Here is a 144179-nt window from a genome sequence, read left to right as displayed (position 1 = left end):
GATATTGGCATTTTATTTTTAAATTAGTTGTTTCATTTTTTGAGGAGACCTTCAAGGTCAGAGCCCTGGGGAAGCTTTTCAATATGTGGCTGTGCTTTCTTCCTTTGCCTAGGAGACCACAGAGCAGGATCTGATCTCGATTTCAATGGAAATAGCGCTCCGAGTCCCCCACCAACCTGCTCTACACCAAATAAATCTGCTCAGAGATGGTGAGACACAGAATCTCTTTTTTTAATTTTAAGTATAGTGCTTTTAAATTTAAAAGTGAACTGAGGAAATTTTTAATTTAAATATTCCACACACACATAAGTAATGCCCAGAAGGAGAGTGTGAAGCACATACTTGGAATCTGTGGTCGCCTGGAATGAGTGGGAGAGGAGATTGTATAGAGTGAAGGAGAATTTTTGCAGTTTTGGCTGGAGCTGGGCTTGAACCCACAACTCCTGGTATATGGGGCCAGCACCCTACTCCTTGAGCCACAGGTACCACTGAGAATTTTTATATAAAGAAAAAATTCAGTATTGGATGGAACTGGTAAGAGAGAGGCTCTCGTGTCAGGGAAAGAAGACAAATTTGGAAAGAAAATAAAAGCAAAAATTCTTTCTCATCCTCAGTGTTTAAAACACTATTATATGTCTGTATCAAAACATCACGTGTACCCTATAAATATGTACAGCTATTATGTACCCATAATAATTAAAAAAAAAAAAATTCCCTGGGAGGAATGCAGTTCTGTTATCAGAAAAGGTTTGCTTTGTACATAAAAACATGGGCATTTCATGTCGCGCTAACATTAATTTGTTGTTTAAAAAACCTACTTTTGTCCCGTAAAAGAAAAAAAGAGGTGATTTTTATTTTCTTAATGATTATCAGATTTCCTGTATTTATTTAAAAATTTCGAATATTTAAAAAATGTGAGCCATTGAAAATTTACTTGAAAAGAATAGATGCTGTTTCGTTGGGGTTTTCTCGTTCATATCTTCTTTTTGTTATAAAGAACTCACAGCGTCACCTTTGGTGTCTTTGCACAGACACCCTGGGAGAGACTTGTGCGTATCTACATTTCAGAGACAGTGACTCTGAAACATGGCAGTGGTTTGTAGCAAAATAAAAAAGACAAAAGGCCAATAAGAAAACTGAGAGGAAAAATACAGCAAGGATGATTATCCTCAAAATCAGTGTAATAATCTCTACTGAAGTTCAAAACCCAGCAAAGAATAGGGGCATTTCAGCTAGTAAATTCCTGCAGGCTTTTAGTAATAATATATTTGCCTAGGATCTATCATATCACAAAAAGCATAGCAATAAAAACAGCATTCTTTTTTCTTTATAGTTATACATGAAGTTGACAGTGTAATTGGGCGGTTCTTGCTGTTTACAATTTTTTCTTCCAAAGAAATGCTTGCTGAAATGCAATGTGTCCCTGGAAAAAATTTCCTAAATAGTTCTAAACAAAACAAAAAACACTGTCTATCACAATTTCTTACATTTCAGAAACACCTTAAAGGGCGGCTTGGAAAAGAAGGAGAGTCTATAGGCAAAATGGCTCCCCAAATAAAGGTCTACTCAAAATTTTCTTGAAATTGCATTGCCTGTTAGTAAGGAATATTGTGGACATATTAGAAAGATATCCCGTACAAGCCATGGGCATGCATTTGGATTTCAGGGGTTCACTGTTCATTGCAGCAAGCCATTTGCCATTAAACATTAGCCACAAAAAAGTGATCTGCGCCTTAGATCTCTGCATTCCAGAAACTTTTTGTTGTTGTTTTTCATCCCTAGATTCCCATTGCACGGAAAAGTACATGCCAGAAAAATTGATGGTGAAAGTAACAGACATTTAAAAGCCTGTAGTAACCAGAAAAAATTAAGTTAATCAGATAGAAACACAAAAAGACAAGACATTTACTTAGGTGTTCAACATACACACACACCCCCCTACAGATGATGTCAAAAAAAGGTATACACATTTGAAGAGATGTTACCTATGTATTACTTTTTTAAATCGAGTTGAGTCAAGTGTACCTAAACACGCTACACACATCCATTTTACCTGCAATTCATACATTTTGGGGAATGATCAACCTTACTTTCAATAAGAGCTCGTAAAATGTGTGTACATTTTTTGCAGCCCCGGTATGTTATAACCTGATACCAGGCATACGCTAGGCATGCGTTCACTCACTGATAAAACTGGTGAAATTATCTTTCAAATAACCATTTAAAGTCTCCAGAAGTAGCTGGAGAACTAAACAGAAAATGAGGACGTCTTATTAGAAAACTCCATGGAAATGTGCTTAAACAGGCAAGACTCTGATAGTTGAAGCAAGACTTCCCACCCACCGTCCCCTCAACAAGGCAGAGGCTCCACCCCAGATGGCTACAGCCAAGAACCCTGGGCTGCCGGAGGTCCACCCTCCCTCGCTGTTAGCAGGGGCTTTGTTCCCTGGAGAAACAAGCCCAGGCTTTTCTCTTTCTGCTGCTGCCCTGTCTGCTGCTGAGGCTACGTCCAGGGTAAGTGCATTCAGGAATGGTATGTTTAAACATATCTTTCTTGCAAAAAAACAATGAATTTCACTTTAGGCCTGCAAAAAATTGACATTTATTTTCTCTGCTCATTTCTCCAAAAGATAGAATGTAGAATTCTTATAATGGAATTCACAAGTATTACAGACTCCGCCAGACAGTTGAACAGAACGTGTTCTCATGTATGAATAATGGAGGGTTAACATGATTCAGTAGCGAATACTTTTTATATAAAAATGTTCCTATGAGTACTTCAGGGATAGTGTAAATGGGAAATTCATTTTTAAAAACATAAAGTACCCGTCTCTTGCAGAAAATCAATCAGTATAACAGATTAAAGCAAATTTTAAAATTACATGGTTTTTATATTATATTTCTGAGCCATTTTCCTAACCCCCAACTATTACCCAGGCTATCTCTGTTATGACCCCCATCAGTTACTTTTTACTTTTAACAACATTATACTGTATTATAAAAACCTATAAATAATATACTTCTTAGGGCATCAGTGTGGAATGGAGAAACCGGTACATACAGCCAAAAATCTGGTTTAAATGTTTCACCTTACTTAGAATTCTATTATGCCATTACATAATATAATTGAGTAAAGTCAATGGGATATATTGACTAATGCTATAAATACCTGTTTGTCATCTACTATACTAAGCAGTGAAGGGAGAGTATTCCTGGATAAGACGGGAGAGGTTGTTGATCTCTTAGAGTTTAGAACACTGAAAATGTTTATTCTTTAATTCATTGACATGTATTGAAATGGGGCACCAGAGAGGGTACGCATGTGGTTTCCTCCAAGCTAGTCCATAACTGGTGGTGAAACTTGAGCAGTTACACTCACTTAGAAGTTTACTCTTCAATCATTCAATCACGATGTCCTACTTTACTGCAAGCTCATCGCTTTCACTGGCAGATAATCAGGACAGTTTGAAATTAAAAACTATTTTTCCTAGGAGATATTATAAACATCAGTTAAGGTTAATATGAAGAAATCAAGACTTTTAGTTCAATATGTTTTCCCACTTCAGAGCTTTGGGGAATTGCTTTGGTTGTTTAACTTTTCTCATACCTGTTTCCTCATCTACATGAAATGGGAGCTAGTGCACTTCAGGTTATTATGAGTAAGTGGAAGACTGAGTAGAGTAAGTGGTTCAGAGATGCTAATACATCTTCTGTTCCATATTAACCACATTCACACAGACACACACACACTGAGGTCGTTACGAAAGCTGTGAGACGCAGAAAAATCAAGGACCTGTGCAGACAGAAACAAATGCAGCCGCCCTACCAATAGTGATAAGCTAAGCAGCACGTTGAAACTTGGACAGGTGCAACAGACCAGATGCTGTCAGCTGCGTTTCTTGGGAGTGAAATAATGGACCATATACAGTCTGTCCCCAAACAGTCACAGTGACCTGAGGTGGGGGGTGTACATATATATATACACAGATGTATATTTGTGTTTATACAGCTTGTGTTCCCTTAGTTTTCTCCTTATGTGCTGTAATAGAACTATAGTAGAGAAAGAAATGGGCCACAAGATGGTCACGTCCTAGTCAGCAGAACATGTGCGTGTGTTACCTTAAATGGCAAAAGGGACTCTGCATATGTGACTAATTGAACAATCTTGAGATGGAGGTGTTATCCTGGATTATCTGGGTTTGTCCATCCAGTGTATACACAAGGTCTTTCTAAGAAGGAAGCAAAAAGGTCAGACTCAGAATAAGAAGATGGGATGAAGAAGGCTGAAGTCAGAGATGCAGCTGGTGGAAGATAGCCTGCCCGGGAAACCGATGGCCTCGAGAAGGAATGCATCTCCCCAGAAAGTAGCCCTCCTGGCAATCGATTTTAGACTAGTCACACCTGTATTAGGACTGACAATTCCGTTTGCAAATTCATCCTAGAAAAAGGCTACATAGCATATGGTTATGGTCACCTTCAAAATACTCCCCTCGGGAAGCTGTGCATTACCACCACCTGGACCACCCTTCAAAGTACTTTCTCTAGGATGAGTTTGCAAACTAAATTGTCAAACCTCAGTACAATGCCAGCTTTGATGGCCATTCCAGAAAGAGTTCCAAAATTGCTTGGAGGAGCAGATGGACCGGACTCTGGCACCAGTGCACAGCTTCCCAGGGGGGTCCTTCAAAGGTGACTGCAGTGATGTTCAGCAGTGAGGGATGGAGCACTTTTTCTAGAACAAGATCACAAGCTTATGTGTTAAACCTCATAAAACAAACAAGAAAGAAAACTAAAGGGAGCTTGCAGAAAATCTAAATTCTGGCTCATCTTTCAAAGAAAACAAAGATGTTATAAATGGCTGAGAAGACCTACTCCCTGGCAAGAGGAATCCGAGTTTGTTATCTATACAGCAAAGTTTCTTTAAACCGTGTTCTTACTTTTATTCACTTTACTTGGGTGTGGTGGGATTCAAAAATTAAAGCCTCTTTACTTAGAGTCAAACTGATTTTTATTGATTCCTCTCTACCAATGACATTTCTAAATGTGTTGATAGAGTACGTTCTCAATACCTACAGTGACAGAAGATGGTGTGAAATAGGGTACTATTACTAGTGGGTATTTATAGAGGAAGAAATTGAGGCATGGAAGGAAACGCCATGCAACTAGTGAGGGACAGGGCTCCGATTCAAGCTCGTGGAGAATCACAGAGGCAGCCACAGTACTCCTCAATTTAACCATTGAAGGACAGGAAACATCAATCACAGCTGTAAGAATTAGTTCTGTCTGATACTAGCTGGTAGAATGAGATTTTAGTACAGGAAAAATGAAAACATTTGATGTATAAAGAGTAGAATAGCTCTGATTATTTATAAATTATATGGCTGAAGATACGGAGAATTTGTAGGAAAACACATCAAGAAACAGCTGAAAGGGAGGCCTAAAATGAAGATGGGGTATGTTAAAAACAGACTTTAATTTTTAAAGTTTCTCAGAATTGGCCAGACCGTCATAAATAGAAATAAAACTACCCATATAAATTCAGACCACCTGCTCTCAGGGCTCATATCCTAAACTTTTATCACCATTACTTTATATTAACTACACATTTTTTGTTTGTTTGTTTTGAGACAGAGTCTCACTTTGTTGTCCTTGGTAGGGTGCTGTGGCGTCACAGTTCACAGCAAACTCCAACGCTTGGGTTTAAGTGATTCTTTTGCCTCAGCCTCCTAAATAGCTTGGACTACAGGTGCCGCCACAATGCCTGGCTTTTTTTTTTTTTTTTTTTTTGGCAGATTGATGTTTTAGCTGGCCAGGGCCGGGTTCAAACATGCCAGTCTCAGTATATGGGGTCAGCGCCCTACTAACTGAGCCACAGGCCCTGCCCTAGCTACACATTTTATTTTTGGAAATCTGTGATCTGGTCTAAAACCATTCCATGAGTTACAACATTATTTTTATGCAAAATGCATTTCTGGTTAAAAAAATAGTCAAATGAAAAATGAGCTTGTATATGACAACCAGTTCCAGCCCTCACCTTCAGATGAAATTTATTCTACTTGGATTCTCAAATAGTTTGAATGCACAACTATTGAAATTTTTTTGTTTGTTTGTTTGTTTGTTTGTTTTTGTTTTTTGCAGTTTTTGGCCGGGGCCGGCCTTGAACCCACCACGCCCAGTATATGGGGCCACTGCCCTACTCCTTTGAGCCACAGGCACCACCCAACTATTGAAATTTTTATACAATATGGCTTCTCTAGTCTATCCTGAATTATCTGTTGGAAATTTTTAGTTGAACTGTTTAAACGTAAGTTTTCTTTGTAGTACAATGTGAATGTTTATTACATGCATTCCAATCACATTTAGAAAGAGCCATTTTGTTTTTTGAATCACGCTGACTTTACCTTTAAATTTCCCAGGCTGGTACTACAAATTGTCTTTAAACATCTTTTCTATATAAATGATTTTGATCGTTTCTATACTTAAAATAGCAATCTTCTGTTTTCCAAATGAGAAATTTTGTTTGGTAAATACAAAGGAATCACTTTTTTTCTCAGAATTCCTGCATCTTCAAAAGTATCCTTTTACATTCAAAATACTTCCAAGAACACCAAAGTGGCAAAGTTGTCTCATCCTTGAAGATATGGATGAGAGACTATTATTCATATCTTGTAGATACTTTACTTTGATTCTTTTTATCTCATAATATTGATAGAGCCCTGTTGTAAAAACTACTAAACCAGCTACACTGATAGGACTGATGATCTGGATATTTTGTGCATGGCCACTTTTGCTGGGGGGAAAAAAAAAACAGCTTGACTATAAAAATAATGAAAATCTAATTCTGTATTATAAAGGGAAAATAATGTTATTTCCAAGTAAATAGGTTCTCAAGAGAATCAGATGACATGAGTGGAAATAGCAAAATAAAAACCTTACAAAATTTTCTTCAATATGGAAACAGAAATGCTACAAAAGATTGTCAGAATTAACTTTTTCAGAACTCTGGAAATTAGCCAAAGGCAATTCTGGGATTGTATATTCAAGAAAAAAAGTACGGACTCCAAGTAGGACCGGTGAGTTTAGTGGCATTTTTACTTGTCCTAAACCCAATCTCATTTCTCCATCTCAGTGGTAACCTTAAAAACCACCATCATGATGAAAACTAACAGCCTGGCAGCCCCTGGGGGTAGAGAGAGGAAAGAGCACAATTGTTATTATTTAACCTGCCAGGTGAGTCTCTGGAAGACTTCATTTACAAAATGTGTTTATTTTACCTCACTTTGGGTTCACACCTTATGAAAAGCCTTTTCCTGGTGTGTATATTTAAAAAAATTGCAGGCAATTGTTTAACTTTGCAGCTTCCTGGAGTAGTGGACAAGAATTAGAGCAAGCAAAAGACTAACAAAAGAGCTTAAAAAGGCAATTGTGGAGAACAATATATCCACAGGGTCTTTGAAAATTTCTAACGTATTTCTAGGAATCCAGAGGCCGTGTGCACACACCCAGCACTCCACACACACAGGCCTCTGCACGTGGACAGAAAGATGAGAGAGGACCCTGACAGCTGCTCTCCAGACGGCCTGGGGCTCTGTTGAAGCAGGAAAGCTAAGGTATAGTTTTTCACCTGCCTGGCTGAGTGTTGAAGGCAAGCCTCAAGACACAGGACTGAAACAGTTGGCAAAGAGAGGTCCAATTATTGATTTCAGGTTTCAGAACATAGCTCTCCAAATGCTAGTTGACCAAGCAGGGGGTGAGCAGAGTCTCTGGTGATCACACAGGATTTGGCGATAAAGATATTTGCACCAGATTGTTCATTGCAGCTTAATTCATAATTGCCAAGTCATGGAAGAAACCCAAGTGCCCATCGACCCATGAATGGATTAATAAATTGTGGTATATGTATACCATGGAATACTATGCAGCAGTAAAAAAAATGGAGACTTTACCTCTTTTATGTTTACCTCTTTTATGTTTACAAGGATGGAGCTGGAAAATATTCTTCTTAGTAAAGTATCTCAGGAATGAAAAAAAAAAGTATCCAGTGTACTCAGTACTACTGTGAAAACAATTTATAATCACTCACACTTGCATATGAAAAATGAAACACAACTTTTCATTTGTTGAAAAGGGGAGGGGATGGAGTGGGAGGGATAGTAGGGGACAGTAGGGGGACCACAACTATGGAGCACATTGCAAGTACAAGTTGGTTCTATCATGTGTAGAACACAAATGTCCTAATGCTATAATTGAGTAAATGAGGTGAAAGCTATGCTGATTAGTATGACGTAAGCACTCCAATTTGTACAAATTATCAACATACTGGAAATGGCATAAATGTATTTATGATCTATGTACAAAAGACTTGATAAAAAAATAAAAATTAATTCAGAAAAATCACTAAAGAGCAATAACTACAAATGCATTATTTAATGTGTTCCATTCCACTGAAAGAAAAAATTAGACTTGAAAAGAAATAAGAAAAAATAGTCTATACTCAAGGAGCAAGCAATGAATAGAAATGACCCGTGAGTAAATCTAGACATTGTCTTTATTGGGTGAAGACTATAAATCAGTTATATAGTTAGCAATAGAAAGATAGATGTTATAAAAGGAAGCCAAATAGAAATTCTAGAATTAAACATTAAAACAACTAAAATGAAATCCTCTCATGAGGGGCTACATAGAATACACACACAGATTAAAAAATAAATGAGCTGGAAGATAGGTCAATTTATATTATTTAGATTGAAGGAAAGGAAGAAAAATAGAGAAACATAAACTGAATCTCGCAGGCCTATGAGGCGTCATTGAGCATTGCCAGCTTGTGACAATGGGAGTCCAGGAAGAAAGAGAGAGAGAGAGAGAGAAAATATGTATTTCAAGAAATAAGAGGCAAACGTTTCATTAAAGACATGAATCTACTTATCCAAAAACATAAGACTTTCTAAGTAGGAAAAACTTAGATTTCCATAATTACACACGTTCTAGTCAAACTGCTAAAACCCAGAGACAAAAAGAGAATCTTTAGAACAATAAAAGTGATGAATCATAGACAGCAGATTAAGAACAGCAAGATTATCAAAGATGAACACCAGGTGTTCATCAGAAACTGTGGAGAATAGCAGGTTGTGAAAAGGCATCCTGAGAATGCTAAAAGAAAAAAAAAGTCATACAGAATTCTGTAACCAGGAAAACAGTTCTTGAAAATTGAAGTAAAAAATTGTTTCATTATTTTTAGACATTGAGGGTACAAAGGACCAGGTTACGCCACTTGCATTTGCTAAGTAAAGTCCCTCTTACAATTGTGTCCCACCCCCAAAAGGTGTGTCCCCCATGGTGACTCTCCGCCCCCTCCCTCCTTCCTCTCTTTGCTCCCCATTCCCCCACCCCCACCATGTCACCATCAGTTGTCCTCATATCAGAATTCAGTACACTGGATTTTGGATTTGTGCTTCTCCATTCTTGTGATACTTTACTAAGAAGAATGTGTTTCAAAATTTTAAAAAGAACTTACACGGAAACTGAGAAGAATTTTTCCTTTCAGACTTGCAGTATAAGAAATGCTCAAGCAAGTCCTTCAGAGTGAAATGAAAGGCCTTAGAATCTCGATTCAAATGACCCCTACCTTCCACAAAACATAATGATTACTCAACACACATCAAATACCTAGGTGTAGAAGAACGAAATTATCAAACCCTTAGGGGGAAAAGTGTACATTTTCATGACCTCGGATTAGTGAATAGTCCCTTAGATATGATACCTAGGGCATTTGCAATGGAAGAAAAAAGAAGATAAATTGAACTTTATCAAATTTTAAAACAGGTTTGCTTCAAAGGACACTATCATAAATGCGAAAAGAATACTAGCAGAAAGGAGAAAATATGAATCATATATATCAGCAGAAATATCAAAATGTATCTGCAAATATTAGATCATATTTGGATCATATAGAATGAGATTCCACAAATCTAGTATCCAGAATATTTAAAGGCCAGTTAGCACTCAAGAATAGAAAGACAGGGCTTGGAGCCGTGGCTCACGCCTGTAATCCCATGACCTTGGAGGCCGAGGCTGGGGGATTGCCTGAGCTCACACGTTCGAGACCAGCCTGACCCAGAGGAAGATCTTGTCTCTAAAAATAGCCAGATGCTGGGATGGGCCTCCTGTAGTCCCAGCTACTCCAGAGGCTGAGGCAAGAAAATTGCTTGAGCCTGCTCGAGACAAGAGTCTGAGGTTGCTGTGATGTCTTGGCACTCTACTGAGGGCAGCAAAGAGACTCTGTCCCCCCCTCCCAAAAAAAGAATAGAAAGACAAATAACCCAATCAAAACATGGGCAAAAGATCTGAGTAGACATTTCTTCAAAGCGTATCTGTAAAGACCCAGTACATTTAGGATACCCAACATTTTTAGACATCAATGTCATGGTTTGAATGTAACCCCTTTGATACATTTTGAAGCTTAACAACAAATGCAACAGCATTAAAGTTGTGACACATGAGGCGGGTGATTAGAACATAAGGGCAAAGCTCTCTCCTGATTGAATCAGTGCTTTTTATAAAAGGGCTGGAAGGAACTACTGGATCCAGCCTTTGACTCTGCCTGTGAGGACACTGTTCATGGTGCTGACCCTCACCAGACAGCAAACTTGCTGGCACCTTGATCTTAAACTTCCCAGCCTACAGTACTGTGAGAAATAAATTTTTATTATTTATAAATTAATCAGATATTTTGTCATAGCAACAGGAATGAATTAAGGACAACTACGTAAATGCAAATTAAAGCGATGATTGCTAGAATGGCTATCATCAAACAGACAAACAATATAAGCATTGGCCATGACGTGGAGATAATTGAAACCCTGACACCGTGCTGACAGGAAATGAAATGGTAAAGCTGTTTTAGAATATAGTTTAACAGATTATCAAAAGCTGAGCCTGAGAACCAGGGGACTCTGAGGTACATACCCAGGGTAACTGAAAACAGGTGTTCACACAGATGTGTGGCCACGAATGGTCACAAGCCGCATTCATAATGACAGCAAAATAGCCCCAAAGGCCCTCAGATGACAGAAGGACAAACAAAATGTGGTGCGTCTATACAGTAGATTCAGCCCAGAGGGGATGAAGCGCTGGCATGTTCTACAACACGGATGAAACTTGAAAACACTTTGCCGAGTGAAAGAAACCATTTTGTTTAAGACACATATTCAGTATGACTCAATTTGACTTAAAAACCATATCAGTCCATTTGTGAAATGTCCAGCATTGAAAATCCATGGAACCAAAGTCGATTGATTCTGGGATCTATGTAGAGCTGGGAACAGGGAGTGACTGGTAACAGCTATGGGATTTCTTTATGGTGTGGAAAATTATCTGGCGTTAAGTAATAGTGATGGCATACAATTTTTTTTTAATATGCTCAAAACTGAACTATACTCTTTAAAAGGGTTAATTTTATTGTATGAGTTATATTTCAACCAAAAAAATAAAAATTAAAAATAAATCATAAAGACATATTAACAATTGGTTTATTTTTCTTATTAAGTCAAATACACATAGATCATGAATACATTTATGCATATGTGGGGTACAATGTGTTGATTTTTTTTTATACAATCTGACGTGGTTAGATCAAACCAATCAATATAGCTTTTACCTCTTTCACTTGATTATTGTGCTAAGACATTTATGTTCTACCTTTGACAGATTTGACTTGTACCCTTGCAATATGCTCCATAGGTGTGGTCCCGCCTTTTACCCTCCCTCTGTCAAACCTCTCCCCTTCCTTCCCACTCCATTTCTCTCCTTCATCCTGGGCTATGCTGTGTTCTATCTTTCATAACAAAGTGTGAGTAAATATAAGTAGGTTTCATAGAAGTACTGAGCACATTGGATACTTTTTCCTCTGTTCTTGAGACACTTTACTCAGGAGAATAGGTTCCAGATCCCTCTATGTAAACATAAAAGAGGTAAAAACTCCTAAAGGCTGCATAGTATTCCATGGTATACATATACCACAATTTATTAATCCATTCATAGATTGATGAGCACTTGGGCTTCTTCCATGACTTGGCTATTACGAATTGAGCTGCAATGAATAGTCTGGTGCAAATATCTTTTTTGCAAAGTGATTTTTGGTCTTTTGGATATACACCTAGCAGAGGAATTGCAGGATCCAATGGCAGGTCAATTTCTAGATCCCTGAGTGTTCTCCAAACTTCTTTCCAAAAGGAACGTATTAGCTTACATTCCCATCAGCAGTGCAGAAGTGATCCCTTTTCTCCACAATTAGTTTGAAGGTAAGAAGTTAGACCCTGCTGGTTTTGTGGTAAACAGCATGATGAATTTAGTCCCAATTGATTCAAAGCAGTCCCTAAAATATCTCTAGATTTGAATGAGAAGAAGGAATGCCATGAGCATGTTGTTTTAATCATGTTCTCAGCCTCAGAGGCTCACTAGTTTTCCTTATAAAAACTACAGAAGCAGAGTCTGAGAAACTACCGAAGCAGAGTCTGAGAAGTAATACCGACGGAGAGTAAAGACCTTTTTATTGTATCACTTGTGTGTGATTTGTCTACTTGGAAGCCCCAGTGCCCATCAACCCAGGAATGGATTAAGAAATTGTGGTACATGGATGTGCACATCTCTGTTTCTAAACTAGGAAGGAAAGAGCTGCTCTCAGGTGCTGAGTTCTGTACATCAGAGCTGATCCAGATATATCAATTACTGCACATTAACGTGTGGCTTAAGAGGATTTCTTCCTCTTTAAACCCAGAGGGGGAAAAACACAGTTGACATCTAAACTTTCATTTCTTTCTGTCTAAAGTGATTTGAGGCACATCGCTCTCAAAGCAGGTTGGAAGAGAAGATTGACACCCTGACAGCCTCCTTATCTCTCTCTGAGAAGAAACAACTGGCTGGGATTTTCTGAATTTATATACCATAGAGGCTGGAAAACTACTGAGGAACAGGTCTTGAAAATTGCAAATAATTATTAGCAATATAGAAATAACCTTCTCTGATCAATTATTCCTTATAGAAAAGAGATTCTCCAAAGGATATCAAGGATTTATTACATGTTTGTATATTTGGAATGAAACAAAAACCAGTCCTTCTTGAATGTATATTACATTTTCTATGTGTCTCTGGAAAGTAAGTCCTTACTAAGAAAGGGCATTTTATTTTGTGTTTACCAAGTTCTCCCTATGTGTGTTATATGTGCTACGTTACTTATTAAATTTTGATTTCTCAAAGTAGGCAATGTGTTATTTTTAACATTTTCAGTGCATAGTTCTGAAAATAGGCATTCCATTATTATTGATTAAAAGAATAAGTGAGCAAGTGATATTCCATTCATTAGTCAGAACTCCCCTAAACTCTCCATGTTTCTGATGAATATATTGATGCTCAGATTGTTTTAAGTCTGTCATGCAAAGCTAAATGTGATTGGCATACATTAGGTGTCTTATAAAAATATGTTTAAAATATTACATTCTCTGAGATGTTAATTTTAAGTTTTGTAGATTAGTGATTTCCACTGAAAAATTGATTTTATGTGGATGCCTAAAGAACTTAAAACCTTGTTCTAACAGAGTGCACAATTAGCCAGGAACTTTAACACTTTCCTAAGTTCAGAGAACCATTCAAGGTATGAGCCATGACTCCGTCAGGAATGGCCAGGGCTTCGAGTCGTCACAAAGCACAGGCATCCCAGCTGGAGATGGTATTTTCCAGCTATGGGCTGAGTGTGTCTGCCCAAACTTACATGTTGAAACTTCATAGCTATTGTGATTATATTCAGAGGTAGGGGTTTCAGAAGGTGATCAAGTCATGAGGTCTCTGCCCTCATGAAGGAGATTAGGGACTTCAGGAAAGGACTTGGTGTAGTGGGTGTATTGCTCTGGGGGACGTAGAGACACCGTGTCATCCTGGAAGCAGACAGAACCCCTTAGCCAGATAGCAGCACCGCCAGTGTCTTCACTTTGGATTCCCAGCCTCCATAACCACAAGAAATAAATGTCTGTTATTTATGAATTACACAGCCTCAGATATTTGGTTATAGCAGCACTGTCTCAGCAGAAGTAAGGAGATGTTGGCCTCCTTCGAGACAGTATCTTCCAGCTGTGAGAAGAATGATCTTTACAACTTTTGAGTCATCTCTGATGTAAAAAGGAGCCCACTTCTTTATCAGTGTTCTCTTTTCCTCTTCCTGAAATGACATGCCTACAATCCAACTCTGAAAGTGGATGTGTAGAAGGCCGCCTTTTTAGAAAGATCCAGGCCCAGAATATACTTCAGAGCAGAGCCTCCCTACAGTAGCCTGGACACCCAGCCCTCTCATCATAGAGACAGCCCTGTACACTGCTCCCTGTATGAGCATGCAGACTTTGGGATGCCTTTCCTATAGCTACTTAGCCCTTCCAAGATTAAAACATCTTTAAGACAGAAAGGAGAAACCACATTTCTTTGATTCCTGTCAGGCTGGATTTCAGGCAAGGGGCCCTACCTTTGCTACATGGACACATTTAGAGGCATAAATTTATTCTGATGAGTAGTGAGAAACAAGTACCAAGTCCCATTCTGAAACTATTAAACTATAAAGTGCCAAAGTTGAAATTTGCTAATATTATATTCAAAGCTAGTAGAAACAATTGCATTTAATTTTCTTTCTTATTGTATTATTTATTTATTTATTTTCATTTTACTATTATCACACCTAAGACATTTATTATAGCTAATATTCAGTTTTCCATATTCAAAGTTGTTCAGTCCCAATAATCTTTTTTTAATAATCATAAGCACTTATTTGCCTACTGGACAGCTTATCAAAATATACAAACAAAAAATTACGTAATTGAACAGAGAAATATATTTCTACAATAATGGTTGAGAGTTCAGTATCTCACTTTCAAGAATGGATAGATAAGTGAGAAAATAAAGAACTTAAATGATAGAATAAACCAAGTAGATCAGACAGATTTATACAGACCACTCTCCCAAACAGCAACAGCAAACCCATTCTTCTCAGTACCCCGGGGACATTTTCCAGGATAGACCCTAGGCTAGACCATAGGTTAAGTCCTGATTGATTTTTTTTATTCTTTTTTTTTTTTTTTTTAGTTTTTTGAACCAGGTTACATTGATTGCATTTGATAGGTAAAGTCCCACGTATAATTGTGTCCCTCCCCCGAAAAGTACCTCACACACACTTTATTTTTATATTTAAATCTAAAGTCTTTACAGTCCCCTAGCAAACAATTTGATAAGCGGAGTAACTGTCACTTCATCCGTTCTTCTGCACTTGCTAAAGAAGACATCTCTCACCAAAGGATTATAGCTTAGAAAACTGCAAATAATTATTTGCAACATAGGCATAGGCATGAAGATATTTTGGAATGTAAATGCAACACACAGCTACAGATCCCTCTATAGCTAGAGTGCAGGCTCCACCCTCGAAACTACACATGCTGAGTCCTCTTCACCTGTCTACATTTCATTTTTCTCATATCTGAGTACTTGGTTTGGCTACACTGCGTTACTTTACAAAAATAAAAGCGTGAAGAGGACAATTGGCTGATTGAGTAATCAGACAAAAATATTTACTAATCACAGAATTAAGGTATTTAAATAACATTTTATTATTTTATTTTAGGTTTGAATGTCTAAAGAGCATCCTCAACATTTATATACTTATAAATGGAATTTAGGATATGGTAAAGGAACCAGCCAATTGGCCAACTTCTTAAAATTTTTTACCATCAAGATAGATAACTGGAGCTTTTGTTTATTTAATTTTATTTTGGGGGTGGTTTCTAATAATTTTGTTTGCACTGATAATCTGATTCATTGTATCATCAGAAGTTGGGAAATGAAGTACAATAATCTTAGGATTGTAACAGATTACAGGTTTCGTTTAATGGAACATAATCAAGTTTTGTTTTATTGGGACATGTGTCTGTTTTGTGATAAAATAATATATAGGCAACCAAGACCAAGCCAAACATGAAAAATGGCAAAAGGGGCATCTATGTTTAACTAAATTCATGAAATGCCAGAGTTATCTGACAGCCCGAATTTGTCCAGAACTGCCAGGAGCTACAGTGTTTCAAGGGTTTGAGGGATGGTCCTAGGAATATGCCTGTGTTCAGGAATCCTAATTACAAGAGGTTGAATTCCAGCCTTACACTTTGAAAGCCTAATAAATTGATCACCATGTGAAGATATTTCATGAGACTTCAAATGAAACTCGTGTGTTTTAGAGAAAAAGGGAAGTATTTGTTTTATTGAGTATTCCTCTCATATCGGAAGCAAATTTGCAGCTTTCACAGGGAACAGAATTCCTTCAAATGTAATCTCCGCTACCTAATATTAATTTTAATATTTGAAATTGTCTGATATTTGAAATTGTTCATTTTCAAAATATTAGGGAGAAATAATAGTACCACAGGGCATTGACATTTTTAAGTCCCTTATGCTTCTGGTATGTTTTATATTTAGAATTTAGAAAAGCAGAGGCGTGGTTACTGCTGACTAATTGAACGTACTTGTCATTTAACATATAAAGAAATATGAGTGACCAATATTCAATCATCTAAAACAAAATAAGAGAAATGTAGTGACACTGAATATATTTATTTTTCTGATGAATCAATATATACATCTGTTTTGTGTTCTGTGATACTTTATAGCCATCATAGTTAACAATATAATACTTAATTCATTGTCTGCAAATATACCTTAAATGGTGAGACTTATCCAAAGTGCATTATGACCTTCAGATTCTGTAACAGATGTTATGTGAAATTTTGCCCCTGAAAGAAAAGCTTCAGTGAAATAAAAATAATATTAAAATTCTTTAATTGTTATAGCAGCTACTGCACAGTCTAATGAAAGGTGTCCAGGATGGCCAAGGAGGGAGGATTATAGGAACTCAAGAAATGTGAGACCAGGCTGAGCAAGAGCAAGACCACATCTCTACTAAAAATAGAAAACCAGCCAGGCATGTGGTGGGCTGTGGTGGGCACCTGTAGCCCCAGCTGCTCAGGAGGCTGAGGCAAGAAGAAGGTTTAAGCCCAAGAGTTTGAGGTTGCTGTGAGCTATGACTCCATGGTATTCTACTGGGGGTGACAGAGTAAGACTGTCTCAAAAAAAAAAAAGGTAAAACTACTGTTAAAAACAAGTATGCAAATATTTAGAATTTTTCTCAATTATTACTCACTTGAGGGGAAAATGTTCACTCTGGACTTGAATTTCTTTTGAGGTTATTTTGTGTCTCTGCTCAGTTCCCTCCTATCCTCGTAATAAATAAGTGAGAAAAATAGAAAGAGTGAATAATCTTGGATAACATTTTTTAAAAATGAGGGCTGTGTGTTTGTGTGTGGTTTTACTTTTTGCCCATGCCTAAAAGAGGAGATGAGCCACGTTTTAGAGACTGGCTGAGTGTTTATTTTTAATTATATATAAAAGAACACTTAATCGAATGAGAAGCTGATTATCTCCACAAACAATGGAAGTAGCTTGAAAGACAATCATGATGGTCACATGACTTGGGTCATTCTTGGGATACCCAACCAAATAGAATGGAGAGAATGGAGAAAGCACTCAGGACACAGAGCACTGTTCCAAAAGTGTAATTTTTGGCAAGCCTGGCTGCTGAAACTGTCTTGTGTGTCCTGAACCCTGTTTTATCTGATAGCAGCTGAATGATCTACTCCCGGCAGAGGTCCTCAAACCTCTTAAACAGGGGGCCAGTTCACTGTCCCTCATACTGTTGGAGGGCAGGGCTATAGTTTAAAAAAAAAAAAACTATGAATAAATTTCTATGCACACTGCACATATCTTACTTTGAAGTAAAAAAACAAAATGGGAACAAAGACAATCACACCACCTCATGTGGCCCGTGGGCCGTAGTTTGAGGACCCCTGATTGCGATACTCAGAATCATTTGTCCATCGCTTACAATCAGAACTTGGCAGCTCCACGAAACCTTAGCAGCTATATGTAACATTTCTCCTTTTTATAAAACTTCTAACCTTCTCTTTGCTTTTTAGATATACCAAATAACAGCCAGTCTGGGTGCAGGCCCTGAATTGTAACTGTCCCCTCCCAAATACAACATTTACGTTTCGGAGATTCATCTCTATATTTGATTTGGCTTTGACAATTATTACAACACAGGACAGCACTGGAGATCTCCTTGACAAATGAGCTGTAAGTGGGACATGGTAGGTTCCAGAGACCCACTACTAAAAGGCAATTACTTTATAATAAGCAGAGTATACCAATTAAATATTAGGATTTACTGATTTTCAGTACTAAGTATGTAGTAACCATTTTGATACCATCTTCACTCTAACACAGACCTTCATTCATTTAACCTAAATTTTAAAACAACACGAAAAGTTCAAGTACTATGTCAAGGCCGGGAGGTGGTGAAGGTTTCAACACTCAAAACTCACATCATAAAAACGCGTGTCTGTTTTCTTCATTTAGGGAGTAAACTTAATTTGCAGAATGTTCAGACCATAAAACAGCAATTTTCATTCTAATCTTTATTTGTGCTTTCTGCTATTTTCTAGCTCAGAGACGGTAAATACTATGTCACCTTTCTGACCTTTTGTCACTCTTGAACCTTATCACCAATTTTACTTGCAATTTTTATTAAACTGATCAAAATCACTCCCTGTGTGCTCAACCCTTATTTGAATCTTTCTCTAACATTTTGGCTCATCACTCCCTGTGATGTCCAAGAGAGAGGCAGACTTCTCTCTGTCATCCACTGCTTGTTGGTGTTCTATGTTATCACTGTCTTTTAATTCTTGAGGAATATTATTTCTAAATGTCGCTTTGCTAGTACTTCAGTGGCAATTATTTTTCATTTTCTTGTAATTCAGATAGAATATTTAAAAATACATAAAACACCAGATACATCAAAACACACATAACACAATCCTGTTATTGCTATTTCTTCTGATTGCTATCCTATTATTCGTTCCCACTTCAAATGCTTACATAATCATATCCAATTACTATATCTGAATATATCTATGTTTTTCATTTATCTCTTTAACCTTCCATCCGGCAGTCCTCTAAAATCCTATAAGGTTAGGCAAGTCTCTCGTTACATAGTTCACTGATTTTTTAAGTCCTGACTTTCCTTGAGCCACTCAGCACTTTCCCTGAAGTTTGTACTAGACTTGCTCCTTTTAAGACATCCACCTCCTGAACATTGTCTGCTCCTCTGCAAAGACAAAATATTCTTGGTTTTTCCTCTTCTTTGCTCTTTCCTCCTAGCCTCTGTCAGTTTTCTCTTTTATATCCTATTTACTTTAAATATATTCATCCTTTTTAACTTATAGGAAAGGCTTCCAGGTTCTTTCTTTACAGTGAATTTCTAGAAATGCCCACTTCTTTATCTTAAAAGAAAATTAAGATAGACAGGGCAGGCACCATGGCTCATGCCTGTAATCCCAGCACTTCGGGAGGCCAAGGTGGGAGAATCACGTCCGACCGCGAGTTCCAACCTAGCCTGAGTCATTTAGAGAGACCCATCTCTACAAAAAATAGAAAAATTAGCCGAGTGTGGTGGTATGCACCTCCGAACTACTCAGGAGGCTGAGACAGGAGGGTTGCTTGTGTACCGGAATTTGAACTTGCTGTGAGATGTCCTTGCACTCTAGCCTGGCAATGGAAACATGGCCTCAAAACAAAAAAAGTTAAGATATGGCCTCTACCAGCAACTGTACATCTCTACTTCTCTTAACTCCCACTGCTAGAGCATTTATTTCTTGGAATTCTAACTTTTTCACACCACAGGTTTCTTTTATGAATCCTCCTACATTGAAAAATCTTTCTCATATGGGGCGGCATCCAATGGTCTACTATTTTCCACTCTCTGTCTGCATATTGTTTTGTTGTACCTTTCCTGGTTTTACTGTGATTTTTCTTTTTTTTTTTTTTATAAGCACCAATTTATCTATTTAGACACACTTCATGAATACCTAAGAAATTATCCCAATTTGATTTCCCTTTTTTTTGGAGAGTCTCACTCTATCACCCTGGGTAGAGTGCTGTGGCATCCTAGCTCACAGCCACCTCAAAATCTTGGGCCTAAGCAATCTCTTACCTCAGCCTCCCAAGTAGCTGAGACTATAGACACCCGCCAGGATGCCTGGCTAGTTTTTCTGTTTTTACTCCCTTTTGCTCAGACTGGTCTCAAACTCCTGAGCTCAGGAGATCCACCCACCTTGGCCTCCCAGGCTGCTGGGATTACAGGAGTGAGTGCCTACACCCTCCTCCAATTTGATGTCACTTAAAGCCTCATCAAAAACTGTGCTACTGTTGACACAGATGTCCTTCTCCTAGGGCTGAACACAGACCCTATTTTCTGGGCCTGAGCAGTCTCACAAACCAGATTGACCCTCACACTCCCTGTCTTCAGGGTATGAAAAGCTGCATATAAAAGACATAAAACACAAATGGGTTACCCACTCAGGACTTACGTCAGCTGTGCTGGAGCCTTAGTCCTTCTCCTATTATCTATCAATAAAATGTATCTTTTTGCTTACTTGCAGGGTCCATGAATTCATTCTCAAATTTCTGAGACCAGGGACCCAGCAGAGAAATTCCAGTATTACTATTGATCTTTTGTATATTGGTAACTTTTGAAGAACTTACAATTGTCCACCGATGCTTATTTGTTTTAGCAACAGCCCTTAAAAAGTCAAGGAGAGTACAAAAACTTCCAGAACATAAATTATTTTAATTTTTTCAAGTTCAACTTGCATAATCTGTTGTTTGTTTTTTATTTCAAGATTTCTTGTCCCATTTTCCCTTAAGGAAAAAAAAAAATGCTCTTGTCCCAAAACTTAGAATTTCATCCCAAAAGAGGAAAGAGAGAAAATAATTTATTTTGATTCTTTATGTGAAGCCAAAAGCACGAGGTTTGTAAGAAGCCCACCATTTTTTCCAACATGTGAAGATCCCCTGTGCTGTGAGGGCTGCCATTTAAAGAAGGGATTCAGTGAAGAGGAATTGTTAAAGACAGGCTTCTCGCTGAATTCCAATCATGTTCCTTTCAAAACCTGGCTTTATAGATTTAAAAGAAATCCTGAGGGGGCACTCTTGTCCTTTTGTCCCCCTGAAATATCATCATTAAACTCCTCTAAAAATGGTTTCTGATACGATTCCGCTTTCCAGCTGAGGCAACATTTTCTATAAGTAATGACAAAACAGTTGAACTGAGTAAAAGCAAACTGGGCCGATAGGAATATCAGTCCTGATGGGACCAAAGAGAGCCCTGTGTCAACTTCTGAAGGACATGAACTTTTCTGAAACAGTTGGTTTTGACTGAAACTGGAAACACTCTTTTACTTTCAAATCTCTGCCAGAAGGGGCTGCTATGGTAGACTTCTCTAGCAATTTTTCTTCTTTTTCAGGAGAATTGAAGACAGGAGATGTCAAATGTGTGTGCTTAAGCATAAAAGTGATCATTTTTTAACCACTGGTAGGAAAGTAGTTGGCCAGGGGGGAGCTAAGTGTTGAAATCTGGCATTACTCCAGCATAGCTGGACCAATACATCACAGATAACTATATGGAATATGATGGTGAGTTCTCTTGCTTAAAATGAAAAAAAGAAAAAAATGGAGAGTATTGAGAAGTAAGGCAGGAGATTTTTCAAAAGGGGAACTACACTGCTGTATTGACTTACGCTGGCCACAAGGAAATTTAAAAACAATTTAGAGAATAGAGTGCAACTACCTCTATGAAGATCACTCTTCATAACACAGGTGGATGGGGAATATTCCGGTATGAACTACTGCGCTGTCTGGACTGTGTGCCACCTTAAGGCTTTAGCGGATACTAAGTTACATTCTAAGAGTTTGTCATGCAGAAGCAACAATGACACCTCAGAAGTGGAAGTAAACAGTGTAAGTAAGTCTGTCTCTTGAGAGAAAGTTGATATAAACAGAAATCCAGGCCTTCCTCCAGGATCCCAATGAGCCATTCCTCCACTTGTGTCGCTTAAAACCTTCAGCTGACTTGCTTTTCATATTATGATGTCACAAATGCAAACTGCTTATTATTCAAAAATTATTATCAACATATTTATTTAAGGAATACTTTTCTGTTTTTACTTTTTCATTTCAAAATATTATGTAGGTACAAATGTTTTTGGTTACGTGGATCTCGTTTGTAATGCTTGAGTCATGGCTTGTAAGAATGCCCATCATCCAATAGTGGTCATTTTGGTAGGTATTTTTGAATAAGAAATCAGAATGGGATTCTGAAAGTATTTTTCCTCCCTTTTTAAGGCATCACTATATTACAATGGCTGGAAGAGGAATGTAAAACTATAATGATTTGAATTTAGAATAAATGTCTCCCCCCGCCAAAACGTGTCCCTTACATTTAATCTGTAGCTAAAATAGGTAGGCAACTACAAAATAATGCTAAAACTCTTGTATGTAGCTAGTACATGTGTATATATATATATATATATTTATGTATAGGATATAAAATATATGTTCCCTGCAGGACTCCTGGTGTAGAATCAAAAATTCAAAATTATAATCTTTGTATTCTCATATGAAAAGTGACAAACATGTTCTCTTTCCAGTTTTCCTTCAGAGGAAATCATAGTGCCTTTAATTGTAAACTTGTTTTCTCTTAACTTTCCCCTTGGTTATTTTGAACCATGGCTTCTCAAGTATTCATGTACTCACCAGAACGTGCTCGGGAAACATTGTGCGTTGATACTGAACTTGATTGCCACATAAAAATAATACGTGGATTATTGGTCCTAACTCTTGAGAAACTAAAAACCAAATGTCCAAACAAACCTGAATACAACTAAGTAAGAAGTGGTTGCGTGTGCAGAAACTTTGACCACCCGACTTCAGGGAATAAAGGGGACATTTTTGGCAACCGTGGGTGTTTCCCATCTCTTCCTTAGGCCTTGAGCAGAGAATTTAAAGCCCTCAGCTCATGAAAATTTCTTCAGCTTTCCAGAGAATTTAAAAGGGACTAACCTCCTATCGTATATTCCTTATTTATCATTATATTTGTATGGCCGTCACCCCTTGCTTACCTAAAATGTCACTTCTCCTGGCATTTAATCATAGGTAAGCATGTGCAATCATTCGGACAACTCCTTGCATCCGTGTGCATGAGTACCCAGGCTGCCAGGCCTGAGGATGCTTTAAAATCTATTTAGATAAAAGACGCAATGTAATTTCCCATTTTCACAACTTTGTTTTTCTGCAACCATTTCTAGTTACCATTTCTGTTTTGCTGATCTCTAGAAAAACTGCCCCAAGACTTAACAGTTTAAAATAACAATTTTGTCCGTGCCTCAGAGTTAGGGAGGTGGACGAGGCTGGTATAAGTCATCGTGCGGGTCTCCTGGGATTTCCCATGTAGGTGCATTCGTGTTAGTGGAGATGGGAATCATCTGTGTGTTAGACTAAGACACTTCAGTAGCTGGGCCCTCTTCTGACAATGCAACCTCACGGCTGCTTCTGTTCATGTGGACTCTGCATGGGGAATCTCCAGCAGGAAGAGACTTCCTTCACAGAGGCTTTGGAAAAGTGAGTTTCCTGAGAGAAAACAAACACACACACACACACAAAAAAAAAAAAAAACAGATGCTGCTAATTCTCAGAAAGGCACAGCCCAGACCTGGAAAGCTATTCTTTCTTCCACATTTTATCAGCTAATGCTATTGCCAGAACACCCAGATTCAGCGAGAGAGGGGGCTCCGGGGGCACATATTAGAAGATGCAGTTCCCTGGGAATCATTTTTGAAGACTTTATTCCACAGACAGTTGCCAATTTCTGATTCTAATTCCTAAAGAATTATGATTCTTGTGGTAATGCATAAGCCCACCTTTTAATGATTTAGTATTTTAGTAACATCTGAATGGTAGGCTAATTTATTGCTCAGTTATGATAGTTTTGCTTATTATATTTATTTTGTCAATTATTCTGGAAATCAGAATTGATTGAAAATGTAGGGATGTCTGAATATATGTTTTTAGTCTGAGCAAGTAAGAGATTCAAGTCCCATGAAAATTGTTACTATATTGTGACGAATAAAATGACACTTGCTATGAGAAAGATAAAACTTAAAATATGATAAGTTTATTAGCTACTTTGGGACTAAAACTTATTTTCAAAAATTATGATTGTCATAAATATGTGTATATATCTTCACTATTGGGACATACGAATGTAAGGAATGCTATGGAAGTAATATCTTTTTCTTAATGTACTTATCTATCCCGCCTGAATTTTGATAGTTAAGAACATTATAGGAATCTAATATTTCATATTCATTTTTTATGTTTACTCTGACAAATGTTCTGTGGACCTTACTGTACCTTTAAGTCCCATAATTCTACAGATCTCAAACTTTGAGATTCCTAACTAAACAAGTGGGATTTAAATTTTAGAAATGCAGCAGGCTTCCAAGGCCAAATACTTGGGCCACAGCTATATTTTTTGAATATCTAGAATGTGTTTTTCTGAAATATAAATTATACATCTATGTCCAAAATTCTATCCATTCATATACTCTTCTAAGGGCCCTAAGCACCTTCTAATCATAACTAGGTCTTTCATAGAGGTATGAATTAGATTCAGTATTTTAATTACTTTTTGTCTTTTTAAAGGAAAATGCACTAAACCAACTAGGCAAAGTAAAGTTTCATCAACAAAAAGAAAACGTTCTGCCTTTGGTAAAAGAATAGATATAGCTGGTAATCAAACAATTTAAACACTAATCACTATATATCCCCAAATGGAAAATATTTAATTTTCAAAATGGCTAAAACAATTGTAGACATTTGCCGACAACACCTCCTCTCTCCTCCCAGGCCCCTCTCCGCCTCTGCCTTTTCTGTTGCTGTGCTCACCGTCACTACCATCTGTTTCATTCCGTTTTCTTTCCTTTTTATTAATTTTAAAAAGTAGTATTTTTTTAATTTCAAAATATTAAGCACATATAAATATTTTAGTTTTCATAGGTCACGTTTGCATCAGGAGGACCGAACCAGAGGGGCTTGGAGCTGAGTGAAGGGTAAGGCGGGAGGGACCCTTTCTCTTCTCTGTGCTCCTGGGGGGATCAGCCGGCTGCCAAGTTTCTCGGAAGCCCCTGCATGCTTATCAGCCCATTTTGTTTCTTTTGGATCCTTAATGTCTCAATCACAATTGCACTTTGAGAGAAAATAAAATAAAACATAAAGTACCACATACCAAATGCAATGAAATCCTAAAGCTTTCCGCTACACTGCCTAAGGTGCAGTACATGCTAATTTGTATTTAGACCAAATAGCTGTATGTTAATACATCATATCAAGGATATTTCAGACACCAAGTTTGTACTTGAAGGAGAAAGGTGACATTAGTGAAAATACATCGAGGCACGAAACATTCATTCAAATTAGCCCAACGGAGCTCTTATACCGTAAACACGGACTGTTTTCACTCTTGTTTATATGTCTGTCTGTTCCATAATGAAAAAAGAAAAACTGTGAAGTAAACCCACTCTAACTCATTCTAATTCTCATTCAGAATGACTCTTCTCTAAGTGGATTTTGCAACCTAGGTCTATCAGTTATGCTGGGTATCTAAAGTGCATTACTGTCAAATGACCCGAACGGTGCCCCCACCCACAGAGTTTACTTTCCGTAGGTGAGTCCTGGGTCTCAGGGTCCGCCTGCTCTTTCTGCAGTGCCCACGGTTTCAAGGGACCTTCTTATTTCACAGGAAAATTTTTAGGTCATTTATTATTGGTGTATGTTCACTACAAAATCCTCCAGCATATAGCTGATTTTCCTTTTCCATGTATATTTTTATATTCTACTACTAGAAAATCCCATTCGTAAATGCATCTCATTTAAGCATTGCTAATACTTAGGAACACAATAGGACCTTGTGTGTGTGTGTGTGGCCTAATTTTTTATAAGTGGTGCAATGGGAAAATCATTTCTTCCACAAAATAGAAACAATGTTGGTGTTCAAATTATATATGCTTATCACAAAAGTCCTGGGCTTATAATTCCTGTAGTGGAGATGAAGAGGAAGAGGAGGAAGATAAACGAGAAAACTGGAGAGGATCATTTAAAAGGTCTGGTAACGCAGAATCGCTACAATAATTTAAAACGCGCCCAGGCAAACACCGCAGGACTGTAGTCAGGACTGCGTTCTTCCAGGATCCACAGGGAGGTAATATAAGAGTGATAATGAATTCTTGTATAAAAAAAAAGAATCCACTCCCTGCCGTCGCTCTACACGAGGATGGCAAAACACAAAAAGGCTAGTTTTGGAAGGAAAAATAAGAAAGTGAAATATCTTCAATTAAATCTTCAATTTGATAAAGCCATTGATTATTTTCCTTTTTGGTAAACAACTGATTCTCCAAAGTAGGCTCACATACGTAACTACTTTATAAGAATTAATTTTCTTCCCCACAGAGTGTACAGACAATCCCGAACAGGAGAAGCAAACAACAGGAGTAATAAAAATTTTCAAGAAAGAAAGGCTATCGATACAATAAAAAAGTAGGGACTACATCCAGTGAAGCTACTTGAGTAAACCTTCTCTATGTGGAATCCAAAAAGAAACCAAAATATTTTACTTTATATAGAAAATATTTTATTGGTAATTAATCTGTTTTTTAATTGATTTATAACAGCTATAGGTTCAGCCTAATCCTTGCCTCAAATCTCCTGCTCTTCAAGTTGGCCCTGGATATCCTCACCTCCACTTGGACATGTCATGTGCCAGGCTCTGACCAATCACCTTCCCTATCTCATATCTGTTCTTCCTTCTATAAAACCATCAAACTTGGCAATAATCTTCCCCATGAACCTTGGAAAGAAAACCTTCTGCAGTCCTGTCTCTAACAGCATGACCAACTGACCAATGTCTGAGCAACCCCTCTTCGTAATCCACCATCTGCCAACCTTTCTATACCTTGTATTCTATGGCCATGTTACATCTTCCAGATTTAAAAAGTCCAAAGAACTAAAATTTCACTATCCACAGAAACACAGGCTTAGCATGCAGCTGTATATTTTTTAAATGATGTATGTGTACAGAAATTCTACAATACAGAGTAATTCCAGGGGCTTGATCAGAATCAAGTTCTCTTTTTTCTTGATAAGAACGCTTTATAGGTGTTACTTTGTATCAACTTAAATTTCGAAATAACCTAGATAACAGATAATGTATGGTTTTGTCTTCCAACCAAACCCAGCTGTGGTACTAAGTGATTTCAAGCAGTGTTCTGTGTCCTAGAGAAGTTCAGTTCTCTTCCTAAGATCTATCAGTGAGTGATGTGTAGCTGGCATTTAAGGCTTTGGTTTTCTGTGTAATCTATAGCCTTTTCATTGATGGTATGTGACCTCATCACCAAAATCTGGTTTTCAATTAGTGCTTATGAAAGCTTTGGATCATTTAAGAATGTTAGCAAACTTATAAAGTTGGACCCTTTTAAAATATTCACTAATAGTACTTAAAATTATGTGTATTTGTATTTTAATAAACATATAAAGTTGGGGCTTTTTACAATATTCATTCATGGGACTTGAAAAATGGAGACAAAATCCTGAATTCCCTTCACTGGGTTATTCAGAAAGTAAAATAACATGCAAAGCTCACTGGAAAAACAAAGAACCCACAAAACAGTGAGACTGGATTTGTTTCATTGCAAAGAGTAATTGTTTTTCTTGTACCATAAAGAATGCCTGTATCTGCTCTTGGACGACCTGGTGACAAGTTTGCCCCACTGTGGGCAGCACATGCACTGTCCCGTGACACTGTAAAACTAAAATGTGAGATGGAATTCTGTCGCCAACAGCTGCAAACTAAGCGGCATTAGAGAATTTTGTCAAACCAATGCTAGATATAGTTACTATAATCCTACCATAATGAACAATTGCTTCTGTTTTCATCTATAGGAAAACATTAAATTAAGGGAAATGTCGGACAGGAAACTATTATTCTTAGAATCACCTTAGATTTTGATGGAGCATTTCACTATCTGTTCCCTGAGTAAGACTGAAAGAAGAGATGCCGAGTATTTCTCTTACACTCACGGAGGAAGAAAGTACAATGGATAATTAGGTAGGTAATTAGAATGACTTTTTAATTAGGTAAAAAATTCTAAAATCAGAATTGTCTTTTATTTAATATGTGTTCTCCTGGGAGGTACTGAACATTATTCTTCCCTCTTTATAAATGAGGAAACTAACAGAAAATCCAGTATCTTTTTGACACCAAAGATTTCACAACTAACTTTATGAGTCCAAAATCTTTGTTTTTCCCAGTTATTGTGTTAGAGGCTATAACATGAAAATAGTAGGTGTGGCACCTGTAACACAGTGGTTATGGCAACAGTCACATGCACCAAGGCTGGTGGGTTCAAACCTGGCCCGGACCAGCTAAACAAGGATGACAACTGCAACAAGAAGTAGCCAGGTGTTGTGGTGGGTGTCTGTAGTTCCAGCTACTCGGGAGGCTGAGGCAAGAGAATTGTTTAAGCCCAAGAGTTTGAGGTTGCTGTGAGCTGTGATGCCACAGCACTCTACCCAGGGCGACATAGTAAGACCCTGTCTTAATAAATAAATAAATAAATATAGTATTTTAAAAACCAAAAAACTTTAAAAAGAAGGCTTATTTCAAATTATCACTGTTGTTGTTTCTTAGCATTAAAAGTTTAATATTCTTTGAATTAGTAAATAAGTAAGTAAATAAACCTGTTTAGAAGTTCTGGGCATCTCAGAATAGGAAGAAATGTACAATGTCAAACAACTGAGTGGTTTGAATGTGGAGGGTAAGGGGTATATTCCTTGCAGGCCTTCTGGCCTAAAGCTTGTATTTGAAAAAGAGCAAGAAGAACACAGTCCTGTGGGCAATCAATGTTCAGCTGACACCTACACCGCCCCAGCCACCTGCACCCTCCACCTGACCACTGGAAAGCCTTCCTCCACGTCATCAGATCGCCTTCCTTCAAACTTTGCAAACTCACGTGCAAGAACTTCCACCGTCAAAACAGGAATCTTTTAATTTATTTTTTGTTAGCTTTATCAGGACTTTCTGATAAAAGCACTCTCTTAAACCCAAAACAAAAGTGACCTTCTCTGATCTTCCTTTTCATTCATTGTCTAAAATACCCTATTGACATATTTTTAAAGAGAATCTCAACATAGATGTATTTCTCAAGAAAATCCATAAGTGAACTATCCATTGGCCCTTTGATCCATATCCTCAATTTTTTTCTTAATCTGTAAAATTTCTTTCACTGACTGAGGGCAGTTTGGGTGCTTTGCAAAGTCTTTTGGGGGGACACCTAGGCAGGAAAATGTAATGGGTTCCTTCCAAACTTTCAAAATGTCTACAGGCTGTGTCCTGACCTTGAAGATAAATGGACAACGTTCTCTATCTGGGTAAAGGAAATTCTAAGTTAATCATATTCAATTTTAACAACAAACCACAGTGTCTATAGGGATCATCATTTAAGATAATATGGAAAATATGTATTACCTCAGACCATAGAAAGTTGTGTTACCCCCCAAACCATCAGAATTCAGTGTTAGCAAATGTTCTTCCACTGATCTTTCAGGCAACTCTCATTTATATGTTTATTACTTAGGCAGTATAAAGATTTATCATGTAATAGCTACAGTGACAATTGGATTAGATTCAGTGATTAAAATATGTTCTCCAGCTTAGAAAGGGATGCTTTAGCCTCCCTTCAATTCCCATGTTCTGTGTCAGCACCAATAACACTTGGGCTCTAGAGAGCCTTTGAAATTCTGTTCCATTTGCCGGATTTACTTCTATTGCTGGACACATTTCTTTGTCAGTCAGATTGTAGATAAGTAATTATGCTAAGAGAGATCTTCGAAATATCAGCTCTTGATATTTCTTTGTAAATCTTCAAAGTGTTTATTCAGAGGGTTCACACATCACATCTCACAAGGGGGTTTCACTGGGATTATAAGCATTTTATTATTATTAAAAATGTTTTTCAAAAACTGGAACATTGATTTCTGAACATAGATAAGTGAAAATACCACTTTTACTACAAATCTTTGGTGCCGACCATTTGACCATTAAGTTTGTCTTTTTTTTTATATGAGAAATAATAATGCCTGCTGTCTGTTTTGTATTAAAAATCTATTAATTACAAAACAAAAATATCTAATTGTGGTTTTTTAATGTCTGTTATTTCCTTCAATCGTCTTTTCAATCTTGTAAATCAGGGAGGAAAGGTATCATAGGCCATTTCCCATGTGAATTAGTTAAGGTGCTACAAATTTAAGTGACTTTTCCACAGTCATCCAGCTACACCAAATCATAGAAACAGGAGGCTTCGCAGGTAGATTTGGGCACAGTCTCTAATTCAATTCCTCTATTCAGCAACAAGCCAAAGACCTGTATTTCTTCTTCCGCACCTGATAACGGATTCTGGAAAAGCCAGATGAAATGTGGAATTTTCATTGCTTCTGCTTCTCAACTGGAAAAATTGTAACTAATGTTATTTGTGCACTGAGAATTATGGTGAAAAGAGAATGGAAGAAAGGAAGGAAATATTTGTGTTGAAACTGAATAATTTTACATTTAGTATAACTTTTGAAGATTTCATTTTGCTTACTGCGTTTGATTTTTGTTGCCATTGTTCTCAGCTGTAAAGTCCAGGAGAGCAGAGCATGTGGTCCTCTCTAGACAGATGTATATTCTCTTCTAGAATAAATGCAGATCTGCTTCAGAGTCCCTGTTTTATCCGTTGTGAGACTCAGTATCCAAAACCGTGACGACAACAAATTAAGCGCTCATTAGAGGTGCGCTGAGCTGGACTGAGCATCTCCCCTCATTGATCAAAGACTCAAAATGCTAAAAGCATGCGTTTTCAAAGAGCTCAGTCTAGTGACGCCACCATTATAAGGAGGAAAAGTCAGTGAAGTCAATTAACTAATAAAAAAAAAAAAAACTTTACATTTGCTGTGAGCCATGATGCCACAGAGCTATACCAAGGGCGACAAACTGAAACTCTATCTCTAAAAAAAAAAAAAAAAGAGAAGAAAAGAAAAAAGAGAGAGAGAGAAAGAAAGAAAACTTTACACAAACACGAAGTAACTTATAAAATTGGACCTACGGTCAATTTTTTGCCTTCTATCAGGTGAATCCGTGGTGTGTGCCCAGGGCAATTAAAATGAATTAAAGTTTGTCCATTTTTCATGATGGACTTTTATGGCAAAGTATATCACAAAGCCTATCACATCATTCACATGTAGGATTTTTCCTTCATTCTGAGACTTACATGTAGTATAATTTTCCACATGTTTAAAGCAGTTCAGCTCAAATGGCAGGAGGAAATATCACAATAATTGGTAAACAATTGTCCCAAAAGACATATTAGAAAAATAAGAGGGCATTTGAGTCTGAACAAAGGTTCAGTCTGCAGTCTAACAGGGCCGGTTTCTCCTGTTTTCAAACTCAAGGGGACGTCTCAGTTACAAACAGGCTACAGAGTCCGTTCTGGAATGAGCACTTCAGGACCGTACTGTAGTTGATCTGTGACATGGCTGAAGCCTCCTAGAAATCTTAATTTTTTTTGATGTCTCTAGCTTTCAAATTCGGTTTTTCTTTCTTTTCCTCTCATATAATGATTACTGGGTTTACTAAGGATAATGAAGTTCTCTGAAACCTGGAAATGAAAACTAACTTGGGAGCATTTTCACTTATGACTTATTAAGAGTGGTTACCTAATTCCTAAACTATTTGGCTTTGCCTGTCAAACATGACAAGTTGCGAGCTGTAGTTAATGACGTCTGCTTCACAGGTATCAGACTCTTAGGGGAGAAGTCGTCTAGGCTTCTGGACATTGTTCACAGAGTGCCTCTCAATTCTAAATTACAAGCACTATGGACTTTGAGAGGAATAAGAAGGCAATTTATTCTCTTCTACATGCAGCCTAGACTAGTGTTTAAAATCAAAGCTGCCAACCTAGCAATTGTGTGGTGTTTTTTTAATGAGGGTGCTGCTGGACCAGAAACACAGATGAGACATTTAGATTTATTTTATGGCAGTCCTGAGAAACCATCCAGTCCTAATCGGAATAATTTGCCCATAAATGACTTCTGACAGAGCTCCACTAGAAAAGCATATCTAAAATTCTTAATCTCCCAAAGGCGAAAATTCAAGAAGAGATAGGTACATTGACACATCAGTTAAATAGATATAAACAGAATAAATTATATTAAACCTCCCTGACAGGATAAATAAAGTTCTGGTTGGCTTTAAATTTTAATCTTTTAGTTTTATAAATCTAAATCTTAATCAATATCCAGATGTACAAGACATACCCCTTGCTCGGTCACTCCCACTGGAGTTAAACTGCCTGTGTTCAGTGGATGACCTAGATTACAAATCTTTCCACCTGCCATCAAATTTTTAAATAACGAAATTTAATAAAAAATTATTTACATATTCTGAGACATTCTTGTGGTCTTTGTTCATTCATTTTATTAAAATTATAAACTTGTGTATCTCAGAAACTTGGTTTCCTATTTTACACAGTAGCGTAGAGTAGGAAGATTCTAAAATACACAAAAAAGGAGAAAATTCATTCCTAGAAAATGGCAGTTGGGTTGAGCGTGATGGTGAATATTACTTTATAATTTTAATAGTAATGCTAAATCCTTACCAGCATTTTCTGATTGACTTTTATTTATTGTCAATGACAGTGTTATGCCACTTAATAAATTAATTTAGGATATTCTTTATAAGATTCCTTTTCAGGTATCCTACATATGGCATGTCTGTTAAATTAGAAAACTAATTTTTAATTGCAAGAGATATTTTCTCTCCTTTTTTTGATAAAAGAGAATTAGTCAACCATAAAGCACATAATTGGATAATGCAATTTTCAACGGGAATAATAAACAATACTACTTCTTTTATTTTATTTTTTTAAAGCAAGTGGTTTTCTAATGCAGCGCTTTACAATGAACTGACATTTGGCAGGGAATAACCTTTCTAAAGTTCAGGAACTGCATTAAAAAGAGAATTATAAAGGGCATCATTAGAATTTAGGTGGAAAATTGTTACTGAGCATTTCAATTACAGAGCTACATGAGTGGCAGGAAGAAGTAATAGTCACAAATTAGTGCCATTGACCGTTTCTTAACATCCACCCAGCTGGCCTGAGGAGCGGCTGCCTTGGACGGTGTCGTAAATTCTGTAACGTTCGAGTATTTTACTTGACTGATTTCTTACTGTGACTTCTCTAAAGGACTTTGGTTAGTGTGAAAATTATGGACCCAAAACACCACCTTATTAGAGTGACTACAGTTCTATTTAACATTTTCTCCACCTCTCTCTCCTCTGTTGACATACCTCATTTATTTAAATTTTACACAGTAGTTAAAGACCAAGAAAATAAGGAGGAATGCACATTCCACAAAATGTGCTACTGCTAATTAGTCTGTTGAGACTTTTGGAATATGCATAAAGCTGTGAATGTGGTATTAAATCACATTTTTATTACCCCAAAATTAATGTTTACCATGTGTATGCAAAAGTGTTAAGGATCTACCGAGCAAATTACAAAGATACTAATAGTTATTTATTTCTACAACGTAATTTACATGCATCGCTTTTTCTTTTTTAAAAAATAAAACCTTGGAATAAAGTATTTTGCTTTTCCCAATTTCATTAACTTAATTTTTCATTTAATCTAAATTTTTGCTAGACTGTTCCAGGAAACATATGCTCTTGATTTTGCCTTTGTTACTGCTGTATTTGGGTAAAATCTTTCCTGTTGCTACAGGTAGTTTAAATGAGCTAGAAATAAACAAATTCTAAAAGCAAAAGAGAGTATCATTGAGGCCTACCCTGTTCAGCTCCCTAACAGAAATATATATTTATAAACTTAAATAGTACTCGACTGTCACTTTTACTCATAAGATCTGATAAATTTATAATGTCTGACAGACAGGAACTGATTTATGAGTTTGTGGGAATGGGAGGAAACCAATGGCAATGCCTTTGTTAAAAATCTGCAATTTTTCACTCAGACCAGGTTGCATAGTAAATGTGAGAAAAGGTTTGATTTCATTCAGAATTAATGTAGTTTGAAATTGAAAGGGGCCTCACTTCCTGCCCCTCGGAGGTCTGCCTGCATTTCCAGGACTGCTTGTGAGGGTCTGCGTGATGAGCAGAACGCGTGTACATGTATGAGTGACCATGTACGTATGTCATATGTCTGTAACAAAAGGACAGTTAATAATAAAATAATGGTTTGCCCAAAGTAAAGAATATGAATTATGGAGGTAAAACCCACACAATTTGGAACATGTCCACTGATCATGAATAAGTTTAGAATATCAATAGTTGTTACTTCCACATTAGCTGAAGAACATGGTGAGGAGGCAAGGTTTGATACATTACTTAGCTTTATTTCTTTTTATTAAATCATAGCTGTGTACATTGATATGATCATGGGGCATCATTCACTAGCTTCACAGACCATTTACCAAGTTTCACATATACCCTTGTAAGATGCACCGCTGGTGTAATCCCACCAATCCCCTTCCCTCTGCCCACCTCCCTCCTCCCTCCCCTCCCTTTCCCCCTTCCCCCTATTCTTAGGTTGTAACTGGGTTATAGCTTTCATGTGAAAACCCTAAATTAGTCTCATAGTAGGGCTGAGTACATTGGGTACTTTCTCTTCCATACTTAGCTTTATTTCTCACTCTTGCTTTCAACTTTGAATTTGTCTGTACATTAGAAACTTCCAATACCCTGTTCATGTTGCAGAGAAAATCATATTTATTCCACAAAAGGATTACACAGTGAAATACACTCAAGCCTGGAGTTACCGGCAACATTACAGTGAGGTTTAAATAACTTCAACTTCACACGGCGATGTCAAAGCAAAGGAATACGTGATGTGTAGTTTGAAATAATAACCGTCTCCTAGTGAATTTCACTTGGAAAGGACATTTCACTTTGTACTGTCGAGGTCCATATCTGTGCTAAGCTGAGTTTCCGGTCATATATTCTAGGGCGGCTACACGACCTGCAAAGTGGCACTTAGAGTAAAGAGGTTGAAATCAGTATCCTACACAACGTGGCCGTTGTTCTCCACTTTCTCATTTCCCTCCCTGGTAGGGCCCATGAGGCTTTTATAATGGTCATATGGTTTGAATTCACTCTAATTTAAATTGATAGTTCAATCTACTGATGGATCTTTGGGAAGAAAAATTCAGTCACCAATTCATGTGACAGATTTTCTTCCTATGCAGAGCAGTTAGCTCTTAGTCTTTGGCTGGCACTAGGTTTCTATATGAGATAGGCCTGGACTGGATCTTTGTGAAACTTAGAAAGGTCAGATTTTATTGTGTGGGAGCCCTTTACGGAGCACTGACTAGGGCAAATAGAGAGAAATACAGGTGTCCCAGTGCCACTAAAGTCACCATATGAAAGGAAAATGCAAAATTTTAGTTAAATGTACCTGTATTTGCAAAGTATCATGACAGAATGTCACAGAGGTGGCCAACACGTAGAGAATATTTTATAAAATTCTGTCATGAATATTTCGTAAATATGGGTACATTTAGCAACAATTTCCCACTTTCCCTTTGTACGGCAACTTGAGATCTCGTGTTTGGGACACCTGGCAAAGAGGTGCACATCTGCCGTAAAGAATGCCCAAAATTTCTGTGTTACCAAACCAAACCTAAATAAAATGTCTATATTATTTATATTAAATAAACATATCAATAAATTAATAATTTATTAACGATAAGTAAACAATAAAATTGCTTAAACTAGAATCTTAGGAAATAGATCCTTATTAAAAAAAAAAATCTAGAGATCGCTAAGTTAAAATAACTCTGGACTCTAAATTCCATGGACAAGTGCATAAAACAAAAGGCACAGAAACAGAGAAAAATACAAAAAGGAAAAGGTAAGCAAGATTAATAATGGTGACCTAGAAGGGAAGGGAAGGTACAGCAGACTGTTGAGAAAAAAGAACGACCAGAAGCAGTGATTAGTGATTTAACAAATGTAGGACCTTCTTGAAGTGTCTCTCTGGGACTACAGTAAAGAAAGCAAATAATATTTAATTTAATAGAATGGTAATCAATTTACATCAATTATTTAAGTTATCCAAAGTAACTTTCATAAATAATCTATTTTTAAAAAATATAAAATTTTGCCATGCAGTTTGGGAGAAAACTTAGTTGGGATCTTAATTATGTCTGAAAAATTCCTGCACAGCAGTAGCTAGATGAGTGTTTAACTGAATAACGGGGAGAAGGTGTCTGTACCAGGCCATCACCAAGGCCACCTTAAAATTCTGCCTAATACAATCTGTCCTCTGGTCTCGAAAAGATTTCATGTCCCTTCCAAATGCAAAATTCATTCACGCTCTTCTTTCTTTTAATTTTTATTATATAATAACTGTGTACATTTATGGGGCACAATGCGATGATTAGATATATAATGTAGAATGCTCAAATCAAACTGATTAACATAACCATCACCTCACTTATTTTTTGCCGTAAGACACTTATAATACACTGGTAGTTGTTTTGAAACGTATCCTTGCATTTGCACATTAGGTGAAATCCCACCAGATAGTCTCCTTCGCTCCTCTCCCCTCTCCCTCCTCTTCCTTCCATCTTGCTGGACTATATTTATGTTTTATCATTTGTATGTATGTGTAAGTGATTATATATTCATATCATAATAGTATTGAGTACACTGGATAATTTTTTTTCATTCTTGAGATACTTTATTAAGAAAAATATGTTCCAGCTCCTCCAGGTAAACATAAAATGTGAAGTCTCCATCTTTTTATAGCAGCATAATATTCCATGTATACATATACCATAATTTGTTAATCCATTCATGGAGTCACAGGTATTTGGGCTGTTTCCACAACTTGGCAATTATGAATTGGGCTGCAATAAACATTCTGGTGCAAATGTCTTTGCTGTAAAATGATTTTTGTTCATCTGGGTAGATACCTAGTAATGAAACTGCAGGATCAAAAGTTAGGCCAACTGTTAGCTCCTGGAGAATTCTCCATACTTCTTTCCAAAAAGGCTGTGTTAGTTTGCAATCCCACCTGGAGTATAAAAATGTTCCCTTCTCTGCACATCCATGCCAACATCTGCAGTTTGGGAATTTTGTGATGTGGGCTAATCTTGCTGGAGCTAAGTTATATCTCAAAGTGGTTTTGATTTGCATTTCTCTGATGATTAAAGATGATAAGCATTTTTTCATATTTCTTGGCCATTCACCTGTCATCTCCAAAGAATTTTCTGTTCAACTCTCTTCCCCAAAAGAATAAGAATAAATTTTTGTTAGTGTTGAAAGGTCAGGGTCCAGTTACAGTCTTCTACAGGTCACCAGCCAGTTCTTCCAGCATCATTTGTTAAATAGGGAATCTTTTCCCCAATGTATCTTTTTGTTAGGTTAGTTTCAAAGATCAAATGAGAATCATCTCTAGATTTTCCATTCTGTTTCATATATCTACAACTTTATTTTTATGTCTCACACTTTAAGGATGACATGATCTTATACCTGGAAAACCCCAGGGACTCAACTACAAAGCTCTTAGAAGTGATCAGGAATACAGCAGTGTCTCAGGTTACAAAACCAATACTTAGAAATCAGTAGCTTTTATATATACCAACAGTAGTCAAGGTGAAAATGCAGTCAAGGAATCTATTCCTTTTACATTAGTGCCAAAGAAGATGAAATACCTGGGAATTTATCTAACAAAGTATATGAAAGATCTCTATAATGAGAATTATGAAACCCTGAGAAAAGAAATAGCTGAAGATGTTAACAAATGAAAAACATATCATGCTTATGGCTGAGAAGAATCAACATTGTTAAAATATCCATACTACCTAAAGTAATTAAAAGATTTAATGCAATCCCTATCAAAACAACAATGTCATACTTTAAAGAACTTGAAAAAATAGTACTTTATTTTATATAAGATCAGAAAAATTCTCAAATAGCCAATACATTACTTAGAAATAAAAACAAATCAGGAGGCAACACATTACCGGACTTCAGGTTATACTACAAACCTACAATGATCAAAATAGCATGGTGCTGGTATTCACACCTTTCCCCCACGAATCTCATTCCATCACAGTGTTAGCTCCCATCTAACATTTCATCATCTAAATCTAAATCTCATCCTCTCATTCTGAATCATTTGAACTAGGACTGATCACGCCCTGTTATAATCCATGCTGGGACAATGATGTTCCATCTGTGGACCGTGAAACTAAAAATACTGTGCTCAATTCACGCATACTCACAATGGTGGTTGAATTGCATGGGGCAAAATAAAGATGTTCCATTTCTAAAAGGAAGAAAATGCAAGGTAAAAAAGTATCACTGGGCCAAAGCAATTTTGAAATTCAGTAGGGCAAAATTCAGCAGGAGTTCTCTGATCAGGTTTCAAGGCTTAAGAGACTCACCTTGGTGCCTGAGATTTTGGATTCCCCTTCTGTATCACCCTCTGTAGTTGTTAAAGATAGCAATTGTTGGCAGCTACGTATTTGATCGGCCAGCTCACCAACAGCAGAATCTCAGGTGTGAGGCAGCCTCTTTCCATCTCATAGTCTTTCTCTGCCCTTTTCAGTCCAACTAGAAAGTATTTTTATTAGTAGAGTATTTCTGAGGAACATAAAAATCTGTGAATTTCACTGGGTTTTCATTCACTAGGTAAAAGCCACAGTTACAAATCATTCTTTATAAACAATATTTATTTATTTATTTAGAGTCTCACTCTGTTGTCTGGGCTAGAATGCCATGGCATCATTAGAGCTCGCCTCAACCACAAATTCCTAGGCTCAACTGATCCCCCTGCCTTAGCATTTCAAGTAGCTGGGACTATAGGTGTGTGCCACCACACCCAGCTGATCTTTTATTGAACATAACTTCTTCTTTCTTTTTCTTTTCTTTTCTTTTTTTCTTCTGCTGTGTTGGTCAAGGGACAACTCTCTTATCATAGGCTTCTAATAAGTTTGTGAAGATTTAGGGGGCACACTCTTAATCTCTTAAAAAATTGTCTCCTGTGGTGGTGCCTCTGGCTTAAAGGGGGAGGGCACCAGCCCCATATGCCAGAGGTGGTGGGTTCAAACCCAACCCTGGCCAAAAACTGCAAAAAAAAAAAAAAAATTGTCTCCTGTGCCCATGTTTTCTATCAAAGGTCTTAGCAAACACCCTTGCCTTTTACTCTACATTACATTATGGAAGCAATACCATAATTTTAGGATTTTTTTCCACATGGATGAGCTACAAATGTTCTAAATTATCAAGTCATTACTCGTTTTGGGAAATGGAGTCTCATATGTACAGTCTTTTGGCAATCCTTGGCCATGAAAGAATGGGGGTTAGTCCTGTGATACTTCCTGACCTGGACATACAGAGTCCTCTGCCTGCACTGGACCTACCACCTTGTATGAGCACGCCTTGGTCTGTTGCATGAGCACATACTGCTCTGCCTAACCACATGTGTCCTGCCGCACCTGGCCCACTCCTTACTGATCTGTTCTCTGTAGGCCACACTTGCTAGACAGTTAACTTTGGTGTTACATTTTTTTCCCTCAATTTGTGTCATTTCTCTCACATTTTACTACAAGCAGCAAAAAGAAATAGGCAGAGCCTTTGGTACACTGCTCAGAACTTCCTGGGCTATCCTGCCACATTTACTCCTTAAAGTTTTTACTTTCCTCACAGCTGCAGAATACAATTTTGCTAAGCATTGTGCCACTATGCAAGGATTCCTCTTCCTTTCTGCAGCTTCCAATAACATATCCATCACTCCCTTTTGAGATTTCACTGTCAGAATTCTTACTCAAGTCAAGGTTTCTACCAGCAATCTCTTTACAGCTAGTTGGGCTTTCTCTACCGTGCTCTTCATGTCCTTCTAAGCTTTCCCCATCGATATGTCCCATGCCCACATTTTTGTCTCACAGTTATTTTTTCAAGGATATATAGGCATTATCTACTGTATGCCCTAAAATTCCTCTATTTTCTACCTATGGTCCAGTTCTAAGTATGTACTACTCACATGTTTTAAGAGTAAGTTATAGGAACACACCACTTCTGATACCAAAATCATCTTCTATTCATCTTGTGTTCATCTTCTATTACCTCATAACAAATTACTACAATCTCTATGACCTAAAACAACAAAATATTACTACCTCACACTTTCTGGAGGTCAAGACTCCAGGTACAGTTTTACTGGGTCCTTTGCTCAGGGTCTTGTTGGGCTAATGTCACAGTGTCGGCTGGAGCTCCGATTCCCACCTGGGGCTCAGGGTACTCTTCCAAGTTAACCAGTTGGCAGAATTCACTTCTTTGTGATTGTATGAATATTTTTCATTTCTTGTTGGATTTCATCCAGAGGTTACTTCAAACTACTAGAGATCACCAATATCCCTTGTCACATGCAACACTGCATTGAATCTTCATGTGTCAAATCTCTGATTTCATCTTCCCTGACCTCTTGACCCAGATTTTAAGATCTGGTAAAACTAGACCAGGCTCAGCCAGATAATATTCTTATGTTAAGTTCAACTTATTTGGGCCTTAGGTACATGTCTGAAATGTCTTTATAGCAGTGCCTAGATATTGTTTGAATGATGAGAAGAAGGTGTGTATGTTGGCGTAGGCTGGGAATGTTGGGGGTTATCTAAGAATTCTGAATATCCTGTCCCTATGAAGCTGAGGAAACGATATTTGAGTAAAATTGTCTTCTTATATATCCTCCTTGTATACTGAATAGATATCAGTTCATCTCCTTTCCTGATCAAGACTTAGGATTGAGACCAGAGAAATTTGATTAACATGTGTGATAATTTCCTATTCTGTAACGTGAAAGCAATTTCATAGATGGTTGTAATATTTAAATAAATGTTCTGGCACATAGGAACCATTCAACAAATCTTCATTCCTTTATTACCTTCTCTTGAAAATATAGATAAAAATTACCTCTCTCAAAATGTCTTCCTTTTAATAAAAAAGAACACCTTTCTCTTACTCCCTGAGAACCTTGTTGAAAATACATTACACAATGATTCTCAAGCTGGATTCTGCACCCACAGTCATCTTAAAGGCCTTTCGCAATAGATTTCTGGGACCCATGCTTTAGTTTTTGAATCAGTAGCTCTGAGATGCACTCTGAGAATGAGCATTTATAATAAACTCCCAAGTGATGTTCATTCTGCTGGTTATATGAATAAACTTTGAGGACCTCTATATCGTAGCACTTAAATCATTTCCTTTTAAATATGCATGTGGGGATGCAAATATTCTTTCTCCTGATCACATAGATCATAAACATTTTACAGGACAGAGGTGACTGTTATCCACCCTCTTAAATCTAAGTGTGCCTGTGAAAGAGTTTTACATATTATATGTGCCCAATTAGTGCTAACTAAAATTGAATGATTATCACTACATTTTAAGTGGTTCAGTAACATGGATACAATTCTGTTCTAGCTAACAAGAGTTATTTTCTATACATTTGAAATGAGTATTTTTTTTCCAATTGACTCATAATTTTTTTCTTATTTTATAAGCTGCACGACTTTCATAAAATCTACTTAACAAAACGTATTACTTATTTTTAAAATCTCTATTTTAAGTTTAATTTATATAGCTAGAGTCTCTCATTAAACTTAGCAGAAAATGTGAAATAATGGGTAAGAGGCAAATAATAATAAAATATAGCCTAACATGATCATACCAACCAGAACCCAAATAAGTCTTACAAATCCCAGAAATGGCATAAACAACTTGGCGTTAGTTATCAAAGGGCAATAGTGCCCCTTGACAAAAGCATTCCTGTAATGATGCCTCAGGTGCTGTGTTATACTCTGCAGACTGCCAGAGGAAAGTTAAAATTTCTACTCCCGGGCAGGGATGATTTATTCCATGTTGATTTTATTTGACAGCAGGCTCCTGGTCTATATTACACTATTTCTTTTCTACTGTTTCTGAAAATCTGCCCTGAACAAAGCTGAGTAGCAAAAACCTGAGCGTGGTATCTGCTAAAGCAATGAAATCAATAGAATAATATTCCCAAACTTAGGACAGCTGTAAAATAAGAGAAAAGACCCACTTAGAACACAGCCCAACTAGTCAGACAGGTGTGATGTCAGTTTTTATACTTCTAGAGAATGAGAGATACTTAAGATATAGTGAAGGTTAAGTAACGATTAATTAAGAAAAGTGTTTTAATTAATTACATAGAGAATCTCTTTTAGTTACTGAAATAAGAATAATTTTTAAGGTACATTATAAAGTTTTTAAATACTCTAAATATTTGCATGTGTTCTAAAAATGCAAATGCATAAAAATGTTCTTTTCTGAAATTATTTTCAAAAACTACATTCTTCAAGTTAGAGCTTCAGACTCTGATAACACCAGTCAAGAACTATTCAATTCGTTTATTTAAAAATGAACCTAAAAACTGATTTAGCCAGCGTTATCTTTTTTGGACACCTGTAGTTACACTGGTGTTTCCTTTTCTGGTTCACACGATTTTCTTTTGGAAGCAAGCCTCCAAGGACTTTATCTTATTTGAAAGACAGCCTTGAGATTCAAATGTAGATTTCCCCTCATTCTATAGCCCACCCAAGACCATTCTAATGGCTCCAGCTGTGATAGCACAGTTTTGATTCTAATCACAGGCACTTCATGGTCACAGTCACAGACAGCTGGACGCATTATGCCGTGTCTCTGCCCTGACTCTGCCTCCATGGAAACTATAACCCTTTATGGCCCATTCCCTCTATTCCTTGACTTGTCAAGACCTCCAAGGACTTCGAATGCCTCTACTCTTTTACCCCAGACTTATGAAAACTGATATGAGCTCTTTTGTATTAATTACATCATCTCTCCCTTTTCATGTGTGAATGATCCACTTTCTAAGAGCTGTCAACAGCCCATGAGCTAACACCACCTTGCTATTAGTCTCTTGAAAGATAACACCACCTTACTCTATTCCAAGCCAAACTTTGACCTTGATGTTTTATTGATTGGGTTTGTTTTTTCACTCTTTATTAACTGATGTGTCAATCCCTGATATTCTCAGAAGTTTAGCTCTAATAGAGGTGTCAAATCCATGTCTCCCTCTGTGAAGTCTTAAAAAAAAAATGATAGCTGTAAATTGATTTTGGATAAAGTCCAGTCTCCCCAGGGTATTTATTTTTTAACACGGAAACCAGCTGAAGCTTACAGCTAGGATAAATATGACGGCTTGTGATTTCCTCCTATATAATCTCCAGACTCATGATGTATGTTAGGCTGCTCTCCTCAGTCTCCCCTCACCTGCAACTAGACCTACCTACTTACGAGGTCATAGGCTGCTACCAAATAAATGCCGGGCAGTAGAGTGATGAACAATACTAAGAATCAGAGTGAACAAGATGTCCCAAATTACATGGATTGTTTCAACAGATGTCTCAGGGCAAGACAACTACCATTTTGCAAAGATAGTGATGCCTTTTAGAATCACATCAAATCTAATTCCCATTCCATAGGTAAGTGACAAATTTTTAACATTCTATCCAAAGTAAACTTGACTTGTTCTTGTTCATTTGATTTTTTTTTTCTTGTTTGATATTGCATTCCAAAATTTAGTCAATCATTTGAAGAACCTTTTTTAAAAATTATGGTTGAAAAAACAAGATGTCAAACTGTAGCTAACTTCACTTAATTTATAATCCTCTGCAAACCTCTCTCACACTGCAAAGCATGGATTTACCTAAGATCAAATTAATCCTGGTTTATACATATTCCATAATTGTATCTCTTTCACCACAAGGAAAAACATAGGGAATTTCTGAAACGTGTGGACATGTTTATTTTAGCCAAAATGAAGTATAAGAATCTACGAAATGTTCGTTATATTAAGATACAGAAAAGACATGAAATCCCAACGCCAATCCCCATTTATTCACAGTTAGACATATGATTCCTTTGAGAATGTTTCAGATGTGCAGTCTTAGACAATTTCTTAGGGACAATAACCCACCCCATGAATTCTCAATTATAAGAAAATGTGCTTAATGTCAGAATTTACACCCCCCTTGTAAGGCAACAAATTTATTGATATGTGATACATAATAAAATACTACTGTTTAATATAAAGCCTACATATAAACCATTAAAAGAGACATTCTTCTGGGCGGCGCCTGTGGCTCAGTGAGTAGGGTACTGGCCCCGTATGCCGAGGGTGGCGGGTTCAAACCCAGCCCCAGCCAAACCAACAAAAAAATAGCCGAGCATTGTGGCGGATGCCTGTAGTCCCAGCTATTCGGGAGGCTGAGGCAAGAGAATCACATAAGCCCAAGAGCTGGAGGTTGCCGTGAGCCGTGTGGACACCATGGCACTCTTCTGAGGGCAGTACAGTGAGACTCTGTCTCTACAAAAAAAAAAAAAAAAAAGAGAGAGACATTCTTCTTTAAATGTAAAATACTAACTACTAAATTATTTGTGTAAAAAAAAAAATCAGTGAAAGATTGTCAAGCCCTCTACGAGAAGATAAGAATGGGGGGAAAGAAAGTTAACATTCTAGACAGAATATTGAATTTTTAACACAACATTGTGATATTGTTACATTACCTTTATTATACAGGTTTAAAAATATATATTCATAAGGGTTGGTAAATTTTCATATGTCAAAAGACTGAGAAGGGATAGATCCATGATTCAAAATCAGGTCTTATGACTTTAATGGCTGAGTTTCTTTTGTTGTGTTTTCTTCATTATACTAACTGTTTCTGGGAGAATGAGAGTGACTATAATGACATATTTTCTGACAATATATCTAATTAGTAAATAATTATTAGTATGTTTTTTTAAGTCATTAAATTAATTGCAGGTAGGGAGTAAATAGTAAATTGAGGAGTCATGTTAGCCAGCACATCCTCATCTCAGCACAGGGAAAGCTAGCTTTAGATATTTTTGTTTGAAGACAAAGTTACTGTATTGTCTCACAGTATAAAAGAAGGAGGAAATGGTCCTAACTCATCATTTGCAAATGTAACAAATGACACTCATAGGATCATCCTTTTGGTTGTTTTATGAACAAAGAAGGGAGTCACTGAGTATCGTCTCCCGACAAGCCTCTCCACACTGTTTAAATCTCCTCATTATCGGATATTCCAAGCACACCTGGCTGTTTGGAGGACTTTCTTCGTCATACCTCATATCATTATAATTTTAATCCTTATTTTATTTCTAGATCTGCATTCCAAGATCTCTATATAAGCTGTTATCATCCCAGGAAATTGTCAGAGTCATGTCTGTTATTAAGTCATAAAGAAATGATTGGCATTTGAGTGTTTGTTAAGATAAAATATTAAGATCAGGAAGTGTGAGGCATACCAAGCACCTCTTTTGCCTCTTCTGGTCATGTATATAACAGGGTTAAAGATGGCCTGAAAGCCGCTCAAACTTCCCGGCAGGGATGGCTTCTGTTCACTTACCGGATTCGTGAGTAGAAGGTTACAGGTCACAAAGCAAGTTGGGTTACTGTTACTGTATTGATCAGTGGTAATTTGTACAGTTCCGAGTAATTTAGGAAAGAGTCTGAAAACTCTACACAGTAGCACAATTTAAAAGTTAGCATGGTAAAAATATGCACCTTCAGTTTAAATTTCAAGGCAAGAAGTAAGATTAAATTTTAAATAATAGTCAAGGCAAGAAGTAAAATTATTTATTGATTATTAAGGTGGACTCCCACATCACCAGCACACCCAAAAGAGCGATACTTTTGTCAAAGCTGATGAGCTGACATTTCTGCATTGTTTTGGTCCCTTCAGGAATCTATGAAAAAAATACCATGACCCAGTCAGCTTTTGAAAAAAGCTTAGTCCTGGAGACTAAGTCCAAGTTTAAGGAGTCAGCAGGTTCAGAGTCTAGTGAGAGCCCCCTGCCTGCTCTAGACAACCATTCTGTCACTGCAAACTCACATGGCAGGAGGGAGGGACTAGTAGCTCTCCAGAATCTCTTCTTCACCGGCACTGATCCCAAGCATGTGGACTCCACCTCACGACCTAATATAACTCTGAAAAGGGCCCATCTCCTAACAACATTTTATTGGCGGTTAGGATTTCAACATATAGTTTTGGTTTGTGGGGGTGGGAGACAAAGCATCATGTACATCACAGTTCCCTACGTCCATAGTTTACATTAGAGTTCATGCCTGGTATTTACATTCTCTGGATTTGGACAAATGTACAATGACATGCATGTACCCTCACAGTATCACAAAGCACAATTCTGTTGCTCTAAAAATATTCTGTGCTCCAACTATTAATTTCAAGCTCCTTCTAGTCCCTGATCTTTTACTGTCTCCATAATTTAGTTGGTATCATACATTATATAGCTTTATTTAGATTGGCATCTAAAAGTCTAAAAGCCATCTACTAAATATAGGCTGTCTGGAAACCCGAAGTCATCCAGATCTTCTCCCACATTATCTTCTAGCAGTTTTAGAGTTCTGCAATCTACATTTAGGTTTGTAATTCATGAGTTAATTTTTAGGGATGGAGTAAGGTCTGTGTCTCGACTCATATTTTTTCATGTGGTTATATAGTTTATTCAGGACCATCTGTTTACAAAACGATGTTGCTCAATAGCAACTAAGAACTTTTCCTATAAGATCAAGAACAAGATGAAGGTGCCCACTCTCACTACTTCTGTTCAATATAGACCTAGAAGTCCTAGCCAAAGCTATTAGATAAGAAGAAATAAAAGGTATTCAAATGGAAAATATAATAAAACTATTTCTATTTGAAAATGACATATCCTATATATAGGAATTTCTAAAGAGAAAAACAATTGTTAGAATTAAGAAGTCAATTCAGTAAATTTCTGAATCAACATTATGAAATCAGTTATTTTTCTATACACTAATGACAAACTATCCAAAAAAACAATTTTAAAAAATTCCATTTACAATACTAACAAAAATTATAAAGTACTTCAGAATGTTTAACCAAAAAGATGAAAGATACGTACACTGAGAACCGGGAAACATTGATTAAAAAAAAAGTCAAGAAACACAAATGGGAAGATATGCTGCCTTCGTGGATCAGAAGAACTGATATAGTGAGAATATCCGTAAACCTCAAAGGTCCAAGATATCTGCAGGTACGATGCAATTCTGGTGAATTCCAATGACATTTCTCACAAAAGTAGGAAAAACAATTCTGAAATTTATGTGGAAACACAAAGAATTCAAATACCGAAACCAATTTTGAGCAAGAAGAACAAATCCAGAGGCATCATACTATTTGATTTCAAAATACACTATAAAGCTATAATAAGAGAAAAAAAGGTAGGTATAGGGGCCAAAGGAACAGGACGGAGACTCCAAAAACTGATATACTAATACAGATCAATTGACAGTCTACAAGTTGTCAGTAATAAACCCTGAAGAAAGAATAATCTCAATAAATGAAGTTGGAAAAACTATATGTTCACCTACAGAAAAGGGAAATGTGACCCTTATTACACATAATATACATGAATCAACTCAAAATGAATTGAAGACTTTAAGGTAAGATTTGAAAGTGTGAAACTACTATAAGATAACATTGGGAAAAATATTTTAATATTGGCCTCGAAAATGATTCTTTTGGGTAAGACTCCAGAAAATGCAAACAACAAAAGCAAAAAACAAATAAATGAGATTATTCATGATATCTATCTAAAAAGCCTCTGAAACACAAAAGAAAAAATGAACAGTGTATAGGCAACCTACATAAGAGAAGAGAATATTTTCAAACTGTATACACAATAAGGGGTAAAGATCCAAATTATGCAAAGAACTCAAATTTCTATCATTTGATTACAATACGTGTAGGTATAGTTTGGGGGGCATTGTCCTAACTGGTGTTTGCTCAGATTTCTGATTGGTTTGGTGTCTGATATTAATTCGTGTAAATTCTCAACCATTATTGTATCGTGTATTTCTTCTGTCTTAGTCCCCATTTCAAGTTCTTTTACAGCTGCATCACAGTTCTTCTGTGCTAATTTTTTGTTTGTTTTCCATCTTTTTAAAAATATTTTCTCAAGTTAAGATATTCTTTCCTTAGTTATAGCCCATCTATTTGTAATTCCACTAAAAGGATTCCTCATTTCCATTACATTGTTGTTGATATCTCTTTCTTTTTTTTTTTCAGTTCTCCCATATAATTTCTACCTCTCTGCTTTCATTGCCCACCTGTTTTCACATACCATCTACTTTATTCATTAGAGCCCTTAGCATTTTAACCATGGTCATTTAAATTGCCTATCTATTGATTGCAACATCTCTGCAAGGTCTGGCAGTCTGGTTCTGATGCTTGCTGTGTCTCTTGAAATTGCCTTTTTTTTAGTTTGTTTTTTGCCTTTTTTGTTATTTGCCTATTACTATCCCTCTTAATTTTACTTTGATAGCCACACACAATGTATTAGTTAAAGGAACAGCTATAAATGCTGCACCCTCGGCACCAAGCCGCAGCGAGGTGGCGCTGTCCGCGTTGTAAAACGACGGAAAGGAGGTCTGTGCTCCCCGGAGCGAAGCCCCCAGCACCCCCAGTGTGCGCAGCGACAGAGATGTTGCCCAGCATGCTGTTTTTTGTCGCATTAACCTAAGGGTATGGCTTTCTGTTACAGTGTACGTGTATGTTAAGCTGAATGTCTGTTTGTCCTGATAAGTAAGCAATACGGTTTTAAAGAATGAACACAATGATAGTTGATCCAGAAACAGCACTAGAAGTATGACTGTGCCAGACTCAGTGGCTCCAAGTAAGCCTGCACAAAAGCAAGTCCCCACCATAAACGCCAGTGGGCTAAGACAATGCAGGCACAACAAACAAGATGTTTAAACAAGATGTTCCAGCACGATATACACCATCACCACCCACAGTAAAACTTTCCTTAAAAAACATCTTACTTCACTTACTTTTTAGTCAATCAAATCACAATAGAATAAGCACATATGATTAATAATAAGCACATAATAAAAGTATATATAACCAACATTAACTTAAAATTTATATATCTAATAAGAGCCTTAAAACAAATTATGCCTTTACTATTACTTAAACACAAATGTAAAGAATTACACTATACTAACATTCCTCAGATAAGAGGAAGCAAGAGGAAGCAAGTAGGTTTCGCTGATAACCACTAACCTTTGTTCTCCTTAAGGACAGAACATTGAAAAATAGTAATGGATAACTACCCACGTTTGCAAACTTAAAAACCTTTGTTCTCCTTAAGGGCAAGATATTGAGAAGTAGTAACAGATAACTACTCACGCCCACAAACTTAAAATGTAACCTGTAAAGGTCAGCAAGTTGTAAAAAAAACTTTGTGTAACCTGTAATGCTTTGTGTAAAATGTATAAATACCAACTTCTGAACTCAGTAAAACGCAGCTGCGTACTTCACCAAGTGCTGTGTGTCAGACTGTCATTTTCCTGCGTCGACCTTTCAACCAACCTGACTCCGTTTCCCTGCTTTCCCTCGGACTGAAGCCCACTGACAGGGTGGTCCGCGGCATATAAATAGGACATTAGAAGTGTGGTGGTAAGGTGCGGGGGACAGTGAAGCATCCTCCTAATTAGGTCTCAGTTTTTTATTAAGCCTCTTCCTCTGGATTGTGACTGTCCTACGTGATTCTCAGTCCCCTCCTCTCTTAGGCAAAAAAGGATGGGAAGCTTGGGATAGATTCGTATGTTTCTCTTCTCCCATGAAGATAGACAGGGACCTGGAATTTACTATTTCTCTTCCTCCACGTGAAAGGCAAAAGCTGGCTAGACTTGGGTATTTACCTTCACACAGGTCAAAGGACTCTGATAAAACCCTGTAGGTCAGATGCAGGTTAAATAGTTTCTCCCAAGGGTCAAGGGTTGATTTTGTTGAGAAGAGCAGAATGGTCTGGTGTGTCCCACGATGATTCCTCTTACATTCCCCCTGTCAGAAATATGATGGATTTTTCTCTGCTGTTGTCTGTGAGAGCCTAGTAGAATTCAGGAGTGAAAACACACAAAGTTTGGGGGGGAGGGGATACCCTGAAAACTGCGTCACCCAGGAGTTTTTATCTTCCAGATTTGTCTCCATTGAGCCTACACAATTCTCAATTGTGCAGAAATGCTGTTTTCCAGCTTTTCACTTGCTTTTAGAATACAGTGGCAACTTCAAGCTCCACAAACTAGATATCAAAAATCAACCATTTAAATGCTATAATATTCACAATATTAGATAGGTAGGTTGATTGATAGATAAAATGGTTTAGGCTGTACGTTTTACCTTCTTCCATTTTATTTGCTCTTCTCTGTACCACATGTAGCAGTTTCAAAGATTCACTATGAGATGTTCTGTAAGGTACGTAACTGCATCTCCTACAGTGAATAACGTAGGATCAACAAGGATAAATTTGGATGAGTATAAAGGGCTATGTTCATGTTAAAGATAATTGTAACTAAATTAAGCAAGTTTGGGATATAGCAGACACAGTAATCGTTTATGTGAAAAACGACTTTATTTTAAAACATACAGGAGTTTGACAAGATAGCAATGGAAATAAAAAGATATTTTATAATTTTAACAGAAATTATATGTATTAAGAGAAATACATGAGCAGAAATGTGGTATTTTGTTTATCACATCGAACATTCTTCTATTCTGTATATAACAAGGGAGTAGTAAACTTGAGGGAACATGGAGGAGACTGGACAGACAAAATTGGGAACCAGCATTGTGTCAAATTAATAACAAAATAATGTCAGATCTTGCAGAAAGTGTATGCAATTGCCTTTTAAATACAGAGAACGTAACACCCAACGTGTTATGAAAACTGCAAACGTGATGGGAAAGCAAATAGAAAACGTTCACACTATTTTCTTTTTGTTAATACTTTCATTAGTATTCTTTTTAACACTCATAAAATCTCAATGTCACACAATATCAGTCTTGTTCTTCTCTTTTTGCAGTAATTTTAACAGTCAAAAGGAATATATTCTTCTGGAAAAGTGCTTAAATATATTTTCATTCTTTTATTTTTTGGATAGCTAAATATATACACAAGAGTACCTCCTCATACCTCATCCCTAATGATAGCGCTTTCTGATAATGTACTTAAAACATATCAGTGTTATCTGATGAAGCTTCTAAATAAGATACAATTTTTAACTACTTCTCTTGCTTGTACGCGGTTCTATTAGATTAGACTTTATAGTGTCATTTAAATCATTTTTTACTGATGAAAATTAATTTTTAAAATGAATTGAAGAGGGTCTTAAATGTTTTTATGAACTAGTAATATCAACTAAACCATGCTTTTCCAAAGTTGGGAAATAATATTTAATGATATGCCACTAAAATGATAGCTGTTAAGTTTGTGATACATTAAAAACTGTATAAAATATGTTTTCATTGATGTTTATAAATTGATTCTGCCATGTGTACCTGCAAAGTAATTAAAATTTGAAATTGCATTCATGCTTTTATTAATGCCCTCTATTTGAAGGTTGAAAGAAACAAAGGCAGGCCCATAATAATGAAAAATGACTAAAAGCAAAATTAAGAGCTAATGCTAAAGAAAATTTTGAATAATTGGTTGCTACAATAGAATAGGCTATCCTAAAATATATTGAGCTTTCTACTCTTAGAGTGCTTAAAAATAGGATGACCTTTGTCTCAGATTACTTCACACGAGACTTAGGAATGTATTTGGAAGAGGTAATATATAATCTTGAATTTCTCCTTTATTATCCCAAAATTAACATTCTGTGTCTTTCTAAAGCAAAAAGAAAGATTATGGCATAAACTAGGAAGAACGCTGAGACACCAGGGACACAGAGAGGGAGCAGGTTTGAGTCATAGCGACTTCATACTGAAATCAAGCCAGAAAGAGGGTCACTGGGGACTTTATCTGATGTGGAAACTTCTGTGTTCCAACGAACCCAGGATATGTAACAGCCTTGCTGCCCTGTCCTTCAATGGCACATACCTCACTGCACTCTGATCAAGTGTTTATATATTAATCTCTCCCACTAGATTGAGAGATTCTTCAGTTCACTTCAGCAAGGGAATGCATTTACTTTATTTACTTTTACAGACTTAGGGTAGTCACTGGTGCTTAAAATATAATGTTTTTAATAATCATTATTAATGCAGGAAGAGGCAATAACCAGTATTTCTCACCCCATTCGGTCCATAGTCTTGAAGGCTCTAATTTTGGGGAAGTATCTGGACTTTAGAAGAGGAGTTAGTGTGTTTTGAAATGAAATTTAAGTAAACTGTGTACAATAAAAGCTTAAAATTTTAAAATAGCTGAATTAGGGAATTGTGGGTTTTCCACTATTTTATTCACTTAAAATGTGTCCTTATTCCCTTTCTTGTATGTTCCATTTATCCCTCTCACACATGAAGTATACTATCTGTATTATGCTACTGACGCTGTGACCAAGGAGCAATTTCAGAGTGAATGGACTGTTCCAGCTCCGGAGTTCACGGCCTCTCGGCGGAGGTGGCGGATGGCTCTGCAGGCTGCAGGTGTCCTCTGTGCCTCTTTGAGGGATCCTATTGAAGACTGGGGACCTCAGCCCCTCACGGCTCAGGCCCCTGAATGTTACCAAAAGCCACAGACTGGCCTCCAGCTGTTCTCTACAACCTCATACACAAGATGGAAATAGGTTGATGAAAAATAAACATCACTTAAAAAATAAAATAGAATAAAAGTAGCCTTCAAAGCTAATTCAATGGCTTTCATAGTAAAAATTCCGTGGGGATGAATACAATTACAAGTCGTATTATTTTAATAATAAATATATTTTTCTTTATTCCATGTCTGCCTTTACTATTCAACATAATTTTTCTAGGTTAAAACAGAGATAAATATTCTTTTAACATTTTGTATAATTTCTGAATTATATTGCCTCATCACTATTCCTCATAAGAAACCAGGCAGCATATAAATGATAACACAAGGGAATATTTCCAATTTGGTGGTGAAGCATAAGAATCCTAGCTTTCATTTTTGTGATAGTTGGGCAACAATAGATATTAGAGGGTGAGTGAAGGGCCACTCCTCTAAGCTGGGTTTGTCTTTGCATCTCAGCATAAAGCATCATGCACAGCACACTGTAGGGCCCGGGAGATGGGAGATATTAATAAATGAACGAATGAATAAATAGATGTACAAAGTTACCAGGAGTTCTTCACAAGTTCAGAATTTTACCAGTAATATTTTGTGTTTATTTATTTCTTTGTTTTAGTCTATTCTCTTTGTTTCTAGTTTTTCGATTTTTGAATCCTGGTAAATTTGTGAGAAAATGGAACACATAAGAAATCTTCAAAAAGACTAATTTTAACCCATATTGATATTTTTTAGTAGCTACTATTGTTTGCATAGAAGAGTTTCTCTTAAAGCATAGATTCATTAGGAACCAAATTATAAAAGAGAAGTTACCCAATAATCACGGAATTATAATAGGGATTTTTGCTATTGCTTGAAGAGTATTTACACAGGCTAGTATTTCACGCTTATATGTGTGCTCACAGAGCAGATGTCTAGAAAATGTTCAGTACTAGTCATTCAAAGCCTTGAGACCTCTTTGTCCAGCAATGCTGGAAAAACCCTGACAACATACGTGGTCCCAAGTGCTTCTTTTTCACTTTCCTTAAGAACACAACAGGATTTTTCTCATCACAGCATTTTTTTAACACTTGCATATTGTAATTATCCAGACAGCAGTTCATGTATTAGTTACAATGTTAGTTAATATTTTGGAAACAGAAGGTCCACTTACAAATCCTGTCCTAGAGTAAAGTATTCCCGCTGATCGGTCCATCAATAATTCAGGAAGCATTTTGCAGTTGACATCTTTATGCCCTCCACTGTATCAATTCCTCAGTTCCCACGTTGGAAGCCAGAGAAGCTTCCCTTCAACATATTATCATGAAACCAAAACCTGACTGCCTGGTGAGAAGCTCTGACTACATAAAGAGAAGTTTGGAACAAAGTCACTCTTTCGCCTTGAGACACGTATGCAGATCAGAGACCTGGAATTCCTATCGCCATTCTGCAATCAAGCAGAGTCTACTCAACAGATGAAAACACAGGGAGGAAGTCAGATAGAAAAGACAGACGTATTTGAGATAAATTAACAACAGCTTGACATAAAAACCGTTAAGTCTGAACCACCTGTGTAATCAGGGGAGCCTCAGGGACTGCAATCCAGGCAGTCCCCTGGGTCCTTTCCAAATGGGACCTTTACCCTTGGCTTTGTACTCTGCTCTTACTGTCTTGAAATTCCTAATTATTTTATTTTTGAGCCTGTGTGTAAAAGTGAAGTCATATGAGATAACGGAATGTGTCCGTGAGCAAAGGAAATAAACTCAGTCACACCAGCCCTCATGTGCTTTCAGCTGGCACATACGTGCTTGCCAGGCACAGTCCAGGTCTGGAGAGGCTCTGGGGGGAAACCCAGCCGGCACTTGGGTGCAGACCTATCTGCAGCATCACCAGGAGAAATGAAATAGCACCTATGGCCACAATATCTGTGCCCAGCAAGAGAAGAGAGGCTCCTTAGGGCTGCGGTGCGTGAAGTCTGGCTCACCCTTCCTTATAGCCCTTCCCATGGCATCTGCACAGATTTTAACTTTGGGGACTGAGAGTTGGCATGGTTGACACTCAGGTAGTAAACTTCATTATAAAATTATAACTAAATAAAAAATACACTTGGACATTCCAGTAAAGCACACAAAGGAGTCAATAGAATCCATCAAAGCGTTTGGAATTTCTGGTTTTGAAAACTACTACGTTATAAAGCAAACATTCACATAGGCTTAGAGAAACACAAATTAAACCTAAAGAGAATCCCACTGACAGAATAGAACACTATTTTCATATAAAGAATCAGATGAATTTATTATTATCAAAGAAGACAATTTTAAAATAATGTTTACTTATAACTAAAGATATAAACATAGAATGCAGAAATAGCATTTGAATTATATACAAATCACAAAGTTACTTTTGATTTTATGGACAATCTTCACAAGTTACAGAAAATGTCATATGAAAAAATAAAATTACATCATATAAATTTACATTTAAAGTAAAATTCAGAGTTATGGGCAATTGAGTTGCATAAAGAAGTAAATTCTCTTAGAAAAAAGAAATTGTCCCCAAGAGTCATTGGCTCTAGATACATTAAAATGTACATTTGAAAGTAGTAATTTATCAGAAATTTTCACAAATGTGACAGTCTATAAAATAATTTTAACATCTACAGAAATATTTGAATCAGCTGAGGAATCCATGTCAAAACTAAAATTATCAAAAATTATTTGTGATCTTCTTTTTCTTAAGGATTATTGGTACCAGTCTTAATTATATCAATTGAAAGTTAAGTCACTAAAAATATAAATTTTAATGGCCTAAGAAATGTGTTTGCAGAACATAATCCAAAAAATAATTATCAAACAATATATCACATTAAAAATCATTATTATTTATTGTTTTATACAACATTGATGCCACAATATTTATTTTGCAATTTTTGAATTTATATTGTTTTCAATGTATCCCCATTACTCTTGTTATATTTTATAATTGTAAAATATTTTTAAAGTTAAGATATATTTAATACTTTTATCTGCGCAATTTTTCCTGCTTTTTGAACTACGGTGTCTGCTTTTTCTGTTTGCCTGGGGCCCTGCAGGTATGTGGCCAACCCTCTTGGCTTCAGTGATACGAGCCAGTCTGGCATGAGTTTTCGATATTCATAAATGAAAGTATTCTAGACTCTGTGTTCATTGATCATCCTCTAGAAATCAGCATCACAGTGGTCATGGAGATATGATGGTGAGACCCAGGTACAACAAGGAACTCAGAGTGCATTGCATCAGACAGACATGAAAAATGATAGATTGTCCTACATACCCTGAGACATGTACTTTATGTATTTGGGAAAAGAGAGCAGGTGACAGTTAACCCAAACAAAAGATGTCCACGCAGGTTTGATGTGGAGCGAATGCTAATATTTCCTATCTCAGTGGTTTCACACTATAAATCTTTCTGTCTCATCGAGTCACATATTGGTTGAACAAATTGGTGAATGATTAACCACACTACCCTTCAAGAACACACATGGCACCCACTGTACATTTTATATATTATCATATCATTACATATCTAATAAGTTACATAGAAAAGAAGTTAATCCAGGACCTGTATCTTCCCTAGTGGAAAAAATATCCACAAATCAAACATACAGATAGTAAAACTCATGTGTATAATTTGGGGGTCCGCATATCCTCCCAGACATTTTAGTTTGTAATTTTCATCAAAGTAAGCATTTTTTTTTGGTGATTAATCTTCCAATTAAGCCTTCTCTGTGCTCCATTTCTGTAGGAGCTCCAAGGAACTCCATTAGGAATGAGCCACTTGTGTTGACCCACGGTTCTCAGACATCTTGTTCTTTTTAGTTTTTTTTGTTTGTTTTGTTTTTCTCTGTGTTATTGCTTTTGGAGTGATTTTATTATTATGACTTCAAATTCACTAATCTCCCATAATTATTTATTTTTTTTCCTCAGACGTTAGAGTTACATGTTTTTATTTCTAAAAGCTCCTGATGAGTCTTCTTTATATTGTCATTTCTCTACTCAACATGTTCAGTCTTTCTTCTATCTTTAAAAATAGAAAATACAATTAAAATAAGGATTTCAAGGTGTGTGTCTCATAATCCTCACATCTGTGTCAGTCTGGGGTGGTTTTGATTAAGTGATGTTTTTCCTCTTTCTAGTCCTGTTTTTCTCCCCCTTTGTAGACTCACAGTTTATACACCTGAGCTCATAGATACACAGACACCCGCGTATGCCAGTCATGGTAAATTTGTAAATTTTACCTTGTTGACTAACAGATATTTTTGTGTTCCTTTAATTTTTTTAGCTTTGTCCTGAAACACAGTTAGCTTATCTGTAAACAGATCTTTTCAGGTCTTACTCTTCAGACGTGTCAGGCGGGGCGAAGGCAGCATTACTCCTGGGATAATTGTCCCCACTGCTGAGACAAGACCTTTCTGAGTGCTCTACTTTCTGTCCCAAGTGTTATAAAGCTATTCAGTCTGGCGTGGGAATAGGTACTCGTCCCATCCCTGTGTGAGCTCCAGCTTCTCTTTCTTCTAATCCTTTTGAGTAGCTCTTTCTCCTGTCTCAAGTAGTTCCCTTGGAAACATATGCCAATCACCACTCATACAAAGAATAGACAACCCTCTGTCAATCTCCTCTGTTCTCTCTCGGCGCGCTTCTCCTCTCTGGTACTCTGAAGTGTGAACTCCAGCTAGACTGGTGACCCCAAATTCTCAGCTCCATTTCTTCAATTCAGTGACTATGCTAGACTACACCTGGTTATTCCCCTCCTGAGCTGTGACTTGGAAATGGTGCGGTGCCAGGAAACTGGGCGATCAAGACCTGCCTAGTTCCCTTCCTGTCTCTCATGGTTCACTGGCATTCAGTGTTTTGAAAATTGCTTCATAGATCTCATACTGTTAATTGTTTATGCAGGAGGGTAAATGCTATTCTTGCTCGTGTATGTCAGTTAAAGGCAGGAGTGCAAACTCATGTGGCTAGATAAATTCACCTAGAAATTGGAAGAAAGAGAAATGAGATAAAGATGACATCTGAATTTTCCCATATCTGAGACCGAAAAAATGATGAAAAGTCTATAAAAGGAACAAAGCTTTACTGAGCATGGAAGGAAGAAGAAAAAGAACGACAAAAAGGTGAATCCAGAGGCATAAGGTTAATAATGAAGACAAAAGTAATTGATGATGTCAAAAACCGTGGCTACATTAGAGCTGGATGAGAGAAGAAGGAGCCCTTTGAGTATCTTGGGGGCTACCATAAGTTTGGCAATGAAGTAGGGGGTCAATGTTTGCTTGTAACTGAGATGTGGCCGCCTGTGACAACCAGTATAGAACATTCTCTCAGGAGCTTTCAGTGAGTGCTGGAGGAGAGAAAGAATAATGGTGTGGAGAACAACATTTTTGTTTAATATAAATGGAAGAACCTAGGAAATGCTCACATGCTGAAGGAAAAAAGCCAATTATAAGATATTATGAAAAATAAAACCAGAAAAAAAGGATTAAGGGAAAACATTTTCAGGCAACACCTTGGTTCATGCACAGGAAGTCTGAAAGGAGAGAGCAGGATTGGTACAGACAAAATTTCCTTTGTTGTGTTAAGAGGGAGAGGAAATAAAAAATATGTGATTTTGGCAAATAGTTTCTAGATTTTCTATGAAGAAGGGAGGTATAGTTTGCTGAAGAAATAACTTAAGTGGATTCAAGTACATGAGGAAAGTGGTGAAAATGCACATCCAGGGAAAGGGTGGAAAGGTGGTTATGGCCACACAATAAATTTTGGGATATAATCAAGGTATTTCTCAGATGAAAACTTGAAGACCATAAATTTGAAGTAAAAGTCAATGACAGAGGCAGATTTTTGTGCCATTTAGGAAGCATCGAAACAAGGTAGCATGGTGTGAACACTTATCATCACAGTCAAAGTCTCTCAAGGTAGCGTGGTGTGAACACTTATCATCACAGCCAAAGTCTCTCAAGGTAGCATGGTGTGAACACTTATCACCACAGCCAAAGTTTCTCAAAGTAGCATGGTGTGAACACTTATCATCACAGCCAAAGTCTCTCAAGGTAGCGTGGTGTGAACTCTTATCACCACAGCCAAAGTCTCTCAAGGTAGCGTGGTGTGAACACTTATCACCACAGCCAAAGTCTCTCAAGGTAGCGTGTTGTGAACACTTATCATCACAGCCAAAGTCTCTCAAGGTAGCGTGGTGTGAACACTTATCACCACAGCCAAAGTCTCTCAAGGTAGGATGGTGTGAACACTTATCACCACAGCCAAAGTCTCTCAAGGTAGCGTGGTGTGAACACTTATCATCATAGCCAAAGTCTTTCAAGGTGTCTACAATGGAAGGGAGAACAGGAAGATGAAGGAGAGAGCTCAGGAAGCTGAGGACAAAAAGGAAGAGAGACAAGATGACCCGCTTGGCTGCTGCAGCTGATGAAGACATGGAGCTGGGAAACGTGACAGGTGTGGAAGGGCAGATGCGGCCAGAGCAGGGCCTGAGAAGTGTGGACCAGATGGAGAGAGAGAACAGGTTCCGAGAAGTGTGGACCAGAGTGACAGAATGTTTGGTACGAGTGGAACAGTGGGTACTAGGATTTCACAGCTGACAGAACTGTCAGAGGCGGGCAGCTCTGCTCTGCCACCCCACGCGTGGGATGATGCTGAAGTGAGGTAGAGACGGTGCTCTCATCACGAAAACCATGTCACTAAGGTGTGGGGTTCATCTTACAAACTGCTCCTGAGGTTATTAGTGTAACTCGAGAGACCTGGAGGAGGAAGGCATGCTCTGAGTTACTTGCCAAATTCTCAGAAGCTTCTCAGGAAGAGTTGGCTGGAGTGGAAGGGAGTGTGACCCACAACACCCTGACTATTCAAGCAAGGGGGCCCTTTGCCAGGAGCACGAGACACGTTCCTCTCCCACTCCCAGGGGGAAGCACATGGAGTCTAAAAATGAGCAGATTTTTCTCAAGAGGAAAGTAGTAGAGGCAATGTCCTTGAGATCTCTCCACCTAATTTCACATTTTTTCATGTGTCTACCTAACTGCTTTAATTTCAAAAAGTATTTTTTGACTTTGTCTGGAAAGAATCTTATTTAGTTAAATCACCCCAGATTCCTAATAGGCTGTCTACAGAAACAGGAGGAAAAGCGTGGAGTCACAGGTGCCAATGAGGACAGTGGGAATGGCATTTAGGAAAATCAGTTGGATTCCAAGCACACAGAGCTCTCTGTGGCTCCATCACAAAGCAGGGTCAGATTGCTGGGAAGCCAGGCTGCTGTCACGGATGATTAAACTCCACACAGTATCTATCAGAGAATCCTCACACAAAGGATCTTATGTTTTATTTTGTTTTATCAACACAGATTTCAAATTAAATGGATATTGATCAAGTTGAAATTAAATATCTCCCAATACTACTCCATGTTCCAGAAAGGCAATTTCTGAACTCTGCGAATGTTTTCTGTCCCTTCCTCTGAGATCTCAGGGCCATTACTGGCTTCATGAGCAACCAGAGCTGTGGGTGAAGAGAGGTTAGCGCCTGTGCCCAGAGACAGTCACTGAGCAGGAACACCCACACCCAGAGGGTGAAGGTCTGGTGTCTCGTTCTGTGGAGTCTGTGGTAGGGCGTCCCAGGAGGCAGCAACAAAATACGCAGTGGAATTCATCCCAAAATTCATCCCAAATGGAATAGGCATTTCCCAGTTCAGCAGGCAGGATGTGCCTTCCTCAACAGGCATATTCTTCAGGAAACTTACAGGAATGTACCTCTCACCCACCCTTGATCTGGGAAGCTGTCATCCCCCCCTCCCCTCCGTACCTCCCAGGGCAGAGATCAAATATTCTGTGAGGTTGTTGGTTCACGTAGGTTATGGCCTGGTTTGACTACTCCACCCTCCATGAAGTACAGCTTGTTGGTCTGGTGGCTGGTGGAAGGGGTGCCCAGCACTCATGACCCATCTGAGCCTGCTTAGTCATAGGACAGCGACCCCCACTTGCCTGTGAGTGTCTAGAGTGGCCCCACAGGTACCTTGTACTTAATATCAAACTTAAAATACATATTTTAGGAGAAGAAACAAATAGAACCTATTTCAAGATGGAGATTGCAGAAGATAAAAGCTTTATATTTTAGTACGTTTATTAGCTCTTGCTTTCTGAACAAGGGCTTTTCATTGCCATTGTGCACTGAGCCCCCCCGGCCTACGTAGCCATTTCACAGAGGCGTCAGCACAGGAGAAAAGTGGAGTAGGTGATGTCTCTTACCTGCGTTTGGCAGATTACGCAGACGACTCGTGAGAATACACCAGTCTTCCTCAACAGGTAACCCTTGCTTCCATGGATAGAGCTGTACAGTTCCACATCTATTCCTGTCTGTGACTTTGTAAGCACCAGAGACAAAAAACATGTAAGGTGCCACCCTCAGGAATTGAATGACACATATGACGTATATTAAGTATCACAAATTTATAGTTTGTTTTAACATCTGATAGAACTAATCTCAGAAAAATTAAAATGCTAATGGATACAGAAACTTCCCCCTTCCCTTATACTGAGCTTCATTCTACCAGGAGAGCCCAACAAGCACCATTATAACCACTGAGTCCTCAACATCCTCAAACCCCTTCTAAGGATAATATAACTCACCCCTTCAGTGTGAGTCTATCTCATCATTTTCTGTGATGTATGATTTCATTTAATCATGAGAATCCATTTATGGTAGAAATTATCATTATCTTGACACGTGAGGCAACTGCCTTAAATGATTTATGTAATGTCACTGGCTGTGACAAGGGATGGGTTGGGTTTTGGTGAGCTGAACATGGCCTGATATTCAGAAAATGCTTGGTTGGAAATCATGCTGGGATTTAAAATTCCTGAATGATTTTTACTTCAGAAATAAAACAAAATAAAAAATAAAAATAAATTTCAAAAATAAAAAATAAATTCAAAAATAAAAAAATTCTGATCTTTTAAAATAATGCTTTAACTAGTCTAAATCAGAAATTTCCCCATTAGTATTTTTATACAGGTTACTATCTGACAAACAGATGTATATATACAGATACAAAATGTGATGATTTGATAAATATGCACATACGCTGTATGACGATAACCACCTTCAAATTAATTACCATGTTCATCACTCATTATCACCCATCACTACTTCTGTGTGTGGAGGGGGAGGGAAGGCACTTAAAATCTGCTCTTATCAAATTTCAAGTAAACAATATTACTAGTTATGATCACCACGCTTTACATTAGACAATTACAATTTATTCACCTTATAACTAAAAGTGGATACTTTCCCCAGCATTATTCCATGTAACTTATTTTGATATCCCAAATAAATTTCTAATGTCAAATAGTTTTCAAAGAATTCACAAGACATTACAAGAAACTAAAACAAATTGTGTTTAAAGGGTTTTTTGATCACAAAATACTTGAAATATTGCATACTAGACGTTCTTTTCTTTAATACAGTATTTTGTGTGACAATACATATTAAACAAGTTTACTTAATAATATATTGTAAATAGTAAATGTCTTTTTGAAAAGAGATTCAAATCACCATTCATCTATGAAACCTAACTAAAACAAGAAATCCGTTTGTCTAAATCTGAGATAAAAAGTGGTCATTTTATTTATAGATTGTTTTAAAAATCTAATTTTTTTCAATGAACTTTAAAAATTATTGCCATTTCAGTTAGGGGGGATTATTATTGTCTTCCTGGTTTCATTGAGGGATTTCAGTATTTTACGCAGATTATACAAAGAACACAAATATTTTATCAATAAATATAGTCTAACAGAAGAGTAAATAAACACTTAACAGGCATGTAAGGAAAAATACTTCATCTATTTTTGAAAGAGCATGCATTTTGATTCTAGAATTTTACTCTGGGTCAGACTAGAATATGTGCTCCCAAGTCAAGAAATGAGTTGACTGAGGCAGAGAGACCATTTAGATCAATGAGATATTGTTTTTAAAGGGCTAAAGATAAAATATGTTTTTGTTTTTGTTTTTTATTGTAGCTTTTAGCTTGCTTCAAGATCTATTGCCTTTAAGGTTGAAAAAACACTCCAAAGAGGACAATAATGATTCAAGATACAGACATTACCCTCCAGCAATGCTGTCCTTTCCTATCCGCCTGGGAGTGGGTTTCTATCACTGATGTTCACCACAGCAAATCGTGCCTCTCTCTGTATGAGTAACAAAAGCTGGCCCGGGGCTGCAGGAGGACTGCTGTAAACAGATGCTTCTGTTTCATTACCACTGTTTTATTAACAAATTACTTCCATTAGACAGATTACGAGGTTGCAAAAAGCAATCCAGAATGAAACAGCCCAGTCCTAAATTTCATTTCGTGATGAATTGAGGAGCTTTGCCTTCAGTAGGTTCCCTTCCTCTTTGTTCTGGGACTGCAGGGTCCATTTTTTGTCTTGAATTGTGTGTTCTCTCCACGAAGGCTTTGTGAATCGCCTTTTCTAAAGGAAATGGATGTTTCCAATTAAGAGAAGACGTACACATTTCACCGCCTCCTGTGAAAGGGGTGAGCTCCGTGCAACAGCCTCGCGTGAGAGCAGTACTTGCTTCATAGTCCACAGAACCGGAAGCTTTTCGGCCAGTCATGAAAATTTACTACTAGTATCATTTTAATCTCACCAGCAGTTCACCTGTGAATACTAAAATTGTAACTATCTAAATTTCTAAGAAGATCCCAAAAGTGAAGGGAACTAACTTTGGAAATTGGTTCTTGCAATTCAGAGTCTAAACATACTTGATGTGCTGTGGGGCATACAATCTCTTCTTTAGGATATAATTTTGAGAAGAGGTAATGTTTTTTTTGCTGTTGTTGTAATTTAAATGTATGTTGATAATATACCAATATCAAAGTTGATTTTGAATTGGGTTTATTCTGTAGAAATAAGAAATCTAATATTCACAATTGCTAAAGGAATCTAGTGCTGTAGGATAAGGACTCCCCCACTATCCTCCGATGCCCAGATTCAAAATAACGAAGCATTACATAAAATTTGGATTTCCATTCAAATTGAGTGCTGAGTACATAGTCAAATAAATTTTGATTTAAAAAAGTTCTTTTGATTTAAAAAAGCTCATCTTCCTCTGTCCCTCAAAAGTTCCCATATTTACATATTTTGCTTAAACTTCCTTTATGTTATATATTTAATGAACTTCCTAAACAAGTCTCTACCAGTCAACATTCTACACAATAACTTAAAAATATAATTAAATTATATTTTATACAAGCAATTTTTTTTTTATTTAGTTCTTACATGATTGAGATTGAATTGCAGTAGAACTCTGTAAGTCGACCACCCAAAGGACTGTACTATACTGGTCAACAAGTAGAGGAGGTCAACATAAGGAACTAAGCTACTGTACTTATCTATACAGGTGGTGCATGTCCGGTCTGTGGAAATTAGGTCAATTTAAGGGGGTGGTCAATGTAGGGAGGTGGTCAACTATGGAGGTTCTACTATATTTCCAAAATAATGTAATTTGGGTTGTTTTTGGAAACTCAAAGTATTTGATATAATTAATTTGAAAACCAGGGAAATTATAAAATAATTTTCAAACTCCTTGTTAAGAAATTACTCATGCTTTTACAATTATTTTTTCTAAAAATTAATTTTAGAAAATTGAGATTTTTTTGGTTGTCTTTATATGGTTGTCTACTTTTTTTTAAACAAAGTATCATTTTAAGAGAAGACTTATAGGTAACACAGGTGAATTATAAAATCTAAATTCTTCAGTATTAGATAAAACGAAAAAATAATACCAATAACCAAGCAAAAATCTCAACAGATACAAGATAACCAAGTCAAAGGTAAAATTTCATGCCATAATCTTTGAAAAATTTGGATGAAGGAACAAAAGCTTCTGCTTCAGCAATGTTTGTGTTATTATACTTGTATGTCATTCAGGGAAAGAATGTGAGTCATGAATGCCTATCAATTTGAAAATAAATAGACAAACATGGTTACCAGGAGGTCTAGGAAAAGCAGAGGCTCAAACTCTGCAAAATAAAAACTCATAATCATTTTTAAGTGCTGAAGAATGAACTACAGGTAGAAAAATGATGTGAGACCCCAAAGTCTTCTGCCAAGGGACCACACTACTAGTTAAGTAGAAAGAATTCTGGTTCCTAACATTTCACATAAATAAAAAATACAAGCACTGCCAGGATATCCAACAAAGAGGATGCATAGTTGCAGCAAAAGTCTTCCTCCAGCAAGGACCAAAAAGTCCTTCCTCAAGTCACAAACCATAGCTGGATAAGGAAGGGAGATAGGCTTTGGGTAGAGCATTCACGGAGGATTATTCCACATAATCTAACAACAAAGAAGGTTTTTGGTGGAGTTAACCACATGCATGAACAAAATGAAAAACATACACAAGGTCTAACATTAATTTTGCAAACTTAACCTAGAAAAAGTGCTACATACCTCACTGGTGAACATTACTATAGTCACCTCCACAGGATCCCCTTGGCCATCAAGGGGAGTGACCATGAGAGCCGAGGAAGACGGCTCTGATGTCCATTCCAGACAAAGGGTTTGCATTGAAGGCGGACTGGTTGCTGGGGTCAGTACCTAGCTTCTCAAGGAAAGTACCTCAAAGGGGATCGTGGTGATACTCAGCAAGGATGTATATAGTAGCATTTGCTGTAGGCTGAGTTCATGAACTGAATTGTCAAATCTTGCACATCAAAATTTTTTAAATGTCAAAAATTTTAATCTGAAAAAGAACTCAAAGCAAGTAAAACAGAAAGCAAGATCTCTCTGAGTGCCTCACAATTCAGAACAATCAGAGAGGTTGCAGTTAAGGAGCCCAAACAAATCCCATAGAAATAGACTAAAGTAGAAACATTAAAGGTCTACGGGCCATGCCTGAAAATCATGGTGTAGGAATAAATAAGCTTTTCCCTGGGAAAGAAGTATATAATTCAATAATATAACCATTGTAATGAAAAGTATAGATGAATATTAAAATGGTCCACTGCACCACTAAACCCTGTTAGTTGAGACAGGGTTTCAATCACCATAGCTCACAGAAAGTGAGTCCTTTGCCCCAGCCTCCCAAATAGCTGGGATACACATGCACACCACCATATTGGGCTAATTTTGTTTAATTTGTATAGACACAGGTCTCCTTATGTTGCCCAGGATGCTCTTGAACTCCTGGCCTCAAATGACCTTCTACCTCAGCCTTCCAAAGTGCTAGGAATTCAGGTGTAAACCACACACAGCCCCCACAGCACTTAAAAAAAAAATCTGCAATAGAATAGGAGACATGGAAACATATTGTAATTATAACATTAAAGTTGAAAAATAGTTTGCAGTTTGGAGAACACTTAGGAAACTAAAAGTAGACCTGCCATTCAATCCTGCAATTCCTCTACTAGGTACGTATCCAGATGACTAAAAATCATTTTACAACAAATATATTTGCACCAAAATATTTATGCAGCCCAATTCATAATTGCCAAGTCATGGAAGCAGCCCGAGTGCCCATCGACCCATGAATGGATTAACAAACTGTGGTATAGGTATACCGTGGAATATTATGCAGCCATAAAAAAGATGGAAACTTTACCTCTTTTATGTTTACATGGATGGAGCTGGAACATATTCTTCTTAGTAAAGTATCGGAATAAGTATCCAATGTACTCAGTACTATTATAAAACCAATATATAATCACCTACACTTTCATACGAATGATAAAATAAAACTATAGCCCAGAATGAAAAAGTGAAGAGGAGGGTGAGGGAGGGGAGGGGGAAGGCTGGGTGGAGGGAGGACAATCGATAGGATCTCACCTATTGTGCATATTGCAAGGGTACATGTCAAATCTATTAAGAGTAAAGTATAAATGTCTTAACACAACAATTAAGTGACCTGAAGGCTATATTAACCAGTTTGATGTAAGCATTCCAAATTGTATATAAAATCAGCACATTATATCCCATAAATGCATTAATGTACACAGTTAACGATTTAATAAAAAAAATTAATAAAAGTTGAAAAATAGTTCTTCAGGATTCTTGCAGAAAACATCAAGTCACTTAAGGGGTGGGCCTGGAGATACTGGCCTTAGGTTTTTCCTGATAAAGTTCACCTATTATTGAAAAATTATCTATAGATCAGAAGGGAATATATTACAACACAAGATATTCTAAACTATTTTGTTTTGGTTTATACATAATACCAATAAATATTATTTTCAAATATTAATGAACCCAAAGGATATGTGTGCATCTACATATTAAGAAGCTAAAATATGGCCAGGCACAGTGGGTCATGCACTCTGGGAGGCTGAGGTGGGTGGATTGCCTGAGCTTACAGGTTCGAGACCAGCCTGAGCCAGAGCGAGAACCTGTCTCTAAAGCGAGCTGGATGTTGTGGCAGGCACCTGTAGTCCCAGCTACTCAGGAGGCTGAGCCAGGAGAAACACTTAAGCCTAAGAGTTTGAGGTTGCTGTGAGCTATGATGCCACAGCACTCTACTGAGGGTGACAAAGTGAGAATCTGTCTCAAAAAAATAAATAAAAATAAAAGATACTAAAATATAAGGAATGATGTTCTCTCGCATTATTTCTAGATGAGAATACACTTTGTTATTTTGCTTTATTCTTTTGCTTGCCTCTTAATGTCTGATATTACACTTTGTATGAAATAATTAAATGATGCTTCTAAAAATTTTAAATTAACTTAATGATTGCTTAATACTGATTTTATGGATATAACTCAAGTAATATAGTTTATAGTTCATATTTTTCTAATTTATTCTGCTATGCATCATGTGTTGAATGTGTTTATACAGTATATAAAGCATTGGGTAAATAATTATTTCTAGGAATTGATTCATCTAATTACTTCAAAGAATGACATTTTAAACTTTCTTTAGCTATTAATGAATTATCAGTGTTTATATTATTTTTATTTGTTATATTTCCCAAATTATTGTTAACAAAATAATTTTATTTTTGTAGCAGCTATTGTTAGTGAAGTTAAACATCTATTTTTATTTTCCACTGACATCCCTTGTGTAATCTTTGCACATCGACCACCTGTTATTGAAAAGCATTTTTATATGTGAAAGATTCTGACTTTTATTCCTACTCCTTATAAATTTTCTAGTTCTTCATTTAAGTCTAAATTTCAGTAGTGTTCTTCAATATTATTTATTATCATTTAGTAATGATTGAATTTGTTTTATTTTTAATTACTTAATTTTAACAGGAAATAAAATTAAATAAAAATAATTTTATTCAGTTTTATTTTTATATTTTCATTATATAAATTTGAGATGATCTGAAATTTATTGTGGTATACAAGAGAAGAATAAAATTCAACTTAAAATTTTAGAACAGAGAATCTTTTACTCAACACCATTTTTTGGACATTGAAGCTCTCATTTTTTTAATTTTTTCATGATTATTTCTGGCCTGGAAATAACCTCACATAAATTTAGTCAACTGAAAAAATTAATATTTTGGGGTTTTAATTTTTCATGTAACCAAATGAAAATCTAGAAAGAATTGATGTTTTCCTAGTCTTGAGACAAACCATGATTATTCATATATAAAAACTTAATTTTTAGTATAATAAATCTTTTATTATTTTTGTGCCTTTTTGGAGGAAGGAATGTAATGAAAATCAGTTTTCCATCTTACTGATTATATGACTGTTTAAAATATTTACATATACATTAGTATAAAACAAAATGCTGAACATATAAATTCCAAGTTTTGGTTGTGCCCTGACTTTATATGAGATATATGTGCACATATATAAAGACACACATATATATAAGAATATATATGCTAAAATATATATATATACACACACACACACACATCTTGAAATTTGTTCTCTCCCTTAGTTATAACTCTAATTCTGTTTCCATTCACTGGCCAGAATTGCCAGAGCAGTCATAAATGGTTTTGATAAAGAAAAAATTAAAAGTAAGATCATTTCTTTATTGATTTAAACTAAAATGAACAAAGACATGGGCTACTTGTTTTTATTACATTAATATTAAATAGTATTTCTTTTATCCTAAAAACATAATAACTATGTTTTAAATTACAGAATAATTTGAAATCTTACAGAATGTCAGTAAGTTATCATTTGGGATGGTGTCGGGGCCCGGGACTGCCCAGGTAGGTCTCCGGCCCCAGCTTATCTAAGTGTCCAACGCCGACTTCTGTGCACCTTGCTCAGGATCAACTCCCCTTAGATGCCTGAGGGCTGTTAGTCTTAGCAGAAGGGAGAGAGAGAGAAACAGTGTTTGAGGGAGAGAAACAGTCTTGTAGCAGAGTAAATCTTAGTCTTGGAAGAAGGGTACCTGTTAGACACCCTGCAAGCAGAAGGAGCGAAAGAGTCATATGAGTGAGACTGTGAAAGAATAAAACACTGAGTCGGCCCGACCACTCCCGCAGCTACTTACAGAGGTGCTCCCGCGGCTATTTGCACCCCGGGTGTAGAGACTGCCGAGCAGGATGTTCTCGACTTGCGTGCTCTCGTGTTAGCCAGAGCCAAATCCCTTCCCCACGCCCTCATCACCGAGCTGCCCTTGCCACCCAGCTGTTACAGGTGTTTCTTACACTTACAGAGTGCTCAAAGCTTAACTCTCGCTTCTCCTTCCCTTGACTTATGGTCTGCTACAGAATGACTTAATTTAGATTATGTATTCTCTAGTATTAAAACACTATTATCATATTAGAATTAATTGTATTTTTTCTAAAATGTATAGTTACATTATATTGTTCACATTTTTACAAATATTGAATAGATATTAGTATTGATCTTTTTTTTTCCTGTGTGTACTGGAAATCTTAGAATTGCGTTAGTTTGAAAAAGAGGAAATTTATTACTTGGTGTTTTCTGCAATTATTTACATAGTATAATGATCTTTACTTGGTGTTTTCTGCAATTATTTACATAGTATAATGATCTTTCTAATATGCGAGATGGTTATAGAACTTATCAGTTAAACAATTTAGAAAAAAGTAGATAATTTTTATTTCCACAGATGTGTCCATTTCAGATTTTTTTTTTTTTTTTTTTGCAGTTTTTGGCCGGGGCTGGGCTTGAACCCGCCACCTCTGGCATATGAACCACAGGCGCTGCCCTCCATTTTAGATTTTTGAAGTAATAATCCCAATAGCAATTAAATTTACATTTACTCATAGATATATACTTTCTGAAACCTCATATATTTCAATATATTTTGTGTTCTCTCTTCATCTCTTTGATGTCTGTGTGTTTAAATATACAGAGCTTGAACTGAATTAATTTTAAGCTAATATTTTCTAACATTTATTTTTCCCTTTTTATTTCTTTCCTCAAAAGTGTTCTTGTGTGCTATTTTATAAAGCTTACCTGAATTTGTATTTTTTCTAATTCTCGATTTTGTTAATTAATAACAAGAATTATTTAGTATTTGAGCAGTTTCAAATGCAACATTACCACGTTGGATTAATGTTTCATTTCCTTTTGAATCATGCAGTATTTTTAAAGGATTCAGGGCACATGTAATCAGATCTTATGTCACAATACGTTAGTATCATTAGTCCATAATTCCCTTCTCCTATGTTACCTGTGTTTTGTTGACTTTTTAACAATAAAATGAACATAGGAGATTGCAGATTTGGCACAAGAAGTAAGTGACTGCCCTTCACCTGTACAGAAAATCATCCCCATGTTCCTTTCCCATTTTCCTCCACCACACATATGCTTGTGTTCATAGAACTCAAAATGTGTTATGATATTGTACCTATTTTTGAATATTATATAAACATCATTATATTGCTTGTGACCTTCCATTCTATACTATTATAATAAGATCTCCCAGGCTACTATACTTCATTTATGTTTCCCGATTCATAATATTTACAGTATCATCACATTATAATATTACAATGCAATTAATTTATCTTATTTATGGGATTTATGATGTTTGCGGTTTGTCATCTATTCCAATAAAATGCTTTTCTGAACCTCAGCTGTGCATGTTTCCTGGTACACTTCTCAGAGTTTCTTTTGGATAAAGTCTTGTAGTATTGAGTTATAGGGGAAGCTGAGGAGCATTTTTACAAAGCAATGTCAAATTGTTTTTCATACTGCTTGTTCTAATTTATGCCCCTGCCAGCATAATTGATCTCAGTGATCTACATCATCTGTAAAATTTAGTATAGTCAAGAATAATTTCTGCCTATTGAATGGGACTGAAATAATATCTCATTGGTAGCTCGACTTACACTTTTGTGATTACTAATGAAGCTAAGCATATCTTCACACCTTTACTGGCCATCTTTTTTACTTCTCTTGAAAAATACCTGTGCGTATCTGAATATTGTTCTGTTCTTTTTACTTACCAATTTCTCTGCAAGAGTTTTCATAAATTGGGAAATGAATGTCTTGTTTCCTACATGTGTTGCAAATATTTTATGACAATTTGTGTTCTGTCTTCGTTTTCTCAAAAAGTGCGTTTTTTTGAGCTAAAGAACTTAAATGTGATATTGTCAAATTTTTCAGTCTTTCATTTATAGTTGTGGCTTTGTTTCTAGTTTAGAAAACCACATTTTCTAATTCTTCTTATGTAACAGTCCCTTCTTTGCCCCCAAACCTGCCAGGCCGTCTCTGTTAATAAAGCCCAGTTTCTTCGGTACGAGTCCATTGCATAATTACTGTTCTACGTCATCAGCAATTGCATGTCCTGAATGATCTGCACGGTCTTAACATGTTGGTTTAGTAAAAAGATTCTAATCTGTTCCCTTTCCTCCCTTCCTTTTCTGGGGATATTTGAGTAAACTTCGTCCTTTGCACGTTCATGTAAATTTTAGAAACAGCTTATTAATTTAAAATGAAGCTTTTTTGAGCTAACCTGAATCTGGATGTAGGTAGTTTGACACATTTAAAATATTACATATTCTTCTGCATGAGCATTAAATATCTCTATATAAGTCTTCATATAAGAGTTTTTCTGTACGGTAATTTTTGGAGTACTAGGGTTTATAATTATTTAAAATTTTACAAATGTATAGTTACTTTTAATGTGTTTAAAACAAAGGCATATTTGAATTTTGAAATGTATATTCTCTCAGTCATTTTCGATGATATTCAGATTTTTTTCTCTACACACATAGTGGATACAGACGCTTCAATATCTTTATACAGATATATATGTACTTCTATTAAAAATTACTTATATTACACAAATAATCAATACACTTCTTTATTTTTAACTCATTTGATTTTCCAAATATAAATAATGTTGTTTTAAAGAACTCCATCAAACTTTGTCTATATTTCATTGAATTTATAATGCCTTTATGTGTTGTAAAGCTATCTTATTTTCAGAAAGAATATTAATAATTTTTGAGCTTCACTGAAAATTGTAGTCACTTCTATTGATATAAGGCAAACTTTTGTTTTGTTAACACTTTTTTTTCACTTACTCTTTAAGAAGAATTCACCCTGATTTTTTTTTTCTTTTTTGTGCAGTTTTTGGCCTGGGCTGGGTTTAAACCCTCTACCTTCGGCATATGGGGCGGGCACCCTACTCCTTTGAGCCACAGGTGCCGCCCACACCCTGCTTTCTTATTTTGCTTATAGTAACTCTGTATACTATAAACAGCCTTTTATATATATGCATATGGAAGTATCCATCTTTTTTTTTTTTTTTTTTTGTAGAGACAGAGTCTCACTTTATCTCCCTTGGTAGAGTGAGTGGTGTCACAGTTCACAGCAACCTCCAGCTCCTGGGCTTAGGCGATTCTCTTGCCTCAGCCTCGAGAGTATCTGGGACTACAGGTGCCCGCCGTAAGCCCAGCTATTTTTTGTTGCAGTTTGGCCAGGGCCGGGTTTTGAACCTGCCACCCTCTGTATATGGGGCCAGTGCCCTACTCACTGAGCCACAGGCTCCACCCTATAAACAGCCTTTTAACTACTTCAGAGTTAGATTATTATTACAGATATATTTTTAGGTTTATATCAAAATTGATAACTTCTTGGCAGCAGGATCTGTGCCTCACATGTTTTATATCCCTTGAGCGAAGCCCACATTGTTCTGGACACTAGAGATAGCCATTAGGACTTGGATCTATTAATTTTGAAATAACGTCTTTTATAATTGTCAATATGAAAGGTTGTAGTTATAAAATTTGAGACCCGTTCCTTAGATACTAGTATTCTATCACATCACAGTGCCGTTTGATCTTTTTCGTACTCTTTCTCCAGCTGAAAAGGCAAGAAAACTGTGTTTACTCATCAGGAAAACAGTCCGAGGCGCCCAGAGGGAGGCACTGGAGAAATGCTTACTCACATTATTACGTCTGCCCGAAAATTTAGCACAGGTGCTACCAGTTTTTCACAGAATAAATTCCGAGAGCCTGGACACTACTTATTCACCATAAAGGTCACAGTTGAAACTTCTGTGAGATGGTATTAAAGGTTCACATGATTCAAGTCTAGCCAGGAACCGGAGAAGTAAAGTAATTGGTTAAGTCTGCTCAAGGTGACAAGCTGCCGGTTGGCAGACAAAACATTTAGAAACCAGGCTGAAAATGCTATATCTAATTTTACTTAGGCTATAAGAAGAGATCCAGAAGACTGGTCTGTTTACCAGCAATGAAACGTATTCCCACGCTCATTCTCGGATCATCTGGGAGGCGGACGCCTGAAGAGGAAGGAGGCCGTTCTTCCCTGGATCTCTGCATGATGATTATAAAAGTATGTGAAAAGCTTGACACAGAGAATGTTCATGTTTTTGCCACAAATATAAACATTGTTCTTTCACGTTTCTCTTTAGTGTAACGTATTAGGAAAGAAAGCAAATATTTACCCCTCTAAATTGTGAGACTGTACTTTTTGCAGTTTAATTTCCTACCAGAGAATTCCTAGATTAGGAGGTGTGTTTGTTCCCCATGCTCATGTGCTCTTCGCACACACATCCCACATATTCTGGGGATGTAGGAAGAACATGCTGCAGAGAGCGAGGGAAGAAAAGAGAATGAGTCTTAGTGGCTTCACAAGGGCCATCTGTACTCTTCAGGGAAACCAGATTATAGACATTTGCTGCGCAGACAAAGCTACCCCTTCCACTCAGCTTGCCGTTCTCTTTCACGCTTTGATTAGCTGTCCACATCATCACTCATTCATCTAGTGGTATAGGAAAAAATCATACAGTGAAAATATCATGAGTCTTATCATGTGTATCTCCCAAGCCTGAGAACTCTAAATGATGCAGAATATGATTTTAACTTAAAACAATTAGGTATAAAATACTTTGACTTCATACAATGCTATTAGTTGAAAGCTTTAGATTTTGGTCTGTCTCATACCTGATCCAAAGTTGTTGCTATCTCTATACTTATAGTAAAAGGAAAATTATATGGAAATAATTATTCTGTTTGTCTTCATATCGTTCCTTACATTTTCTCCAGATATTAATGTTAATACTTATACTTTATATTTTCCACAAATTAATAAAACTTATTTTTCAACAGAGTACAATTTAATTTCCAGAACTTTGGCTCAGGAGTGTTCTAGGCAAGTTATCTTTAACTCAAAATTAAAATGTAACTTTAAATGTATATTTTCTAGATTACCTAATTTTGACCAACAATTATGAAAGACTGAAAGTAGGCTGATGAAGAAATCAAAATTAATGTCACCACATTTTATTCCACATGGAAATCGACCAGTCAGGTCTTGGGGCAGAGTCACTATATGTCGCAAACCCTTCAGTGGAAGAATAATTAAGCTTATGAATCAATTTACTAAAATATTCATCCAAAAAAATTGAGCTAGCTAGTTGATATTTTCAAAATGTAATATTGTTTCAACTTAATTCCATATTTTAGTAAATTGGACCTGTTCTCTATACACCAAAGAAAAAATGGTATTGATTTTTTTTTTTTTTTTGATACGTGGTACTAAACACGGTACGGGGATTACCAGTGGGACTCCCAAGATTTTTTTCTGTGACATTCTCCTTTTCCATTTTAAAACTTTACAGATTCCAAGCCAAAAAAAAATAAAAAATAAAAAAACACTGGAAGAGACGGTAATGTGTTCCACAGTTAAAGTATTTTCAGATTTATAAAGTATTTGCCTGCTGCTAGAGTTATTCACTAGAGTACAGAGTTCAAAGATACTTCCCAATTCATCTTGTTTACTAGCACAATTCCTCTTAGGTTTTAATGAAGGAGTTTATAACTAGAGATTAGAAGATAAAGGCAATGCTGTATTTAGTGAGAAACACGGAGTGATAAGAAAATACAAACTAGGTGTCTAGTGATGCCCTTTGCAAGAGAAGATTATCCCTCAGCTTTATCACACTTCAACTTTATGGGGTATCTGAAGAAAATGAAGCACAGGAATATGAGAGCGGTGTACTGGCAGTTACTGGAAATGGGTTTTTGATTTAGTTGCCAACAGAGAATTCAGAAACAAAATAAAACCCTTTCATGACCATCAGCAAATACGACTTTGTAAATAAGAATAATGAATATTGTCTACATAAATGATTCCCATGTTAATTCATCCAAGATATTTCAGAGCCAGAATAGCACTAGTTAAATAGAATTCTGATCACTGAGCACATAACACTGAAAAGTCACTTGTATACACTCACAAAAATATATCATATAAAACTCTGAGAGACATAGCATTCCATGGTGAAATGGATAAAGCAAAAGTGAATATCTACTCTCCGAAAGAGTAAATTCTTCTCAGTTGCCAATTTTCCTCAAAGATGGTATTACCCGGGTGTTCAATGGTGTGAGAATTCAGCTTTCTTTCCTTGGAGTAATTTTCTGGAACCAATGGGAATGGTAAGAAGAATGTACTCTAAATTGAGGGGGTTATATTTTTAAGTCAATAGAGACAGATGTCATGTTTGACTTTCAATTAAATTTTATTTTTCTATCCATCAATAGTTGTTTTTTTTTTTTTTTTGCATAATAAACAGTAATGTATTTGGCTCATGGTTGTGACGTCTGGGAAGCCCAAGAATGAGGGGCTGCCTCTGTGGAGGGGCTGCCTCTGTGGAGGGGCTGCCTCTGTGGAGGGCCTTTGAGCTGCGTCATCCCATGGCAGAAGGATGGAAGGAAAAAAAAGACAACCTGACAGAGAGAGTGCGAAGGAGGAAAGGAGGCAGGAAGGGAGCCAAATTCACCCTAGTATCAGGAAACCACTCCACTGAGATAACTCACTCAATGATAATGGATTAATCCTTTCATGAGGGCGGAGCTTTGTGACCTAATCACCTCTTAGAGGTACCCGCCCCGCATCAATTCTATTGCACTGGGCAAGTTTCCAGGGCATGCTTTGGGGGGATCACATTAAAACCATAGCAGGAGGGATGCACAGTTTGTGGAATATCCATCAGTATATTTTGATCATGTCAATGTTTTTTTTTAATGTTTTATTGTTGGTATTTTCAAATATGAATAAAAGTACAGAAATCAGTAGAAGGGACTCACATATATGCACTATCCATCTTCAATAATGTTAATGTTTGTATTCTTTATCTATTAGAGTTAAAATACAAAAAGTTTGGTTACATAGAGACAGTATGAGACCAGCCTGAGAGATTTCTAAGCTTTTTTAGGGTAGTGCTTAGAAGTCACACTTCTATAATCCAGCCACATGACACTAGATCAAACACTCAGAAATAAGTCATTATCTGTGCTCATATGAGGGGGTTAAACCCGAGAGGAAGCTTAGTTTTCCACTTACTAAAACTTAAATACTAAGAGTTCCAATCTTGGTTTGCCTACCTCTGTAGACCATTTCTTATCTTTCTTTTTCTACATTTGGTAAATACATAAAACACAGGTAACACAGTATATAAACAGATAGGCTGATAGAGATATACACACACACGTGTGTGCTTTGATAAACTCATATTTACATACAAGAAATATGTACATATATATGCATATATATATTTTTATTCACATGGATACAAAATCAGTCAAGTACAGCTGTTGGTAAAAATTTTGATAATAAATACTCTTTATATCAGATCATTTTTATCTAAGTTCCATGCACCAAAACTTAACTTTCAATCAACCACTACACTCCTGATGAATCCTGAAACTTACAGTCCCCACTTACTGATCATTAGAAAAGACAGCCCATAGATCTCAAGAGTTCCAAATGGAACATAAAATAAATTGTGATTTTATGTAATAAAAAGCCTAGCATTATTTCTATGTTTAGTAACAGATACATTCAATTAAAATTTGCAATGATTTGAAATGCTTTCCAAGTTGGAGGTAATAACTCTGGAGATATTTTCTCCTAATTACTAATTTATATGGATTTTATTATTATTTTGACACAGAGAAATCACAGGCAGATCTCCTGATTCTCCTGTGAAGCTCTCCACTGTCACCAGTCGCTTCCAGAGAATGTGGGATAATGTAAGACAGAGCCAAGGAGAGGGCTGTCATTACAAATGGCCGCAACCCTGCCTTCCCAGCAGGAGATGGTCAGATGTGAAGCTCTGTGTGTTGGATATTCTTTTTAGCCTTGAGATCTTGAGATACAACTTTTTTTTCCTAGACCTTTCTTCTTTGACAAAGTTCAGCTTGACTTTCTAAATAAGATTAATGTTTATGGTCGACACAGATTATTCCAATGTCAGTCAACGCTCTGCTCTTTCCGTGGTTACTAAAACAAGATTGGTACCGGCAGGAATAAAACACACTTTCCAACACAGGCCGGCAGTGATTTCTGCAAAATCTGAATCCAAATTAGGTCCCATATTAATTGCAAATGGTAAAAACCTTTGCTTTAGTTTTCTAATTAAGATTAATGATGGTGGTTTGAAGAGCTGATACCAAGACCTTGGCATTGACAGCAATCATTTCTCAATGGTGGCAAACACGCTTTTCTTCTGAAGTCCTTTTTCCTCCAGGATAAGAGGAAGACAGCGGCGCTGGGAGGAGTGGAAGATGCCATAGTGACCTTTCCTAAGACTAAGCCACAAACACAGTGAACACACAAGAGTTTCAGAAATGAATATTGATTCAAGGAGCACACAGGCAGCCCAGACCTGCTCTTCAGAAAAAGAGCTCAGTCATATGAACTCCATGAAAACCAAGGGACTCCATGTTCCTAAATGAGATTCTATTAAAAGTTATAAATAGCTGGAACAAATAAATGTTTCCAATTAAAGCACTTCTGGATATCTGTTGATTGTGGGTGAGATGATTTACGCGAGTGCACAGCCGGAGCACAGACACACCATCTGGAACTACTAACCGTGAAGCCTATAAAATCATCGCTGTATTACATGACTTACTGTCAGGCCTCCACAGAGGAGATACCATCGGATTCCAAAGCTTCACGGTGAGACCACTTTAGAACTTGCTTGAGACAGAACATGTTTCATTCAAAAAAGCCTCTCTGTTTTGGATTGTGTTTTGTGTGTTCTGAAAAAGAATTCCTCGGCACTAGATGAAAGAAAATCTGAGGAAACTGCAACCAGAACGTTTTTTCTCCCAGCTGCTTTGTCAGTTTTAGACAACCGCAGAAATTATACAGTGGATTTTGTTCCACAATCAGTAACACACGTCATGTCTGAAAACATAGACCTCTTTGGAAAGATGATTGCTCAGTGCCCTAAGGATTTTGAGGTAGTGGTTAACTTTTTTTTTTCTTTTTTTATGATTATATGAACACAGAAGAGCTTTGTGTGCCAAGACATACATGTTCCTTAGGCAAACAAAAGTGGAAAATTTTAGCACATTTTGCATTAATAGAAATAGAATTGAATTTAGATGGGTTCTATTTATGAATGGTATTATTTATACAGCTGTGAATTGTATTGAAACAGGACAATGTGGGGGAAAAAATCTACATTCACTGAATTATCCAGCTGACTTCTGTATTTCAAGTGCATATTCATCATAAAAACTAAAGCATCAATCTTTAAAAATATCAAATACTTCAGAACATATTTCAAACTTACGTCTTTTATAACTGCTTTTGAAATGAACTGCATACATTGGTTTATTCTTAACAGATCTTATCCTTTCCTTCAACTGCAAAGACCTTCTTGTTCTCTGAGTCCAAATAAGGAAGAATCTTATTCTCAAACCCTATAGTCTTTCCTGAAATTTACTGGATGTAGAGAGCATATGGGGCATTATCTGAAAATCATTCCCAGTGCGTATCAAGATTCTTCTAGCAACTCCTCTTGAAATGGAGGAAGAAATCTGACAAAGGACTAATAAGCAGGATCTATAAAGAACTCTAGCAAATCAAGAAAGAGCAAACAACACCATGATTCACTGGGAAGGACGTGAACAGAATCCTTTCCCAAGAAGACAGATGAATGGCCAACAAATACATGAAAAAATGTTAGTCGTCTCCAATCAGCAGAGAAATGCAAATCAAAACCACCTTGAGATATCACCTAGGTCCAGTAAGAATAGCCTATATCACAAGGTCCCAAAGCTGTAGATGCTGGTATGAGTGTGGAGAGAGGGGAACGCTTATACACTACCGGTGGGACTGCAGACTCATACAGCCTTTTTGAAAAGAAGTATGGAGAATCCTCAAAGAGCTAAAAGCAGACCTTCCATTTGATCCCGTAAGACCTTTACTAGGTATCGATCCAGAAGAAAGAAAAATTATTTTTTCTTAAGGACATTTGAACTTGAATGTTTATAGCACCTCAGTTCACAACTGCAAAGAGAAAAACGTAATAATTAATTCACAAAGTGGGAGAAAGAGGTGGAAGGGCTCAGTAAGTTCTCACCTAACAGGTGCAGGGTGGGAGTGTACTGCGCACTTCCTGGGTTAAGGACTCAACCGCAACTTGGACTTTACCTTACAAATGCAAAAATGTAACCTCATCATGTAAACCCTCCCAGTTACTTGAAGTTAAAAAAAAAAATCGAGAAAACAAAGTATCAGAAAATGTTAACGCTTTTCATTTTTAAAAAATCAATATTATAATGGTGTGATCAAAATCCACATTATATCTCTATTACATTATATTAAATATCATATTGTATTATATATCTCTATAATATTATATCTCTATAATTATTGCAAATGCTGACCTCAGTTTTGTGGTATATTGAACGGATTTCTTTAGCTCCTGGTAATGGCAATTTAAAAATGTAAACAGTAAGCTATGCAAAAACAGCTAAGAGCAGGTGGAATGGAGCAGCAGAGAGGATGTTTCAGGTGCCTCCAGGTGGCAGAGTGAGCCTTGCCCAGTTATAAGCTGTAAATTCATTTCCTTCATCACCACTGGGTGCCTCGTATGCCAGAAAATGGGGATTTTTTTACTTTCTGAGTAATACTACACTTTCCATGAATAAATTGCTGACCTTTTACATAGTTAATTGGCAAAACTCACCATTGACCTATTGACTTGTATTATTTATCATTATTTTCCTCCCTTACAGGGTCTTTTTTGATAGACCTTTGCCCTTATCAAGTTTGTTACAAAACAGTTGTGATTTTCTATTATATTTCGTTCTGTTATCCGAAGTATTCCAAGTTACACATTCTTTAAACTCATTTTAGTATTAATGTAACAAATGTTTACAGACTCACTGGTTGACAACACAAATTCATCATCTTATGCTTTCATATATTACAACACGGGTCTCTCTGTGATTAAATCAAGGTTTTCACAGGGCTGCTTTTTTTCTGCTGTCCCTAGGAAATGCCTATATCCCAACCTTTTTCAGCATTTTAGATGTTTTAGATGTTGCCTGCACTCCTTGGAAAGTGGCCTTCCTCCTCCATTGTCAAAGCCAGGATGTCACAACTTTCTGCCCCTTTCTTCTTTCAACACGTCTCTCTCTCTCTCTGACCTCAGCCAGGAAAAGTTGTCTGCTATTAAAGACATGTAAATATATTGGCTCCAAAACATAATCCAGGATAATCTTCCAGTCTCGAAGTCCTAACTTTTAATCAAATCTATGAAGTCCTTTTGCCATAAGCAACAAATTCAGCTGTTCTGGGAATTAGACAGTGGGCAGCATTAGGGTAATCATTCACCATAATAAACCACCTAAATCAGTAAATCACGGATACACAAGTCTCACCCCTCTCCTGCCATTACTAAGGTAAACTGAGAAGATCATGCCAATGTCAAGGTCCGTCTCACTGGTATCTCATGTCTGTGTTGCTTGCTGTATGTATTGCTCTGATCTTTTCGTTCTTATGTTCTAGAAACTTCACTGAACTTTAGACCTATTTACTGTCTCTAATGACTAATTCCTTGTATCCATAGGCCCGTTTCTCTGCCTAGCTGAATGATCTCAAACTTAATTCCAGAATATTGTTCTCTAGGCAGTATCTGTGCATACACTCCATTTAAGAATGCACATGTAGTTACAACCTCCAGCTCCCTTGTTGTCCTCGTAATCAGTATCCAAAAGGAAACAGATGTCACTCTCATGCTAGGTTAATTTGGAGAATATTTCATAAAGAGATTATTTATATAAGTTTCACAATACCACAAGAGACTGTGAGATAACTCAGGACTAGCAAAAGCAGAATTGTTAATATCCCTATTAGGCCCAAAGAAACAAAAAGAGGAAAGGGTTACCAGAATACAGTCAGCCCCTCCACCTGCAGGGTGGATTCTTCCTCTGTGGATTCAACCAAGTATGGATCAAAAATATTTGAAAAAATAAAATAAAAACTGACAATCTAATAATAAAAATAATATAAAGTTTAAAATACAATATGCCAACTGTTTAGAGTTTCCACGGCATAGTATTTTAAGTAATCTAGAGATGCTCTAAGTATCCAGGTAGATGTGCATAAGTTAAATGCAAACACTGTGCCATTCTACACAAGGGACTTGAGCATCCTCAGATTGTGGTATCTGCAGGGGATCCTAGAACGCACGCCCCAGGGACCCTGAGAAAGGGCGATACAGAATGAGCATTAAAATGAGTTGAAATGACCACCTCCATGCAAAAGTAGATAAAAAATTAATACTGCACCAAGGGATCTGTCAAGATAAATAGGAAAAAGAAATTGGAGATGTTGACAGCTTAGATCTATCTGGGTCAAGGGTCGATGGGGAATTTTGCAGAAGAAAGCCACTGCGTAAAAAATCGTCATCATTATCAGGTGAAGAGCTGCCAAAAGTGAGAAGAAAAGAAAAGAACTATATAATCCTACCATCTTGTCCCCAGCTGGGCAAGCGCACACGTCTGAAGGCCCCGACCAAGTGCTGGCTGAGGACTCCAGCACCAGGGCGCGCTGCACGCGTGACGCAGGCGCCGGCAGCACGCGCCGCGCCGCACACGGACTGCGTCACAGCCGTGACGTGCAATTCCAGCTGCGACTCGACCAAACGCGAGCCGGAACGTCCAGCTTCGAGGCTAGGGGCTGTTTCAGATATCAGGACTTGTAAGTCTATGTCAACAAGTTCAGTGACAAGGAAAATACGTATTTACAAGATGACTAGTGAGAGTAGCCAACGCAACTGGTGAGGTGGTGTGGGGAAGAGCCTCACGGGCACGCGGGCTGAGCAGTGACCTCACAGTCGCGCTGGCGTGAGTGTTTCCTGTGCGTCTTCAGAACCAGCCACGTGGACAGCTACACAGGCGGACACCGAACATGGGTGGAGGGCCTGTGTGCGTAAAGTCGCACTTGAGGAAAGTTTAAGAAAGCGTCTGCTCGCAAAAATGAGGAGAAAGGACGTGGACAAAGGTACCCAAGTAGGAACCATGCGGGTGTTTTGGAGATAACCAATGATCGACTTTACTGAGAACATATAGCGTGTAGGGACAGAAATGGCAGGTATGTGGCTCTGTCCCTTATGCTGTCCAGCCAGCTCTTCTAGACAAGCATCTCGCTCCCTGCTGTGCAGGGGTGTCCCTCAGGGGAAGGGGACTTTCCCTTCTCACAACGGCAACTCTGTGCTCTCTCCCAAAGTTGAGACCTTCGAGTTGTGTCTACCCAGAATTGACCGACACATCTTTTGGCCTTATTCTAACTTGCACAACCGTGTTCTATAGGCTGGTGGTGGCTTTGTGTAAAAAGGTAACGAAGGGATTATCTCGAAAGATGTCTTCAAGCTTCATAGCAGAAGATCTTCAATATTCTTGGAAAGTGTCTGTTGGTAATTCAGGGAACAGCGAGCCACTAATCAGCATTTATTTACCAGAGGAGCAGGCAGAATGTAAAACACCAGCGTATTTCATAGATTACACCCCAGAGATTGTGGTAAGTCTGTGATGAATGAATTTGATTAAATGCAGAAGCACATATGTACCAGTGGAGACACATGAAATCAGCATTTATGACTGCTAGAGACAATCACTTCTACCTGCATACGTGTCACAGTAGCAGGAGGAAAGTTCCATCATCCAACGAACATGTTTATGAGGCATTTTCTTTATACTTGGTACTGATCGGCTTGGGTTTGGGACATACAGTGATGAATGAAACAGTTCCTGCTATGGAGAATGACAATAATTAATACACTAATAAATACCTTCCTTTGATGTTTCTGGAAACTAATTATTTTAAACTATCTATTGATGGCAAGGTAAGAGTACTTTTTCTCATTTCGGTTTTTCCTAGTTTCATCATTCTTTCATTTTTACATAAAAAAAATTCTATTTGTAACTGTATAAGTTCTTATGAACCTCAGAATTGTATCCAAGTAAGTAAACAATTAACCTTTAGGTTTTATGAGCAAGCATAAGAAAAGTTTCTGCATGTGTCACTCCTGATTCACAGCCTTTGGTCCCTGGCTTACCACATTACTGATGGGAAGACCAAATTAAAAGAATCATATATTCAGGATGTGTCACTCACTACATTATAATATCATAAGTTATTGTTTGTTTTAATGTTGTTTATAATTCATTTATTTGCATTTCATCTGGTTAAACTTTATTGATACCAGAAACAAACTCAAAATTTTATTCAAGATAAAGAACTAAGAGGAAGAGAGCTCAGGTCATGGTAAGAATATATTAGGGTACAATTAAAATTTGTTTAAGAGGGATAGAAATGCTAGATTGCTTCCATTTGCCCCTCCCTACCCCCCCCACCAATTTGCCCTTCTGTTTCCAAGCCAGAAGACTCTTCTGTGTGTAGATCAGGGGAATGGCTTCCAGTGGAGTTTAGTCAAAGGGAAGGATTTTTGTCTTCCCAACTCCCTCTAGCCACCTTGATGCTGGCCATGTGCCTCACCAGGATTCCCTGCTGTTCAGGGAATTTCCCTGTCATTGCCTTCAACCTCATACACAGTCATCCCAGGGGCCTCAGAATCCCCAGTGGATACCCAAATCTGCGAGGGTTCAAGTGCTCCAGTTGGCCTTCTGTATGCTCAGATTCTGAATCTGCAGACATGGAACCCTCAGATAGAGACGGCCAACTGTGCATAACACATTATACAATGTATGTATGCATAAAAATATACCTTATTAATAATACATGTATATGAAATGCATTTGACATATATAGTGTGTGGGGAGTGAGGAAGTGGTCAGCTGTGAGCTGATGTTGATAAAGGGCTAAAATAAAGAAAGAAGAAGAGGATTCTAGTGCTAAAGATAATAATTCTCTTCCCATGGTCCATCTACAGATTCATTACTGACAATGACTCAGGAGTTACACATCCATGAGTTTTTCTTACATTTGTACATAGACTTAAAGGTTAATCATTTACTTGCTTAAATACTTTCCCCCATCTACAAACTCATTACTAGAGAATGTAATAGGAGCAACTGAGAGATAATTCCTCCTTAGGAATCTACACAATTTTCTATTTAGTATCTGTTCTCATTATTTTTTCTGGCACAAATACTTAGGGGAGAAGAGACATCCTAATTCTCCAATTTCAAACCCTTCTTAGAAGTCAGTAGGATGGGCGGTGCCTGTGGCTCAGTGAGCAGGGCGCCGGCCCCATATACCGAGGGTGGGGGGGAGTTTGGCCCCGGCCAAACTGCAACAAAAAAAATAGCCGGGCCTTGTGGCGTGTGCCTGTAGTCCCAGCTACTTTGGAGGCTGAGGCAGGAGAATCGCCTAAGCCCAGGAGTTGGAGGTTGCTGTGAGCTGTGTGACGCCACGGCACTCTACCGAGGGCGATAAAGTGAAACTCTGTCTCTACAAAAAAAAAAAAAAAAAAAAGAAGTTAGTAGGATGGTAGCCACAGATGAATCAGAGTGATTTGATCCCCCTTTTCTTTCAATTACCTCCTTGGCTTAACTGCTCCCACTGTGACTTTCAATATTCAGTTGGCTTAAATGTGCCCTTCCGCCCTCCACCCATTTCCACTTCCCTATACATCAGTTTTGATCCTTGGTGTTATTTATATGGCTTGTGGAAAAGTTCTACATAGTGACTTGGGATTGGAGAAAATTATTTAACATCTGTGCTTCATTTTCTACTTCCCCTTCTGTAAAACTTGATGTCATAATATTTATCCAATACCGCACAGAAGTGATAGAAGAATTTATTCATGTTGGTAAGAAACTGAGATGTAGGGCACAGCAGAAGTATAAAATGCTGTTATTATTCTCTGACAGTCAGGTCAAGCTCTATAAATAATAAGTCAGGCCCTGAAAACCGTATTATGATCTATAATGAGTTGCAGGTGGGCCTCAGTCCAGAAGTGGAGCTTTCCAGCTGAAGTGTCATGTCACTGAGGCTGTGTAAATGTCATCATGCAAACTGGGCAGCGGTAGCCTTTTGACTCCATAACTTTAAAAATTAAGATTTTATTATTCCAACACCAACAAGCACATACTGTGGTGAAGATACAAACTCCGCTTTATAGGTAAGATTTGATTAAGTGGTTGTAGAGGTTTCAGTTTAAATGATTTTCTTGTATGCTGTCATTAGAAAAGGAGAGAACAACCACATAGGAAAGCAACTATTTTAAAAGGTCAAAGTGGGATCACAGGCTGTGAAAACACTGCAGTTGAAATGTGCAATTTCATGGAGGAAATGGAGAATCAGACTCATAGTCTTGAATATTTTTAAAATGAAAGAATTATGCCCCATGGATCTGCTGGTCATCAAGGAATCTCCTCCTCACTACTAACTACTCACCCTCTCTCTCTTCATTTCTCTTTATCTTTCTACATCCTGATATGATCAAATACAAGTAATTTCTCTCCTAGTCTCACTCTCCCTATGTGTATCCCAACCACCTGTCCAGGTTTATCAAACTAAAAATGGCTAAAGCTGATTGAATATTATAGAAATGGAATTGTTATGCAAACCCATACCTTTATAAACATTAAGAATGACTGTGCAGCTGTGTGTCTGTATTAACTACTACATCCTCAGATTTCATCATCTCTGAGTTGAAGAAAATCTAAATTTTGCACAGTCCAGAAGCTGTTAAACTATACAGTTTTTTCAGTGAATTGAATCTACCTACAAAAATGGTTTTACACTTATAAAACTAGGGTAGGAGAGTGATGATTGGATTTGTAGATAGAGGCAAATTGTGTTACATTGCTGACAAAACACAAATGAACTAGTCTTTTCTTTTAAGTCCTTGAAGTAGACATTTGCTATTAAAAAATAAAAATGGAAGGAACCCAGAGTACAAGGAAATTAGTAGGTGAATTTGGAAAATTAAGAGTATAAGGAAAAATAAAAGCATAGTGATTATTTGCTTATTTTTGTGTTCTCTTAAAAGTATACCTTATCTTAGTGTGAGCTTATGGAAATGCATTTAACATAATAGTTAGAAAACCAATACAAAATGATATAAGATGCCCCAAAATGATTTCTGTATTACATCGAATGACATGGAAAGTAGTGAGGTCAAGGCCGTCATGTTATTCAGACAAGTTTATCCGCTCGCAATACCAGCTGGCAAGAGGCAGGTCTCCTGCATTCTCCAACAGCACACAATTTTAATACGGGAAGATGTCTTTTTTAAAAAATAATAAATCAAGATGGAATTTCATGAAGAAGAAGTTTCAAAAGAATTCTTCCAATGAAATTCTACACTTGCGGGCGGCGCCTGTGGCTCAGTCCATAGGGCGCCAGCCCCATATACCGAGGGTGGCGGGTTCAAACCCGGCCCCGGCCAAACTGCAACCAAAAAAAAAATAGCCGGGCGTTGTGGCGGGCGCCTGTAGTCCCAGCTACTCGGGAGGCTGAGGCAAGAGAATCGCTTAAGCCCAGGAGTTGGAGGTTGCTGTGAGCTGTGTGAGGCCACGGCACTCTACCGAGGGCCATAAAGTGAGACTCTGTCTCTACAAAAAAAAAAAAAAAGAAAGAAATTCTACACTTGGGATTCTTCTTATACAAAGAAGTGCAAACTTCTAGCACCCAAAACTGAAAAATAATTTTACAAACAAAAACAAAAGAGGGAATGGGGCCAAATAGTTTTCTGAAAAATTGATAACTATGGTATATTTTAGGATCATATATATGAAAAAAATGAGCAAATTTACAAAACATGTCCAAGGAAGTTTATCCTCAATGGTAAGTAAAATTGAGTATGTTGAACTTCACAGACAAAATAAATAATAAATGTGCACTAAAGAATATCTATTAACTGCACCAAGTGAAACACTGTGACGAAATATGGGAGGGTAAAAGTTAATATCTGAATATAATCACATGAGATCCTAGCCAAGTGGGGATATTGTTTTCACAAACATCTTTGCAAATTTCACCTTGCTGTGATATCAGAAACTAAATAATAGTTTCACATTATTTTCTCTCTCATCTCTCCAGTTAAAACTCCTCTCCTAGCATTATTTCATTTTACTCTCTATCCTCCTCTTCACCACCATTTCTGCTACCTGTGAGAGTCAGGGCTGACTCTGAGGATGCCAGCAAAGACTACAGTGTGTTAGGGTTAGTGAAGAGAACGGCAATCACTTTCTCTCAAAGAAACCTGTGTATGGGGAGAATTGGGGAGAAATCCTCAAATCTCTTCTCTGTGCACCTTTTCTTTCCAAGATGATTTTAAATGCACAACTTACAATGAACTTCTTCCGTCTCTTTAACAAATGAACCCTTTTTCCTCCAAAACTTTTTTCATCGACTATAACGTGAGCTCCACGTAGGGGCTTTGTTTTGCCTACTGCCCACATTCTCAGAATTCTCAGAATGCCTACTGCCCACATTACAGACAGTGCTCAATAAATAATTGTTGAATAATTTTCCCCATTAAGTCTATTCCAAACCTCTTGGCCCCTGTTCAGCCTCCACAACCCCTGTCCTGGCCCCACAATTACACATTATACACACCAGAAAGTCAGAGCCAGTGAACCTATTCTTCCAACTCCGGGTCATGTCAGCAGCCCTCCTTGTGCACTTAGCTGTGTTGGGCTACCTATCTGAATCGGGGTATTAGTAATCAATTCTCTCTCTGTAGTAATCAATTCTGTCTCTTATGTCATACAGGAGATATTCCATTCATTCCTCAGCCATTATTGAGTGCTAGCCATGAACCAGGAACCATGCTTGTTCAGTAGACACAAATTTAAGCAAATCACATGCTTTTCCAATAGATATTGTTATTCTTGTGAGGAGAGACCCTGAAAGAACGTATGACAACTAATTGTATCCATTAGATAATAAATGAATGTTAAAATGTGTATTTAATGAACATTGAGTGAACATTAAAAATGTATAGCTTTAATTATGGCTCTCAAAATTTCTAGGGTTTAATAAACATTTATCAGTAAAACAAATAGCAACAGAACATTTATTTTGAAATGCATGAACCAATGCATATATTACAATTCAAACTTTTAAATGAATTGCCCACTTCAGAAAAGGTTCTTAGGTGACATTTAACTTATATTCTAAATGAAGAAATATTACATTTATCAAATTTTTAAAATTATGAAGGTTTCACTTTTTGTATGTACATTATTTTATTTATTTATGGTTCTTAATACTAAAGGTAGATTTCTTTTGATAACTTTGCTTGTAAAACAAACCTATGAAGTAAAGCAAAATTTAAAATTTCATTTAATGCATGCAATGAGTTAATGGATATATGATGACCTGTGTGTTGATTAAAATTGATTTCTGACATATTTTTAGATTTGAAGGAATAATTCTCACTGCTACACATCTAATGGGGAGATTGCGGACATGAAAGTTTTCCTTCTCTAGATATTTATACTAATGAGTAAATTGAAATTGCAAAGTTATATGGAAGCAATCTTTGAAAGTAAAGTTGAAGAAAATTATGAGGACAGAAAATTTTGATGACTCAGGAGAACAAGTTTTATTTCTCTTTCATTTCTTCTATTTAAAAGTCTAACTCTGTTAGACATTGGATTAATGATTGAATACTTATCATTGGAAAGATCTTTCAAACTGCTAAACGAAAACTATCATTAAGTCACAGAAAATGCACAACACAAATCTGTATTTCCACTGCATCTGGTATCAAGGGATAGATTGCATGTCTTACTTTGAACTAAATAAATTAAATACCAGAGGCCCTCAGTGTCTTCTCAGAGGTTTTGACATGTGATTATTACATCACCTGCCTTCAAGATGGGAGCAGAGGCTTAGGAGGAGCTGAAAGTCATGTAAATTTAGTGGGCAATTCCCACTTCACGGATCAGTAATGTAAAGTGTCTAGCACTCTCCAAGCAGATCAAAGGTCATTCAGTGTTTGCATGATTTTACCTAAAAAATGTTCCTCCCATGAGAATCAGAGTTCATATTTTTGGATCTCCTGACAAACAGTGGGCTAAAATATGTGAAAACATTTATCCAGTTGAACATTATCCTGACGTGACTGCTTTTAAGGAAGCTTTCTTCCAGGCATTTATAGTACAGGTCATTATCAGATTACCTGTGACTCAGGGTGCTAAGATGGAACTTCTGGAAAATGCTGACAACTTGGGGGACAAAGGTTGTGTCCTGTCTGTGCTCAGTAAGCAAAGCTACGGTGACCCCTGTTGACCTGCCAGGCAGTTTCATCACCCTCCCTCCACTGTTCTTCAGAGAACTAGAGCAGGTGCTGGAATGGCTGGGGAGCAAGAATGAACCTCTTCACCACGACAAAATAGAGAAACAAATCCCGCTGGCTTGTCTGTATCAAAATACAGTTGAAGTGTAAAATTGCACTGATGGCTGCATCTCATTTGAGACTTTAACCCTCAAGGGCTACAAGGCAGGAGTCAAATAGGCAAAGACAGTCTCCTGCTGTCTGTACCCCCACATCCCACCCTCCAAACTATACCCCGCACACACACTCACACTCACACTCACACTCACATTGTCACTCTCCCTTCTTGCCCCCTCTTTCCCTCTTAACTCCTGCCACTCGTCTGTTTTTGAGTGATCTTTCCTTTGCCCCCAATTCAAGTTCATCCCCTGGGCTCTTCCTGTGGAGAGGAGAAATTCTCTGATGAACAAACTCAAAAAAATGAGATCTTAGGATTGCTTAAGGCTATTCATATTTGCATTTTAAAAGAATGCCCATAATTAAAAATTAACTTTTTTCACAAAAATTGGAATAAATGTGAATTACTACTAATGATATTTCAAGTACTGAGAATTTATTTCCTAAAAAGGGTTTTACTGAATGGTCACTCTGTCCAAACATTGAAAGACACTTAAGGATACCCCAGCAAGCTTCTTTGATCCCAGGAAGCTTGGGGTCTACAATGGCACCTAGAAAGTTACCCCAACCCTCCCCAACCACAATGAGGCGGGAGTTCCAGAAGAGCCTCTGGGTGAAGCTGTGAAGCTGAAGCAGGAGAGAACCTGGAAGCACGACCTAGAACGTGAAGGCATCTGAAATCTGGAGAATGAAGATCTGAGTTAATAAAAATGCTTGCAGCTCACTGCAAAGTGGGAGAGAAACTTGTACATGATGGAATCAGAAACTAGATCTCATTATTCAAACCAAGGCACTTTTGAAAATGAAATAGGGCCTCTTTGTCCACTTGCCAGGACACTGGGGTCCACTTGCTACCCACAGCAAACATATCTTGCTTTATAAACCCTCTTAATCTGTAAACCTATCTTTCTGTTCCTCAATAAATTCCACTCCATGCTTTTAAAAAAAGGTGAGATTTGTTCTTACTCATAACAACAGACATAGCTGGAGAACGTACCCAATAAGCAAGACCTGTAGTCTTTCTCATCTTAGACCATCTTGAAGTATTAGGCTTAATCCTAAAGGCAATAAAAAGTCCCTAAAAGTTAGCAGAAATTATCGAGGTTGGGACTTGCATGATGCTGGGGCTGGGCTACGGAGGGGGATTATTATGCTAGTCACATAAGATAGAATAATGGGACCATTAAAGGTGGTGTGGGTGGTGTCAGGGCTAGGACCCCATCTTAAAACTGGATATATGGCCGTCACATTTATTAAACAGGCACTAGAAAAGAGCTTTATTCCAGCATCAAGGTTGAAAGAAGGATGCCTCCTTCTAATTAGAGAGTTTAGGGTGCCTTTCAGAGAAGAAATCATGTAAAATGAGTTAAAAATAAAAAGTGTTTCACAGATGAGAAATCAGAGAAGGCGATATAAATGTGTGAGTCATTTACATATCAATGGTAACGGAGCCCTGCTGCTGGTGGAGATTGCCTAGAGAGAGTTTAAAGAGAAGAATGAAGAAGAAATGATGAAGCCTTGAGATGCTCCAACTTTAGAATGGTGGGTACAAGAGAAGGAAACTGCAAAGCAGACTGAAAAAGTGCAGCTTTCGAGGTGCTGGCCGGGGATGCCGCCTCGCAGGGGATGATGCCCTGGAAGCAAAGGTAAGAAAGAAGTTGAGAAAGGAAATTACAGTGATGACAAGTGGTGCAGGTCACGTAGGTGAGGACTGAAAAAATGTTATCTGATGTAGCAGAATGGTGGTCATGGACGTGGATTTGGAAGCAGATCACCCAGGACACTATCCCACTGCTTTCATTTACCAGGTCCTGCAGAACACACAGAAACTCACTTTGCCTCAGTTTCTCATTTGTAGATGGGGACGATTTTGAGCATGCTTTTCACAATGGGATCCCAGACACACTTTTAAGATGTTTATGCTTACGGTATGTAGACTAGACGGTAATTTAGTGGCGAATAGTACTAGACATGCCATTTTTGCTCCTCAATTATTTTCACTGATTGTAGTAGTTCCTTACTTGGGATCCTTCATCCATTGGAAGATTTATGGCAGGTCTTTAGGAAGGATGATAACTCTCTTGAAATTGTGTTTTAAAAAAATGTCCCTACTTCCCCTGCCATGGGGGCAAGAGGAATGGGGGTAAGTATCCGAAGAATTCTACATTCTCAAAGAACTAGTGGCTCTAGTCCTCTCAAAAGATTAAAGATCATTACTCTTTTCTTTTTGTTACTCCAACTCATCAAAGATACGAAGGTGCTAAACTTTAGGCTACCAGATACATAAATTGGAATAAATTGTTTCATAAAAGCATTTATCATACACCGTGAGCCATCATCTTTCCATAGGTTTTCAAAATTTGTCAGTACCTGCCAATGGATTTTTCAGATGAAAAGAAGATCGACCTGTGACTCGTGGGCATGAGAAAGAGACTTTTTTGTCCATGTGACTTATTCTAAGGCTATAAACAGCAGGTACATTCAAGGACTCTGCTAGAATAAAGAGAAGAAAGCGATTTCTCTCACAGAGAAAATCAGATTAGGAGACTTTATTTTAAAATGAAGTGTCTGTGTTCTGCTTCTCAAGACTTGTTTTTCGTTCTCAGAAGCACTAACTTATCTCATGGAATTCTCATTGAAGCCTCTTTCTTTATCACATTGCCCTATCAAGCCTTTGGTTTTTCTTTCATTGATTTTCTCTCTCCTGTTTTCTCTTTACAAAAGGCATCAGGACACATCTACATGATAGCAAATGGAGTAACACCTCGGTATTTTCACACAGGATTAAACTCTGGAAAAGGCAGAAAATTACTTTGCCTGTAGGTGATGTTTGTGTTTCCTAATACTCCCCCCCTCTTCTGTTTCCATATCATCGTCAATATTTCTACAAAATACTTTAGCTAGTTTAACAAACGATCATATTTCTATCCTTTACCTGCCTATGTGTCCACAGTTTTCATTTTCTGTATTATTTATCTAACACTATATATATTAAAAGAATATTGAAACCAACTTTTGAGTATTTTATAGGAAATATCTCATACTTTAAAGAATCAGCTTAATCCTCAAAAAAAAGTGATTCTCAAAGTTTTCAATCTCAAAGATCCTTTACACTCTTAAGATTATGTAAGCTTCCAAGGAGCGTCTGTTGATGTAAGGTTTTTTGATTATTGATGTTTTTCATGTTAGAAAATAAAATTTAAAAATGTATTTACTAATTAACAATAATGATAAAGCCATTGCATGCTAACATAAATAACATTTAAAAGAAAAATATTTCCCAACATGAAAATAATTCCCCTGGTTAATACTTTTTCTCCAATTTTTAATGCCTGGATGAATGTAGACAGCTGGACTCTCATATCTTCTTTGTCATTCAATCCTCTAGCCACTGGACAGAGGGCACAATTTAAGTACATAGTCAGTACACACTAGCGCAACAGGAGAAATCATCTTAAACTGATGGGCTGGCCATGGACAGAATAAGTCTGTACAAAGATCTCATGTTGTGTTTCAGAATCTCACTTTCCCAGGTCATCCCAGGAGACAAAAGTGCTTCCTAACGGAGCTGCTGCAGTAAAGAATGAGGTGCAGCAATGTGCTGTCCTCAGAGGCGCTCCTGGGAGCAGAGCAGATGAACAAAGTGACTGACTGAGGAGGGCAGAGTAGATTACCCAGGATTACTGTTTGCTCCTTCTCAAAAGACATCACAAGGACCAGTAGCCTTTGGGAACAGCTTGCTCCTAAGGATGGTGGGAGTTCAACCCTAATAAAGGGAAGTCCATGGAAACAGCTGATAGAACTATAATACCCATTTTAGATATTAAGAAAAAGTTTGTCTAAAGGTATCCAAAAGCCTAAGTCAGCCAATCATGCCTGGGAAAAAGATGCCTTACAAAGAACCATCTAATTCTGTGAGGCTGAGGAAGCCCATCAAAACATTGCTCACATCCCGTCCCTCCCAGCCTTTGCTCATTGTTGGAGACCATAAGAAAGTACATAACGCTGTGGTCCTGATTTGTTTGAACACCTCTGGCAAGAGGACAAAAGGAGTCCAAACATCTCATGAAACAAAAAGAAATCCTATCAGCCTATTGGTGATTTGAAAACCCAAATGAATACTGAAGTCAACCTTCAGATTGCCAGTAGTGACAGGTGCATATTGCATTTCACTTCACAATTCTGACCTTAGTTGAAAGAGATTCTAATATTCATAACAAGCATAATCTTTCATGGCTACTCATACTTTAAACTTGGTTAACTTCAGTAAATTTTGCAAACAGTTGCTCCATGAAGCCTATATTGATAAAATTATATTTCTTTCTTTCTTTTTTTTTTTTTTTTTGCACAGGACTATGGCCTTAATGCATCTATTCTAATTGGAATCAAGTTTTCCAATCTGGATTGCTCTGGCCTTCTCTAAGCCATATGTTCTGAGTACTTGGAATCGATCCACAGAGCCAGCTGTGTTCTCATTATGTAAAATGCACAATAGTCTGGAGTGTGTGGTTGATACAGATTATTCCCGTTTAGCAGAGGGATGCCAGCAAACACGCCTGTAAAAACATGCAGGGTGGACCTGAAGACAAAGAGAGCAGGCCTTGGGTGAGGATGTTCAAACAAATGAACTTTTCAGAACAAAGATTTCTCCCTGTAGACACAGATACTCCCAAGAAAACGTAGTAGAGAATGACATTTTATACCTAATGTGAGAGTCAGTGCTGATATCCAGAGTGACAAAGGCATAATATAGTCTACTGGGCTGTGTTTAAGATCAAGTAAAAATCAAGGGGAAAATACTCTTACATTATTATAAGACAAAAACAATTAAAAAGCCCTGTAATCACATGTCAAAAGATAATTTGAGTATATTTTATTAATATTTAAAATTATTCCTCTACCTCCCTAAAAAAATATTACGCACCCTTTCCCTGTTGCCATCAGGTTGTGGTCGGTGACTCCAGGTGCCCTTCCTTGCTCTTATAAATTCGACCATAGAGAGACACAGTTTCAAGAGCTAGCAGGTGAGTTTTTACATCTCTTTCTTTTTAGAACAACCAGTGGTCATGTTCTACACAGAGGCCAATCCCTAGCCTGAGTGCTTGAGAGGATTTGATAGAGTAAAACTGTAGCTCCCCAGAGATGGGTATACCCCCCAAAGAAATGAGTTTTGTTATTGTAAACCACATAAATTTTCAGGTTGTTTGTTACCTCACCATAATCTGATCTATACTGTCAAAAGTCATGATACCTTGAAAAATTCATATAAAAAAGACTTTTTAAACCATTTTCCCAGCATGTATGAGTTTTTTAATAGCTTATGGTCTTTACTGAGCTTCTAATCTGGTGCATATATCTAATCACAAAGTCTAAAAAAAAATTACACCATTACTCTAAAGATATTTTTAAAAATTCACCCAGGGAAAATTACCTTAAATTGGTTACGGTTTCTGTTGCATATGCACCTTTTACTTGCAAGCAATTTCATATGAAGCAGCTAAAAAATGTTGGCAAAATAGCTAAGTTGAAAGTAAAATGCCAGCCATCATTAGTGTTAGCACCAGTTGTCTAAGGATAATATAAGGACAAAATCAAACCAGGGCTAAGGCAACAGGATATCTAAATTCATCATTGAATTTTGGCCAGTGATTATACTCCAACACTTTCTGGGGGCAAGACATGATTGCAAGAGGGACGTTACCTAACAATGGCAATCAGTGTAACTGGCTTATTGTGCCCTCAATGAATCCCCAACAATAAAAAAAAAGAAGAAGAACTGATATACCAAAGCAAATTCACATAGGAAAACGCAAGATTCTGATCAATAAGAATCCATTTTCCATTCAGAATGTGAGATTTAAACCCATTAAAATGATTACAGGTATTTTTCAAAACCTTCTCTTAGATCTACCAAAGGTAAATAAAGCAGCGGAGGAAATATAAGAAACATAAAAGGGAGTCATGCCGGCGTGGACTTAACTTCCAGCTTAGCCTCTTACAAAGTACATGGTCTTGGCAAGTTACCTGTTTCCTCGTCAATAAAATAGGAATCATACCTACTTACAGGGTTGGTGTAAAAATCAAATCAAGTGTGGAATGCAGTTATAAAAATTAATACAAAATTATATATGTTCACCTTCTATGGGCTTGTATGTCTGAAACTATTTTTCTATTAATAATACCTCCTAAATACATTTACAGAGTGCAACATTTATTTGGTACCCTTTCAGTACCAGACACAATTCTAGAGCTTGGGATAAATAAGTGAACCAAACAAACAAAAATCACTGCCCATGTGTTGCAGTTATTATACCGGGGAAGGGCAGAACTCATAAGAAAAGAATATGCAGGGAAAGGTGGTAAGAAAGACCAGAGAACAAAACTGACCAGGGATGTACAGGACAGAGCAGGAGTGAAAGAGACGGAGTCACCTTTGTTCCTGACTGAGCAGCATTCCCTGGGAGGGGCTGCATCTCATTTCACTAATCCAGGCATGAATTGATGAGCATCCTGTTGGATTCCACATCTTTGCAATTGTGAATTGCACTGCCATAAACATTTGAGTGTGCCTTTTTGATAAAATGATTTCTTTTCTTTTAGACACAATTTGGTTGGAACTGGAGACTATTATCCTAAGTGAAGTATCTAAAGAATGGAAAAGCAAACACCCTATGTCCCCCCTACACTGAATTGGAACTAACTGATCAGCACTCCACTCGTGTGTGCAGCTGGAAGCGAAACCAACGGAAACCCAGCAGGTGAGGGGTGGGTGACCTCCCACCTGCCGGGGCCAGCGAACACGGTCTGGGCAGTGAGCGCGCTTACAACATCGACTGAAGAAGACGAAAGAATCCAGATAACAAAACTATCTCACCCTGGATATTCTGAAATTTAAAAACAAACTTGGTCAAGTACATGGTCACGTGGGCCTCACTGTGCAGATGGACACTTGAGCAGTGATGTGATACAATCTTCGGTCAATAGAGCAGTAAAATATCTGCCAGAGCAGAGGCCGCATGCGGGACTTCACTGGGCACTGATCAGAAGCTGACTATTTATTAGTAGATGAAGCACAAACAGCGTCCAGCGTGGACAGTTTCACCAGCCAGGAGCTGCAGAGTGCGAGCCACAGACTGCGGGCTCACCGCCTGGACAACCGGCATGATAAACTCATTTAATCTGCAATGTAGAATTTCCTTCCTGCTGGGACAGAGCAGAATCTGGTAAATATTCCCGGAGAAGTGCCCTGTGGAGCAAAATGCCCTTTTTAGGAGAGTACCTGGTGTCTGTGCCTTGGAGGTGATATATGAACAAGGCACAGTGCTGCATCTGTGCAGCCCCAAACTTACGAGTCTAAAAATACCTTCAACAACACATATATAAGAAAAATTCGAAGTTAAACATGGGCTCCAAACTTCACTTGAGTGTCGCTATGCAGTTTTCCTTCATCTTTCGCTTGTCACAGTAAACCACAGTTGGTTCCAGAATCCTAAACTTACCCCATACCAGGAGCTGAATTAGGCCCAAAAGGGAAAGAAAACTCCCTCTGCGTGTCCCCAGCTTCCCAGCCTTCCACGCCTACCTGAACCTCACACCTCTCTTAGTGCTGAAACAGACTGCTTTGTTCCACCCATCCACCCCTCTCGCCAAAGAAAAAATAAAATGGCTGAAGGATTTGGTGACCCTTGGGTGAGGGAGAAATTCACAGGCTGTGTATTTACATTCTTTCCTCCTGAATATCTGACTCCACATAACCACTGCGAAGTCAGCTAAGGTGGGACTTCAGAGGCTAAAGGAACAGGCCCTGCAACACTCAAAATTGATTTGCCCCCTGGGGATCTAACTCTTCTGCAATGCTCATTAAAATTTAACTTAAAATTTTAAAGGTTTCAGAAAACCCTTTTAAACACATTTTCCAGTGTGACCTCACTCCAACTGACTGTCCTGCTTGGTTAAGCTTACTGTGGAGGGAATGAGATTTTTCTACTGGGTTGCAAACGATCCTACAGACAAAGGGAATAGTTAAAATGCTTTTACTTGTGATAAAATTGATTGAACAAGCATAGAGTTTCCAAATCTCCCTAATTAAGCTCGAAAATGGCTTCTGCATTCTTTTTTAAAACCAAGGAGAATTCCCCTGAAATGAACTAATATTTCATATAGTTAAGTGTTCATTAAAATGAGCAATAGGGAATGTGAACAGCATCCAATATTAAGAGGAAAACTGTAAAATGGAAAAGGACAGATAAATAAGAAATAAATAATCTGGGATTCTGGCAACTTGACCAATTCGTCACCTGTTGTTCTGTTTTCCTAATTATTCTCCCTGGTAATTTACTCAGCTGTGCCTATAATTCTCAAGTAAGCACAAAGTTAATATAGGAGTTAAAGTTTGTCAAGGTCAAGTTGACTATTCATTTTACTTACAATCATTTGAAAAGATAACACATATTTCTATAAGACTAAATAATTAAAATACTCTAACTTTTAGAGTATTTTCTAAAAATGAAAAATAAATTCCCATGAAATGGATTTGTACATTATGTATGGTATAATTTAATATTTTGTTGTCTTTTACTCATGATCCAAAAGTGAATTACTAGAATTTGGTCTAGTAATTGATCCAAATTCTAGAAATTTGTTTGCTCACGTTAATGCAAAGTTCAAAAGAGTGATACTTAAAGAAAATTAAAATAAAGCTTTGTCTATAAAAACGTTTCATAGACAATTTGCTATAAATAGAAATTTATCCACTGTCTTTCGCCTAATTTTTAATTAAACATGTTATTTTGCAAATGTAAAGTAAGATATAGATAGCCATTGAATAATGGAAAAAAACACAAATAAAAACACCTCCAAATTACACACAAAATACAAAGAGCTCAACAGCCATCTACCCCCACGAAATACGCCCCTATACTCTCTCTCTCACAAATGGATTCACACTCACACTAGGCATGTATGTTACCATCAAAACAGTCAACCTGGGGGCGTTGAATAAGGCGCAATTCAATTCAAGTTTATTTCAACTACCTGTCAAATATAAACTTTTTAAACTTGAGCAGTCGATGCCTATGCTTTATCTTAATTTATAGAGCAAAAAAAAATTGTCCACAGTGATGCCCTCCTGATGAGGTAGCATCTGGAAGGTTTTCCAAACTCATTATAAGGTGAAGAAGCATTTCAGTGGACTAAGACTTATGCTAAAATGAAATAATGTATTAAATAATGAATTATATCTTTCTGTCTCTGCATTAAGAAAGTTAAAGATGCACGTCTGTATAAGAGATAGATCCTGTTGGGTGGACACTTGTTACTCAGTGAAAATGGAGGCATCCTATTCATATCTACTCATGTTTTTTTGAATAAAAAGCATATAAAACTGCAAATTAGAGCAATTATTTTGGGGGTGAAAGTCATCACCACACTCTAGCACTCTAGTTCAGGATTTTCTGTTTCACCAAGTTGTTTCCAGCAGTTCCAAGTTGGTGATGCTTACAGCTGTCATTAACTAAATGCCAATCTTTTGAAAGTCAGGAGCTTAAAAGTAGGATAGTTGTTCTTTGTGGGGATACAGTTTTGAGCAAGGGCAAGGTGGGAGATGGAAGCAGATTTTGAAAGCTGTGTTCCACAAAGAACGCATCATTTTTGAAAATTTTTGCCATAAAACCTGTTGGAAGCAAAACTGCCTCTAGTTCTGGTTTTCTTGAAGACAGTGATGATGCACCTGACACAGCGGCAGGGCAGCAGGAGGGTTTGAATGACGGAAAAACTCTGTTCTTAGCAATTTTCTCTCAGTTACATATGTTAAGGGCAAATAAAATGTCACCTGAGGAACAAAGAGACCGCTCTTCAGTTCTTTATATAAGTAAGCAAAACATCAGTAGGAATGCTTCAAAAACAGGCTAAAGTCTAGTCTTTACTCTTTATAGCACATAGGAGTAAGTAGCAATTCAGTTCATATGGATAAGAACTTCTTGACAAATACAGAATATATATTTTTTATTAGTAAATCATAGCTGTGTACATTAATGTGATCATGGGGCACCATACACTGGTTTTATAGACCGTTTGACACATTTTCATCACACTGGTTAACATAGCCTTCCTGGCATTTTCTTAGTTAATGTGTTAAGACAATTATATTCAACATTTACTAAGTTTCACATGTACCCTTGTAAGATGCACCGCAGGTGTAATCCCACCAATCACCCTCCCTCCACCCATCTCCCCCTTCCCCCTGTTCTTAGGTTATAACTGGATTATATCTTTCATGTGAAAGCCATAAATAAGTTTCATAGTAGGGCTGAGTACATTGGATACTTTTTCTTCCATTCTTGAGATACTTTACTAAGAAGAATATGTTCCAGCTCCATCCATGTAAACATGAAAGAGGTAAAGTCCCCATCTTTCTTTAAAGCTGCATAATATTCCATGGTGACCATATACCACAATTTATTGATCCATTCGTGAATCGATGGGCACCTGGGCTTTTCCCATGACTTAGCAATTGTGAATTGGGCTGCAATAAACATTCTGGTACAAATATCTTTGTTATGATGTGATTTTTGGTCTTCTGGGTATATGCCTAGTAGAGGAATTATAGGATTGAATGGCAGATCTATTTTTAGATCTCTAAGTGTTCTCCAAACATCTTTCCAAAAGGAATGTATTCATTTGCATTCCCACCAGCAGTGTAGAAGTGTTTCCTTTTCTCCACATCCACGCCAACATCTCTAGTCTTGGGATTTTGTGATACGAGCTAATCTTACTGGAGTTAGATGATATCTCAAAGTAGTTTTGATTTGCATTTCTCTGATGATTAAAGATGATGAGCATTTTTTCATATGTCTGTAGGCCACGCGCCTGTCTTCTTCAGAGAAGTTTCTCTTCAAGTCCCTTGCCCAGACTGCGATGGGACCACTTGTTCTTTTCTTGCTTATATGTTTGAGTTCTCTGTGGATTCTGGTTATTAAACCTTTGTTAGAGACATAACCTGCAAATATCTTCTCCCATTCTGAGGGCTGGTTGCTTGCTTTACCTGTGTTCTTAACTGTGCAGAAGCTTTTTAGTTTGATCAGGTCCCAGTAGTGTATTTTTGAAGCTGCTTCAATTGCCCGGGGGGTTCTCCTCATAAAATACTCACCCAGACCAATTTCTTCAAGGGTTTTCCCTGCACTCTCTTCTAGTATTTTTATAATTTCATGTCTTAAGTTTAAATCTTTAATCCAGTGAGAGTCTATCTTAGTTAATGGTGAAATATGTGGGTCCAGTTTCAGTCTTCTACAGGTTGCCAGCCAGTTCACCCAGCACCATTTGTTAAATAGGGAATCTTTTCCCCACTGGATGTTTTTAATTGGCTTGTCAAAGATCAAATAACAATAAGTAGCTGGATTCATCTCTTGGTTCTCTATTCTGTTCCAGATATCTGCTACTCTGTTTTTGTGCCAGTACCATGCTGTTTTGATCACTATTGATTTATAGTATAGTCTGAGGTCTGGTAGTGTGATTCCTCCTACTTTGTTTTTATTTCTGAGTAATGTCTTGGCTATTCGAGGTTTTTTCTGATTCCATATAAAACGAAGTATTATTTTTTCAAGATCTTTAAAGCATGACAGCGGAGCTTTAATAGGGATTGCATTAAAATTGTATATTGCTTTGGGTAGTATGGACATTTTAACAATGTTGATTCTTCCCAGCCATGAGCATGGTATGTTTTTCTTTTTGTTAACATTTTCAGCTATTTCTTTTCTTAGAGTTTCACAGTTCTCTTTATAGAGATCTTTCATGTCCTTTGTTAGATAAGCTCCCAAATATTTCATCTTCTTTGGCACTACTGTGAATGGAATATAGTCCTTAACTGTTTTTTTAGCTTGACTATTATTGGTATATATAAAGGCTACAGATTTATGAATGTTGATTTTGTAACCTGAGACGCTGCTGTATTCCTTGATCACTTCAAAGAGTTTTGTAGTAGAATCCCTGGTTTTTCCAGATATACAATCATATCATCTGTGAAGAGTAAAAGTTTGATCTCTTCTGACCCTATATGGATACCCTTGATCGCCTTTTTTTCCCTAATTGTGGTGGCTAAAACTTCCATTACAATGTTAAAGAGCAGTGGAGACAATGGGCATGATTTCAATTCAACTCCATTCAATACGATATTGGCTGTGGGTTTGCTGTAGATGGCCTCTATCAGTTTGAGAAATGTCCCTTGAACTTGAGTGGTGTTGGTTTAATCCAGATACATGATACTGAAATGTGTAAAGTCAGGAGATGAATGAATCTATACTCTTGTGTAGTCTGGGAGGTTTGCCCATCACGCAGTTCTATAAGACAAATGGACCATCAGGGCTGCCATTTAGAAATTAGAGTGAGGGTACTAATTTTATACGCAAGATTTGCAGCAGAGCTGTGTTTCTGGATCATGACTAAGGACAACTCACACTTTCTGGGTCAACGAGAAAACCGTTAGCACTATTGGTGCCATTTCCAGAGAAAATTAATGAATGGAAATTAAGGAAGTTGCTCAGTCTGAGTCATTTGAGTACTGGGTTAGAATGTCAGTGGATTAAAAAAAAAATAGAATGACATTCAAATGCAGGAGATAGCTTTGAAATAACAAGAGCAGGGCAGAGGAAACAGTGAAATAATTATTCACAATTAATTATTATTCAGTAAGAGAAAATAATGAAAAGATAATCTTCCTAACAAATCACCTTGAGCTTAGAAATAGCAAACTTCTCTATCCAATTTTAGCTTTCCATTATTTACCAATAAATACAAATACTGTGTTTCTTAGTAGATAGTTTGACAAAGTCCATAGTCAATGATAGCTTTTTAAAAAAATTACTAACCTGCCTTTTGATCCCATATTCTGTTGTTGTGTGTATTACACATCATAGAGTTCTACACTTTTTAAATAAGATCAATGTTACTCTATTAGTGATTAACTTTTTCCTACTTATGAATGACTTACAAGTATTATAAAATGTAAATGTAATTTATAACAGAGAAATATTAATGATGCAATTATTGCCATGCTTTTAAATACCACAAAAATAATTTACTTTCTGATGTAATTTTTGTGTGATGTTCATCCTTAGAACAGAAAATACCTACCTTCACATTTATATGATGAAAGGCATGTTAGTAGAAGTCCCCACGAAAAAGAGTTGAAGTGAATCGTGAAAACGTGCTGATACAACATAAGGCCAGGTGTAACTGGGGGCCAAGTGGGCAAATGAAAATCAAATGTGTATAGGCAACTCACTTTCTGGTTCCCTTAGTCAAACTTTAGCTTTCATTGTTCCGCCCAGCAGTCACAAAATTACTTGCCTCAGCTTGCATTTCAAACAAGAGCACAACCGTATGACAGGGACATTACCTAACAAACGAAAACATTATCACCTAATCATTTGTACCCTCGTATTAATCTGAAATACAAAAAAGAAAAAAAAAAAAGGAAACTAAGCTACAGATGGAAGTGGAAAAATAATGTAAATAAATTAAAGTTGGTTATTTCTTGTTGCATTTTTATTCATTACTTAAGAATGAATGAAGGGATTGCAAAAGCGGGGAAATGAAGTGGCAGACAATTTAAAATTAGACTTGGAAAAACGAAATCAAGTGCACTCTAGGTTACCATGGCACCCCTGATTCTCAGGCTTGATTTCTTTATGCTTGGAGAATAAATGTCACATTGTAAATATATGTTCCCCTCCTAACATTTGTGAGTATTCTTTCTGCCCAGCTCAGCACTGTCATTACCAGGCACAATACCCACTGGGTGCCAGGGCAGTCTGCTTACTTGGAATTCTACAATTAAGCATCTTAATTGGACCTACAAGGGCATTGGAATTGAGAACATGAAAGCAATGGACCGTTTGGGAATAAAATCTCAAAATAACATTTTACATAATTATTATCCATATTTCATTCTGAGAGTTACATTCAGGATACTATTACATCAATCTGCATGGTTTACTAAACCCACTTTAGAGGTGCATGAAAAGCTTTTTATCCTTTAAAGCCTCAGTTCAGGTTTTTCATGTCCCCAGAGATAATTGATGCCAATTCAATGACACATAAAAAGCAGTTCCTCTTTTTTGTATCAGGTCATGGGTGAATTTAAATGTCATAAGCTGATTTCCCCATTGATCAATTAAGGTGCTAACTTCCGATGTAATTTACATAATAATACATTGTAATACTCTAAATTCTATCAACTCTTAATATTATACGTTACTAGCGTTGCTGAGCAGACTACTTCAGAGCAAATATTTTCAAACCCTTTCATAAATATATTTATCAGACTAATGTATTTTAACTTTTGAGAAACTCCTATTTATATATATGAATCAATCCTGAATACCAAAATATATTCTATATGACTCATTGCACTCGTCTTTTTCTCCTTTTTTTTTTTTTGTAGAGACAGAGTCTTACTTTATGGCCCTCAGTACAGTGCCGTGGCATCACACAGCTCACAGCAACCTCCAACTCCTGGGCTTCAGCGATTCTCTTGCCTCAGCCTCCCGAGTAGCTGGGACCACAGGTGCCCGCCACAACGCCCGGCTATTTTTTGGTTGCAGTTTGGCCGGAGCCGGGTTTGAACCCGTCACCCTCCGTATATGGGGCCGGCGCCTTACTGACTGAGTTACAGGCACCGCCCTTTTTCTCCAATTTTAATAAAATATAAATGCTTGGTATAATGGTTCCTCAATCATATTTTCCAATCTGTTACAAAAAACATAGTTTATTTAAAACCTCTAATTTTTTTGACATTCAAAGAAAAAGCATTACAAATCAAAACTCAGATTACGATTAAATAAGATTCATTTCATGCAGAGCAGTGTTCTAAAGTCAACCAAGATTTTTGGAATTAATTATGCATACAGGTACAGGCTAGATTGATCATAGAATTTATTGTCTAACCCAGGATATTTTAGAGTGGAAAGGGATATTAATAATAATGACACAACCATAAAAATTATAAACCAGAACAGAAATATGATTGCTCTGGGATGAACAAATATTTATGAAGCAAAATATTTGTTTGTTATATAAATAAACATTTAGAATCAGATTTTTAAGAAAAATTTTGAATGAAAAAAAAGGACAAACCATTGTTTGTTTCACCTTTTGGGGTTTATAAAATATCAAGACAATGTTACCACTTAGTAGGTTCATAATTTATTCTTGTTTTGAAAATATTTTAAGGTATGAAAAATAATATTCATACAATTGTTTTATCCTTTCAATTCTTTTATCTGTTAGTATCACCTAATGATATTTTGATTACATGACTATCTTCAATTAGACATTTTAAAAAAAGTATAAAATGGCCACCTTCATTGAAGATAAAAAGAAAAAAAAATCGACATTTCCACATGAACCATTCTCACGGAGTTACTCATTGTGATTTTGATTTGCATTTCCCTGATGATTACAGATGTGGAGCATTTTTTCATGAAAAGTTTCTCTTGATGTCTTTCACCTGCTTTTTGACAGACTCGTTTGATTTTTTTTCTTGCTTGAGTTCTTTGTAGATTTTAGTTATCGGCCCTTTGTCGGATTCCTAGCATGCGAATATTTTTCCCATTGTGGGATATTTACTCTACTGGTTATGTCCTTGGCTAGGCAGAAATTTTTTAATTTGTTCAGGACCCACTTGTTTGTTTTTGTTGTTCTGTGATTGCCATTGAGGTATTCATAAATTCCCTCACTAGGCCAGTGTCTCTAAGAGTTTTCAGAAACACCCAAAGCAAGAGACGCTAGTGAGAACGCCGTGTTGGTGGGGCTGCAAACTAATAGAACCTCTATGGAAGGCAGAATGGAGGTATCTCAAAAAACTAAAAGTAGACCTACTTTTTGATAGAGCAGTCCTACCACTAGCTATTTACCCAAAAGTGGGAGGAAAAAGTAGTTTATCAAAAACACACTTACACTCAAATGTTTATAGCAGCACAATTCCCAATTGCAAAGAGGTGGAATCAACCCAAGTGCCCATCAACGCATGAATGGATTAATAAACTGTGGTATTTTTGTACTATGGACTTTTACTCAGCCATTAAAAAAAAAAAAAAAGAGTGATGTAGTATCTTTTCTAACAGCATGGATGCAACTGGAGGTCATTCTTCTAACTGAAATAATCACAAGAATAGAAAAATGCCACATGTACTCAACACTAAATTAGAGCCAGTCAATTATCGTGCAGATACGGAGGTAAAACTCCAAGGAGGCGCAGGCAGGCGGACAGCAGAGCCGGGAAGGTCGACTCACGACCAACTGCCACCACGCACAAAATCTGGATGAAGATAGAAAATAAATTCAAAAAGTAAAAATAATTTTAAAAAGCTTTACATGTCATGAGAGTTAACAAAATGTGAAACAGAGACACAAAGTGACCACATGAAAAATAATGGTTACAGTAAGACTTGTTCAATTCAGGGTTGCCACAAGTATTCATTTTGTAAAAACGGTGATTTCTTCAAAATGCAATAAAATCTAATGAGATAAAAAAGAATTGAGCAATGTAACAACTATTATGTGAAGATAATGGAAAATTATTTTTATGAGAATCACTATGGTCATAATACAAATTAATTTTTAAACTTTCAACCATCCTTCTTTTGGAGCTAAATGGGTTATAATTAAGAGAAAAAAATATCTCAGTATTCAAAGCAAACAGGAGTTCATGGTAATATATGTTATCTCTTTAAGATGTAGATCACATAAAGTGGTTCTCAGAGCATTGTAAAAAAAAAATGACTGTTTTAAGAGCAGACTAACAACTTTGCATATCTAAGACAGAAAGCAAAGACTTCTGTTTCTATTTCTTCATGAAGACCTAAAGAATAAGTGGACTATTTAATTTAAATTATTACAAGCAATTAGGGGTCTTTAGTATTTTGCTGAAAAAGAAGGTCACAAAAATCCTGTTGTTATCTCAAAAAAAAAAAAAAAAAGCCCAGGATATTGTGTGTTAAAGCGCAACCGAAGTAACTGGGGTGAGGGAGCCCGGCCCTGGAACCCTACGACTCGTCCCACTGCCACCGGCCACCACTGGGCCACATCACGCACTGGGGTGGATGCTTGATCATGTCTGTGCTCTAGTGGGAATCTGCTTCCTCTCCCCTGAGGGCTGTTGGATGAAAACTCATAATTTCTATCAAAGACATCAACAAGGAGATCAAGAGTTGCACATCTCTCAAACTGTCCTCTCCATCATGAGTGCTGGTAACTTGTGGTCTTGTGGGGGAGAAGGGAAAGTGTTTGAAGAACTCTGCTGAACTTCACGCAAGTGCAATAAATGCTACCTTGTCCTAGCACAGTGGTTCTCAACCTTCCTAAAGCCACGACCCTTTAATACAGTTCCTCATGTTGGGGTGACCCCCAACCATAAAATTATTGTCGTTGCTATTTTATGGTTGGGGAGGTCACCCCAATATGAGGAACTGTATTAATGGGTTAGAACCCCTGATCCAACAGGTGGGGTCGTCAGCCCTCTCAGCACAGTGTCCTGTGGTTGCTGTATCTGTTTAGGGCTCTGGCCCCATAAATTCATAATTTCCTCCTGGGTCTCCAAAGGGCAAAGTAAAACTTTTGACAGACCTTTGACAGATGATGTGTATTATGTGTTTGACAGATTAGGAATAGTTGACTTTAAGAACAGATATTTCTGTCCTGTATGAAGCATGGCGTATCTAACAGCTGCTAAGATAGGGTGTCCCCAAGGCGTGTGGTTAGGGTTGCTTAAAAGAAGTCAGCCGGGCCTTGCCAACAAAAGTTAGCACCCTTGTTACGGCTGGTGCTGTTCTAACACCGTTTCTCACATTGTCTAACTCTCATGACTACAGCACATTTTTTTTTTTTAAGTCAAGGATTATGAAAATAGAACATTTATCTTCCAGTACCTACAACAAAATCCATAGTGCACATGGTATCGTCTGTTTATGTCTGATAAATATTGTTTAAGAAAAATATGATCTTTGCAACAAGTTCCGAGTTCTGAGCACGGTGAAATACGCAGTGAGAACTCGGTGCGTCCACGGTCATGAACATGGGCCGGGGGCTCGCTGAAGGGAGGCGCAGCACTCTGTTGTATAAATACATTCCAGCCTGCCCAAGGGGGCTCTTCAGGGCACAGCCTGAGGAAGTTTAATCACGTTTGGTAAATGACTACCACTTATAGTAAATCTGATCATACTCTTCTCTGAAGGATTTCTGAAACCTTTTTGTTTGCCATCTGACCCCTTTTCAAAATAAATTTTCTCACCATAGACTAACCCTTAAAGTCACAATCACGCTCTGCAGGGTTCTTCCTGAAAGAAACATGAGCTCATTTAAATATGAGAATTGGCAGTTTATAACATAAAACCACTGTAACATAAAACCACTACCCTTTGGCTCCCTTCTGTGTAGTACCAAGTTCCTTAAGTTGTTACAAAGTTTATTTTTTCAAATGACTATAAGAATTGCCATTAATAATGGTCTTTCCACCTTATTTTAATTTTTGAAAATCTCAAATGTATATATTTTTTTGATTTTTTTATTAAATCATAGCTGTGTACATTGATATAATCATGGGGCATCATTCACTAGCTTCACAGACCATTTACCAAGTTTCACATATACCCTTGTAAGATGCACCTCTGGAAAATCTCAAATGTATAAAAGGAGACCAAAAGTTGAATTAACTCACATATCCCTGTAACATAGCATCAGTTATTTGCAACCCATGACCAATTCATATCTTCAATAACCCTACCCATTTATCTTCCATATTATTTTGAAGGAAATCCTAGATATTGTATAATTTTGTCCATATATACATAAACACTTTTTTTACAAAAATAATAAAAATAAATTTACTTTTTAAAAAATTCACAATGATTTCTTACATATCCAGTCGAGATTCCCTATTTTATTTATATTATGTATTGACAAATTACAGTCGTATATATTTATGTGGCACAGGTGACATCATGACTTTTTAATACATGTAGAAAAATTAAACTAAAATAATTAGCCTTCTATCACCCCAAATATTTAACATTGTTTTTGATGAGAACATTAGAAATGTACTCTTGGTGATATGAGATATACAGCTTTCACATGTGTATACCCTCGCACTCTGCCTTGTAATTTATTTGGGGGAACCAGATTCCCTTGTGTCTAATTCTCATGATCTGAGTTTTGCTGACAGCACCCCTGTAGTTTCTGAACATGCTCCACTATCCTCTGTATTTGCTATAAGTTTGAAATTGTATGTAGAGACTTGATGAACTTCAGGTATAATCTTTTTTGCAAGAATACTCCGTATGTGCTATTGTGAAGTATTCTTTAATAGTAAAAACAGTCACATTTTGACTATTGTAGAATTGTTTTAAAAGTATACTCTCTGAAGACCAAGTGCATGCAGCTTATTCTTGGTTTTGTGTCACTATAGAAAGAAAACCTTGGGCAAATGATTTAATATGTATTTTACTTTCTTCATCCATAAAATGGGCCAATAAATATACCTAACAAGGAAGATTTCTGCGAAGACTAATTAATTCAGATCAAGCACTTCAATAGGACTTGGTGCACAGTAAGTGTTCAGTTAACATTAGCCATTATTACCAAAGAGATAAAATTAACTATCAGAGGGGAATATGCAGAAAAGATTTGCAACAATTTCAATTCATGTAGCTGCTAAATTTACAAATCTAGTAAGGATGGCTTTTCAATACCTAATATACAATTTGAAATGTGAGTGGACTAAAACTTTCAAATATGTCAGAAAACTTGTAATGAAAGATGCAACCTTTTGCTGGTAGGTCAATGACTGAACATCACACGGGTGAGATGGTTGAAAGAAATTGCTGCTCACCAATTCCATAAACAATATTTCAAATCCCCATATTTACTAGTCTTAACTGAGCCTCACAATAACCACACGCATACTCATTTTATATTTGATTCTTTCTTAAAGACTCTGAGAGCATCAATCGAAATAAAACAATTCTCTAAGTGAGGCAAAATAAATGAGTTCATCTCTTACTTTCAGGAGCAACAGTTTACAAAGAAAGTTTTCACTCTCTTAGAGATAGGGCATAAATGTTTCAGACATTCAATCAGTAGTTTACATAATTTCTATGGGAACAAAACCACTTAATATACATTGTTTTAAAATTACAATCTTGAAAATGTCTATTAACTAAGGATTTAGCAAACATTAAGTTGTAAAATCCATGTGATTGGAAAATGGTGAAGATTTCAAGTCAGATGAGCAATGGAAAATTTAGGATGGATATTTAAAGAAACTGCCTATTAGCAGGAACTATTAGATAATGGAATGGTACTTTTCTTAAGCTCCATAAATTTCAAAATTGGAAAACATATTGTAAGAAAATGTTCTACCCACTAGGGGAATAAATTAAATGGTCTTTTCATCTCTTTTTCTGTAAGCTGGCCTAAAAATTATCTGTTTAAAATTGACCTACCCAATCTATGACCACAGTAAGTCCAATGTTAGGCTTAATCTGAATTTCATTGGGAAAAGTTCAATTTCCAGATCCTCAGCCAAAGGCTGAATAATACCAATATGGAAATTTGGAGCAAAATCAATTGTTAAAGTCAGATTATGAGACTTTAACTGCTATTCCAGAAGTACTTATACAGCCCTTCTATGTTATTTCCACTTGCCAGATCAACACCCAGGAGTCATTTTGACATTAAAAAAAAAAAAAAAGTCCCAATTACATATCCAACTGCTGACTTACAAAGCAAAAGGCAACCTGTGATTTTGGCTTTAAAACTCAGTTTGCCTTGGGGATATATGGATGAAAGAAATTCTAGCCTACTGTTTAAGGGCTAATATTCCCACATTTCCATATCCCATTTAGGGCAGGCAGACGTTAGCACTTCAGCTTAAGGAGTATCACTTTATATAAGGTGCTTGAGTGGAGTAGGCAGCAGTCAGGAATGGGTAATAAACAGCAGAGAAGCAAAGAGGTTGTGGTGCCAGGCAGCCTCTGTGCCGGTTGCCAATGGAAAATGGCTGCAAAAAGTGAACACATTTTTTTTTTTCCATGAGCAAAAGAAGAGAATTTAATAGTAAAACAGTAAATTGAGCATCTGTCTTTCTACCTCTTACTAGAATTTCTTTGTTGTCCTTTGCCTGGGAAAAGTTAACAACGCCACCTAATTCTTTGCACCAAGGAATTTTACAGGCTGTCATTTGGTTAAGGTCTAATGGGCCTTTGGGGACCGGAAAGCTGAATGCCATGCTTGCTGGAGCAGGCTGCTCCTCAGAGGGCTTGAGAAAGAATGTTTGAGTTGGAGAGAAGGTGCTGTTGCTCCAACTGCTTTTCCACCTGCAAAAACAGAACCTTTGGGGACAGTAGCACTGTAGTTAACAGAAGGCCAGACTCACTCACCTGGGGTCCCAGCAGTGAGAAAGGTGTTAAAGTAGCCAGCTCTTCTGTTTTGCCAAGGATTTCCCGGCCTTGCTGTTTTTGGCAAAATATTGAAATATCCCACTTCTCTCACCCTGAGCTTTTTTCCCTTTCCATTTCTTAGGCATGGCTTTGAATATTGGGATGACTAGTCCAAACAGAAAGACAGAATTTTAAGAGGATGTGAGATTCACACTCTGTGGGTCCCCACGTGCCTTTCAACAGCTCTACGCTGCTGTGGTGAGTAGAGGGAGGAACCCAGAAGCAATAAAAGGATCAAGTTGCCAACTACCTCACCTCAATATTGGACACGGATACTCTTAAACCCCTAGCTAACTGAGCTAGATGGAAAATCTCTAACATTACCAGCTGGAAAGACTGCAGCTCTCACTCAGCACACTGTGAAAGCCCAGTTCATGTGTAACCAGGGAGAGTTGGTGCAAAGTTCCTGAGGACAACACCTTGCAGCTTCTTATTTTCTAAAATTTCCAGTGAAAACCCTGAGTCATCTGCACTCGCCTGTTGTGACAGAGTGACGTAAAAGTCCTTTGACCCAAATTTAATGTTTCAAAGATGTTAATTGGGATTATAAAACACACAATTTAATTTTTATTTTTTCTTAAGTTCCTCCTTAAATTTTTCTATTGTAATACAATATGCCATTTTAAACATTTAAGTGTCCAATTCAGTGGTGCTAGTTACATTGACAAAGTTAAGTAGTCATTAGTAACATTTCTAAAAGTCTACATCACCCCAAACAAAAAACTGTAAAAAAAAAATTTTTTTTTAATGATTTCTTTTTGCTATCGGGGCTGCTATAAATCGTGATCCACATAACCTCTAGAAAATCATGATTATCACTTATACATGCATGCATTTTTATAAAAGGAAATGAATTGGCTTAAAATAATTATTGGAAAAATATAAAACCAACAACAACTGATCATGAAACTTAACGTGGTCCATACAGTCGTTTTGATTTATTTTTACTTAATCAGGCACTTTGAGTAATGTACAATTTGAGTGATTGAGATCTATGATCCAGATAACAATATCATGAAAAATAGCTGAAATATAAAGTATACAAAGTTAAAAAATATAAAACTACAAATGTAAATTCACAAAGCCAGAAAAGTCAAGGCATGATTAGAATCTAAAATTCTGAAGTAATATTTTAGAAAAACATTTCTGAATTAATAATTATATTACAAAACAAATTTAGATGGTGTTTTGAGCTGGCTTTAGGCAAGGATCCTGGATATAACTTTAGGATTCACGTATAATATTATGTCAACCATGCATCAAAATTGCCCTGTCTTTCAACAAGCAGAAGTAAAATATGAATTATAGATTTACCAGTTTTAGGCACAGCTTCTTATTTCAGCTCATTTTTGCTCATTGATTAGTAAATCCAATCAATGGCAATGACAATTTGAGAAGTAAATCCCTCCATCAGATCTGAAGACTTGCACATCGCATCTCTGAAGCTCGCCCTTTCCTTCCATCACCACAGGTTTCAAAGCCCTGGGAGGTAAGTGCATCATTTATTTTAATCCAGTTGAAATGAATGGATGAGCCTGAATCACAAGGCAAGCCTTTCTCCGTACAGTGCTATAATTCACTTTGAAGTGATGGCACTTTTAGGATTAAGATGTATACATTTCGAGTCTTCGACTAGTTATCCTCTCTTTATGTACTATATTAATAAGAATTTAAAGCAAGACTAAGTCCCAGCTGCCTTCTAATACGAATCTTAGAGGCTTAAAAAAATTCCAGAAGAGCAGCCAACCAAGATGAATAACTATTTTGAAGGGAATAAAACTATCATTTAGTAACGACAGACTATGGTATTCTCTTTAATCACTTGAGTGAGTGTGACAATTGATGAAATCAGTCTTAAAAATATTTTTAGTTATTATCATACTGCTGGCATTAAAATGAAAGAAGTTTGAAGTACTATTGCAAAAGAAATGAATAAACATTAAATTCTTAACTTGATGCTTATTGCATAAAGCAATTAATTATTCCAACATTTCAAAAATTTTTCTGAAGGATTTTCAAAATAAGCATTGTCAAAAAGATGCACATAAAAGGAAAACAGGCTTATTATTTATTTAGAAAATATGGTAAGTATTAATGTAATATAGTTTTCTAAAAAGGTTGTTTTGTCTAGAAAGAGTTACGCACAAAAGTACAATATATAATATTTACTTATTAATGTATGGAGTTATTTCCATGTTGTTTAACTTCTAATAGTTTCCATTATAAAAACTGTTCAAAGCAAAATGTCAAGGGAATGAAGTATAAACTATTATCATCTAATAATAATATTTAATATTTCAGAATATATCTTCGTATATTTTCCATTAATAGTGCTTTTTGTTTTTCTAACTCTTATGTGTCAACTATCTAAAAATAGTTTTTATAAATAAAGTGGCAAATATATGCAAATGTCAGTTTTTAGTATTTATATTTAAATACTTTTCTCCAGACTTTTATTTATTTATTTATTTATTTATTTATTTATTTATTTATTTATTTTGAGACAAAGCCTCACTCTGTTGCCCAGGGTATGGTGCTCTGGCGTCATCTTGGCTCAGAGCAACGTCAAACTCCTGGGCTCTAGTGATCGTCCTATCTCGGTCTTCTGAGTAGCAGGGCACCCACCACAATGCCTAGTTAATTTTTTCTATTTTTAGTAGACACAGGGGTCTCACTCTTGTTCAGGCTGGTCTTGAACTCCTGAGCTCAAGACATCCTCTCTCCTCAGTTTTGCTTTTCTCTAAATAAAAAATAACTAATACTGAATGCAGAGAAGTTAGTAGAGGAAGGGGGGAAAGGTGTAATCGGTCATCCATATTCTCGTGAACAGAAACGTACGGGCCATTTTCTCTCTGTGCTACCAATTATACTTAAATACTATATGCTCTTATTATCCATAAATAGCTGCAAAGCTTTTAAGTGTGGTTCAGAATATTTCAAAGCAATATGTAAAGGTCCATTTAAGAAAGAAAAATCAGTACTAGTCTCCTATGTTGTCTGGTTAGACTGTCAGGAAAAGTAAGCCTCATTGTTAGCATGGTGTGTTTTTTTGTTGTTGTTGTTTTTGGTTGGTTGTTTTCCATTTTTTCATGGTTAGCTTTGAAGGTCCCCCACATCCCTGTACTTTTCTAAGAAACTATTTCCAATTCTCACCCCTTACACCCCTCTTAGCAAGTCACCTCCCATGTAGTTCTTCACTTCCCTTTTGCTGGCTTCACTCTTACTATTTCCCCTACTTACAATACCTCTTTTGTTCTATTGTCCTGCTATTTCCCTGTATGGTGGGTGCATGTGTGTGTGTGTGTGTGTGTTTGAACAATTCAGTGTCTGGTATTCCTACAGCCTTGAGCAAAGTTTTTCCCCCAAATGTCCTTTTTTACGGCTCTGAGATTGTATTTCCTGATCGATAGTGGAGGCAAAGGCCAGAACATGGGGAAAGATGAAAGGGACCTGGGTATCAGAATAGGTCAGTGATTACAAGGAGCAGCATGAGTCACCCCATTCCAGGAGGTTGACTACAAACACAGAACAGGGTCTGTAACGCTGTTGACACGTTACAGAGGCTGAGCTAGGGCTTTCTTAGTGTTGGCTTCCAACAAAACTGGTTTCTAAGAAGGCTGAGCTTTACCTAATTAACCCCAGCTATACTAATCAAAGATTTTTCAGTGGAAGAGGAACCTCGGCAAGGCAGCACTCTGAATGAAGGACTTGGAAGAGGAGGAGAGTCTGATAATCAGGGTGAGTCCTGATGCTGTGAAGACAGAAAATTCATAAAAATTCATAAAATGTATAAAGACATAAAATTACAAATAGAAAATTAGGTTTTAAAGTGTCCATTGTTTTAGAATGAATTTAAAAAGTGGCAAAATAGCAGAAAACTGAGATGAGCATCCGTTTGTATTTATATTGCTTTTGAAAATTTACACATACGATTGATTCCATAGGCACACTTATTGGCAGCAATGTGCCTCTGCTGTCCACCTAGAATATTCTTAACTTGTAGCACTCACAGGGGCCTGTTCAAATGAAGAACACTAACGCTGAAACTGTGTGAGTCCATGGCAAATATAGTCCTAGTTTGCCAGATGGTGGAGTCTCTAGTAGGCAAGCAGTCCCTTCCTAATTCCCTTGAAAGTGCATTGTCTTAGCTCACTTTGCACTGTTATAACAGAATACATGTGACTAAACAGCTTATAATGAACTCAGATTTATTTAGCACAGTTCTAGAGGTTGGAAAGTCCAACACCAAGGTACCAACATCTGGTGAGAGATTCCTGCTTCATCATCCTAAGGCCCACAGGCACAGAGATGATGAGAGGGAGAGAGAGAGAGAGAGAGAGCAACTAATGGGGCCAAACTCATCCTGTTATAGAAAAGCCACTCCCAAGACACCAGTATCAATCCACTCATAAGGGCAGAGCCCAATCATCTCGTGAGGCCCCACCTCTCAACACTGATGCGTTGAGGATTACGTTTCTAATATATGCTCTTTGGGGGATACATTCAAACTGTAGCATGCACCAGATAGAATTCTCACTGAGTGCTAAAAAGCTTTAAACAAAGTACAATATTATGAAAGTACAATGGTTTAGCAGAGGAGGGAGAATTGAGTATAAGGGAGAGGCGCAAGGGGAGGGAGAGGCTTCCCAGACCTAGGTGGTAGATTTCAACAGGGAGGCAGACAGCTTTCAAAACATGAACAAAAGCAAGTGTGGGTAAACAGAGTGTGCCCAAGAAAAAGCAAGAATTTCAAGTGCAATTAAACTCTGGATATGTTGAGATTTGGAATGAGAAAAACGAGTAAAGACCCAGGCTGCCTCAGGAGTTCAGAGGGTCTTGAGTGTTATATTAGGGAGGGGGCACTGAATTCAGATGGCAGGTGGGCCACAAAGAACCAAAATTGGGGCTTCTACTGTCACCCACATAGCACACGCCTCAGTGTCATAAAATGAGGCTTCCTTTGCTTTGCTTGTTGGTTTATTATAAAGAAAATGAGGCCCAGAATAAATTTTAATGGCATGTTAAGGTCATCCAGCAGACTTGTAATAAAACTATCAGAAAGTTTTTAGAGAGTTTTGCTACTATGGCATCTTAGGAAAAAGTAGAAAATTTTTTAAATATTTGGGAGTGGAGGATGAAGATGGAGGTACAGGTCAAATAAGAAAAATTGAGAAGCATTTTTCCATAGAGAAAAGTCCTGTAATTTCACAATGCATGTACACTGAATATATTTGCTAATAATAAATCAACTGTGTTGGGACAGCATCTGTGGCTCCAAGGAGTAGGGCGCTGGCCCCATATGCCGGAGGTGGCGGGTTCAAACCCAGCCTCAGTCAAAAACTGCAAAAAAAAAAAAAAAAAAAAAAATCAACTGTGTCAAAGAGTCTTACTCAAATGTCTTAAGAAGGCGAGTCTTAGAGGTAGACATGAATTTGCGTCTTGTTTCCATCAATGATAATGTAATTATAAGCATGTTGCTCAGGCTCATGTGGGAGCTTTATCCAATAAAATGAAGCTCATAAAATCGACTTCATATTTCTGTGGTGAGGCTCTGTAGGAGCATATGGCAGTAGGCTGCTGGATTAACACTGGCTGAAATAATGTCACCTACAGATCTCATTGCTCTTGACCCTGGTCCTAGTGTTAGAATACTGAGACATTCCCTTTTCTTCTTTCTTGGTGAGGTCTTATTCTTCTGAGCTCAGTCTCTAAACCACACCAAGGAACTTCCTGAAGCTTAGATCTGATCATGTTATATCGGCCACACCCTCAGGTCAAAGCTCACTTTTCTCATGTGACCTGGTCTCTGATTCTATTTCCAACTCATTTTCTTCTATCATTCCCAGCCTAACACTTAAGCTCCTGTGCTCCTGGTATCTCGAGGACTATATATGCAGTTGTTCTGTGATTTCTCTCCTTGGTTAGTTCCTCCCCATCTTTTCAATACCTCTTGGTTTAGTTTTTCCTTCTCCTGAGATGGATTACCTAATGTTGAAAGACAACCTCAGTGCTCTTACCTGGCCACACTCTTATCCTGATCATGACCAACAGCACACACTATTGAAATTTCCTGCTTTTATTTTTTTAATTTCACAATACCACGGGGATACAAATGTTTTGGGTTACATAAATTGTCAAAATTATAAGCGTGCCCATCACCTGGATAGTGTACGTTGTACCCGATAGTAGTGAGTTTACCTCTTCCCTCCTACACCTTAAATCTACTTGCTTTCCATTAAGATTTACTACCAAATATACACATAGATACCAATTTAATGGTGAGAACATATGGTGTTTGTTTTTCCATTCTCGTGATACTTCATTGAGAAGAATGGTCTCCAGTTCCATGAAGTTTGTTATAAAAAGCTATTGATTCACTGTGTGTGTGTGTCTGAGTAGAATCCCATGGTGTACCTGTACCACATTTTGTTAATCCACTAATACATTGATGGACACTTGAGTTGATTCCACATCTTTGCAATTGTGAATCATGCTGCTATAAAATTTCAAGTGCAGGTGTCATTTTGATAAAATCACTATTTTCCTTTGGGTAAATACCCAGAAGTAGGATTGCTGGATCAAATGGTAGGTGTACTTTCAGTTCTTTGAGACATCTCCATACAACTTTCCATAGAGGTTGTATTGGTTTTCCATCCCACCAACAGGGTATAGGTCTTCCATTCTGCCCATATCCATGCCAGTATCTGCTGTTTGGTTTTTTTTTTTTTTTTTTTAAATAAAAGTCATTCTCACTGGAGTTAGATGATACCTCACTATGGTTTTGATTTGTGTTTCCATGATTATTAGAGAAGCTGAGAATTTTTTTATGTTTTTTGGCAATTAGTCTATTTTCCCTTAAATAGCTTTTGTTCACGTATTTTCACTTTTTAATGGATTAATAAGGTTTTTTTCTCTTTTTGAGTTCTTTATAGATTCTGGTTGTCAGCCCTTTATTGTATGTATAATATGCAAATATTTTCTTCCATTTTGTAGGTTTTTGATTCACTCTAAGAGAATCATTTTCTTGCCCATGCAGAAGCTTTTTCAATTTATTTATATCTAATTTATTAATTTTTGTTGTTGTTGTGATGACTTGGGACACTTTTTCATAAATTCTTTGCTAAGGCTGATGTCCGTAAGTGTTTTTCCAACATTTTTTCCTAGAATTCTTAGCTTTTAGTCTGTTATCCATCATGAATTAATTTTTGTGAGTGGTGAGAGGCGTGGATCTTGTTTCAGTCTTCTATACACATCAATCTAATTTTTCCCAGCACCATTTATTGAATAGGGATTATTTTCTCCAGTGTATGTTATTGTCTACATTGTCAAAGATAAGATGACACTGTGTTGATGGCTTTCTACCTGAGTTTTCTGTTGTGATCCTTTGGTCTATATCTCTGTTCCTGTGCCAGTACCATGCTGTTTAGGTTATTATAACCTTGTAGTATAGCTTGAAGTTTGGTAAAGTAATAGTTCCTAATTCGTCCTATTTGTTTCAGCTTGCTTTGGCTTTTCAGGCTCTTTTCTGATTCCATACAAAGCACAGAAATATTTTTCTAGATGCAAAAAATGACATTAAGTTGAGATTGCACTAAATCCATAGATCACTTTGGGTAGTATGGACATTTTATCAATGCTGATTCTGCTGATCTATGAGCATGATGCATTTTCCATTTGTTTACATCCTCTGTGATTTCTTTCCTTGTAACTCCTAGTTCTCCCTGGACAGACTTTTTACCATCTTGGTTAAATGTATTTCTAGGTATTTTATTTTATTTATTGCTATTGTGAAAGGTGTTCAGTCTTTAATTTAATCCTCAGCCTGACTGTTGTTGGTGTATAAGAACGCTATTGTTTTGCGTACATTGCTTTTGTAACCTGAGACTCTGATGAATTTACTTACCAATTCCAGGTCTCTCTTGGAAGAATCTTAGGGGTTTTCTGGATAGAAGGTCAATCATCAGCAAAGAGTGATAATGTGACCTTTTCTATCCCCATTCAGATACCCTTAATTTCCTTCTCTCTCCTGATTGCGCTAGTCTGGCTACAATTCCAGTACAATATTGAAGAGAAATGGTGACAATGGGTAACCTTATCTAATTCCAGATCTAAGCAAGAATTCTTTCAGTTTTTCCCCCAATTCATTGTATGAAGCTAGTATCACTTTGATACCCAAATCAGGGAAGGACACACATACACACACATACGCACACACACACAGAGAACTATAAACCCCTGATGAATATAATGCAAAAATTCTCAATAGAATTCTAGCAAACCAAATCCAGCAGCACATTAAAAAAAAATGTGGGCATCATCTCAGGGACACAGGATTATTCAACATGAAAATCTATTAATGTGATTCACCGCATAAACAGAAACAAAAGCAAAGCCCAGTTGGTCATCTCAATAGTTGCAGAGAAAGCATTTGACACAACTCAGCACCCTTTATAATAGTAAAAAAAAAAACTCTAAACAAAAAGGCATAGATGAAACTTACCTCAACATTACAAAATCCACATATGACAAGCCCACAGCTAAAGTCGCACTGCGTGGGGAAAGTGTCCTCCGTCATCTAGATCCTTCACTGTAAATTCTGGGGGACAAGGACCACTTCTCTTTTACTTCTTGCTTCTGCAGCGAGACAGCAGCTAACAAAGGAAGCCCTGCCGGGGAAACGGTGGAGAGTGAGAGTGGGGACCATCCTCGGGGATGGCGTGAACATTGAGTAGAAAGGCGCAGGAGGAAAACTTCTGTCACGGCCAAAATTTATATCTTGATCTCAACGATGCTTACACAAGTGTATAAAGGCGTAAGAATTTATTGAGCTGAACTCTTAAAATGATTACACTTCCTTCACTTCAGTGAAAATATTTCAGTCCTCGGTTTTTTTCAAGGAATAAAATTACAAAAAAGGCAAAACCCTGTATGCTCCTGGGATAGGGGCTTCCACTGTGGTGAGCTTATGACTAGAAAGAACCTCAAATGGGAAGCTAGAATGATTTTTTGTTTTTTTGTTTTGTTTTGTTTTGTTTTCCATAATAGAAGTCCTAGTCACCTGGGCATGTTCAGTTTGATAAAATTCGTCAGGCTGCACGTTTATAATATATGCACATTTCAATAGACAAACTATACTTGCAAGGTTACGAGTGAGATGATTGAATATTGTAAGTATATATAATATTTATACAGCCTATATGTAGTATACTATAATGTAATGCATATTATATATACAGATATGTATGACCTCTATGTTCACAATTTGAAAAATTAATCTGTTGCTTCAAACTTTGCTCCTGGTCCCACATCAGAATCGGCTAAAATAAAATTGCAAAACCGACTTTCTCTCTCTGATGTATGACCCATCTGTATGGATAAGTATGTGTAAGTACAGATTTATCTGATGTATACATGATAATTGTACATTTGTTAGTAAGTTTTTGCACAATGGTGAATTGCAAATCTTCTCCACAACATAACTTGTTCAGACGTTATTTTTAACACATGGTTTTGAAGAGAACAATTTGCTAGAATTACTTTTGGTATAAAGTGTTCTTTCAATTATTTTCTTTCACAGATATTCTGAGAGTCACAAAAATCTTTACACATTCCTCTTGCCTCAGATGAACTATTGTTTAAAATGAGACTTAAAAAGAAAAGTAATTTAGATGCTTCTACTTAAGATGTTCTTGAAACATTCCTAATGTTTAAAGAAAAAATTCTCACAGACTTTGCCCAATTTCCCTGTGGAACATTTTTGCATGATTTGAGCTTTATGTGGTACACCTACTCCAACAGCAGAAATGCTTCATATAGGTATACATTGAGCACCCACATTGTGAATATCATGAATGAAGGAATAAGCATGTCCTCAAATCAAAATATCAGCACAAAAGCTTAAGCACCCACAGGCAAGGAAGGAGTTTTGGCTCCAGGTTCCATGAACGGCATTCAGCAATATCTCAGCAGACTTACCTTAGTCAAGCCGAGGTTGGAAAGCAAACCCGCAGGATAGAACATACCAATTTGCAAAGCAGAAGCAACAAACAAGAACTCCATCCACCTGCCCCACTCCACCTTGTTTGAACAAACATTCTAAACACCAGTGTTTTTTAAACGAAATAATATTTATCACAGATTCTTTTTATTCATTAAGGACTTCAAAATGTCAAGGCTGCGTTTTATTTCAACTTAAAAAAATGATGTTATTTTTTAAATACTCTTTTCTATATATGATTTATTTTCCAAACACATATTTCAACAACATAGAAAGTACTGTGTTTGGAGAGGGATTTAGAAGCAGCTGTCTTCTTTGCCAGAAGGTAAGTTCCAGAAATACATCAGTCACTGGTGTCAATGTGTGACAGTTCAAATTGCCAAAGGTATTTGGTAAACTTTAATTGCCTTCAGAACTGTCAAGGTTACTGAGCAGTTCCAATACATACCAATTACAACAGCGTGAGGCAAATGTAAGAGTGGGTAAGTGAATACGTGTGTGAGTGTGTTTGTTCTTGACAATTGAATTTTCTGGTGTATCAGTGTTGAGTTCAATTACATATAATGATAACGTTGAAAATAACAAAAAAAGCACAAATAAAAGATGCCAAAGAAGAGGAAATGTATTCATATTTAGTAATAGATGTCCAGGTGTAGGCAGCCCGGAGTGGTTCTGTAGCTTTCTGACACTGCACCATCTCTAGGGTGCTGCCTCATTTCACAAAATGGCTACTTGTGCACTAATCATCATATCCACATCCCAGAGGGAAAGGAAGTTGGGGTAGAAATCTCACTCTCTTTAAGTATATCTCCTGAAAAATGAACATAATTCTTAACTTTCATTGGTCAACATGTTTTCATATGGCCATAGTCATTTTAGGAAGAATCTAGTCTTTGAGCTGCATAGTAAGATAGTTAAAATTTGAGGTTCTTATTATTAGGAAGAGGAGGATAATTAATATTTAAAGTGGAATGAATTTATTTTTTACTTTAGAAAACATTAAAACAAATCCCCAGCGCACCTAGAAACACACAAATTATTAGTATAATCAAATAATTAAAACCTGATCAGTCCACTATCTGTCATACTGTAAACAAATAAGTTAAAATAATTAATGAAATTTTCACTTTTAAACTCAATATTTTACTGATATTTGTAAATATAAGTGAAGAAATATTTCTGCAGTTCCGGGAACATTCAAAACTTTTTAAAACTGTATAATTATATTTTATTGGTAGGAGGAAGACAGGATGAGGCTGGTTAATTTTTTTTTAAAGAGAAAAGTTAACTTAGAAATAATTTCATCCCACTCCTAAACCAGAATTAATACTCTCGGTTGGGAGTTATGCTGTCATATCTGAGAGCCACTGATTTGAACACACTATTTCTGGAAATGATTTCTTTTTAGTAATTACTAACAGTTTATGAAAAGATCTGCAATTTTATTTTTCCAAGCGTTTGAGTAATCTTAACTCATCAAAATGCTAAAATCTTTTATATCAAAGTCATCTCAGACTCACTCATATAAATGGCCTGCCTGTTCCCTGACAGCTGGAAACGCTTAGTGCAGATCTGCAGCCTCAGCCCACCCCCCAGCCGTCACCCCACCCCTGCTCTGGGCCTGATCTAGTCTGCATGAGTCTCTAAGCAGGAATCCCTAACTCACTGTCCAACTCTAAGCTTTGCTATGATCCAGCAGCCAGATTTTAGTAGCAATGGTCTGGACTCCACCTGGCCCCAAGCTGTTCTCAGGCAAGGCTCTTTAGGGCTCCTTCCAAAGCTCATGGAGAGGCCCCAACAAACCTGGGAAGGAGCCACCCCTGAATGAGAGCTCACTACCTTATCAAGTAGCCCTTTATACTGTGTGTTGGACCATCCATTCTTTTATTTAGTAAAACAACACTGAAAGGTGACTAGGAATCAGGCATGCTGCCAGACCCTGGTAATAAAATGATCAGAGGCACAGCTGTCTGCCCTCCAGTGGGAGAGACAGCTGTAATTGTGAAAATGATACTCCTTTAAAGAGTTAGATTGCATCTCTTAGGAATGATCATCCATTGTTCTTAAACCTGAACTCTTCAGGCACATGGAATAAATTCTGCTCAGACTTCCACAGACCCCCCCTTTTCACCTGCAATATTGTGAACAGGGTTACATTCCCATCAGAACCCCCGGCCCCGCCGCACCCCCTCCTGTCCTGCAAATAACTTGCGTTCAGCATCATACACATGCTATTTTCATTTCTTCTTCAAGCTTGTAAAAACCTGTTACTTTAACTCCTAACGGAAATTGTTTTTCGTTTCTTCATTCTCTTTTGGTTTAATTCTCAGTTTGGAAAGAGCCTTCTTAAAACTCAGTATTAAGAAATGAAGCAGGGGTACATATGAACACTACTTAACAAAAAGCTTAGTTATTAGCAGCAATGCCACAGTTCTGGGCAAAATAAAAAAAAGTGCTGCAAATAAATGTAAGGAACCTTTTGAGTCAATTATGGGCTGGTGACGGCTCTGAGTTCTGGAGGTTCCAGGTCTCCTGGGTGCTTTCCTTCAAGGTATCATCCGTGGGTCCACGCTCTGCGCTCACCATAATTGGAGATAATTACTTAAATATTCTGAGCCTTAGTTTTTTTATTTTAAAATAGTAGGAATAAGAATCCTTATTTTCAGGGTTTGTGAAAGTAATAGTGTCTGATGCATATGAGGCTCAGAGGGACTGTCACCGAGTGAGCACTTGGCACGTGGGAAAGACCAGAGCTAGTAGTTGTCTTTCTAGTCACGAGTGATTCATTCACCAAAACAACACTTCCAGTAACCTCACGGTTCTCTGGGACAGCCGTATCGTTCAGTTCAATTCGTTAATAACCTACTTACTGTTTTGTGTTTTGCATCAGATGCAGGTGATTAAAAAACGAATTACATGTCATGAAGTCAAGAAGCCTTTATGTAAGAAGCCTTCGTGAGAAGGCTTTACGTAAGAAGCATTGGAACCAGTCACTGCAAGTGGAACAAAGAAAATGGCTATGTGGAAACTGCTACTGTACCATCGAAACAGGGCTTGACGGGGCAACACACTGCCATCCCATCACGCCCACCCCTTCCACCACACAGCGCTCTCTAACAGAGCTTCATGCAGCATTTCATGAGCCTTCAGCAAATACTGCCTCCGGAGTGGATACAGGCTTCACACTCAAATATTTTAGGCAAATAGTAATGTTGACACTGTTTTAACTTGATATTTTAGTTTGGGGTTTTATAAATTAACTTCTTTCCATTGTGGAGATTCACACACACTTGATATTTCCTATGTCTCAAAATGTAAGGGATTATACAAAGGCCAGCAATGCCTGTTGGAAGAAATCTCCAGAAAGTTGATGATATGGTTAGATAAATATGTATGTATTTATAGGTCTAACAATTTTTTAAAGAAGTAGGGATGCAAAAAATGATTTGAAGAATATGCACCAAAATACTTTTAAAATATTATCCATGACTAGTGATATGAGATATTTTAGTAGCATCATTATACTTTAAAAATTGTAAATACAGTCAATTCTCTATAAGTTGACTACCCAAGGAACCATAGCAAACTGGACCACATCTGGAGGTGGTCAGCATAATGAACCGGGCCTACTGTACTGAACACACATGTGTACATTTCTGATCTATCAAAACTAGGTCAACTTAAGGAGGTGGTCAATGTAGGGAGGTGGTCAACTATGGAGGTTCTATTGCATATTTCACTGAATGCATATTTTAGAAGAGAGTTATAGTATATTAATTAAGAAAAAAACTGGTGAGTGATGAGGTCCAGGAATAAGGCCAATAGGAGGTTAAGAAGCAGTGTGAGGTATCTGTGTGAGATCCAAATATAAAGTATAAAATTAACAAACGTTATTACAATGATAATAAAGTTGGTTTTCTTTACATTTGGGGTAGATTATATCTCTAGTTTTGAGAGAAGGTCCATTGGCCAAGGTAATGATAAAAGCATATGGATTTGAGTTTATGTGCCCAGAACTTAGGCAAAATATAAAATGCAACTTTTGAAAAAAATGTGTGGATTATCCTTAAGCACAATAACTAAGTTATATTTCACAAAAACAACAAAAATCTATGAACTATAAAGACACAGCTTTGATTTATCAAAAGAGTAATACATTTTCAAAACCAAAGACCTTTGTTCATGAATTCTATACAAATCAGTATACTTACAGAATTAAGGAAAGAAAATAATCTCCTTATTACTATTGCTAGCTTAAATCCTTTTCTCTGAAATCGTTCAAGAGTTGATAGATGGATAGATACATAGATAATTGGCAGAACTCTATCACTTCAATTAAAAATATTCTTTGCCTTCCCCTGATGGAGACAAAATTTCCTCCTCTGAATTCCACAAATGTCTTGTTAATACCTTCATTATATCACTTCCACATTGTAGCTTAGATATTTACTTACACATTTTACTATATTTCCTCTACTGTTAGTTGTGCCAGCTCATTATCTGTCTTATTTATCTGTGTATCTCCTAAGAGCAGAGTTAAATTATTTCTTAAACTGGTATTATAAAAACGCAGCAAGCAAAAGTATTCCTGAAAGTTCTGAGAATATTTTGTGGCCCCTGTCTATGTTTATTACTGAAATATAAAATAGTCTGCATTGTGTAAAGCCTGCAGTCCAAAGCTCCTCCTCACATAAGTAGCCTGTGATCAACATATATCAATCTTTAATTTATTCTTGATTTTTTTTCTCTAAACATAGTGCTTTTTCTTCTGTAAAAAAAGAATTCTATTATCATTTCCCGGCATGTTCAAGAAAGGTGTGGGCAGTGAAAGGCTCGTTCCCCACCCTGCTAAGTTCTGCAGTGAAGACTCTTAGAGTTTGTTCCGTTGTCGTTTTGTTTTTAATAATGGTCTAGTTAATCCATCAAAATAATGCTGCACCAAATCTGGTTTCATAGTTTTGTCCTGAAGTAGAAACCTCTCAAGTTGCTTAGTGAAGTGCTAAATGCTTTATATTGACAGACTCCCGCGGTTCAGCAATCTATATTTGCAGCCTTCCAAAATGAAAGCTGTCGTTGAATCTTTGTTGTTCACAGTACTTTAAATTACAAATGATGCTGATTTTAATCATCTTTGCTCCGTTCCCTCACAAAGCTGGATGCTGTACAAGTCAGTTTTCAGATTTTGTATAAAGTATTTTTCATTAGGATAAGCATTTACACAGCTCTTTCCACCTTCAAAACACTCTGTAGACATTAACTCGTCAGCCCTTACCAAAAGCACAAAGAAAACACATCTCGATGGTATGTGTAAATCAGCTCTAAAGAAAAGAGCTTTTCTATGGCTTAAATTTGAAGATATTTTAAGATATTTGTTTCGTTGTTTTTAAGCCAATAGAGTATATATCAGGAAATAACTCTCTCCTCTTCACTTTCCATTGTAACAGAGCAGGGCTGCTCTCCCCTGTCCTAACAGGCAATAATATTTGGTATAGATGCAGGTGACATGAAGTTGGTCAAAACCTGAGTGAGTCCCCAGGTTCACATCAAATTTCTGAAAATGCCCAGAAAATGTATAGCACAGCAGGGGTCAAGCTAATAATATATTACCTAAGATTTCCTTCCTGGTTTTCTAAATAAAATATCATTCTGCCTTCACTGACTAGGCTTTTCTCCCATTCTTTTTTAAAGTTTCTCTCATTTGCTTTTAAAAGGAAACATTTGTATATTCCTCTTGAAAAATGACTCACTTACAGGGATCATGAAAGAAACAGCATGGCGAGTTTCAAATATTAATAGTATATATTGTATAGGATATCAATTAGGGGTTTTCAATCATGCCATAAGACAAAGTCAAGACTTTGTGATTATTACCTTTTATAGATTTGAAAATTAACAATAGAGGGCGGCGCCTGTGGCTCAGTGAGTAGGGCGCCGGCCCCATATGCCCAGGGTGGCGGGTTCAAACCCAGCCCCGGCCAAACTGCAACAACAACAAAAACAAACAAACAAAAATAGCCGGGCGTTGTGGCGGGCGCCTGTAGTCCCAGCTACTCGAGAGGCTGAGGCAGGAGAATCGCGTAAGCCCAAGAGCTGGAGGTTGCTGTGAGCTGTGACGCCACGGCACTCTACCCGAGGGTGGTACAGTGAGACTCTGTCTCTACAAAAAAAAAAAAAAAAAAAGAAAAGAAAATTAACAATAGAAAGTCATAGGTCTTGGCAAATGTAGAATGTAAATGTCTTGGCAAAGTAACTAGGAAAATGCCAGGAGGGCTATGTCAACTAATGAGATGAAAATGTGTCAAATATTCTATGAAACAAGTGTATGGTGCCCCATGATCATATTGATGTACACAGCTATGATTTAATAAATAAATAAATAAATAAATAAATGAAAGTCATAGGTCGTATCAAGAAACTTCAAGACCAACCTTGCGTTTTGACTATAACTCAGACACTGAATATATCTGTGAAAAATAGGTTAAAGACAGCCTATTTTCAACAATTAAACAAAATGCAACATAATATACTGTTTTAAAAAACAGACAATGATCAAACAATGATTTATGAATCAGGAAGTACTCAGAACTAGGTGAGGCTCACATGACACTACCGGGTATTATGGGCAGGGAGTGTTTACAGACAGAAAAAATACCGTGACACAGAGATACAGCCTGACCGGTCACAGCTGACCCGTTGCCTTATGTGGGCGTGGTCCGAATAGTTGGCAGCCGGTGATTGGCTGAAGCTCGGCTGCTGTGATAGGCTGAGACTCAGCTATTTGTCACAAGAGCATCTCTTAATTACGACGTTGCTGTCTGTCCACATACTTGAGTTGGGTTGCAGTGTGTTTTACACGCTACAGTTGCCGTTCTCTACATACAGAATCTGCTTTAGGTCGAATTTAATTTAATTTCACCATAGTCACAATTAAAACCTAGATGACTGAAAGATTATTTTTCAGTTCAGAAAGATTGCAAATTTATTGATTTACTCAAAATCGTGTTTCTAAATTATATGTAGGATCTTCAAGAGAAGACAACTTAGTGTCTACAACTTGAGATTAATCATTGAATGTTGCAACAAAAAACTTATGGATAAACCAGAGACTGATCTCTCAATCTTCAGGCTCCTGTTTTCTGTGGAAATATCACAAGATTTACTTTTGGTAAGCTGACGGAAATATTATGCACATTCACCAGAATATATCCACATATTTAGAACAATCTTCAAAATGGAAAGGAAACCTTTTAGTCATATTATAATGCAGTAAAATTTTATGTTGGGTTTTTAATAATCACCTTATCATGCTCAAGTATCATTGCAAAACACATTATTTGATTTGAAGGGGAAGTGTTTGCATATACACACCTGTAAGGGACTGATGTTCCTATTATAAAAAAGTAGCTGTAATACATTTTGAGTTTACGATATAAGAAAACAATATTAACATTCTTGAAACTAGCATATTTCTATGAGTACTTATGACTTCTAAAATTTAAAAATTCCTTTAAACAACATTTATCTATACACTTCAATTTCTAAACCACTGTTTTAACCTTTTCCTCCAGAGATGTATCTTCTCTCATAAGCTGACTCTTTACTGTGTACTCAAGAAATGTGAACTATATCTGGTAATAAATTTGGAAGTTATAAAAAAAAATACCACTTATGATATGGCTTCTGCAGCCCCAAAAATGGCCTTTGACGAAAATAAAACTACCCTTTCTCTAATCTCAGATGCCTAAATTCCTACAACCTCAGGCTTCTGCGTCAACTCGTTTATTAAGTAGTAAATATTCTCAGGAAGGGCAATACTTGAAATGGTGAAATTCTGGAGTCACCAAATGACCTTATTTACTTGAGGGATTCTGCCAATATCAGCTACAGATGAAACTGACCACTGATGAAGGCTGCTCACTCAGAACCAGGCCCTATCTCATAAAACTGGTCACAGTTATGGCACATTTGCTATTTTATAGTTTCCACATAGACCTTGATAGGAGATTGGCATTGACATAATAAAATGCGAAACAGCAGGAAAATATTATAAGCCAAAGAGGTAGCCTATTTTAACAAATTAAATTTTCACTGTCAGGAAAATTTTCCTCACATCAAACCAAATATTTCCATCAACAGCTAAGTCCATTTAAGGCCATTGTCAGTTCTAGGGTTTGGTTAGGAATTTTATATTTTCAAAGTGCTTTTCAAGCACATTTACTAGTCTTTCTTCACAAATATGCCTGCAGTTTAATGATTCTTTCCATTCCTTTACAACTCCTAATGCACAGAGACAGTAAAAAGCATGTTCAAGATTACACAGCAAATTAAAAGCCCGGCTGGGAATGGGCCGTACAGCACCTGAGTTTGCAGACTGCTGTCAGCCAACAGGGCTACAGGGATTCTCGTGGCACAATGAATTTAAAAAAAAAGAAAGGATCTGAATTAGAAAATGAAATTATGGACCAAAAAATGTATTATTAAAGTTACAGTTTCTTTGTCCATAGATATAAACCCACCATGATGCACGTCTGCCGTCCAGCCTCTAAGTAGACTTGCAGTTCGATTAATTCCTCCGGTCTGACTGCATACTCACTTAGCCATTTATGTCAGGACATAAAACAAGCAAGGAAGCAGATCCCACATCAATGGCCAAAATGAGGCATAGTCTACTGGCTAATCTCTGGGTCTCATAACTGGAATTTTTCAGAGGCACGTCTGAATGCCTCTGCTCAGCCGCTTCCCTCATCAGTCTTTAAGATGGGTGTGAGGAAAGGGAAGATATGAAAGGCTTGGAATTTGAATTTTGAAGGTTACAGCAATACATTTGGAGTTTAAGAGTTTTTGAACTGCCCCTAGATGCTAATTTGGAATGGAAGCTTAGAGTTAGGGTGTAGGAAACATGATGAGGCGGTAAAACAACAAAGAGAGACTCCAGGAACTCCCACATAAAGATGTCTCTATACCAAAGACACGTAAGCTGAGAGTCTTCAGCGTTCCAAGGATTCCTCAGTCAAGAAGTGTTCTTTGAACTCGCTGAATGTGACAACATGTGAGATCGGTGACAGAGACTAGCCACCAAGAAGCTGTATTCAAGAGCACTCGGCTAATTCTGTCTGGAATCTCAGAATAGTTTTCCCAGAAGAAATGATGTTATAAGTTGAGATTTGAAAACTGCATAAGAGCCAGACTGAAGAAGGCAGGGAGAAGAGTTTCCAGGCACTGGGGATCAGTATCCACAAAGACACCAAGGCAGAAAAAGGCCCGAGACCCTGAAGGAACTGACGCGGCCAGCAGCGCTGAGGGACGAGACTGCGGGGTATCGGCTTAAGTTGGGGGGCAGGCCAGGACGCTTCCTTTCAGGTCTACCAGGTATCAATGAGTACTTTTTTCCCATTGTATTTTTTTTTTATTAAATCATAACTGTATACATTGATATGATCATGGGGCATCATACATTCGCTTCATAGACCATTTGACACATTTTCATCACAATGGTGTTTTGGCACGGTAACTGAGATAATGCCAGGAAGGCTATGTTAACCATTGTGATGTTAATCCCCTTGTATTTTTAACAGCATAAGAAGTATCAATAGATTTTACGATGAAAGTAATGCTGTTGTATTTAATTAGTTTTAAACACTCAGGCTTCTGCACATATTGTCCGTTCCATGTGTTCTTTTCAGGTCCAGTAGCAGGTGTTTACCTCTGACTATGCTCAGATCCTTCCTCCTGGGGAAGACATGGATGGCTGTTGGGAAAGTTAAGTAATTGAATGATGTGAATTTCCTTGAGTTTCCATAAGTTCTTATAAATTTAGCTTCCAACTGGAATAAACCAACTGGTACTCTTGTGAAACTCAAATTGTGCTATCATCAGCTAAGCTAAATGAAAAGAAATTAAGCATGAAAGTAATAGGCAGCCCATTTTAAAGTGGTATCTTTTATAGAAACATCATTATATGGGACAATTAAAAGAAAGAAATGTATTTTAATGTGCATTTTTAAAACACAGTTCAACAAAAGCATAACTCCAGCAGAAGTACAAAAAAAAAAATTCTGAATCAGTTAAAAAACTATACTTAGCATATGAGATTGAAATCCATATTCAATATTCACTGATATTGATATTCAAACCCACTAAAATACACGCTAAGACTAATAAGCCACTACCTCAAATGTCATATCAATATTATTCATTATTTCATATCATGTCTTCATAGTTACATCACATATAAACAACATTAAATATTTAATTACAAAGTAACTGGTAAGTCCTTTGGCCCAGTTCATAGCTTTTCATTTAAGTTTTTGTTTGGTTTCACTTAACTTTTAACAAATATTTAAGACCTTAATTTTATTTTATGTGACTATATGTCAAATGTTACAAGCTCTAAATAGAACATCCTACCTTGGGAAAGATTTTTTTCAAGCATAAAATGGAGAATTAGCATTTCTCTATGATAAAGTAATTCATTTTTATAATTTAATTTTTTTATATCAATAGAAATGAGAACAAATGATAATAAACATAATCTACCATAAAAGCCACTTAATGACAATGTAAAGATCAGAAATGATTTCTGATGCCTAGCTCCTAAAGTTAGAACAAAATGGTTTCATTATTATGCCGCTTTCCTAAATTATTCTGATCAGAAATAATGATTAATCAAAAATGTCTAAAGAACATTAAGGTTAGATAGATTTTCACACTACTAGAATATTCTAAAATTTTTGAAAAAGAGATTCTAATTCCACAGGCATTTGAAATGCCTAATTTCAGTAGCTTTTACTTTTAAAGCTTCCATTTTAGCAGCATGGGTAAAATAAAATGTTTGGCTAGCACTTACTGCTGCTCTAAGTAAAAGAATATGCTTTGCAAACTATAAAATGACTTGTAAATAAAAAGTATTGTAGATGACATTTACCTACTCAGTCTACCAAAAACTGTAACTCTAGTTTCTATAAGGTAACTCAATTTATTTGAGTACCAACTGCTCCTGTGGCAGAGCCTAATCTCCAGCCATTCACCATCCTTCCCACTCTCCCACTTACCACTTCTGGCCTGTGTTCTGGATCAGGGGAATGAGGTGCTCAGACGCTAAGGCACATTTTGCCTCTGTCATTAGCTGTGCCCCAAGCACCCACTGAGGTGTCTCCATTCACATCTAGCCTTCAGTCTTAGTTTGAGCAAATTATGCTGCCTTTCCAATTATCAGGTGAATTCCAGCTTTTTCTAACACATCGCTATCCTTCTCGGCTCCCAAGGACCCTTCTTTCCCTGGGCCCCATTGAAGTCTGTGCAGCAAAGCCCCTGTCTCTTCCTGAGCACGTCTTCTCCTCCTCCTGGGCTCTCCCAGGCACCAGCAACTCCTCTCATTTTTTCTAACACTTGCTTTACTCCAGGTGACTACCTGCTGTCATGCCTGCTACTTCCATAAACACTACTCTAAAACTGAGGGGGAAATTGTAGGAGCGACAGCACTTCCTGCAGCCACCTAAGCTTCCCGACAGGGACCCCTGCTCGGGCTGAGAGGGACAGTGGGACGTCGTTCTCCTGCCCAGGCTGCCAGCCTGTCCAAACTCTATCAGTTGGCTTTGATCTTTTCTTATCATGTTATCATGAATCTTCTTTAGTTACAGGGAAGGGAAGCCTTATTCCTATCAGAGGATCCTTAATCTACCATATGTATAAAACTTCTATTTATTAACTCTGTTTAATTCTGCAATACAGTCATGGTTATAGTCACTCCAGGCATTCTCAGATCTTTACTCAAGCCTGCATTGTGTCAAAGGCTCTGTGCCGTGGCTGGAAGAGGAACCTCTAAGCAGAGACTTCAGCTACATTTGGCTCCGTCAGCTCTCCCAACATCAGTCCCTGCAACCACAAACACACCAGCCTTTTCTCAGCTGTAGGGCTTCCTCATAAGCCCCGGTGCACTTATCACTGAAGCAGGTTGGCCTGAGTAGGTGAATGTCATTTTGTGATTTGGAGTGCATGAAACCTCCTGGTTGTCCCTCACTAGACACACCCCATGTGCTTCTCTGGTCCTGAGGGTGTCTATGGTTTACAGAGAAAGGAAAGTACAGGTCACCGACGCCTCAAATTCTCCTGAAACATCATTGCCTCACCCAGGCCCCTTCCCGGGAAGCAGGAACTTCCAACGCTCCTTTCCTTAAGATTCCACATAACCTATATCAATATATTTGTTTATTCTTTCGTGTTAGTTATTTCTCTTCCTATTCTATTTTTCTTATTGGAATGTAGGATGTAAAGAAATGCCACAATTCTTAACTGTAGATTTTAATTGACTGTACTAATATAAAATATCAAGAATTAAAGTTCTAGTTTGCAATCCCACTTCCAGGATGAGGGACTCAACTACACCTGGGACTTTACCTTACAAATGGAAACAATGTAACCTAATCGTATGTACCCTCCTATTAGCCCCCCAAAAAAGAAAAAAGAATTAAAGTGCATTGTTTTCTCTGCCTTCTCTGGTCTCGTCTCGTTCCTATAACAAAAAAACTGCAGGCCTAGAAGTCTAAACAAAGAAAGTTTCAATAGGAGAAAGAAATTTAAAAAAAAAAAATAAAAGATAGTCAGGCAGTTCCTGTGGCTCAAAAGAGTAGGGCACTGGTCCCCTACGCTGGAGGTGGTGGGTTCAAACCCAGCCCTGGCCAAAAACTGCAAAAAAATAAAATAAATAATAATAATTAAAAGATAGAGATAAGAATTCAAAAATATCATGCCATTGCATTATTCTACCCATCACTCTATATGGGTCTTCTGTTACCCCATCAGAATCAAAAAATTTATCATGTTTCAAATTTATTGGTCCTTTTATTTTCTTTATGATTTCCAGCTTTGCAGTTTTTCCCGGGATCAGTAATTTGGTTCGCAGAAAACAGTATGAAGTAAATTGGGAAATATTAGACTATGCTCGATAATCCACCATCCATTTAGTTCTTAAATGTTAAGAAATAAAACGCATGATACACAAAATAAAGGCCCTACTAAGCTCCCGGTGATTATGAAGATGTTCTATAAAGTCTGACATAAATATTGTATTATTATTATCTGAACTCCCAGAAGGAAGACAGCTTTAGTCATCTAAAAGGTGGTATCATTGCCAGTTGAAAAAAGAAAGGAAACATGTCTCAGGTTAGATAAAATGAAAAAAAAAAAAATATGCGGAGTGATCATACAGTGGCCTTTATGGGGCCACCCTGTCTATTGAAAACTCCATCCTTTTGCTTAATGTTAACAACCACAAGGACTTCAAAAGTGTTCTGAATCCCTAACTTTGCAATAGGATGTATAATAAAATGCCTTTTCTCAGTATTTAGCATGGAATGCAAGTTAAATATCATTTATCTTAAGCTACTGTGATACTTTGTCATAAAGTGTGTGGATCCAGCCACCCAGTAGACTGTGATGCCTTTGTCTTGATCTCTTCTCTTGTACACAAGATCTTGTCACATTGAATGTTATTTCATTTGAAGGTTTTTAACATTGGGGAAAGTATAAGACAGTGATGGGACAGCAGAAGCCCAGGTCCCCGAGCAAGCAGGGATGTTCACCGGCATCTCCATGGAGAAGCCGGCTTGCCACGTACCATTCCAGGCCTGAGCCTTTATAACACGGACAAGGCTCAAAACACTGGAAACAGACACAGCACGACTCTGATTCCAAACCTGCTCCAGTATTTTTTTTAAAAGGTAGACTTGTAAGTTCAATGTGTGCTTAACTTTCCATGAGTATTGCTTATCTAGTGGTTAATTTCTAATTCCCAAAAATAGAGAGAGAATGGGATGGGCTTAGTATAAATTCTCTTTCACAAGATATGACTAGCAGAAGCCCATGCAGGAAGTGTGGTTTTTGGTGTGGAAGCAGTCAAATTACATTGCTGTATAAGGAAAAGCCAACATTTTTGATGGGATATGTATCTGCATGGGATGGATTAGAAAAGATTAATATCATTGCAATCTAGATAATATGAAAATGTATTGTTATTATCTAAGTATACAGTTGAATTTCTTCCCAACACTTTGTTTTGTTTCTTTGCTTGTCTATCTTTTTTTTTTTTTTTTTTTGAGACAGTCTCACTCTGTTGCCCTAGGTACAATGCCATGGCATCCTAGCTTTCAGCAACCTCAAACTATTAGGCTCAAGTGATCCTGTCTTAGCTTTCTGGGTATCTGGGACTGCAGGTGCCCACCACCGTACCTTGCTAGTTTTCTGTTTTTCAGTGGAATGGGGTCTGGCTTTTACTCAATCTAGCCTTGAACTCCTGAAGTCAGGCCATCCACCTGCTTCGGCCTCTCAGAGTGTTAGGATTACGGGGTAAGCCATTCTGGCCTGGCTATCATATTTTTATATAAAAAAAAATTAAAAGTAAAGCTTTCTATTTTTTGCCAGAATATACAATGCCACAGCCTATTCCAAAGCTATTCCTTCTGTGGAAGACCCATCCTTAAAGCTGAACTAAGCAACATGGAATCTGGCCTCCAAAGATTGGGTTAAAACACTTGAATGAACACAGGACATTCTCCAACTTTCAAAACCAGAGTAAATTACTTTGAAAGCCTATGAGAAGGAAATAATTTTTCACAAACACAAGAATAATTCAGGAATGACTTCTGCCCGAAGAGATAATTGCAGTATATAATGGAGATACAGTCTCAAGCAGCGTTTCTCACCGTATTTAAAATTTCATTTCATTTTTCATCATTACACATCAATGGTTCTTTCTGACCATTTCTTTTATTTTTAACCTTGCGGCACACATCTACATCCACGGTTTTATTTGAACCAGGGAACATTTACATCAAAATGTGCAAGGAGTTAGCCTGGAAGAGAAATGCTGAAAAAAATATTATTAAGAGATTTTAAAATTTTAGGCTGCCCTCAGTGTAATTTATAAAATGTCAGAAACAGAAAATTTTAAATCTCAATACTTTCTCATTTCTATTCACATATTTAGGAAAAAATGAAGTTGCTGTAACACTGATACCCAAACAGTGTGCTTATTCCCCGATGCTGGTGGCCAGTCGCCGCTGGGCAAGCTGGGTACATGTGACAATAACAGATTCTCAGGTTCCGTCATATGATGGTTTCTGCTGAGAGTAGGCCCTGTCTCAGGAGTAAAGTATTCAAATCTAATTTAATGGAATCCGTACTTGCCCTCAGTTTTACCCGGAGCATTTTGTACCCTTTTCCCCACACCTGGTGGCTATGTAACAATTCAGGTACTGAAGTCCTTCATCCAGACAGGGCTGCTGATCTCCAGGAACTCTTACTCTGTTTGATTTCTTTTTTTTCTCCTAGGTTAACACATGCCACTTGGTGTTGACTGAGTAAAAAATCTTGAAATAAGCCTGGCACGGTGTCAGTATGTAGGGTAAGAAATGAAACAAAAAAAAAAGATTTCATAAAATACATGCTGGAAATGGAAAATAAGATTAGCAGCGACATTTCTTGTCATGAGGGCATTTTCCGTCTATGCACACAAAATAAAACAAGCTCAGCGCAGCTGAAGAAAAGAGAAATGAGAGAGATGATACAAATTGAAAGATGAGAAGGCAGGGGAGAGTGGGGAGAAGCGTGCTGAGAGCAGACAGAGTCGGCTGGCGGGAAGAGGCAGGTGCAGGAGCCTCAGAAGGTAAAACCCCAACTAGCAGGTCAAGGAGGTGAGAAGCAAGTTCTGGAATACAAGAGGAATAGTGTGAGCAACTTCAAGCAGGACTAGAAGAGCAAGGTGAGGAAAGTGCGCAGGAGTCTTTGGGGACGATTAGGGATTTTAGGGAATTGCAATACAAAGATATTGTAAGGGAAAATGTCTTTACATATTCTTTAATAAAAGAAAATCACCTTCTAACATCTTGCCTGCTTAGACCCAAGTATTAACGGCTGTTCTTCAGGAACGAGGTCTGTCTTCTGATCAGATTTCAGTAAGTTCATCTTTATTTCTCTAAATAATCTTTTCCTGATTAAAAAAAATGCAAAATATACACTTTTATATAAATTATAAACAATGGAACTAAAGTTTCAAAGGAAATCAGAGAAAATAGACAGTAATTCCACAAAACTTGTTAGTAACCTGAAATCGTCTAACAATTAAATTTTAGAATGAATTCCTATAAATATTCTAGATACCTTAATCGTATCTACAAACAAAGGAAAGAACTTATCTGATTAAATTATTCCATACACTGAGTAAATTTAGATATGTTAGATAGATATTTGGAGCAGGCCTGATTAAAAAAATCCTTTTGTCAGTATTGATGAAGTGAATCAAATAATGAATCTCTACTTAAAATGTGACAAGTACCCACAAACCCCCGTAAGGATTCTCTTGGGGAATCTACAAGTCAGGTAATAGAAATACTTACAGCTAACATTTGGGGGACTTGTCTATCCTACTTTGTATTCCTGTGCTCCATAAAGAGTCTTAATAATTGATTTCTGTTCTTCAAAAAAAGTACTGTGGTTTAAAATATGTTCATAGAAAATTAAATTAAAAAAAAAAAAAAAACAGCTAACAATTATTCATCCCTTGCCATGAAGATGTCTTTATTGGGATAGAAAAAAAATATATAGGACTGGGAAGTTACCACCTAGTCTGCTGGGTTTTTTATGTTTAAATTTCAAATGGATTATATAAAATATTTCTACATATCAATAAGCAAAGGAATCTTACAGAAAATTGGTGATGACAGCGATAAGTAATTCCAACAGAAAATAAATATTTTAAAAGCTGATCAGCATAACCATTAATTATAGAACGGGAATTTAAAAATAATAATATTAGTGTGAATTATTTTTGGTTTAGCACTGGTGAAGACACTTGGCCGCCTGCAGTGTTTGTTGTCGATAGGAGAGGTCACGACGGCAGCACGCATCCAACCCCACTGTGAGCGGGATGGGGAACGAGTCATTCTGTCTCTGGATGATATCTCTTAGAAATGCTTGTGTGCCAAGATATGTGAAAATAGAACTTCATCAAAAGTATCATTTATTAATAGAAAAAGGTGGGCAAAATTCTCAACCATGAAGAAATTGTAAATAAAATACCAAACTCTGTTATGAAAATTTATGAAGTAATTAAAATTAATAAATTATATGAAAAGAACTCCAATATACATATTAAGTGGAAAAAAATCAAGTGGCAATAAATATATAAGGTAATTGCATTACTACATTGACAGGAGCAAATATAATTTAATGCTGAGAGACGAAATGGATTTTTACCTTTTAATTCTATATACTTCTGGGTTTTAGAATAATTTATAAAGTCTTCTTATATTACACATGTAATTAAAAAGCAATAAAAATGCAATTCTTTATGGATCTTCTATTTTACTCAGTAAGTTATGGTGTGTGCTTAGTGACACATATAACATTGTCTGTTTTACTTTTTTATATTCTATGCAGGTTTTTAAAAATCTCAGTGACATTTAGAATTATGAAAAAACATAATGAAACACCATACTGGACAAAGTAGCATGTTTACAATCATAGAATTTTGCACTTACCCTTTAGACAAACTCTTTTAAAAATTTCTGGAAATTTGAACCTCAGTTTTCTCTGTTTGAAATCCTATCTGTCCTGGTTCACTTCCTATTTCCATAACCCTACCTACTCTAACTCAACTTCTGGAGTTACTCTTAAAAATCAAATGGATTCCATAAAATTGACTTTGCAAACAGCACAGCGTTTTATGTATTGATAGTTAGAGATGCAAGTATTTACACTGAGACTATTGGGGAGGAACAGAAATCGACTCATTAGTCTGTGTGGGTTTCTTATCTCACCTTGCAGATACACTGACATCTATAGACAAAACTCCAGATTCAGCCACATATACTTAATCTTCATTTCAAAAATAATATCGTCATCCAAAAGATTTACGTGGTGTTACTTTTTAAAGACATCGTATTGTTTCAGAAGCCAATATTGAAGCTTTTCTGGATGCCTATAGTCAAAATATTTATAAGACTAAAGGCAGAGGAAAATGTGTAAGTTTTTACCCACAGGAGATTGCAGATTGGTTAGCAGCTTTCTGTAAGTGTCATGTGGCTGTTCTGAGGCAAGGTGCAGAGAATAAGCATAAAGTATATCTGTGTGTCATTTTAGAAGGAAAAAAACTATCAGAACCATTTGTAAAATGGAGTAAATGTTTTTGTTTTAAACCCACTCAGGTTAAATATCTTTTATTATATGATTAAGATAAAAAGATGAGCGTGTGCAAGAAGGTAGATACATCCCATCAAGAAATTATAGGATCCTCAATGAAACGGGAACCATATTTGTTTATCTAACATTTACCCAGAAGTCTTCCCAGAAAATAACCAGACTAACAAGCCACTTCATGGGTTGAAAGGTAATGGGTGAGAATAATTGTGTCTGTAGAATAAGAATGTTTACTTTAGAAAGTGACAATTAACTCGCAAAGAACAAAAAATAAGAGAAAGAAAAGAAAGAGGGAAGACAGTAAGAAAATGATTCCGTTTGAAGGTTATAACAGCTGTGCAAATAAAGAAAATGGTTCCATCAACAGTTCACATCCTTCTGACGGATCACTGGGAAAGCTCAGGGTAAATAGTTTTGATGTTCAAGCTCCCGTAGAAAATGATGCAGTAAAAAAAAAAAAAAAAATCAAGCAAGAAGCTATAAAATATGGAGAGTCTAGCAGTTTCTTCTTCCAGCAGATACAGACCACTGATCAACCGATTTATATATTTTAAAAAATAACCCAAGATTAATGATTTTTAAAAATGATGAAGAACCTCAACCTTTGATGGAAAAGTGAATAAAAGCTGTTGGTGCCATGTGCCCCGCTGCTTCATGGGTCCTGCGCACGTGACAATGTTGTGGCTTGGACTTTAGCCTGATGCCAAATCAAGTCTCCAAATGGAGAAACTTCTCTCACCTGAAGATTTTTTAATAAAATAAAGTAACAAAAGTTAATGGCCTGCCAGATGTTCACCACAGGGGGTTCGTTTCACAGAAATGGGAGGACGAACTTAATTTTGAATTTATGGGAGCATTCCCCTCCCCCATTTTTCCTTGTTTGTCTCAGGTTGCTTTTCGGGTTTGTTGACCAAATCCAGGAGTGCCACCCTGGGACCCTTTCTGGGCTATTCATCTCTGCGTTGGAACAAGATGTGTTTAACTTGCCTTGCAGTTTGTTTTCTTGCCAGGGTAGAGCTAGAAGTAGCAGGAAAATTATCTTGACACAACAATTGCTCTGACAGTGTTTTATCAGCTCAATGTTTTGAAAAAGTAGCAAATGAATCAATGAAAATATCATGAAACATAATCAGATACTCCAGCTGTAGGCTTCTGTGAACAAGGCTCTGTTCTGCAGCTTCTAAATTTAGGACACATGTGGATCTGCTGTTCATCTAACATTTTTGAAAATTAAAACATTCACTTGGGTGGTCTCCAGGTTTATACATGTCTAAAGACATCATAGCAGAAGAATCAATTTTTTCAAAGGAGTTAAGGAGTGAGGAAATTATGTGCATATCCCTAGTCAGTGGTTGAAGCAAAACGGAGCAAAGAAAAGGATGGGAGTTGAGAATGAAAGAGAAATAAAAACAGTCAACTATTCCCCATGTTATAGAGCCACACGAATTAACTATTTAAAGAGTATGTTTAACAATGATCTATATGTGGAAGTCTGCTCAAGGGCTGGACTTAGTTCCTACGCTCTCCATCAGAGGCTCCCAACTTTGAAGTATGAACACAGATCATCTAAAACCTCGTCTCTTTAAGAACTTGAATTTTGGAAGGTACCTCAGGAGACTTTCCTTCAGGTGGTAAATGCATCACAACTTGCAAAACACTGCATTAGACTCTCATAAGAAGAAAAAGACAAAACCACTGTTAAGAAAAATTTCATTACCAACATGGGTAGCTCATTTCTTAGATATAAACAAAAACTAGGCACATAAATTTTATTTGTCTATCATAAGTGTTTTATAGTCAACTGAAAGAGAAAATAGAAGCCAAATAAATATTAGTTGAATATGCAACCAAAAGAATAAATATTCAAACAGATTTACCCAATGTGTAATTCCCTGGGTACTCAAATTTTATAACCTTGAATAAGAAATCCCTATTTAAAACTGATTAACTTTCTGCACAATTTACAATTTAAAACAAATTCTTGTGTTACCGTAAACAAAAATAAGCAAAAGAAATACAGGGTGGACACTACATACCGCTTCTGTTTCCTCCCTGGGAACCTTTTACCTTAATGCTCCCACTCCTGTTCATGGTGGGGAAAGTGGCAAAATGGTCTGTGTCTATAACTAAAGGAAGGTCAACAAAGGCAGGTGGCTCATACAACAGCCCCAAGTCACCACGCATAGGAGAACAGGAAATTGCAGCTAGATGTACCTGTATTTATAAAAATTTTACACTAAAAAAATTTACAAAGAAGTGTCCAATACAGAGAATATTTTGTAAATACTTTGTCAAATTTTGTAATGAATATTTTGTAGATAAAGTTACATTTAGCTCCGATTTCTCCTGTGAATGGTGACTTTAGAGCCCAATTTTGGGACACCCTGCAGAATGGAGAATCCATAATTCACCGGACCAGTCTCTGGCTGTAAGGGCAGTATTCTTGAAGTTCATCCATGTGTGCAATGTCTTTATAATTTTGGTCATATCCTTAGAAGACATGTTGATGTAGCACGCCGAAGAACATGGGTATTTGCTGTAGACACTGCCTCTTACAGATTAATCTCAGTTGTCTCATGAAATCTCTGGCTTGTTTAATTAGCTATATTTTCCGACACCCTATTTAAATTAAAAATCTCAGCTATTAAAGTTAAAAGGTCTTTGTTCATCTACTACCTAAAATCAGCTCATGTCCCAGCAGTGTTTTATTCACCACATTTTGAGAAACCACGGGCTTCAAGAGATCGAGACCTGAGCATAAGTAAGCAGGCCTTCAGATAATCGCACACTGACCTCACAGGGAGGGTCTTCCCAATCTTCCCACTTACAGGGAATTCTTAAAATGATCAAAATACTTCAGCCCTAAAGAACCACGCATTCATCATCTCTTTGCCAATGATCTTTGGCAAAGATAATACAGAAATGTGACTGTGGGCCTCTTCCAAGGCCGTAATGTAGAGGAAGCACCTGGCAGTGAACTTGGGTAACTGTTCATGTTATTTACAGAAAAAAAATTAAATCAACCTGATACAATTTTCCAAAATAACTCTGACTACAATTTTCCCAAATGACTCTGACATTATCCTCAAATTACTAAAATAATAATATCTATAATCTTATTTGTCTAAGAAGAATTGGCTTGAGTATGATGGGGGCATATTTTCTAACTTAATAAAATTTTACCTTATATCAGGTGGTTTTATTATGTTTACTTTTACTTAAGTCATTTATACCTCATGACAGATTTGAAGGCTTAAAAGAAATTGGGTCAAGTGTCATAAACTAGGAAAGAAAGATTTGCATGTTCATAGTTTACATTATAGTATAAAAAACTCAGGGGGGAAGACGAGATTGCCAGGAAACTTCAAAACTACGTCTGATATTAACTTTGCATTGAAATTGATATCTGCATCTATAAACATTTGAGGAGCAAAGTTCTAGGAAGGTGACGTTTTTGTTTCTATAAATTTTTACCTAATCTCAAAATAATAAATCAGGTCCATACAAGAAAATGAAACCTCTGTGGATGTTATCAGCACTTTGCCTGTGAAATCACAGAGTGAATTGAAAAGTGAATTCCTAATTGGACCGTGATCTATTTGAAATGTTTGTACTTTATAAGTCACTTAAAATGGGAATTTAATCTCCTAAGTGATCCAGCCCTTCCGTTTATTTTGCCAAAGTTATCTGCTGCTTCTCTCTGTCCATGAAAGGGCATGAAGTTAGAGTCATTTGCATAATTTAGGTTTATATTTTCAGTCAAATGTGTTTATTACTTAAATGTGACTAAAACTCAACATAACTATCACATTATTATAGCATTTCAGTTTCCTACCGAGTTGGAAATACACAGATTAAATTTGCTATTAACAACTTTTTCATTGTAGGTTTAGCAATGATTTTGCACGAACCACTTGGTGTATCCTGAGATGCCCTATCTCAGCTGAAGTATTCAAAAAGCCCACAGTTCCTTGGAGTACTGAGGGGAACCAGATGATTAACTCACAATAAAGATGCGGAAACGTGTGTGATGACAAAGGAAGAGACACGATGCCTCCACAGCTGTGAAAAGAAAAATAACTTGTGCGATTTCCTGGGCAGGTGTTTCAAAACTAACAAGACCCAATAGGTATCTTTTGCTCTTACTATTATATTGTGTTAACAGTAGCCGTGAGTTAATGAAGGGGACTCTGTATCCACCACTAATCTTGTGACAAGCCCTTGATAAGTATTCTACACAGATATCTTATTTCATTTTTGTAACAACTCTGCAAAGTAAATATTATTATTATTCTCCCTTCTGCAGACAATGAAGCTAGAGTTGGAGAAATTAAGTAGATTAAAGTATATTATCAGAGCCTCCAAGCTAATTAACAAAGGAATCTGATCTCAAACTAAATTTGTCTGATTACATCACCTGAAGACTTGGCCATGAAGCTGGATATCGGATATCATTTTGCAAGTGATCATTTCAGAAACCATAGTTATTATCTAAAGCTGCCTCCTTAACCTTCATCACTTAAATACCTGTGAAGGCTGCCTTTACTCAACACCAACAACAACATCAGCAACATGTATTTATTTAAATAGTAAAGCTTTAGAATCTCTCCCCCAAAAATGGAGTAATATTTTTATATATTCCATGAAGACAATGGCCTTTATCCTCTGATTTTATATGC

Source organism: Nycticebus coucang, chromosome 17 (genome assembly GCF_027406575.1).
Source record: "Nycticebus coucang isolate mNycCou1 chromosome 17, mNycCou1.pri, whole genome shotgun sequence".
Taxonomy (NCBI): Eukaryota; Metazoa; Chordata; class Mammalia; order Primates; family Lorisidae; genus Nycticebus; species Nycticebus coucang.
This window is presented reverse-complemented; position numbering follows the sequence as displayed.